Here is a 103,593-nt window from a genome sequence, read left to right on the forward strand (position 1 = left end):
CCAGGGGCAGCTTTGCCGGGACGGGGCTGCTGGAGCCGGGTGTGTCCCTGTGTCCCTCAGGGCAGGAGCCCCACGAGGGGCTGTGTTTGTCAGGACTGGCTTTGCGGGGCTGTGTTTGTCCGGACTGGCTTTGCGGGGCTGTGTTTGTCCGGACTGGTTTTGCGGGGCTGTGTTTGTCCGGATTGGCTTTGCGGGGCTGTGTTTGTCCGGACTGGCTTTGCGGGGCTGTATTTGTCTGGACTGGCTTTGCGGGGCTGTGTTTATCCGGACTGGATTTGCGGGGCTGTTCAGAGAGAAAATCGTGCCGTGCTCGATGCTTGTGGCCGGGACCCCGGGCCGGCCGGCTGCGGGGATGCAGGTGAGAGCTTTCCACGAATGCAGGGCGGGCGGGGAGCGGCCTTTTAGGCTGCCCTAAAGCTCCATCTGCTGGATTTGTTTCCCCGAGCCTCGGGCAGACACGGCCCCGCTCCGGCTCCCGGGCCGCGGGAAAACCCTGAGGGGAACGGGCCTGGGGCTCCCATCGAATACCGTGCCCCACAAAAACACCGGAGCTCAGGGGTTTTCCCCTGAGGGAATTAAAGACACCTGCTTTGAAAACGAGGAAGATCCAAACTTCCTTAGTGGTGAAGGAAATATGTGGATTTAAAGCGTATGTTTGAGACCTGTGGGTAGCAATGCTAAAGGCCAGTCCTGGATGCAAAGTCAAGCAGTCGAGTTTTAGGAAGTGTTGTTAGGATAATGTTTTGGTTAAGATTTTGCTGTGGCACAAATGAGTGGAAGAGCTGATGTTAGATCTTAGAACATGGCTCTGCCTCTGACATTGCCCTGGCAGCCACTCTTTTGTACACCAGACATCTCCTATCTCTGCCACTTCCAGGAACTGAAATTTTGTGACCTACTAATTCCATGCAGAACTGCTGAAGCTAATACCAAATTGTGCCTGGTTGTGCCTTGTCCTCAGCAGGCAGGAATCTTTGATGTAAAAAGAAAGGGAAATGAAAAGTCTGATTTTGAACCTAGTCATAGATTTGAAGAATAAATGTACTGAGATGTAACCARCAGGTAAACATACAGTCATCCTTCCTTTCTGTGATTGTTTAGTTTTCAAACTGCTCTTAATCAAAGTATTTTTCTTGCATCTCAGCAAAACATAACCATAATAAATGTCTAAACATGAAACTATGTAATTTAAAATATGATGTTCCTTTGACCAGATAAACCTTAAGTTTTTGTCAATGTACTGAAATGGTAGTGATACCAGAAGATTAAGCAGCATGGGAGATTCTTAGTGAGACATTACACTGTGTTGGGTAAATGGAACTCAGATGTAACCTCAACACAGAAAAATATCTCTTGTTTCTGAAGATCTGCCTGCTGCAATCTCTCGGTGTCCAAGTGTATGATTCCTTGTGGTCAATTATCCAAAATTATCATGGAACAATAAGTTGTACATCCTCATGCCTAATTCTTCAAAGAAGCTATTAGATTAATGGCAGGCTGTTGTTAAATATTAGTTTGGGCAAAGATCTGCCCGTACTGCAGAAGGAAGTCAAGGGCCCTGTACCATTTCCAGCTTCTGCATCTCATTAGTAGTTTTTGGGTTTTCTGAGGGAAGGAGTGTGGGTTTCTGTGCCTCTTTCTGAGGGGTTCTGGCTCCTGCTGGGCCCCACAGCAGGGTAGTTTTCCTGGAGCTCAGCTCCAGCCAGGAGTTCTGAATCCTTCCAGTGAGGGCTCTGAGCTGAGGCAGTCTGATGCAGGCGAGCTGAGTTAGGCTCCAAACTTTCAGAGGAAGTTGAGAAACATGGCTTCTCCTTTTTTCTTTTGTTGTTTTTCTCTATGAGAGAGTGRAAAAAAAAGAAAAAAGAAGATAGGGGTATGGCTTGGTTAGGCCTTGTGTGTGCTKGCAGCTAAGAGCTGGYTTGCTTYTTTAGSCTGGAAGAAGGACTASRTGASTGTGTTTSCTGGACTCTGATCTCCGGCTAGCAYRGGAGCYSTTTCAATAACAAGTAGGGARGAAATCATGGTGGAGTTTGAGGATGGGAGGACAAGCTGTTTGAGACTGGGAAGCTTCTTCCCACATCTTTTTTTCTTCATCATTGAAGAATATTGAATACGTACACAATATTGAAGGAATATTGTGTACATAGTTATGTCATACATGCTGATTTAGCAAGACTGGAAGAGGAAAAAAATCGAACCGACTGAAGTTGGTATGGTCAATAACATCAACAGGGAGAGGGATCCTGAAAGAAAAACTATCCATATTTTACAACATCTAGGTCAGTGGCTCATTTGTCTSCTTTTTTTTGGTACAGAATTGCTGCAGTTGTCTTCAACATCCCCCTTTCCTGTGGGCTTCATCCCCTGCAGCCCCTGATCTGGTGTCTGTAAGGAGGCACAAGCGGGGTTTATTGCAGTGACAGCACTTCAGTATTCTCTTTCTCAATCAATTAATAATTAACATTGACCACCGATGACTCCCATATTATTTATCTTATACTTTTCCCTATTTTCCCTTATCCTCATTCTTTCTTCCCTCTTCTGAGTTGATCTCAGCAAAACTTTGTTCCAGACCCTACAGGGAGAAGGAGAAAATGGGTCAGAGCWACAGAGGCAGCAGCAGGGCACAGTCTTCTTACTGGAACGAGTTCTGAGGCCAGGAACAGAGAAGTGCTGGAAGCTTCGTGCTGTGTTTCTGTGGTATAATAGCACAGCTCTGATGGCACACTAATTCAGTTTTTCACTTTTAGGAACCACTAAGGCAGTACTGATGCTTCCTTAACTGTGCTAGTTCATTATCATACAATGCAATTTTCTGATTCTGGTATACAGCTTGTAAGACCTATTTTCTGGGTTCTGTTTCTTGGCAGATCTACCTGATAAGGCAGCTTCCAAAAATATACATGAAAAGATCAGGTTTCTGTGCTGAATAAATCATTATTTGTATTTTGGTGGGGTTTGGCCTCTCTTGTTATGGACTTTGTAAAATTCCTAAAATAAAGGAAACCCTAAAGACCTCAAGTTTAAAAAGAAATCAGATAAGAATATGTAATAAGCTCGCATCAAAATCCCAACCTTTTGGAGGGAATTTGGATGTAAATTGGATCTGGGAAGCTCTGGAGGATTTATAATTAAAAATGCCAAATAAAACTTGGGTAGAAGCCTTGCCATGTCATTGCTAACATTAACACTAGGCTGCTTTACTGGGATTGATAGATGCTTTCTTCTTTCTTGTTTAATAATGTATTTCCTCTTGGAGGRAAACTGTGGTAGTAAAACTCAGCAAAGCCAACAATGTGTCTCATAAACAAATTCATTTCCTTCTTCAAACATTGTTTCATTCAAGAGCRATACATTCAAAATTCTTTTGGTCCTGGGTCTTTAATTGGTTCCTTTTGCAGGAATGAGGCAGCGATTCTTTGACTCTTCCTTGAAGTTTGCTGAATTTGTTAAAATCTGCTGTGTTGTGTTGGGAATGCAGACTGCTGAATTGCAGTAAGGGAATGATGCTGATAACATAATTAATGTATGATTTTATTTCGTTTATTAGGAAAAACCCATACATTTATTTGCAATGGTGAGCATTTGCCTGTAATAAGCATAAAAAAAAATCACCTTTAACTTTTCCCTAGATGAGTTTCAGGGTTGTTTAATGATATCTAAAACAAACAAATGAGGGATACCTTCTCTTGTAGTGAGATCTCATTTCATCTGCCTCTGAGAAGGCTGCTTGTGGTCAGACATTGAGTGAAATAATTATGCAACTAAAGTTACTTTGATTTTAGCATGAATATTGCTGGAAGAGTATTTATATTTCCTGGAAGGCTGTGGTTTTGGTTAGTGATTTGTATTTACTCCCTTTTTTTGGTGGGGGGATGGTGTGGGATCTTTTAAGATAATTTTATTCAGGCAAGGAGTAGGGGAAACAATATGTGATTGCAGCTTTGTGGCAAGACTGGTAAGAAAGGCTCGAGCTGTGGAAGACAGTCTGTGGTGTAAGCCAGGGCTGAATGAGTTCCATTAAAGWTATTCATTAGATGTTCTCTCATGAGGAGTGGAATCAGAGATCAGCAGCCCTGACTTTTGGACCATTTATCAATTAATGAGAACCCAAATTGGTAATGAGTATGATGATGAACATGGACTAGTTACAATAGAAGCCTGTAAGCAAGAGGAGCTCAGAGCAAAATGTGGCACGGTGGCAGTGCTGCCTCACCCAACCTTCAATAATGAAGGAATTGAATGCAAGTTGCTACTGTTGGAAAAGAGCCAACACACATAGAGCTGCTGTGTGAGCCAGCAGAGACCCTCAGCAGCAATAACAGCTCAGTGTGGGACTGTGCCACATAAACCAGATGAGCTTCCTCGTGCATGAGTGAGGCTCTCAGCATGGAAAATGCTTGGAGTTCGCTGCACTGGCTGGCAAACCCCTTCCATCCTCCCCACAGCAGTGCTGACTGGAAATCCCTTAGCTTTGTCCTAGGAGCAAACAAGTCTGTGCCTTGCTGCTCTGCTGTGCCTCTGGTTGCAGTTGCCTAATTACCAGGATGGAAGTTGTTCTTCCACCAGGATTGTGAAGGATGCCTGGCTTCTCATCAGTCTGTTTGCTCTAAGAAAGCAGTGGATGAATAGAGGTTTGTGTTTTCTTGCCAGTCCTGTGCTTAGGTGCTCCAGAGAGCTTATTTTCACAATTAAAATGGATTTAATGGGGATTTTCTTCTCTTCTATCACACCATCTTTGTGCCCTGTGCTTAGCYGGGCTGTGTTTTCTGAAGAAACAGACTGAAAATGTATTTTATTGATACTTGGTCCTCTGAGCTGGAGGTAGCTTTTGGAACGTGGTACATTAGGCACAGAGGCACCTTTGCCCTTTAAACAAAATAACCTTCTGTCTCTGAATACTTTCACACAGTATTTATCTAGAGATCAAGGTAAAGTTTCACCTATCTGAGACACTTCCTCTGAAGTAACTGCTTCTGAAAAAAAATAAAAAAAGAGCTTTTGATCTTTTTGATCATTCCCTATTGTCTGTAAGTGGATGGTACCAGCGGGTTACAGGCATGTGTGTAATGACAAACCTCTARCCCAAAGTAAATATCCTCTTTTGATGGTCCATTACACCAGTAAAGACTCCAGCTATGAAGTTCTTTTAAGTGAAGACTCCACATCTGGATGTGGTTTATTCCTTAGAGTTTGGGTGACCTGATTGCAAAGSTCCCTTTTTGAGGGAGAAGAGATGCTAACCTTATCATCCTGGCTTTTTTATAGTTAATGTTGCATCTGAAACAATTGCCAAGGTGGTTTCTTTACTGCTGTTCTTAATTAGGGAGTGTCACCAAAATAAATTGGGTTCAGTTTTTCTGTATCAGTATCATTTATTATGGAGGGCATAGTGAGCTGAAATATATGTAGATGGCTAAAAACATCATTAAGTAATTTTATGTTTTCTCCATTAGAAGATGGTGGGATCCACTAATGGATCCAGATTCAARTGAGGATTAAATTCAAATCCTGATTCAGATTTGGATTCAAACTAGGATTGACATACAGTTTTCATCTAAGAGTAGTGTGGAAATTTTCAATGTTTTAAAGAAAGGGGTGAAAAACAAGATATTTATTGCTCTTATTGAACAAATTACTTTCAGAGAARCATCCAGTCTTTAGGAATGATCCAGTGTTGATGAATTACCCTGCCATATACAGTGATATAGCTAAAGGACACTTCCAGCTGGCTTTGTTTTRTATGACCAGTGTGATATATTCCCAAGAGACTGAAGCCCTTTCTAAGGAGAGAATACATTGTCCTMGTTGCATCAACAGTCCTTTCTTGGGTACATTGTGACATCCTTTTCTGTGGGGTGTGTTTTATCACCGTGCTGTATGGGAGATGTGTGCGTAATAAATCCAGTGGAAATAAACAGTGCTTTCCCCCTTATGAATATGTGATCTATGATTTATTTATCCACCCAGACTTAGACTAATAGCATGTCAAATGCTGCCTGTTTGTCTTCCTGTTGACATATTTCTATCAGCAGTGTCTTCTGTATTATGGGTAAGAAAAATATTAGCAGATTTATAAAACAATGGCTTAACGAGACCAGTTCTTTGATGTAAGCTAGATGGACTCCACTAGGGAAAATAATAAGAGATTAGGTGGAGGGGAGGGGTTTTTTGTCTACTGTGAAATTGTTCACATGAGGCTGGAAGAAGAGTAAATGGAGACTGACTGACTCCACCAGAAGGTCAGACACTGACCTGTCTGCTGGGCCAGAGCTGGCTGATGTACCCCTGTAACTCTGGAGAACTGAGAYCTCTCTTTCAGCTTGGCATGCACTGAGTCATGGTGCAAAGAATCMGGCCTGTATCACAAAAATGCCTAGYGACAGCAAGCAAGTCAGAGATAACTGCAGGTAAGGGTACGARTATTTTGAAAGGGAAAAAATTCTGAAAGAGTCYAAATGCATCATATTGCCATAAACAATCAAATCTGTTTAATCTTTGCTTTTCATGGTCTGATGGTGAGCTCACCTTCTTGCATCTGAAAAAAAAAATAATTAGTGGGAGTGATAAAGAAAAGAATGTCAATTTTGACTCCAGGGTTTGGATCACCATGAGCACCCATTGGTAATTCAGGAGTCGGAAACCCGACTCAGAGTTTCTGTGTCTGCTATACTGGTGCCCACCTGTGCAACTTTTGGCAAGGCAGTTGCTTTCCTTTTGCCCTATTTATAAACTTTTATCCAGGAAAGGTAGAAACTTTTCTTATGTGCTTTATACAATTTGCTTCAATGGCTGCTTCTTCTGCTAAGGATGCAAAYCCATTTTAATGAAATGAATAATAATGGAGAGTTTTGTCAGAGGTGTCTCGTAGTATTTGTCATTGTGCAAAGGGCCRATTCTCTTTGGTCCACAAAGTATCTTTTCTACCAAAAGAGAGGCTTCTACTATATAAAGCATAGGCTTTTGCCTTAAATTTGATAATAGCAAAGGTAGAAAAAATGGCTCAGGCTCGTATTTACTTCAAAGGTTGTTTGAGGTTTAGTGCAGTTTTAAGTCAATAATAGTTCAAACCTGAACTCAAACCATTTAGGCGAAAATGGCACTGCTTTTACCCCCACTGTGTATATTGACAATATACTTTTCTGCTTACAAGGGATGGGCTGTTAAAGATTAAATATCATTATGCAGTTTGGCTTGCTTTTATTCAAAAGGCCAAYGGACAAAATGTAAACATTTAAAATGATTTCTGCTTTGAATGGCTGCTGTAGTTCATGGCTGGTTATCTCCTGTTTCAAAGACTTCCGGCATTGAGGAAAACAGCTTTTCTAAAAGCTGCTGGCAGTTCTGGTATGACTCCTTCTGGTCTCCTGCACTTTTTCCTGTTCATTTCTTTTTTACGTTTTAAGAAAACACTTTGGATTTTCCTGCAATCTTTGATATCAGGAGATATGAGCAGAAACACAGACTTGKGTATCTAATTGTGCACTTGGCCTTATCTTTGTCTGCAAGGCTGATGTTTACCTTTGAAAAGGAAATTATTATTTTTGAACAATTATAGCCTCCAAGCTTTCATCATGTCTCTCTAATCTGTAGTGCTGTGCTTCTATCGCACTGTCAGATGCTTAGTTAAGTTTTAGGAAGATAATGTCCTTTACAAAACAGAAAAAAAAGGTGGGTTTTTTTTTTTTTTTAATAAGGAAGTTCTTTTTAACAATAATTTGAGCTGATCAAAATGGTATTGACAAACTGCTCTTCCAAATTCAGTAAGGATAAAACTAAGATACTGCAGTAGGCAGGAATGAGCAGTTATAGGAAGAGTGAAAGGGGTCAAGTTCTTTAGGTTGAAGACTGCTCCATAGTGGACAATGATTGTTTTAAAAAAGCCAAGCTTTAYACTGGGTTTGTATGAACAGGAGAATCGACTGCAAACTACAGAAGGAAAGTCTTCCAGTCTACTGAGGAATGGTAGGTGTGGAGCAGGAGCTGACAGCATCTCTCTCCAAAGAACCTAAATGAAAATAATCAGTGATTTAGGAAGTGCAGCCTGTGAAGAACGAAAGAAAGAGGTTTTGCTTTTTGACTTAAGCAAGGCAGTCTGGGGAKGCAGGAGTGAAACAGGCATGATGATAAGCTCTGGATATAGGTATGTGCAGATATAAATAGTTACCCAGCAGAGAAATAAAAATTAATCAATTCTCCTTGAGCAAGGTGAACACAACTCTTCAGCTGCAAAATATTCAGGCTAGACCAGAAGAAAAACTTTTCTAACAGCAGAAATTATTGAGCAATGGATTAAATGGGCAAGACTGTGCAGTATTCCTTTGTGGAGGCCTTTTTTGGCAGATTTAATCTAGTGAGTTCTCACTCCTTCAAATGAATGCTCTTACCTATGCCCAGTGTRGAGCAAAGCAATGCACGTGCAGCTGTAGCTTTAGAGATGAGCCTTGAACCTCATTTTAAGATCCAAAAGAAGATTTTCAACAGACTGTTTTCTGAAACAAAACTTCTAATAAAGGTTAACTGWTGAAAAAAGGAAATATTGATTAATATCATCACTTTAAAGAATGTAATAGCATGAAAASCTAGAATAATGATGATGTGAGAATAGAGAACGGGCATATATTTACTTTCAATGTGTTGCTGCAGGAAGGGGCTTAAAAAGTAGTGCCTGAATAAGGTAATGAATTATTTTCTATTGTAACATTGTCATGTGCCTCTGAAGTCTTGCCAGTCAAGCTGTGGTTGTTATAGAATATCTTAAACTAAAAGGATGGCACAATAAATAAAATTTAATCAGTTGTGATATTGTGTTCCTTGATGATGGTGATGCAGCTCTTACCAGCCTTACAATAACTAGCCATGGAAAGTTCATGTTTTCTGATTATTAGTATTGTTTTCTGCTTTCACAAAGTACAAAGTATCTGGTTCAGATGAACAGGATTAACTGTACGCTGAAGTGCTTAGCACAAGTTGGGTCCTTAAATGACCCTTCTGTATTTCCTTTGTCATGGCACTAAACCTGCTGTGCTTCTTGAACTTTATCTGAGTAAGTGCTGCATACTGTATTTATATCAGACACATTTTATTGTTTGCATTTTGGCTTTATGAAATGTCAGAATCAATCTTATACTAATGAAATGTTCAAATTTCATCTCAGCTATGAACATAGCTGCTAATCCTATAAGATGTTTACTTTCTGCCTCTCTGGCTATGTATAGTAACAGAGAGTCTGCCAACTTAAGCACTGCTGACAAACGTCTCCCTACTGCTAGTCAGTCCAATAAATGTTATTTCATTGAGTAAAGATTTAAAATTAATTAATTMAATGTCATTAAAATCCCTTGCAACCTTTGACAAGTTTGCTCTTACTGCAGGCCAGTAAAAGTAGTTACCTCAATAGTGCTTGTGCCCCTGAATCCCACCCAATTTGGTAATTTTTATGTTTTAATCTTAGARTTGAACTTTAATCATTGTGGAACATAACTTTTAATAGTTATAGCTATGTTTTAGGTGGAAATGTTGAGGGAGAAAGTGCAGAGAAAGGTAAGTTGTTTCAAGAGATGCAAAACAGAGGGAAAAGGTAAGCCAAAGGGCACTGACCAGAGTCCTATTTTCCAGCAAATCATACAGGATGTAGCTACCMATCTCCCAAGCCTTTCTGTAAAACYTCTCCTATGTCACCCTCAAAGKGAGAGCTGTAWAGTTCTCAGCATAAAATCTCAGGCTGCATTCCTTGTTGAAGGCTGTGGYCACTTCACAGCACTGTCCAGAGTGTGGGTGTTGTTTGTATATGTAGGGACATTTTTTACATTTAGTTTCTGAGCTTCAGGCCCCAATTTTCCACATCCACGGGCTCTGAGTAGCTCTTGGCACCTAGGCAAACACTATCAGAAGCCTGCTCAGGCAGAATTTATTTGCACTGGCATAGTGCCTGAGGAATTACCCAGGAATAGGGCCCTGGCTGGGCTGACCACCATAGAARAAAGGTCTCGACAAATGTTTCTCAGACTTCTGATGCCCAGGGAATGCTTTGTTTGGATGGGAATTGCAAGGGAGATGGCAGATGTAGCCAAGCAGGCCTTACCCTGTGCAGCTCTCCTATGAATGGTCATTAGACCTGTGACACAACACAACCCTTTGCTGGCCTCCTGGGGCTCTGAGTCCTGCTGGGTTCTTTGAGGAGGGATGAACAGGCAGAGCACACAACTGTCGTGCAGAATTTCCCCTGCAAGCCATTTAGGAGCCACTGAACTTCAGCTGGCCTGCATCCCCCACACCACGGAGCAAACTGATGAGGAAGAGGATGCAACAATCACAGGAACATTGTGGGAATATAATCTGGCACCTCACTTGTTCTGCAGATGTGCACAAGAGTTCAGCAGCCTCTGCATGGTTTGGTGCCTTTGGCTGGTGCTGCACAGCTATTGACTGTGAGGAGAGTTACTGTCAGATGCTTTCCATCAAAGCGTTACTGCCCCTCACAGTCCTACTGATGGACAGCAATCAGCCAGGAATTAGGTGATTTTGGCAGTTTAGGACCAGATCTTACAGAAGTATAATTACATGAAACCTGGGTGTGTGATCTGTTTCCACTTGTTTAGGCAGTGACACTCATGCAGCCAAGGAAGTACATATAGGTTTMATTTTCTTGGATTTAAAGATCTTTGTCTCAGAAATAAACACCTGGTATGGYCAGTGGAGACCCTGTTGATCCACCTTCCTCAAAGTGAGCAGTATTCACAGTATTTGTGTCTTCCTTGTTCCAGGGTGAAGAAGGAAGCGTCACTTTTCTAAGTGACCTGCCTTGTGTGTTCAGAAATAGGAGCTAGATTAAAAAAATGTAAATGAGATTTATTCATAGTGCATATAATTATCAAACCCCATGAATAACAGCAACCCAATGGGCCTGTATTCTTGTGAATAAGCTGTGTTTTCTTCTTGTTTGTCCTCGTTGGATTCTCACCCTTGTTGAGATTGCCGGAGTTTCYGCATCCTTTAAAGTGTCTTATTTTGGTATCCATGAAGGATTTATCATCAAATCCATGTCAAAGCAAGTCAGAGAAGTGCTAATTAAATAAATGATGTTTCCTAGGGTGACATGGGATCAAATATACCTTTCTGCTGTGCAGGACTCACAATGATCCTTAAGCACCCCATAGACTTATGAACTCACACCTCAGGAAGTCTCAGGCAGAAAGGTGTCATCTCTCAATGCTTGACTGAGATCCATTTTCTGTTTAGTATTTTTAACCTTCTTCTGTTTAGTTCCTGCTCTGCCACTTAATGTAATGCCTGTTTATTGCAGACTGCTTTTAGTTTGGTCCTTTTAAAAGCTCCCTGAGGCACGATGATGCCTAGAAATTAATGTATTCCCTTCCCGCACATCCAGCAGATGTGTGTATATTGAGTTAGTGTCTCTAGTGTTTAGCTAATTTCTCTTCAGAGCATAGTTGAATCACTGCTACATACCAAACCCATTTGTGGCCTTTCCTCTAACTACTGGGAGAGGTAGATTTATGTAAATAATATTTTTAGCTTTAACTGCAAATCTGTGACTTGCAGGTTCTTATAAAATCCCTAAACATACCCCCATTGGGCAGCACAGCTCCTGGTGCTGCACATGTCTGGATTTACCAGGACTGTGAGTAAGGCAGCCTTTGCATCCCAAGATCTTGAAATGGTTTTCTTTGTCATCTTTGCCCACCCACCTTTTTCTTACTGGTTGGAATAGCAGTCATCTTTGAAGAGATTACTGCTGGTTGAAAAGCTGAGACTTTGGTTAACGTGCTAGGTAAAAGCATCCTTACAGATATCTTAAGCATGACTTCCTGGAACCCTCTCCCCCAGCCCCTCATGGCAGACCAAGTACCCTTCCCACTGCCCTAAAAAGACTCAGCTGTTCAAGTAAAATCTTTTWAAAAATATAGGTTTATTTTAAGCATGTTTTTTACCAGGAGAGGCACAATTATAAACAGAGAAAGATCAAACATAGCAATGAGCTTGTGGCCAGACAATGCAAGCAATAACTTAGAGGCAGAGGTTATCATTTCACATATGAAAACCTGCTGWAAGTTGGTTATTATTGGTACTAGACAGTCTAGGCTCTGCTCATCTCAGTTTGAATTTGAAAATATATTCTTATTTCATCCCTTCCAAGCTTTTAAGTATTTGCCTAAGTATCTACATATTTTAAATAATGCATAAAGTGCATAAAGAAGGATGGAAAAAGGTAAAGGCCCAATTTCCAGTGCACTAGACAGGACTGAGACAAAACATTCCAATCATTGACTAGAAAGAGCTTGGTTTTGAACCAAACCCCATGAACACACTGAGTAATGGCACAGTAATGCAAACATGGTTTCTAGGAGACAACTTTAGAGTAGATACTAAGTACTAGAACCATGGCTTGACAGCATATTTGCCTTAYGAGCTTTGCAGAGCAAGGTCACATTCCTCTATTGACAATTGCAAGAATAAAAAATACACTGAAGTTTGAAATGCTCCTCCTAATGTGATCCTGAACAGTTGTTACTGTAAGCAACAYTGTATTTATTTTGAAATAGTCCATTAATTCTTGGGTCTTACTGTCTGCACTTTCCCCTAGACTGTAAGCTGCTATCTTGGAATTCCAATTAGTTTTTTGTTGTTAGAAGTGCAGCCATTTCCATCTGTCACCAGCCTTTAGGCCTAAAGTGGTTTCTGTTAACATCAGTGAACAAGCATATTCAGAAACTCAGGCTTTCTGGTTTGTATGTAGTTAAGGSAAATCTAAGGACGGCCAAAAACCACCATCTTCAACTCTCAGCTTCCTGTAACTCATTTCTGTGTCTCAGAAACTTGAGAATAGCTAAGTGATATTGCAAAATATAAATGCCACACCAGCATAACTTTTCTCCCTCAAGYCATGTTGGGGATGTAGAGAAATTGAGCAGCACCAAAATTCCACTTGTTTTTAGACAAGTGGACTCCTCAGTCTCCATTCTGAGAGGTGAGTGCAGTGCTGGAGCCTCCTACCCCTCTTACTTACCCGTTACTTTAATGGAAGCAAGAACTTGGAAGACACAGAACAACACTCCCAGATACTGACATTAAGGATTGAACAATGGTTTTTCCTTTACAATCGAACAGGACTAACTCCTCTGATACAAAAAGAACAGAAAAAAGGGAACTCTTAAAAAAATTTGTAACTTCCATCTCTATTTTACATCAGTTGTGCTTATGAACAGATGAACAGCTAGGGAAAAAACCCTATGGAATTCAAGAGCTGAATTATTAAAATCTTCTCAGTCATCCTTTTTGTCAGAGGTACTTGAGTTATCCTCTTCACAGCCTTCAGGACAGACTTTATTTCTTGCAAGTGGTGTTGTTTCTGAGACCGAGGTTGTGCTCCTCACTGGGCTGTGCTTGCTTTTGGGTGGCTCAATGTCATGCCCYTCCAACATACCTGACTGGTTTCTCTGTAGATCTAGGTATGTAGTAAACAACGAGGCATATTCTGGATGCTTGAGTGCAAAGTTCTTGAACTCCTCTGAAAAACATTAAAAATCAGATACTGTAGTGCAGCAACAGAATCAAATAAAATTTCAGTGCCTGCTTCTTTTACTGAAGCTGATCTCCAGTTAGCTTCCTCTAAAATATCTGAGTATCACACAAAGTATCTAGGTTCATGCTTGAATGGTTCTTCCCAGAAACAAGGTATGAGAATCATCAGGTAATTTCAGGGAATTAAAAAAGCAAACTTCATGTMAATATAGCTATCAGAGCATTCTTTCTAATAAAAGGATGTAACTTACCATAGGAGAGCTTTCCAGTTTCATCTGCATCTATTTCTTGAAAGAGCAGAGAAACATCAAGCTCAGGAAGTCCCAGTGCTGACTGAACAATAGAAGCAAACTCATCTTCTGTTATGGTGCCATCGTCATCCATGTCAAAGAGCTGGAAAACACAGAATGGGTAGAAATACTTCAGCATCATTTTGCCAAACCCTCTGTGAATCCTCTGTGCACATCAGCCATTCACAGTGGTTTTCCAGCATGCAGGAGGTCTGTAAACAATGCCTGAGATTTGAAGAGCCTGGCTGCATCTCAGCTACTTTCTCTTGCAAAAGAATTTATGTATTTTCCCTGGAGTAAGACTGAACAGACACTTAGCAGAACAATGTCCACGCTACAGCTGGGAATACAACATTCTAATCTATTCTATTCTACAAAACAAACAAGCACCGGTTCAGTGATAAAAATATTACAAAACCGATAAAACATAAACAAAAGTTTATGTTTAATGTCATCATGAGTTATGCTAAGGTCTGCTGTATCCAGCCAGTCTATACTGGAACATCTTAAGTTTTAGTCTCCGTTTTCATTCAGTAATGGCACATCTGCTATCAGATCCAGCTTCCTATCATAGTTTATGCTCTGACATTGAACACCTAAATTTTAGTGTATGTGATTGGTCACCACTAAGGAATTATTGTAATTAATAAGGACTTTTGTTCCTGGAATGCAGGCAGTAGATGTACACTGATCATCCCATCCTTCCCAATGCAGTGACAGTAACCATCTGCTATGAATCACCCCTGGAGAAACACWAGGGATGGATAGCTGTAATTCTTAAATACTTGCTACAGGCAAACTTTGCCATTGTGAAAAGACATTTAGTGGCAAAGAAAACAAGTAGCAAAAGGAAACCCAYGGATCCATTTTAGACTGAAATAGGCTTTTACCAGTTGAACCAGTTACTTTGTGCTGAAATGGGAAATTAAAACAAATCACTGATTTTATAATCAGCACACCTGTTAAGACACTGAAGAGTATAGTCTAGGAAACAACAGAATGGAACAGCAAAAATAGCTASTAGGCTTGCTTCTTCATAGGAATCKGTACTGATAAAACATTCCTAAAAARRCACARATTACCCTGAACTTAGTAGTGCTTATCTGAAAAGAAGCCAGTRGATATAATGGATTGCCCCAAAATCTCTGGTACCTTCCAATAATGCATCAGTACCAAGAAGCACCCAGTTTACAAAGAACATGAGCTGTATCTCAATATATTGTTCAATAGAATTCATAGAATCAGATTATTGGGTAAAACAACTCGATCTGTGTCAAAGAGCTATTAAAAAAAGACTCCAGGATTCGTAACATGAGCATCCCTGGTCATGTACTGCCTTCTTACACCTGAGAGGTGAAAGGAGCTGCTTAGAACACCACAGTACAAGCCAGCAGTTCTTAGATGCAGCCCAATTTTGAATGTGCCAGTCCCAAATAGTCCTTGGTTTTTTCCCCCCTTCCCTTTGTTAAGAACAATGACTCTAGTGAGGCTTGACCCACAAGAGGATATTACTCCATCTATTGTGACACTGAAGAATCACAGCAGAAAAAAACCTCAGGCAAAAAAACCGCRAGTGCTGCTGAATCATTTTTGGAGTTATCCTGCCAAGTTACATATTCATTAGTGCCTTCAGATGGCTTTTGAAACCCTTCTCTACGATGCCTGCAATTCCTCCCCTCCCTTTCACACTCTAAATGTCAATTGGTTTAAGAGAATTACGCACATTTGCATAACAGATTGAAGCTATAAACTTATGATTTGAAAGCTAACAGACTTAGAGTCAGTCTTGATTTGTCAGGTTTGTAGATTTACGCTAAATTGAACTTACCTTAAATGCCATGCGAATAGTCTCCTCTGTGTTGGCTGGGTTACAAAGAACAGACAAACCAATTACATACTCTCGGAAGTCGATGGTGCCATCTCCATTCTGTAACCCAAACATGCATGGCAGGAGTTAAGAGTTAATACTGCAAATCACTTTAAGAGCTATTCTGCAAATCAAACACACAACATGCACTAAGACAGTTTMTAATACTAGAGGTTTTTGTTCTTCCTGGAAAAATCCTAACAGCTCACTAAATATGTAATACTAAGCTGGAGTAGCAATATACGTATTTTCAGTAGCTACAATCTAAGTATCAATTTCTATTTTATAAACAACCAAAACACAAACAAAAAAGATTTAAAACAACTTAAAAGTTTTTTCTTTAGAACATGGCCTTCAGGAAGGCTCTAAYAACTGAAATCCACGTGTTTGAGGTTACTGTAGGAGTGCACACAGCACTGGCCCTTGCTGAAGTTCAGAGACTAATGCAACAGCCCAGAATAAACAGGCCAAGAGTGAGGCTGTTGCTTTGAGTTTGAACCTTCAGCAGTAAAATACAATTCAGTGTAAGGATAACCAAATCTACTTGGTTTATYTTCAGCTTTCCTTTGAAGCCAATGCAATGCCCTACATGCCATTTGGAAGCCAATGCACTGTCCTACCTTTTAAGCCAGAAAGGCAAGGAATTCATTGAACAGCTTTTGTAATAATTCCAGTTTAGATTTGAACAAACATTTCAATGTGTTAACATCAACAAAACATCTGAAGCTTGCTTTGATGGGATTTGTGATTAATTCTGTGTAAGCTGCATTATATTTTCACATAGGGAGAAAGACAGATGCCTGATGATCTATGCTTATGTCAGTAGTGTTTCTGTCACCACACTGAAAGTTTCTTGAGTGTTTTGGGAAACCTCTGTCTGAGCAAAAGCCATCTGCAAGTCTTAGGTGGTGGGACACAGCAGTTAATGMCAGCATAATAGAGATGACAAGCAGTTCATTGTTTTGAATATTTATAATAATGGAATCAAAYATGTTTTAAAAGCAAACTGAAGTGTAAAGCAGAGTTCCCTTTGTGGATAATGTGTTGTGCATTTCAAGAAGAAAAACATTTTCATTAGAAGTGGAGTCCCTACATCTGAGAACAGCACAAAACTTTTTCAGCCAAGTGAGAGAGGGGTGGTCTCCTGGGTAAATCTTCAGCAAAGAGCCAGACCAGGATTCTATTTCTGTCTCTCCTACCAACTTCTAACGCTCACTTGAGCATACCATCCTTAACCTTTCTGCTCTTGGTTTTCCGCTGCTGAACAGTGCAATACACCCGGGAGAATACTACAGCTGCTCTGTAGAGTGCTTTGAAAATTGTGGGTGCTATGAAACAGGAATTTTAGTTATTGAATTTAGGTATAGAATATGTAGAATATGAAGAATATGTATCACAGGAAATGAACTGGGAAGTAAACTTTAAAATAATCTAATTAAAAACAACTTCTGGAAGAAGTTAACACAGCTATGRCTGCACATGGAAATATGGCAAGAAAAAAGACAAAATAAGGGTCATATTACTTTCATTAAAGTGCTAAATCTCAGTAATCAAAACTGAGTGCAGTCTATAGACAGAACTCCAGCCATTTTAGTAGGAAATAAAGTTACTGTGCTTACAAGAGCATGTTCTGACTAGTTCTACTAAACTCTAGGATGCTGGCTAACTTCCAAAAGCTCTGGCATTTTGGTTAAGGAGAAATGATGGAGTTGCTGCCTGGAAAAAGTTATAGGAGTTAAACTGAAAATGCAGGAAAACCTTCAATGCTTGTGTAACAGCACAGGAAAAAGCACTTAAAATTGTCTTTCTACGCATCTTTAACTGTGTTTGCAGCTGATGTACCCAAGAAAATTTTAAGGAAGTAATTTGTGAGCTGAGCTCCAGTTCTCTAAATGGCAAAGTAGAACATCAGAATTTAGGCATTTGCAGTTATGCTATAACAATCAAAACATAGTGAAACCTTAACAATTCTTGTTTTCTTTAAGGAAGTCAGCTTTCTGCTACTATTTTCACTGTGGCATGCTATGGTAACTGGGGTTTTGTTGCTGGTTTCTTTTATATAATACAGTAAATCCTAGACTTTGGAAAACAAGAAAGTTGCATTGTCATAAGCATTCTCCATGTAGTTCTGCAGAGGGACTGCAAGCCAGATACAGTATAAAGTACTACTGCATTGATACTTTTGAAGAGGTGTCACACTTTACCCCCTGCTCTCTCTTCTATTACTCAGAGCACAAATGGCACTGCATGGCACAATGGATAACTGCAAGCTTTTCCACTGAAGAACTGGGAGGAGGCTGAATGCCATTAGGAAGGAACTGCCCTCTTTCATCCGGGACAATACAAATGTTTTTCTATTACACAGCTTGCGACTAAAAGTGCAGGAGGAAAAAGTTTGGGCAAAAATTGTAAGTTTCAAGTAAAAGGTTTCTGCAAGTATAGCAGGGAGGATATCTCATCAATTTGGAAAATAATGTTTGTCAAGAGTAAGTGCAAGACTTAAAAATCAAAGCTGTGGAAATTTACAGACCAAACCAAACCAYAGCACCCCATTAACACACAGATGGCCTGCAGGTATTGTGTGGTATTTCTCAATGAGTCACTGCTGTGTCCCTGGGGAAGGGCAGGGGCATGTGCACTCTCACATCTGCCTCTAGTGCCGGGCTGCCTATTTAACTCATCTTTTCACATCCCAGCCAGCTAGCACAAACCTGGGATGATTTTCTTTTAAAGCAGCAGAGCCTTGCCAAGAAATCTGCCTTGTGCAAGAGCTGTTTTGATCAACAATGTAATCCTTAATTCAAAGAAATTTACCTTTGACAGTTCATGTTATTCCTTCTTTTTTTTTTTTTTTCTCAAAAGTTGACATCTTAGCCAGAACTGCATAACTTGCTTGAGTGGGATGCTGCACTCTGATGAAATTTAACTCAGCCAGAGGTTGATTTTGGCTGTCTGTCTGCTATGTGACGGCATAATTATTTCAAGTTTCTCTAAATATAAAGGTAGTATTTTAAGTTGCTTGCTTATAACTATACTTAGGCTTGAAGGAAAGAGAGTGAAGTCTAGTTCATAGAACTGTAAGAAGGACAAAATCATTGCAAAAGTAGCCTCACATAGGGCTTCCATTTTGTCCCAGTCAGCAGATAGAACTCACAGTACCACTTAGGTTTTGCTTCAGCAGCCAAGCATGAAAAGGAAGAAGTAGAAAGAAAATTAAATGATTAGGAAAATTCACTAATCGTTACAGTTATTGCAACCCTAATGTTTTTCCCCTTGTTAGAAATAACTGCACAACACTCTTGCCTTCAGGCAAACAGCCCTTTATTCTGGCTTAGTGACTGCTGACAATCAGAACAGCAAAACCAGCACGAAACTTAGGAGTTTTTGATATAGTAGTTATATATAAACCACTTTACATGAAAGAATAACTAACCTTTGATCTTTCCAATACATCCCCCAAACCCTAGAGTCAGTTTTCTGTGACAGAGTTATGCAACCTCCCCAACAACAACCTAGACAAACCCTTCAGAAAAGCAGACCAGTGCATGCACAAGAGGAATCACTACATTTGAAGCTGAGCCATCTACCACCAGCTACATCTGCCTTAGAACAAGGAAAAGACTACAGTCCCATAACGCAGGATTGCAGTCTTCCATGTTTGTCTTCCAGATGAAGCTTCTTCTTTGTCATGCCCTCACGAATACATGGTCAGCTGCAGCCAGTCTTCCATGGTCACTTTGATGCGCCCACTTCCATCTTGGTCCAGGGACTTGAAGGCCCGGAACATGCTGTCCAGCCGGACCAGGCAGCTGATGAAGCTGTTGAAATCCATGCTGCCGTCCTCGGCGGCGTATCTGCGCACGATCACCTGGCAGAGCTGCTCGTTCAGGTGGAACCCCGCAGCCTTCAAGGCGTTTGGCAGCTGAGCTCTCCCAACAGTGCCTGACTGATCAGTATCATGCTGCTTGTACACACACTGCCACTTCTTCACGTTGTTCCACAGATACTTGAACTCCTCAAAGCCCAGTTTGCCACTTGCATCGCTGTCCATCACAGCGACCATGCTACGGCAGGTGTCCAAGCTGAAGCCATCCGTCTTCAAGTCTTGGTGTCTGGAAAGGACTTTGTTCAGGATGTCCCTTAGCTCTGTGGCACACACTTCCATATCATCTCCAGCCAGYTGGGCAAACAGGCGACGGAATTGTCTGATCTCTTCACTCTCATGAGCTTCTGCATTTGTAAAATGATTGCGAGGAGGTGGAGGTGGCTCTGGATTATACTGAGCTGCTGCTTCACTTATAAAGTTGACAAGACCTCCAACGAGTCCTCCAATATTCCCTCCACCTCCACCTCCTGTTAGGAGACCTCCAAGGCCACGTGCAAGGCTCCCTCCACGACCACTACCACTTCCTCCGCTCAGCAAAGCTTTGGCGAGGAACATTGTGAAGATTTTTTGAAGGGAGTTACTCAGAGATCCAGTGCTTCTGTAGCTCTCTGAAGCTGTTTTGCGTCTGACTTGGGTGTGGGAAATACACAGTTTATCTGCATGCTTAGACTTCACCACGTCTGTGCACGTCTCTGGCTGCCAGAGCCAAGCCTCCCTAGTTTCTGTCAGGTGTTGATACACCTTCATTTCCTTTCTTCTTTGCATAGTTATGCTTATGTGATTTGACGAATCATTTTAGAGAAACAAATAGTGAGGTTCAAAGCCACAAAGCGTAAGTCTCAAAATGCCTGTGCCCATACCTGAAGCAATTTGAAAAGAGCCCTGTTACATGAGCGTGGCTGTTCCTCAGTTGCACTGATCTCCTTTAAGGTGAATGCAGTCTTGAACGTGTTTGTTTTACAATCTTCTATTCCCTCATATTTTTAGTGAATTGAGCATGATTTTGCTAGTTCTACTCACTGATATTGTGACAGATAAAGGAAGTGAAAGGAGTCTTGGCTGGCCCTTAATTAGTCTAGTTGCCACAGCACATTTCTGATGTATGTACTGTGCTTCAGGACTCAGACTGCCTGCCACAGGAGCCAATGGCCCACGGTGGGGAGGCAGGAATGACAAAAGGATGAGTACCTAGCTCTGCCAGAGCTTCAGAACAGTCAGCAGTTCAGGAAATACATTTGACCCTTTCCCTATTTTAGAGCTTGTAAAAACTTTTTATCTAGAAAAATCCTAAACCAGTTTTCATCAGCATATGCATGGCAATGACTCCCAAGGACAGGTGTACTGCTAGGGCTAATTAATTAGGAAGAGTGGTGCTGAGTTCGGAAAGCTCTTACGGTGAAAGAAAAACCTACAGTCCAAACAGGCTGCATGCACTGCAGCACATGCTGGAGGCCTAGAAGTAAAACAAATTCTATCTCTGCTCTAGCCACTGATGCTTCTGGTATAGTCAGAAAGGCAGCCACAGAACAATTTCATCCTCAGAAAGAAATAGACAATTGGAGAGATTAGCATTGACTAGTGGGGAAAGTCTAAATGATCATATTAATGCACAGTCCCCTTTATGGTTGGAGAGAAACAGGAGTCCCTGTAAAGTTGAACAACACCCTTCACATATACAACAGGAACACTCCAGGGCTGCAAGTTAACACTGGTTAGCTTCACTCTGCCTTAAATTACCTACTTAATTACAACAGTTAATTAAGTTATTAAAATGCAATAAGCTCAAAATGATAGACAAAAGGAAACATTCAGCTACTAGCAGCATGAAGATTATTGCCTGATATTGGCGCAGTAACTTGGTCTAAGGGATGGCCRTCATCTCACAAGACAGAAACTGATGAATGTTAGGAACAAAACTGTAAGTCACCTACCTTGCCCACAGAAACTATTAACCAAGAAGTGTTTACTAAGCTGGACATAATGAATTATAAGAAATATCCTTTTGGTATGTGATTTCTAGCAAAATATAGTCAACAAAACAGTTAACCAATACTCACCCTGTCAAAAAGTAGAAACAGCTCTTTGAGGACATCTGAAACAGGCAGCTTCAAGTATTCGGCAAACTCCTCAATTCCAATTCTTCCCCCTTTGGAAGCACTTGCAATAGCAGCAAAAGTATCCAACTGCTCTCTGACATGATTCCATTTTAGGCTATGGAAATATGAGGGACAGGAGATATTTCTATACAGCAGTTCTCAGACAGATGGAATTTCAGTAGGAGTTATAACAGTGTTCAAAAACTGCCAAACAGGGCAAGTATCCACATCATTTCTAATGCTGTATACAGAGCAGATATTTTACTTTAAATCAGTAATTAAGGACTGCTCCCCTCTGGTTACTAACAAGCAGTTCTGCACTCGGGTACATCAGACTTCCATAGAGTAACTTCCCAAACCTGGAACTGTCTGCCCAGTTACGAAGCCACTACAGCAGAGAACTTTTCATTACCACAAATTCAGGTGCAGCAACATTTTGCTGCATCATGCTCTAGGGTAAGTATTTCCTTGATAGAGGGAGCAGATCTCAGCTCTGTTAGCAAATTCTCTATCCAAAACCCAATACTGCAACAGTCTCAGAAATATCAGTTCTCTGCAGAAACACACTATGGCACTTTGGTAAGAATAATTAGGAGTGCCATGTAACTATTCCAGATGGAGTTCTATAAATGGATTTACAGCACATAAATAAGAAGTCAAGATTTACTGCACACATTCGGATCTCACCGCAGATAGGTTATTTGATGGAATTACTGTATGGTTACATGGTACATTCCTCAAACTCCAGACACAAAAAGCTGATACATGCAACACATGGCTGCACAAAAAAACTAAGAACAAGCCAGTGGTTGAAGTTTCAGGATGGAAAGAAGGCTTTTTACTTCCTGCCACAAGTTGCCGGTGCCTCACCACTAAATCAATTCAAATTTGCACCAAGATTACCATCAAGTGCTTAGAATAGGTACTGCTCTAGTTGTCTCACCATTTGGTGAGATAATTCATAAAAGATTAGGACAATCTTTCATCTTGCAATGTTGGCCACAAAAATTACTTGGGATTAGTTCTTACTGGGATTCTCCTTGTGTCCAATTTCCTTATAATTTATGTATGTAAATTGTATACATAAACACACTATATTACACATGGCCAAGTCTGTTGTCTGGTAATTTAATCTTTGGCAGGTGGCTGGCAATACGTGCAGCACTTCAGTAATTATGCTAATTACCAACAGATAAACTTCCCTTACTTGAGTTTCTTGCTAATTTTAGTGAACTCCACCAGTCCAGCTTCCATGGGTAAAGTCAACTGTCCTGCTGAAATCATCAGTCTACAGTCTTCATAAGTGTGATCAGTGACTGGCACATTCAAAGCACTGAAATAAAATGAGGGAAAAAGAAAAATCAACTTCTTATATGAAAATTACTTCTTGTTGATTGTTTCCATTCCCTGATACATGCAAAACAAATGGTAATTCATGCTTGCACTGCTGCAAGTAGGACAAAGCAATACACACCATTTTGTGGAACTGTGAAACCACATTGTGAAACTACATTTATGGCAGCATCATGAGCTTTTAAGGTTTACCCTCTTGTAAMTTCAGCCCTGTAACATTGCAGAACAAACCACCCACTTATTCTAGCCAAGCAAAAAGAGATTAGTTTATTCCAGTACTCTATGAATTGAACATACTACGTTCCAATGTAAGACAACCTTCTTCATGCTCCATGTAAAAACAATCAGGGTAATCTAGTAAAGGAATTTGACACCTCCTAGTGAAAAACTAGAGCAATTCCTATATGTAGTATCTGGACTTGACTAAATTGTACTTTATGGCTAGGCTATATGTGGAATTGTTGGATATAAAAGAACAGTTCTCAAAGACTTTACTGATGATTGATCACTTACTTTGCCATGGTCTGTCGGACTCTGTTGGCAAAAAGGACTGGATCATTCTTTTCTTCCTCAGTAGGAACATGAACAGGCAGAAACTGAAAGGGATGAGTTATCTAATCAATAATCAATGAGTTATTCTAATCAATAGTTACCACTTCATTAGGAACACGAGCAATTTCTTATTTTTGTTTGAGGGGGAGCAAACAGGGGAAAAACATCAGCCATGCAATGAATGGACTGGGCGCTAGAGGTCTCAGCTGCCTTAGAAACTTCTAAGGCTCTTCTGCCCTCCCTACACCAAGGAGATTGACTGCAAAACTACCTCAAGGATTGGTAGCAGCTTCTTTAATAAGAAAAATCAACCCCGCAGAGAAGGAAAGTATAATAAATGCATATTGAGTTAGAAGATTAAATGCTGTGCTGGTAAGAATGTGAGTTTGAAATACTCCACGTTTCTTTTCAAAGATCCTTTATAAGTGACATTATATATTGAACTAGTCTATGTGAGAGTTTTAATGTTTTTAAAAACACACTGCAGTCCCACCTTGTACCTGTTAATTGCATCTGTCAGCATGTGACTGCAAAGTTTCCTGAATGTTTCTCCTCCATGATAAAAACATTAAGGAATCATTGTTTTGAGTGGCAAGCAGCACACTAATGAATACATACAATAGTGTAAAATTTTGGAACTCCAAGCAGAGAGTAAAAAATCCCAACAATCCCCTCTCCTTCCACACTTAGAGACCCCAGGTATCTAAATAGCAACATGTTTACTACTGAGGATTTATTCAATTTTAATATGTAAGAAGTTTCACTATAATAGCCTATGGATGAACTATTATCTATTGTGGCATGAACAAAAATCTGTTTGCAAAGTAGCGTGTGTGGAGGAGTACTCTGCTCTTTCTACTTCAGTCCACAATGTCTGCTCACAGCCCTGTTTACTGTGCCTTTTCTCAGTTATGGTTATCATTTATYTGAGTTCTGCTGCTCTGCACCTTGTCCTTAATTCCTAGAACATAACAATTCCAAAATAAGYTGTTGCTCATGGTTCATTAGAAGACAGTTGTTAATTATGTGTCAGTGTGTTTCTTTAGTTATACTGCAGCTGCTGGAGATGCATTATAGTGGTAATTGTCCCATATAAACACAGTTCATCCTGAATAGCCTTTTAATGTTTGTTTTTAAGGAATGCTTTCTCTTTRTTATTGAAACCAAAGAGTTTATGGAATTGGGTTATCTGTCAAATACCCATAACAATTTTCTRTTTATAATTAAAAGATGCCTCCCTGCAAGGACAGGAAGGGTCCAGCTGTTCACATGAGTGTTTGAGATTTCATTCCTTCTGTAAAKAGTTGCCAGCTATGCCCAAGGTCTGAAATAGGTCCCTGGTTATTASAACTTGCCTTCAGAAATCACATAACTCTTATACTGAGAAAGCACAGGCGCACAGCACAGACACAGAAAACTCTTGCTGTCATTGGGTGAGATGAAGTCATAACTCCAGKTTTATCTACGCAAACATGGTCATGGTCTTGACAGTCATTCCATCACTTGAGGTTGAGGTCTTGCTCACAGAGCAACGTAAYCTCCTGGCAGGTTAAACATCACCTTCAACCCCTTCAAAAAACCCATCTATAATTATTTATAAAACCTGTTTGCCAGAAACAACAGCTGGGGAATTTGGTTTCTTGACCTCCTGCGGTGCCAGCATGATCTCACACCCTCAGCTGCTTATCTGCTGGAGAGTGGCAAGCACACCCTCCCAGTCCAWCTCAGTCCTGTAAGAAAAATTCTTCACACCTCTTCCAGCAACAAAATACTTCTCAGATCTGCTTGTGACCTAGTCTCTCTTCTAACACAATTTGCCAAATGCTGTATTTTTTGCAGCCCTAAAACTCACTGCCAGGTTCAGTTTCATGTTCAACGTCCCAGTGTGGCAGAGCTGGACTGCACATGCATCATGGCCCTGGAGCCTGCTCAGCAGGCAGAGGCAGGGCAAGACTGATGGGAGTGGAGAGGCTGCTTGCTCACAGGATGGGACAGCAACACAAATGTCCACTCTGAAAAGGAGTAGCTGGACTCACTGTGATGCTTGTTTCTGAGACATTTATCGTTCACTAAAAGTGACAATAATACATTTATATTAAAGCAGAAATTCCCTGGTTGCTGAGTCTTAGTACAAAAGTATTTCCAATTCTTACCTCAACTTCTACTCTTGTGAAGAGCTGACACAGTGTCATTACACAGAGCTCTTTACTGCAGGCAAAGAAGAAAAATAAATGTTACTTATTTAAAAGAGAAGTATTTGCATGTCAGTAGATGAAACTTTTTAAAGCACAAAACYCAAAGCTAATTATTAGGCAAGGTTATAAAGTACCTTGCAGTGAAGTTCCCCAAATCCTTGCTTTTCACAGTTTTTCTACAGGGCTTCTGYATACAACTGCTGCTTGCTCACAGGGCAGGCAACCTGTTGTCTGCTCTCTTGCACTTTAACAATTCTGTACAGTTCTTTGTCCACTAAAATGTCTCCCTCATTTTAAAGAGGTCCACAGATACTGGATTTTAGGCTTTAAGAGCTTTGATACTGAGAAGTAGCTTTACTTTATCTGTTATTCTCTCAGCTGCAAAATAGGACCAGTAAGTTCCTWATGCAGAATTTGCTTTATTAGTATTTACTATTCTTTTTGCAAATTATAGTAACATTTACACAGATCTGTTAATGAAGAGTCACTATGGTCAGGACCATCAGTGTTTTTTAAGAAAGTCACAAATWTTAGAGTCAACAGGTAGGCTAGGTGGAGGAAGAAACTGCTAAAGTGGATAAGCACAGTCACTTCTGACTTGTTCTTTTCACTGTGATTTTCAAGCAGAAATGCACTTTTGATCTTTACATCAGGTATGCTGTGACAGAAAACCTTCAAGCAGTCTGTGTTCTTGTTTTGAACAAAACAGAAAAGGGAAAAGGCAGGAGAACCTATGGGATCCTGTCTTCTGCATGAGTCCCCCCTTAGTGCTTGACTTTCTAACATGTAACATTAGGAATTCCTCCCAGCAAGGCCCAAAAGTAAGAGAGAAGTAGTAAGTGAAAGCAGAAACTGTGTCAGGAGGTTTCTGAGAAGAMGACTGGTACTGTCCCATCCTGGTCGCAATATCCAGGAAGTTTTACAAAGAGTGAGACAGTTCTGCATTTTGTGATCTGCGTGTTTGTGCAGAGGATAGTCTTTTCCTGGTTCCAGTTAGCTATGTTAAGAATCTCCAGATTCTTATCCATCCATCCACCCAGCCCTTCTCTCCTCATGATGTGGCTAAGCAGTTCCTTTTACCTGCTCACAGGTTTTGATTTGAGCGTTCACCATCCAGACACTGGCTTAGAGCATTTCTCCATTTTGAGTGAATGGGCAGCCTCCTCCTTYCCACAGGAATATCTCTGATTTCATTTCTTTCTTTCCCTATTCCTACTCTATCTATTGTAAGTGAAGATACAGTTCTATTCTAACGTCCCAGCACAAATCCTCCACAGAGGAAATCTGTAGCATGTACAGAATTTGCAATGTTCATTACTCTCAGCATGCTGATAAATGTAACAGCAGTGGTAGTAACAGCAAAAAGCCTTGGCAAACTGAAATGGACATTTGCATCATGTCCATTGTCTAAATGTGCAGATGTTAGGATTATATACATACATTTATAATGATAGCTTCAAAAGCGCATATCATCTGCTCMACTAGTACAGATGTGTTGCAAAATYAGTTGCCTTAAAAATGMTAGTTAGTAAATCAGGACTACTGTGCTTAGATACACTACATATTCCACATGAAATTGTGATTTATGAATCCTGAACATGCACATTTTAATCAAAGTTTATAAGGTGAATTGTATTTCCCCAACATATTTCAGTACAGTTGTGAAGGTTTTTTAATACTTTTCCTTCCTTTGCTCTAGCGAAATGTGTAAAACAGGAGAAAATGAAAAAGAAAAAAAAAAGAGTGCCAGACCTGGAAATAATACTTTCCTTTGCTAACCTTTTCTCTTGTCATTCAGATACAAAAGCTACTGCAYGACAGCATTATCCCCAGGTATTTTCCCCTCATAAAAACAGATCTAGAAGAACATGTGTCTTGGCTTAGTGGAATCTGTTTGGCAGACGGTTTAGCAACAGGGAAAAGTTTCTTAGGCCTACTGACAATCAGAAACTTACAATGAATAGCCCTGCCACGTCCAGGTCACAGTATCCTAAGGAAAAAATAAAACACAGAAATATATGAGAAAACCAGATGAAAGTTAGCAAGCAGKTAAGTTACAATTCAAAACAGGCAYAAGTTTARTARAAATGGATGATGTTTTTATAGTCCYATAGTGAAAATAAATACAGGTGTTAAGGCAAAWAGGATTTCTTGCCTTAAAAATTTAGAAATAAGCATGGCAGACTTCTATCAACAGTTGGAAATAACATTTATAGTTAGTCAGATATAGTAAATCACTCACTCTGATCCAAACAACTGAAGTAGGGAAAAAGAAAAATTAAGACTTTCAACAATCCCTTTAGGGAGGCTTTCTCATAATTATATCTCATTTAGTTTTTAAGGACATTTCTGCATAATCTATCATGCTTTTTTTTTTGCTATTTTGTTGTATATTTCTTCCTCCTCGCTCTGTGTTTATTACTTCTTATACATTATTTTTAGAGTGTGTACTGGGAGATCCTTAAATCCTATCAGTGAAATGAGATACCAATTCCCTTGAGTAGTTCACTTTTGAAATTCATTTGTAAAAGGATTATACAAAGGAGTCTTTGCAAATAACARTATCGACCATATTTTTAATCCTACAAAGACATTAGGAAGTGAAATTTTGGTCTTTTCTGGATTTGTTGATGACCAGATAATTTGAAAAAAAGTTGAAAAGGTGCCAGCCTACGTGGAGTAAGGTGAAGCCACACAAGGAATGTTACATGAAAAGAACATCTGCAAAGCTGCCCTCCAGAGGAGGGTGATGGATGTACTGCACAGCCCAGCTTTGCTTCTGTTCAGAAACTCTGCACRTCCCTTGCAGTAAGACTTTCTTGAGCTTAACCAAGAAATGATGACTAATAGGGAAGTTGTGTCCATTTTAGACTTCTCAGTGCAGACTGTAGCACCACAGGAAGTTTCTGACTTCCGCTGCAATACTTTCCTGTCTCCCCTCTTCAGCTAAGAAGCCCAGCAGTAWTTTTTTTCCAGTCAGAACAGCAATTACACAACTGTGACACTCGGGAAAGAGCTGCTTCCAGGAACTCTTCAATGCTAAAGCTCAGGACAATATATTCTTCAGGGACAATGCAAATTATTTATTGTAGTACCACTTAAGTCAGGCTGTTGCCTTCTGTGTTATTAGTTAGCAACAGAAGAATGTTCTGCTCACCAGCCTGTTGGGGTATCGGAGTAACACAGGTTGGACAGGGACTCGTGGAACAAAGGCACCTGCAGCCACAAATTAGAACTGAATGTTAGAACTAAGCTTAGCACAGCAATTAGGAGTTTTAAGTGATTTATTTCAGACATGGYACCTGGAAGGAGACATTTTTAAAAATGCACAGAGAATGAGAAGTGAATTCTTCTTCAATTTGTTGYTCAATTTCACTTATATTGTGGGTTGGGTTTTCGTTTCAGCAGCACAATTAGCAAGATGTCAGGACAGAAAAGGGTTTGGCCTCATTTCAAGGAGAAAGCTGCCTAAGATTCCTGGACTGTTCAAACTCATTTTCTGTGCATTATCTCTCCAGTGATAGGCATTAATTTCAAAGGATTAGATGCTCACAAGGCTGTCGAGTATTTCCTGACTCACTCTGTGTTCTGATCATCACAAGTGAAATGGATCTGACCACGTAATAATGTTCGGTAACTTTTCTATCCAAGACACTGTGAAACAGTTAAAGTCATGTTGCTCTCCTTTCTTAACTGAAGTGCAGCACAACAATCTGACAACCCTAAATGCCAAGAAGTACATTTCAGTGTCAAAAATGGTCTGTCTTCCTGGCTTGCTAAGCACGTTTTGTAACTTGGTTGCTAAGTCTTGTGTGGCAAAATGTACAGGAATCTAAGAYGGCCCAACTGTTAGCTGAGATAAGAGAACATCATGGAAGTAAAGTTCCCAGATCTCATAATAATCACAGTTAGGTTTCTGGGTAAATAAATTAAATGAAAGCTGTACCCAGAAAAAAATCCTAACTAACCAAATACATCATAGATATTCTGCATCCTACACAATAGCACAAACCAGAGAAGTAGCTGACTAGAGTAAAAGAGTGGGTTTAGTGCCACTGAAACCTTAATAATATAGGCATTACTGCAGTGCTATTGTGGATAATGTACCTTCACAAATACAGTCCTTACTACAACTAGCAAATTAGTATCACGTATTATTTTTCAACAGCAATGGGACCAAATCTCTTACCTTGTTTAAAAGTGATCAGGCAAGATCGGTTTGTGCAGGTGCCTTCTGGGAAAATCAGYACCTTGGATWTAAAGAGAGAGAAATATAYATACAYRCACATATATTTCRTGAAAGGATTCTACTTTAGCATCTGTTATGCACAGSCTGATGTTACACAAGCTCTGTGACYTGTTGTACTYTATTAAAAGAATATCATTACTCTTTCAAAACAAATTAATGAAGAATGCTCACAATACAAYTAACCTGGTCCATCCTGATTTGGAAACCAATGCTTCCTAAGAAAGGAGTTCTACAGAAAGGCCTGAAACTGAATTTCAGTTCAGAAATATGGTACAAAAGGCTTTAGGTGTTTCACTTGAAGTTTTAGTGGTGGTAATAATAGAATTGCTCCCCTGACAGCAGTTCTTTATTGAGCTACTGGGTATATAAATATAAGACTCTGGGCCGAAAGGAAATGCATGAGGTACTTGGGCATTTACAGGCAGAGATGCTATCAGTGAGAGGCCAGMTGTGATGAGATCACAGCTTGAGTAGCAGAGCAAAAGGCAGAGAAGGCATGTGCTGTGAGGCAGAGCTCKGAGGGCATTACACACCACAGCAGCCTCTGAACCCCAGTGACTCAGACACACCAACACCCAGAAAGTTTCTGAATTAGTGYTGGAGATRGTACATTAAGTGCAATGTGACACASTGAATCCAGCCTCCTGTGGAATTCAAGAAAGCTTTGTATTTCTCATATCACTAGGATTACAAGCAGCATTCTAAAAACACCCCAGGACAAAATCTGGTCTAGATCAAGTGTTCAGGGTGAGCTCCTACTTCAGTGTGCACAGGTCAAGGCTAGCTGTGAAGGAGGCCTCAGCAGGCCACACCCAAGGAACACTGACTGTTGGAGGGTATGAGAGAGACAGCGGCACACAGCTAATTACAGCCAGTCCTCCACTACACTTCCTGTAATCGGAAATTGTGGCCAGGGCAAAGGACTAGGAATCACCCAGTGACACCCTCAGTTGTACTGCTGACTCAGTCTTGGAGATTCCCAGATTACTTGACTCATAATCTATTTATGCCACAAAACATATCTAGGTTTCATCCCAACTGTAGCACTGGTGCAGAAGCCAATTCCCCTCTCCTCCCCATGCTGCTTTCAGCAAAATTTAGGTCTACTGGGGCATTCATCCGTAACAGTTTAGCAAATAATAAGCATCAGTGTAGTCTGTAGGCCCAGTATTAAAAAAAAAAAAAAAAAAAAAAAAAAAAAGAGAGCCAACTTCATCTTTGTACAGTTTAAGAATCCTATCCAGATGGGCACTGGTGATATTGTGATGCACAATGAACAGGGAACACGAATCCATGACAGAAGAGAAGTAAGCAGTGTATTTGTTACCTGGGGCCACTGGCCTTTTGATGAAGCCCGCTTGGTGATCTCGGCGACTGTGTTCTTCCGTGAATCAGGGTCTTGACGAGAAACTGCTACAGGCTGAAGRGAACTTAAAATTGCTGTGAAACAGATAAAAAAAAATTGTCTTATACTAGTGCTTAGAAAACACATGGGTTCAAGGCTTCCTTGTAGSAAAAACTTGTTATTCCTATACTAGGAGACAGACTCCACACAAACAACTTTCAGACTAAATTGATAAGAGTATTGTTATTCTCCTCTTTCTACAAAACAGGAATTAAGACATGGAAGACATACTCAGCCTACCAGCTGAGGAGTTTTACAGCAGATATAAACATGCAAAATTCACCCCAACACATTCTAATAATATTGCTGTTATTTTKCACTAAACATTTCCACACAATCCTAACAGAGTGACCTGACTGGGTCYCATCACAAACCACACACTCAGGAAGAAAACGCCTCATTTAATCAGAAGTCTACATCAGAATGTGTGGACCTTTGCAATAAGAAACCTGGCAAAGAWTTATCTTCTCTGTCCCAATTCTGTGCTTTTAAGCTAGAATCAATATATGATGTTAATTTCCTTTCTACAAAGACATTTTGCTATGCTGCCRGATGAGTTTAGTTCTGGGTTACTGTATAGGCAGCAGAATATCTACAGCTGATTCTAGCAATAATGCAAACAGAGATTCTTTTTGTGCCAGAAGGAGGGGAAAATAATAGAAGCATGACCCATCTGATCTTTTCCATTTTCTGCATTTCCTTTTTGAGTAACTCCTCTTTTATTCCTTCCTGGTCTTGCTCCCATTAAAAAAATCCATAACAGTGCCTGCAAGTTTAATCTTACAAATGTGGTATTTTCCAGACTGCTRTAGTTTGGGTCTGTTTTGAAATAACCTTCGCTCACATTTGTGGGCCACACTGCTAAAAGACAGCAGTYGAACAGATTTCTTGAGCTACTACTGGGAGAGTTAAAGAGAAAGCTTCCAGCCTGAGCAGCTGCAAAACATGCTTTCAGTATGAAACAAGTTCAAAATGACATTGTATTTCATACCTGAAAAGAAACAGCATAACTTCTAGACATTTTTACCAATTTAGAAAGATAACATCATAGGAATTTCACAGGATATTGTCAGTATCTTTGGAATGTAAGGACTTAAAAGTGTGCCCCTAAGTCACTTGAGGAGATAAAATTTTTGGCCCAATGTCAATATGCTGACTTGCAACATTTTTTTTTCTTTCATAAATACTTACTGCCAAATACTGGAGTTTTCAGGTTTTCTTCTCTAGACACTATGGATGGCATTCCAGTTAGAGCACAAACAATGGCATCAAAAAAGCTTGAATGAGGAGCTGCGACCAAGATTGGAGCTTCTGTTAGACTCGCTACTTTCCCTTTCACTTTAACTTGGAATCCCATCAGCATGTACCCGGTACGAGTCACGCAGGAGAGGGCTGTGTGGATTATCCTCCTTGTAAACAGAAACACAAAAATATCATCCAGCTCACAATCAGTATTTATTTTATACTTCAAAAGAAAAGCTCCTAACAGATTTCCTAGTTCTAACCATCACTGGGGCCYTGCACAGGGTAGCAATACTACTCACTAGCAGAATGGGGGGACTAAAGGGGAAATAGGGAAGGGGACATCACCTTTTCCTGATGAAAGGCAATGTACAGCACCTTGTGAAACTCTCCTCCCAGGTGCACTATTTCTCATGCCATATTTTATAGCATTGGAGTATAACACCATTGCGAGGGGAGTAATTTGCAGATTCATGTCCTTTCTGTAAGGATTTACCTAATACTGCCTGACTGATAATGTTCTTTTACCATCAGTTTTRAACAAGATTAAATGACAATGTTCCCTTTCTGGAAGACATTCCCACAGTAGGGGACGTGTTCTTTTCATGGGACTCTACGTAACCTTTTGGTCTTGTTAGAATTCACCTCCTGTGTCTCCTCCTCCTCCTGCAGCRGCAGTGCATCGTGGCTAGAAGGGAACTTCAGTACTTTGAGGTCAGAAGGGAGTGACTGAAACCCAGAACCCACAGAGGCAGCTGTGAAATACCACTTCAAGGGCAATGCAGCTGAGAGAGGAACTGTCAGAGCTAATTTTGTCATAGAATCACAGAATAGCAGAAATGACAAAGGCTASGCAGGAGCTCAGCCTACACAATGTTACCAAATACTTGCTAATGATCTTCTTTTCTCAGACWTTCCTATTAGTACTATTATTGAAGTAAGCCCTGGCTTACAAAAAGGCTATAAATATTTTTCTACAGTGTTTTTTTTTATTTTTAGCCTTAAGACAACTGAAAATCTACCTATTTAAAAAGCCCCACTATTGTTGTAAAATGCACTCATAAAAAAGTTGCTTCATCTCAATGGGTAAAACGAAGATGTCACTGAGGAATCTTCCTTAATCAAAAGGAGGAGTAAAAAGGAAAAAAAAAGCTTTAGATCCTGGCTTTGTGTTATTAGAGGAAAAAAAAAAAAGTTTAGTTTTCACAAATATTGGTCACTTTTTTACCTTCTCCATCCTTTTAGWGGCAGAAATCCTCTTCCAGGCTGACGAAAAGTTGCAATTGATGCAAACAGCCAAGCTAGCAGTAAAATCACTAAGAGGCATATGACACGGAGGGGGAGCAAAATAATGCCCTGCAGGACAGACTGGAAAAAGAGAKGTGAAAAACGTTAAGAATTAGTAGCAACAGAGATGACATGGCAATCGGTACAGTCACTTTACAAGGATTTTAAAATACTAACATTCGTGCTTTGTGATTTAGTAAGGAAAGTTTTAATGATTCCAGTGCTCTTATGGGACATCACTCATGGTATTGAATTTTCACTTTTGACTTCCCATTTCAGGTAGAACTGGAATATCTGAGTATTTTAAGTTTGTGGCTTGGATGTAGTTAGACATAGAGSGTAAACTCAGTTTGCTGGCTCCAGTTTATATTTGGTCCTGGTCTGCAGCACACAAGCAGCTCGATGAGTCTGCCYAGCTGACACATATTGCCACTACAGACCTTTCTATCACTAGCTGCCTATCTAGAAGTCAAGTGGAATCATTAAAAYGACTAATTGTACTCTTGCCCTTTCAAATGACAAATCTTGTGTTGAGTCACAATMACCCTGCAAGTGATCCTTACTACTGCTTCAGGAGTTGTGCACACACAACACAACGTCATTTCCCCTAGTTGGGACTTAAGTAAAATGGAGTTTTTCACTGCCTTGATTGCAAATAATCCTCAAACATCATCCCCAGCCCTCCCAAAGGAATCKTTAGCTTGCCTATTTCCATGCACAGCTCCAGGAAGCAGGTGTATTGGCACAATGCTGTATCACAGGGCAGGGCAGGAAGAAATTCCTAATTGCTTTGCCCCAGCATATGAGGRTTGACTTTTATAGTGCAAGGCTGATATTTATGGTGCAACAAGGACTGTGCAGGCTGAGCAAGGCCAGGGCTGGGAGGCAGGTGAGCTGTGTTAGCAGGTGTGAGCCAGAGCCCAGCATTCTTGGGAAACCATTAAAAGTTCAATTCCCTTTGGTGCCTAATCCAGCTCAGCTGCCACTCACTGATGAGGATCAGTTCGTGTGCAAACCAATGCACAAAACAAAACACACCCCAAAACAACTGTAATAGTGATTTTTAAAAATTTATCTGAGCTGTTTCTACAAGTCCCTCAAAACTTATCTGAGTGGTGTCACTGGTCACAGACTGACAGCTCCACTGGCTCAGGTGTACAGAAGTTACTGAAGGATAGTTAACTTATACTTGTTTAACTTATACTTGTTTAACTTATACTTGGGAGCTTGCTACATTCTATGCTTTACTATTTTTTATTGAAATCTACAACTGAACAACAGTGTTCCTCTCTTGAAATGAACCTTTCTAGTCAACTCTTTCACAATGGCCTCTTACTGTACAGAAAAAGCAAGACTTTGTAAGTCAGTTTTACAAAGTAGTTCGCAACTTCCTAGAGTTGTGATTATTAACAACGCAGTGGTTTTTAATTTGCCTCTTTTCTTTAAAAAGGAACAAGTGTGAGACATTTGAAATTAAGCATCTTAGTGTATAATTTATCCAAATTTTGATAAAATCAGTTGTTTCTAATTTTCACCAACACAGTCCTTTCCCTCTGCATCAAATCCCCTCCACCTTCATGTARTATCCCCTTACCATCCTCTTGTCACTATTCAGGAGAGGCTCTGCCATCTGGCTCTAAACCCTCTAACATTGATGAGAATTAAGATGAATTTGGGGCCTTCAGGACTTGATTCTGTGTTACCACAGGCACAGTGACAACAGACCAAACATAATAGTGGGTACACAGAGTAAATTAAGATAAGTGTGATAAGCAGGTACACTGTGTTGATGTTTATGTTCTGCAAGCACTGCCAKACAATATGTTTCCAGGAGAGATCTGAACACTTAGGTCTGATTATTTCTTGCTTTTACRTAACAATTTTGTATAACTAGCTACAAAATTTTAACCAAAACTTCATGGAYAACAGGATAAGGACTGCTCTGGATCACAGAAATGAGAATGACAGGTTTGGCCCTGGAAATCTATGTTCCCACTCACTCTGGTGCTAGTTGTGGTAAAAGTGAAAAAAATTAAGTAGAAAGACAAACCAACCAAGATACCATCCTTGTCTCCCAAAATTAGCAGTGGGGTTTTTTTTTTTCCCTCTAGATGCATCCTCTCTTACTATGATCTACAGTTCAGGTCAACATTTCAGCTGTGTTCAGTTATCCAAAATGGGTAGCATAAGCATAAATYGCTGTGGTTTGACTTAAAATAACATTTTTCTTTATGAAAAAAAAGAATATATATGTACTGACCTAAAATGAAAAAAAAAGGATGCAATAGTAAAAGCAAAACAATCCCTTCACCAAAACTTCAATAAATTCATCAATCTATTTTAGGCAGATGCACAGGTGGTACTGACTTGCTGATGCAAGCTGTTGGCTTTCTAGGTCACTGTGTAATGAGCAGAGTTGGTTTCTGCTCCATCAGCTGCAGAGCAGGGGAAAAAARGGACAGAAAAGAGAAAGGTCAAGGTGGACTAGAAAAGGGGAAGTATAGGAAAAAAACATACAGAAGACAAAATTTAGTAACTGGTGAGTACAATCAACATCAATGTACAGCAATGACCAAGATAGAATTATTCTGAGTCATCCTGTTTTGGTTTGATCCAAAGAACTTTTCCGCACATACTGAATCACCCATATACTTTCTGTTTACTGGGTCTGCAGTAACTGCATGTCCTGTCACTGCAGTAGTCCTGACAGTCCATGTTCCACCTCCCATAGCTGACTGACCCTTGATCACTACATGAAATTACAGTTCCATTGATGGCAGGAACCTGGGAASTGGAAAAGCAGGTCAGAAAGCCACAGAACTCCATTTGAAATTTTGTTCAACTTCAGCTGCTGTCAGGTTATTTAGGAAGTAGCAGCAGAGCRGGCTGGGGACCAGAAAGAAGCCCAAATCCCACTGAAATACTTTGACAAGTAACACTGTGACCAGAGGGACTGTCCCCCACAGCAGTACACACAGAGCAAGAAGGTGTCCCATGAGCATCCAGAGGATGTCACCACTCTGCCAGGCTGTCCAGCTGCTTGCTTCCAAGCATGAGGTTAAAAATATGTAGTTCACCATTGTAGCAGTCCACTGAGCATCTCTTCTGAGTAAACTGGAATCCAGTAATGACTTCACCTGAATTTGTGCTTTGCATTTGCAGTTCAGAAGTTGTAATGGCAAGTGAGCAATCAGGAACAAAAGAACCAGAAGTAAAACCCAGGAAAAATCTCAACAATGAACTGCAGCCAACTTTAGTCAGAAGATGGAAAACAGAAGTATTTGACAGCTGTTTTAAAATCTTGTTTGGCACATGAGGATGTTTAGCACAGCACAACTGATCCTTGCTTTGCACATTCTTAAGAAAAGACAAAAATCTCATTGGCTTGTAGGCTATTAGCAAGGACTGGCAAGAAATTGTAAAATCTTCTCACTCTACTTTTCAGTCTGGCTGTTTTTATRAGTGAAGCTGAATGAAATGTTAACAGCTTCCCTGTCTCATTTTCACGTTCCRTTCATCAGACACACAGCAGCCTTTACATTCAAGGTCACCTACACATGGAAATCCTGCTGTGGACTCCCAAAGAGGTTTTGAAATTGTATGTTTTCATTGGTGTATGTTAAAGGAATAGCACAGAATGGGGAGACATAACGAAACTATCCTTTAGCATGCAAGGATGGAGGAACACTACGCTTGACACAAATGGAAAGAGAAGGCAGACTTCCCTTTTCTGAAGTTTATAGTAAACACTGTCTGGTAAGGCCCTGATTCCCAGCAAGTCCGACTGGCAACGCTGAGCAAGAGAGGAGCTGGGGTTTACAGGACAAAGCAGTCAGCAGGAAGTATCCTAGTCCTTATCACCTTAGGGGGAAAGGAACACAAGGGACAACACAYGATATGAAAAGGTTCTTTCTCATGTTTTCCTGCTTTACAGCTCTGTGATTGTTTTGCTCCTCAGCTCACCAGCACCAGGCCCCAGCCCAGATGGGTGCTTTTCCTTCCAGGTGTCTTATGGAGTTTAGTATGAAAAGGATCTTGTTTTAAGACACATCATGTCTTCCAACCCTTCTTCCTGAAGCAAAAAGCAGGATATATTGATTATAGCTAAAATGRTAATAGTAACTTAAAAATGCAAGCTTTTATAGCCTGTGCATCCTCCAGAAAGGACAGCCAGCACAGAAAGCTGTCCATTTCCGGAAGCTCATTAAGAAAGTGGTTTCTTCAGGGTTCATGCCTAAAGCTACTGATTCATATGCACTTGAAATGTCTTCCAGGCTACTAATAAAACATGGGGGACAAAAGGATTTGAAATTGTTTACCACATTTCCTCTACCCAGCTACCTTCACAGCAAACATTGTTTATAACTTGGGGAAGATGTACATGAAATAYAAAATATTTAGTGTACATCAGCTTCAGACATTATAATAATCAGCAGAAAATGCTAATTTCAACTACACACTGATGTCCTCATGGTCCTCACTCATATGTCAGCTGATGTTTGGTTCATCAGCTAATTTTTAAAGAATGTTTTTAAAATTCAAAGCTGTTTTAGTTGCATGGTATCCTGTAAGTCTTGTGTGTGCTTGTATACAAGTCATACTGATAACAGCACTCAGCTCCGAGGTCTAAGTCTATTCATTCAGTGATACCAGTCAGTAACCCAGTGAACTACAGGGTACCATTTTTTGTTGTACACCCTGCAATAAACATGGAACCAAGAGATTCACACCCCACTCCCKAACACAGGCTTAAAATCAGCCTAAAGCGAGTTAAGCATCGGAAATAGCATGACTGAAAAAGTTATCTTCTGTTTTAGCTTTTCATATCAGAGAGAAGTAATTTTCATTCCAGAGCAAAGGCATCTGACACAATAGATGGATAGGTAGTATTTYGTTCTTGAAACAGGACTCCCGTTTTCTCTAGGAGTGATGTGTTATCAGCAACGATTGCRCAAATATTTCCAAACTCTTGTTTCAAATTTTGTGTTAAAAGTTTTAAGTTTGAAGTCACTAAGCCTCTGTTTTGTGCACTGAGCAAGCATGCAGCTTGTGGAAACTGAAGAATTTAATTSCTAAAAACAGTGACTTTTTAATGCTGACCACCCTTTGCATCTTTGACCGTTTACATAGCTTGTTAGTGTATCTGCTCTCTATCACTAGATTAGATCAGAACGCAAACCATGCCGTCCAGGGGAAGGAAATGTTCTCACTGGAAGGCTGTTCCCGGCAAAGCCAGATGTGGAACAGAGTGGGTGGTGATCCGCTCCGCGGCGGGCTCTGCGCGGGGGCACGGGCGGTGCTGGGCAGGCCGGACCCGCAGCCCCGGCTGCCGGCGGCACTTTCAAACCTCGACCGCTCACACGGCGCTCTGCCCCGGCAAGGGGGGCTCGAAAGCGAGCAGTGCCCGCAGCCCGCACTGCTGACAGCCCCGCGGGGGCTCGGACAGCGCCGGCAGAGCCGCGCCCGGGCCGTGCCGTGCTGTGCTGTGCCCGGGGGTGCCGCGCCCGCCCCGCCGCGCTCCCGCCCGCTCCCGCGCGCATCCCAGCCCCGGGCAGCCCAGCCCGGCCCGGCCCGGCCGCCTCTCCCGCCCGCTCTCCAGCCTTACCCGCAGCTTGTCGCCGGCGCTGAGGCGGCCCGGGTGCACGAAGGGGTTGAGCACGGTGGGCGGGCTGAAGGAGTGCTGCCTGGGCAGCGGCAGCACCCGCGGCGCCATCGCTATCCCCGGCGGCTGCGCATGAGCCGGCAGCGGGGCCCGGGGCCAGCGGCTCCGGCCGGCCCTGCCCACCGCGGCAGCCCCGCCTCGGGCAGGTGAAGGCGGGCGGGCCTGCGCCGGCCCCGCCGCGGGGTTGCTGAGGAGCAGCGGCTGAGGCGGGTAGTGTAGGTACCGAGTACCCCGTCCCCGCAGCGCTGTCCATGCCCTTCCCGTGTCCTGCCCCCGCTGTCAGGGCCGTGTGCGCGCTGCGGGCACCGCAGCTGAGCCTCGTTCGCTGGGGGGGAGCGCAGGACCATGGTTATGAGCACTGGCAGCGGCCGGAGCCGTTATCTGACAGAGGAGAGGGGCAAGCGCGGCCAGGGCTCACGGCAGAGGTCGTTTCTAGGAGAATGGTGCGTTTTACCACTGCTTTAAGGCTGGTACAGAGATTCTGGGCTTGAGCACGTGAGGTGTACAGATCCACCGCAGCCTTGCTTCGCGTGCTGGATGCCCAAGGATCCCTTCCCGCACCTCTGCCCTCAGGGATGCGCCACGGGCAGCTCTGCAGGGCTKGCGGTGCGGTGAAACACCATCCTCCGGCACCTTCTGCCGGCCAGCCTGGCGGTGTAAGTGCCRCTGCTGCTGGTTTCAACTCACAAGKMAGTTCCACCCTGACCAAATTTAGKWAATASACTTTTGCGTTCCCATGAAAATCCCCCCCTGGTGGGGCTGAGCCGCCAGTGTGTCCGTGCAGGGAGCGCTGGGCTCAAGCCGCTGACCTCTTGTGTGATACTGGTTCAAACACTTTGTTCTGTTATTGTGCTTTTCCATTTCTACTTCACACGAAAATACTGGTGCTTCCTTGCACAACATTATGTTGCCGGGTTGTTCATGTTGCTGTAATGAAAATGATGATAAACCTAGTTCAGTTCACACTTTGACGTCTCTGCGTCCACAAAGATACCATCAGCATTCATAAAAACTAATTATTATAAAATTATTACTTGTGTTTTGCAACTGTAGGTGCTTACGGAGTAGTTATAATGATCTATTTGGGCTAACTGAACCCTGCCTATAATGGAAGCTCGATGAGTGTAGGATTTCCCTTGGCTGGTTTCCAGGATTTCCCTGTGATTGCCAGTCCTTGAAACCAGCACTGGCCTCTGAAAATCTGRGAGCTGTGAATGAACCAGATCAGCACAATCATCGCAGAAAGTAAGGCTGGGGGAGCTCTAGAGGAGAAAGATCAATTCCACCTCCATCTCTCTTAGCAGATGACTTTACAAGCTCTTTTAAAAACCCTATGACTTCTCTAGCTGATCTTTCAGCACTGCTCTGTAATGTCTTGAAATGTTTTTTTTTTTTTCTGTGTCAGACAAATATCTCTCATTGCAGATGATATCCATCCTCAATGGATGCAAGTACTTTCAATTCCMTTTCCTCTCTGCAGCTAGTTTTTGCACACTCGTGCAGTGTTATGATTTTCTTAGGTTTTCACCAGACTAATGTTTCCAGATTTTCCCTCCCAGGTCCGTTTCTAGACATCAGAGCATTCTTAAAGCTTTCCTCTGACTTTTCCCCAGTGAGTCAAAATCTTTCTTGAGGTACCCAAACTGGAAATACTACTGCTAGGAGGACTGACCAGTGAACTGAGTGGGCAGGAAGGATTAATTTGTGTCTGACAAATTATATTATTGTATCACTGTATAAGTGATACAATGGGTGTGCTTTCTTTGTCACTAGCCTGATCCTATGACTCACGCTGTGGCTTTGCGGATATGATACTTTTCATATGTAAATGAATGTTTCTGGTGACTTGTACATTTGTTAAAAACAATAATATTGATTATAAACTTTTTACTCTTCTAAGGCTGATTAGCCATAGCACCATTTAAAAGTCTTAACATCATAAGYACCCAAGCACAATGCAAAAAAACCCTTTAATGTTCAGAACGTGTGAGAAGGTGCATATGTAATCCTTTGGCTAAATTGGAGTCAGCATCTCTTTTGAGTATTAATTCCTTTTTAGTCTATGAATCTATGGTAAATTGAATCTTAGTCAATGGACCACCAACATAAAACACCTCCAAGCTTTTGCAAAATTGACATCCAAAATCTTGCTTTCACCACAAGCTTTATATGGTGCTAAAGAGTGGACATCAAGGGAATGGTAGCATTAGCTTGCTACTCATTATTTTTCTAGGTTGAAGCTACAGCTTTAGTTCTGCAGGTCATTAGGAAATGCATGTTTTTTTCTGAAGAGCTTACCCTATACCTTGGTTCTTCCTAGACACTGTAGAAAAGTGGCTCTGGAACAGGTATAACTTCTATGTACAATCCCAATGAATCATATCAGTGATACATGAAAACCCAGTATACATGTACTTGTAAGACAGGAATTATTTTCTCTGATAGACAGCTTTTTTAAGTGTACGCAGCTTTATAGTTTTTGATATAAATTATATATGTACAGTGTAAAATGTACTAATACTAAGATATTTGCCTTGTCATAGCTACCTTTGGACAGTTTATTCTCTTCCTCATTTTTATAAAAATATACTCCAGCTTCTTACCATAAAGAATTTAATGAAGCTGTAGTAGCTTCAAAGTCGTTCCAATATATATCAATTCTATAAAATATGCGGTAGGCAAAAGCTTATACTGCAGAATATGAAATATTTGCAAACAATTYTTTAAACTCTTCTGTTAGTAATTCCTAATCTGAACCAGAGACTAAAATAAGTTGCCCTTTTTAGCATTTATCTGTTTAATTATTTTGATCAGGGCTATTGTTTTGCCTTTATAAAACGTGTACAAAGACATGTTTGGTACAGAAATTGAAAAGCTCAGGTTTGACCTGCTCACTGCTGGTGTCTGACAAAAATCTGCCATCTCCTGGCCCAGCCGTGTAACACTGCTGCACACAGCAGTTGGGGAGCATCTGTTCACTGCTTGTAAGGAAAACAACTCCTCTCAAGGACTACCCAAAAACCTTAATTCAAAGGGCCATTCTGATTTTCCAATTTCTTTCTGTGGTGCTAAATGTGAACTACTTGTGAAAAATGGGTATGAGGACAGCAGTAGATGGCCATCTGTTTCTGTTGTCAAAGTAACAACTTCTTTCTTTCTTTCCTTCTTTCCAGGTCCCCTAATGCTGGTTCAGTTTGTGCCTCTCATGTGCAATAATGCCTACTAACACCTTCTAAATGCCCATCTGGGCACAGCTGACAGCACATTCTCTCCAGAGATCAGGGCAGCCAAAAAGTGTAATAAAAGTCACATGAGGTTTGTCTTTCTCTGCTGGGGACAGTCTTCCAATGATGTCTGGGTAAGCTGTGTCATATCCCTTATATTGATGCACATAAGGTTTGATGCAGTGTTKGCTTGGTAAGTTTTCAAATGTTTCTCTTGAGAGTTGTTTCTAGCAGTTTTAATCAAAGTTGCTGTCYCCAATGTGTTAATCATGCCAGCCCCTAAGTGCAGGTAAAATAGTCCTAGTGTGCTGCACCAAAGTGGAAAACTTCATGCTGAAAGTTCCCTGAAGCTGCTTCTGCTGAATTCCTTACTCTTCGTATTGCTTAATGGCCATAAGGCAAATTAATCAGAGTCAAGAACCTAATCCTAATCAGAGGCAAGAACCTAATCCCTTTATTGAGCAAGTCATACCTGATAATGACCTCTGCAGAGGGAGGCACTGAGTAAATGCTTAGCTTGTGTGGTGTTAGTCAGTGGAGTAGGTAGGACTTTGTTAGATTTTTGGTCCTAGACAGGCTGATAGGTTGCTGAGCCAGCTCTGTTAACAACTTAAAAAAAAAAAAAAGAATTGGCTCTTGCTGATGCTGAGTGAAAATAGAGGTAGTGTTACCTCAGGGAGTCCATTGGGTATGCCCCCTTGGAGAATCCTCCTTCCTCACCTGAGCTGGCTGTACAACTAGACAACTTGACAAGAATTTCTCTTCTGTTCCTCTGGGTAAAGAAAGCTCTAGRCTGATGATGGGGCATCTCCAAATCCCAGAGCTCTCAAACTGGCACCTTCCCTGATTATTGAATTCACTTGAAAACAAAAGAAAAAAGTAGATTTACAAGAAAAAGAGAGACTCCAGTGATTTGTGTGAGAATGAGATATAAAATTAACAGTTGGGTTTTTTTTCCTTTGAACTGAACCCAGGAGCCTCAGTAAAGTTTACCCTATTTAAAACATTAATTAGGAAGCTGACTGTACATAAAGATAAAACAGATCTCTTAAAAAAGTCTCTAGGGACTCCAAAAAACCCAGGTTTGTCTACATGAGGCAAAAGAATTTTAATTAGCAGCAACTGAATTGAAGTGAACTGATATGAGCAACAAAAAGAGAATTTATCCCACAATGTATTCAGAGAACATAATTGAATGTTCATTAGCTAAGAGTTATATACTGACTGTTAATGAGCAGAAATGAATATGCATTATTTCTTATTAAGCTGGAAATGTATGGAACTAATTGCATTTAAATATAGTGGCTAYAAAGCTGTGTTTATTAACAGTCACTACTAAGAAGAGGAAAGACAGGTGAATTTATATTCTTTACTGCAGCATCATTTTAAATATTTATTATGCTAAGTGATAATAATACACAGCTTTTCAGGGAAATGGTTATTATGTTGTGCTAGTAGGACTCGGTGATACCTTCATTTGGATAGGATTTATGCTTTATTTATTTTAAATTAGGGAAAGCAGCACAAACAAACAGAAGCTCACAGATTCCTCTAAGACAGTGTTATTATTGCTTCTCAGGATGAGGGTCCTCTGTTACTCATGATCATATGACACTTGGCTTCATGAAAGAATTCCTTGATAATAATCTCAGGAGAGAGTTTTGGTAAKGTTTCTTTGTTGCAGATATACTGGAGAAAGCCATCTTTGTTATTAGGTGTGGTGACAGAAAACCAGAATCAATTTGTATTGACCCACTGGGTGTGCTGTGCACGCAGCCAGGAGGGGCCGTGCCTGCCTGGGAAAGCCGGGGCCAGGTCCTGGGCTGAGCCTGAGAGGAAACTGSTGGGGCATGGTGGGCACTCTCTCTGATGAGGAGCACAGGAAAGTGTGAGGGATGAGCAGTCAGAGTTTTTTAGGTTGGAAGGGTTCCCTTCAGAGCATTTGGTGAGTGAGGGGTGCATGAAGAAGGGCAAAGCAGAGGGAAGGGATGATATAGCTGCCCTGAATTAGGGCAAGGTGTGACATGGAAACCCTAGTGTCCAACAGCTCCTCAGCCTTGGAGTTTTGTCAGATAATGGGTGGTGGCTTTGCCTGAACAYTTTATGGCTTTTGCCTTGATTTCAGTGGTCTCTTCAGTGGGAAAGGAGAAGGACAGTAGACAGAGAGGAAAAAGGAAAGGAGCAGTGACACCCTGAGTGGGTGCAGAGCACCAGGGAAGAAAGGAATACCACAAAGAGGAAGTTGTGTAAAAACAACTCAGCAGAAGTCTGATGGCTTCCCAGTGTTGGGTTAGCCTGTTTCCTTTGGACCTACTGTGGGATGCTGGACCAAGACTCACTTGCTCCTCACTGCAAAATTCACTGGCATCTGCAAACAAATTTGGATTTACACCCATAATTATTCTTTGCAGTTAAAAGGCTGCATCTTCTGCATGGCAAAAATAGGTGTTTTTTCATCCTTGTGCTCTGTTTGTAATTGAAGGATGTTTTTGGGCTGCAATCAGGGAAGGTTTGAGCTAGTCTGTGCACTTCACATCGGTGCTTTGGGCAGTGATTTTGTGGAATTTGGATTACTGTCTTCCTGCTTAAATGGAAAAATACCTTGCTTGGTCTGATTTGAATTAGAATTATTTTTAATTTTGCAATTTATCATTTTCAGATAAAATTATTACAGATTATTACAGTAACCAGCAGTCCTACCTTTAATAATCTGAATTTCTGTTTATTAATTGTACAGATGTGCTTTTACTACAGGATTCTGTAGTAGCAGCAACAACTGCATGCTCRTTTTCAGAAAGATTGCAACTTTTTCTGTATTCACAAGAGGGCGATAAATCCCCAGTCATCTTTATGAAGCCTCTAGTAAGTGCTCGCTGCCAAATATCATAAAGACCAGCTTGCTGTCAGAAAACTGATATATATATATATGTATATGATCTGTATAAAATATTGTGATGCCTTTGTTTTGGTTTATGGGAAGTTTAAGCTATGCTTTGTTCATTTAATCCCACTGTAGATYGTACTGTCAGTAGAAACTAGAGGTGGAAAAATGATTTATAATATCCCCCCCAGACTGCAAGTGCAAGTGTTTTCTTCATGGTACATGCAGGTATTAAATTCAAGTGAATGTCAAGGACATAATAAAAAAGTGATTTTCAGCACACCATTCAGGAGAATTTCCCATAGCCTAACCGTTGTTGTGTATGTTTATTTCTTCTTCATAGTGAAACTTCCTTTGGTAATCAGAATATTTCGTTTCCTAACATTCATTTTTTTCTTGAATTAAAGTATCTTTTGTAATGAACCTCCTCTTTAAATACAATGTTATTTCATCTAAATACAAGCCTTTTTGTGGTGATAATATTATTGTGGAGAGCTGCCATAAGCACTGTGATTTCTCTCTGTGTAGACWGTTTTGTAGTTTATTAACACACTATTATATTTCCAATATTTATATTTATTCACTTTCACATCCACTATCTCTTTTAAATAGTTTCTGTTTCACATGTAGCAAGGATAATTTCAGGAATAAGTTTACATGGAATAAGGAATAAGGGGAAAAAAAAAGAACAAATGGTTCAGTGTACTAAATTTTATATCTCTGTTGGTGTTATCTGAGTTCATTCCAGCTCCTGTGTTTGAAGAAGYTGGATTTCTTCCAGCTCTAAAACTCCATGACCCAGCCCATGCAATTTTTAAGCTGTCACTATTAGAACAAATTCTTAATAATTTACAGTGTAGTATGGCCTCTGAAGAATGTATTCACTCTGTATCTTAATATGAAAAATAAATAAATCCTAAAAGTCTGTAGCAACACACTGAGGCATTTGCTCAATGTGTTAGGACAGCATCCAATTGAGTGTAAAGGCCTCAGCTGATGTGACTTCCTTAAATAATAGGACAAGTCCAGTATTCTTGAGGCTCCTTCTGTAATCTCTGGGGAYTTCTGGGGCTATCTCAGCTAGCTGAGACAAAAACACCTTTATATYGTGTTTTAACAGCTTCAGCTGTCTTTGGTTGCAAAGACTCAGTCTTGCCTGGCCCCTTGCCCAGTCTGTGATTACCTCAGATCTGCAGAACGAGGGAGCTGTTAGAAATCAGGGCTACCAATAGCTTATTTATTTTGATATTATCTTGCCTGTAACAACCTTCACAATTCACCTCCACCCCTCCTCCAGTGGTGCCTGCAGGGGCTGCACCAGCACAAGGGCAGAGCTGTCCTTGAGCGAAGCAGTGCTTGGTGTGCTCTGGCAACTGCAATGCAATCAGGAGCAGGACTGGGCAACAGGCAGAGCTGGGGAGAGATGCAGATTGGAGCTTCASGAAGAAAAATTCACCCTGTTTGAGTGAAATTGGAATCTGCCTTGTGCCTTTCCTAATCACCAGATGAGGTCTATGGCCACTTCATTGCATTTTTTTTTTTCATCTCTGAAGGCAGAGTGTTTTAATGGGTGTCTTACAGTCAGTAGTTCCCAGGCTGGGAGTGCCACTGTAAACACAGGCTCCTTCACAGAGATTYTCTCAGTACAGCCAGGCATTTTGGCTATTTTAGTAAAGAACAAAATTATATAACAAACTCATGTGACTGTGTCTGTTGGTTTACTATCAGCTTTCCTTCAGACAGCAGCAGAGYTCTGTGTGCTTCATTAACGTCTCCTAACTGCCTTGGCAGATGCAGCCCTGGCTCTGCTGTGTGTCTGGGGGTATGAAAATCTTAACRGGGCACATTCAATTGTAAATGTGATCTGCCTCACAGTAATGTATAACTCGTGTGTTTCCAGCTAAGGAAAACAAACTCTTCTTACCACAAAAATGTGCCAGAACTCTATTTGTATGTCAGAAAAATATAAAACATATTTTTCTCATATTAAAGTTTTAAGTACACCACAGTAGCAGGGGTACTGCAGATAGGTAAATTCTTTTTATATATTTTCAAGAAATACAGAGGAGTTGAGAGTGAACAAGTAAGAGTAAATGAGGCACTTGCAACCAACCCACTAACTGTGACTCAGCTGAGGTATCTGATGAGAATAAGAATTTGGTAACTAGAATTAAGGGGGGAGAGGATGGCATAAAATAAACGTTTTTATATTTAGCAACTGTGGGAATATGTTCTCCAACTTTAGATAATTTTTTGGAAGCTTATGGGCTTTTACAGTGGGTAGGACAGTAAAACCATCAAGACCTTGCTTTAGCAGCAGAAAGCTGAAGATTCAGTGGCATCACTGACTGAACGAAACCAGTAGGAAGCCCAGGACACCATGTGGGTCACACCAAACCATGAAGTGAGTTTTACTGGATGTGCTGATGTAAGTGTGGACATGACCAAAGATTGTCCCTTCTGTAGTGTTAACAGATACCTGCTTTGCTCAGAGTAATTTCTGCTTCTTTAAGTGCTAACACTGAAGCCATCCTAATGCTATTAATACAGCAGGTGTGGCTGCAAGATTGTGAGGAGAGCAGCAAAATTCAGGTATGTGAGCTCAATTAATGTAATATAATCTGCCCTGAGCCACTGCATTTTCATTTGCTGAAGCTGAGGACACTGGGCAATTTAAAGCAAGACCAAGTATTCYTGCTGTTTAGCAGTCAGGACCCTTGAAGACCACAGCAGTGTCTCTTCTGAAGWGATRYAGATAACGTTGATCTGACATAGGGMCMGCCCAAAGCAGAGATCTATTATGAGCTTTGGAGTACATGTTAAATATTTTTCTAGAGGAAAAGGGCAGAAAGGGTGGAAACAATGACTCTTGCAAAAAAAGGAGTGAAAGCTAGGAAACAGGCTTGCTAGAACTTGGCAGTTTTCAGAGATGTGCTGCTAGTTGTGCCTGAAGAATAAACATTCTGCTTTTTCTGCTGACTGGAGCCAAAGTTWGTGGCCAGCCAAAAGGCAGGGGAAGCTCTGAGGAAGTGTGTGCTTGCAACCGGGACATTTCAGATGCTGATTACAGGTGCTTTGTCCAAGCTTTTCATTCCATATTTCAAAGAGGGTTTGAGTCTGGAAATGTGCTGTGGGATTAGAAATACTGCCTAAGCTCTACCCAGCTGGCTTCAACAARCTTTTGGACACTGATATGTGAGGCAGGTTCAACAAACTGAGATTGGGTCTTGAACAGTAAAATAACCTCTTTTTCTTCTTTGGAATCAGATCCCAGATGTGGATGTTAACAAAGGATTATGGAGCTGTAGCTCAGTTTTAATAAAGAGAAATGGTGATTAGTTACAGAGACTTGTGAGTTTACTCCCCAGCAGCAGAGAGGCATGGACCCAAAGGACCTGGRTGTTGGAATTTCACCCATGCTTCACTGGGCAAAAGGCAGCAACTCTGTGCTGGTTTTCCAGTCTGTAGTATGAAGTGGTTATCTTACTGGAGGGATTGAAAGGCATAATCAGTTGTAAAATGTATTGAAACAGAAAGTGCTATCTCAGTGCAAAGTGGTTTTATCTASTGCTGCACACCCAAAGGATTTACTTTTAAGGTGGAGACACATTTCTTAATGCCTGTGATGTGTACCGAGACAATTGGAAATAATAAAGCCTTGGGGTAGTGGTGTTGGAACCTTGTTCTTATTGAGGTCACTGGCAATTCCATCACTGATTTCAGCAGGAAGAGGATCAGGCTGCTTTATCGAGAGGCATTARGTAAACAAAAGACTTCCCAAGACTAAGGATCTGGGATTTTTGGAAGGCTAAATTGTGYAGTAYTACTTGCCTTGGTAGTCCAGTGGTRTAGTGAAGACACTTTATGTCAACTAATTACTCAGGATTTATTAATTTGAAATTTTAGGGAAACTGCTARCTTCATTGCTGTCTRRAAAAAAAAAAAAACCAAAAAAAACCAAAACATGTAGCATGAAGTAGGTTTGTATACCCTAGGCATTTTGGCAGAAAGTGAACATAAAATGTGTTAATTGAACAGAGGACAGTAATTCAAAAGGATATGTGCCATTAAAATGGATCATATGATCCATGAAAGAACTTAGAAATAAATAAACTCAGTGCACCACTGTTGTGGAAACTGAAAAGTGACAATAGAGGGGGAGAAACCAACAGAAAAATAAATAGAAAAATCTCCACAAACACAAATGACCATGTGGAGATGTACCCCAATTTAAATCAAGTTGAAAATGTATTGATATTTGGGAGATGCCTCTGACAGCTATGAACTTAAACAAGAAGGATGGCTTTTTCTCTGAAGAATTTCAGAGTGTATAGATCTGCAAACAATTTATATATCAAAGCAGTCACCAAATGGGCTGGAGAGGCAGAGCAACAAATCATTTCCAGAAACTGCCATTATCAGAATTTAGAAGTCATGTTAATCTTGGTTTTGCTACAAAAGTAAATATTAATGTCTGTATTCTAAATAAAATCTGATTTGGATTTTATGATGGGGCCTTAGAAGTCTTTGGATTTGCTCTTGGAAAACTGTGCTGTARCCATGTCATTTGGAGTCTTTTGACATATGAATGACAGAAATCTGGAAAGGTTTCTAAACTTCATGTACTGTTTTGTTAAATCACAGTACAATGTTTCATCTGACCATTAAGACTTGTAAAGTAAACAGAGTTAACATCCAGATGCACAGGTGATTTTCTTATTAAAAACCAGAATATCCCTCATTTATTTCTGATGTTTTTCTAAAGGATTTGTGCTTTTAGATGGTTTTATACCTTTGCATTCATTTCTTGTTTCAGAAAGGAAAATTTTTAATAATGTTTAGCATCAACCTCTCCTGCCKGTGCAATTTGCTGCTCTGGTAAAAGTGCTGTTCCCCTGAAAAAGCTTWTAATGTGCTATATGAAATGTCAGGAATGATAAAGCAAAACCAAGAACCTYTGAAAGAAAATGTACTGTCATGAATATCTGAAATCTACTGAACCACTGCRTTATTATACTTAAATTTCAATAAACACTTTCCTTAAGAGCTTGTGCTTCAGTARGCAGAGAGATGTGTTTTCTATGTAAACAGCAGTGTTTGCCTTTTCTTTAAAAACTGTATTCCACTGCAGTGGTAAATCCTACAAACAAACTAAAACRCAGTTTAGGCCATGAGATATGGAATAAAATCTCTGAGACCTCTGTCTGTGCTTGTTGGGTTGCCAGTTGTGGCCATAGGGCAGGAATGCATTACAGAGAGAACTGATTTTCACAATGTTTTCATGTATGTTCYAGTTTTGAAAATAAGAGAGACGCAAAGAAGCCAAACCCCATGAAAGGGTGCTAATAAGCTCATTTTGCCTCTTTGTTGTTTTATGCCTTGCCCCAGATTTTATAGCTTCACTCTCAACAGAGATGTTATGGCACAGGATTTATTTCTCAGTGCTTATCACTCCTTAGTAGAAAGCATTTCCATTTTTCCGTATCTTCCTTGATAGCATTTTTATCCACTTACTTTACCCTGAGGTATCACTTAGAAGGCTGCTCAGAGGTTGGCAGGGGTTAGTATAACCATTAATGCATTAAAGTTGGCTGCTGGAGGTGTTAATRCTTTGCTGGCAGTTGTGTTTCAGAGCTGTTGTCTCTCGTGTCAAAGAACTTCCTTTCCTAAATGCCAGACCAGCACTGTCCTTGTCTGAAKTCTTCCTCAGTAATTCTACCAATTCTCCCAGTCACTGCTTTTAGTGTCCCAGGATATCAGCCTTAAAGTCTTGAAAGTTAGAAGATGTACCTCTAACGGTTTTTACAAATGTCTCTGCAGTTCTTCAGAGAAGGTGACGTTCTGGATCTAGTGTGTCTTCCTGTGCCAGCTCTGACTYCCCAGCTCCACAACAAACTCCTCAGCCTACAGAAGTGTCCCGTGGTTAATTAGTTCATGTTTATAATGTGTCTTGATGTAGAAAGTGTTGTTATTATTACTTAAAACTTTTGAACACCTCTTGGTACAGAGATTGAAGACTTTTAATCAGTTATCAGTGTATCCTGAGAATAACAATTCCATTGTCTGAATTCCAGTAACTTTTTCTTTGTGGTTTCGTGTTACTATCCAGTTGACTTTTAAGAATGTATAATTTTAAAATATTTTTTAAAATTTAGAATGGAAGCTGCCCGACATGAAAATATTTAGATTTATTCTGATTTTATTTTTAAATGCATACGGTGCTGCTTTGATTGAAAATATTTAGACTGAGGAAACCCATGCCAATAGGCTGTRTTTGTATTTGTGCTCAGCTCTTCAGGAAATTCCTTGTCTGTCTCTGTTGCTTGGCAATAATGCACTTAATGAACATGACTTTTGTTGTTTTTTAGAGTAAATGTGGTATAGAAACTTTGGAAAGAAAATGCTTCTGCCTTCCCGAATARTTCTAAGAGAAAGGAAATATAAATTAATTTGTGTGTAAGGTGTRTTATTTTGCATTCATTGTGTTGCTTTGTGTCAGAAGCCTTGGACAGATTMGAAGTAGTTTTTGCTGTGGGCAGATGATGTAACTGGTGAAATGAGCATGTTACTATGGAGTAATTGTCTGTTTTAAAGTTCTGCATTCCRCTGTCTGTTGATTACATGCAACACTGCAAGTTGACGAAAACAAGAGCTTTTTCCTTCTTCCTTTAATGAGGAGTCATTTCCTTGACTCTAACTGGAACTTAAAAAGTCCAGACCACATATGTGTCCTGAAAAGATGGACACAGTAATACCATGCWAACACTTAAAATGTTAATTAATAGTTGTGTTATTTAATTTATTCTAATTTAACTTCTGAAAATGTGAATTTAACCTTAAMTACTTTGCTTGTAGGAAGACGAAGTAGTTCTAGCTTCTGCTGGGGACACCAGGGTTAGCCTGAGTTAGTGACTATTATAAAAGTTTCCATCAATGAACTAACATGAAGCATGTTTTCAAAAACACATCTGCAGTCAATAATCTTGAAGAGTAAAGATTGTTATGGACAAATTTGTTGAAAGCATATTCTATACTGGATATGAAATTCTTGTGYACATGTATAAACAGTGCAATTCCTGGGCTCTGGAGGTCTGATACGGAGCTTTGGAGAGATACTCTGCTACCAGGCTTTGTGTGTTTGCACGTAGTTTGTAAACAGCATGATTTGGAACCCAGTCATGTCCTGTGGTTTCCTCATATCCTTCATGTTGGATGAAAAATAAGCTGTCATTCATGGCATTGTGGAAACTGAACTACTTAAGAAGACAGTCATTGAATGTGGTAAATTTTCTGTTGTTTATAGCTCTTAAATCAAGGGTAAAAGTGACTGTGATCGATGTAGTAATCAGTGGTTGAAATTTGAGGGGACATTTAAGGAGATCAGGCTAAATTAYCACAATGTTCCTTTAAAAGTAAAAATTACAAAAGCACTCCTGAGCATATGCACAATCATAATTTTATGTGCCACATTTATGTTGAAATAAGTGTCTGCTGTTCTAAAGCAGTCTGAGGGGAGAGGAGGGGCCTTCACTGAACTCTCTCTCCCCCAGACTCATTATGAATGCTGAGCTATTTTAAAGTGCCTTGCAAATAGGAAGGAAGAAAACAACATTCCTCCTTCATCCACAATGAAATACTGTTGTGTTTAACTCCAGGTCAGTGGGGTTTTTTTCCCAATAATGATAGCAGAAACAGAAAAAAACAACAACAATAATAACAATAAAATATTCTTGCATTTTGATAAACTGAAAGTGTGTTTATGAATAGCCACCAGTGCTGTGATACAGTTAAAACCTACTCATATTAATGGTACCCACCCATTCCATCAGGCAAATGGTGAGGTCTTGCCAATATAGATTAGACTGTGATGGATATTAGATGGTCAGTGAGAACAGATTAATCTCTATAAATGTGAAGTATTTAGTAGTATTCTTCACCTCCAGATAATGAAATACCGTYGAGGCACAGTTAAATTTCTGTTTATTGACAGACATCTGCTGCAGTAAAGAGCCTGCCAGGAGCATGGTCTATGTTTTGAACTGATTTTATATTCCGATAACTCTCCATAGTTGTGTGAAACATGCCCAGGTGCTGGAATGGAGTTCAGTAGTTCTGTCTCTAGTAATAATTTATCTGTTACCTTGCTTATGATTATTTCTCTTCTGGTGATCCCTCCTCTTTTCCCCCTGCAAATAATAGCAGAAGGAAGACCTCTGCTTYGCCCCTCTAATGAGAAGGTAGTTCATCTCAGAATTTTGAGCTGCTTGCATATTTATTTTATACTGTCAATGCTTTGTTAATATTTCCATGATGCTGGAAGTTTTGTTATCTGCCTAAGAGCAGTAGCAGCTGTAACAGCTGTCTGGTCAAGAATAAGAATTTTTGGACTCAAAGTGTAAGTTTGTGTTGCTGACCCTCCAACAGTGAGTGCTGAGTGATGTTCAGGTGKCATGGCACAGGGGAGGTGAGGCCAGTGCTGGCTTCCCAAGGGTGAAACATAATCTGTGCAGATGAACCACTGGCTACTTAGCTACTCCTTTACCACTTCCCTTGCTCTTCTGCTGTGTCCAATTTCACATTTTTGTTAATCCTGTGGTGTTAACTGTCTAGTAGCTCTGTATTTGCACTGTTAATGTGAGACTGCGAGGCACTGCCCTTCCTCCTTGGTTGCTCTCCCAAAGTTGTGTGATAGGGGTGTGAATGTGCAGCAGTCATCACTCCTAATTAGCAAGGTTTCTCACTCTAGCTCCTGTGTTCTCAAGTACACCAAGGTATTTCAGGGGCAATATTTTCACTGTGATATCATAGCTGTGCCATACTTTTTATCTGTAGAGGCAAGGCCTGTCTAATTGCCCATTCTCTGAGCAGGGAAGTTGATGTATTAGTCACACGACCAATTTTTTTAAAGAAAATCTTACAGTTAAATAAACAGTTTCAAGTGTTGAATTATATCAGAGAATTGCACTAAGGTGACCTGTKAAAGTTACATTTGGGTGGTATCAGTTTAAAGAACAAAGACTTTAACAAGTCTGGAAAAAAATACAGATAATAGGTTGRAATATCCATAGTGCATGGCTGAGATAGAGTGCTGAGACATGGCCAGAGGTCTACTGGCAGCACAATCTGCTGCTATAAAGACAATATTTGCTCTTYAGACTGGCAGGAATTGCTGTGGGGGATTTACCTCCTACAATGAGGAAATTCCTTGAACCTGGCTCAATCATTTCCCGCCTCGTCCTGGCTGAGGGCTGTGCGGCTTTGGATGACTTTCCTCCTTTGGCTTGAAAGGATGGTGACTAAAATGCAGAGCCTAAGGGACATGAGGAGGGAGAGACAGACAAACTCAGGGAAAAAGCTTCCCCTAAATGAGTATGGAGTGTATATATGGCRGAGTGTATATCAGAGTTGTGGAATATGATACAACAGTTCTCCTTGTCTTGACAGATGTACTTTAGTAAAAAAATTTTCACACTTATTCCCGACAAAGTATGCTTTCTTCTTGATGTTTAAACACCCTTTACCTTTTAAATAGCATGGTACTACCCCAAAATAAGTGGCGGAAAGAGAACAAAATCCTCCAAAGCTCGTGCTCACAGTGCAGCGGGCACTCGGAGGGATGGGATGCAGTTTTTGTGCGCTGCCTTTAGCGCACGGGGCTGTGCTGTGCCGGGCTGCGAGGGAGGAGCGAGCGCTTTGGGCTGTCCTCCCGCAGGGAGCGCTGTCAGCCCGGCCCGCCGAGCCCGGCAGCGAGCGGCTCCCAAATGACAGCTCATCACCAGTGTTTGTCTGTCACAGCCTGCCTGCTGACTCTGGGAGGAAAATCAAACTGCAAGCAATGCTGTGTCAACTGCAATAACTCTGCCTCGGTCTGCTTTAAAGCCGTCAATTACTGTAAAGCCACTTCTTGGCTCTGCAGAGGGTTTTATCCCTTTGAACTTTGGGAATGGTTCTAGTTTATATCCATATTTCATAAATGCCCTTCTGAATAAGCTGCCTACCTTGGGACTGTATGTAGGTCTAGTGAGGATGCAGCCTAATTGCGAATTTAGGAGAAAGTAAGGCTCACGAACTTTGGTTGCACTATTTCCATTGTAATTTTTGCAGAGCCTCCTTTTGCCTTTTYACAGTGTGCCATGTGGTGTCTGTAGCAGCTCAGCTGCCCACTGTGCTGTAATAGGCATAGGCAAGGCAGAATAAAGCTATGAAGCAGTCCAAAATTGAAGCAGTGGTAAAAGACGTGGAAAATAGACCCACTTGGATAGCTTAATATTGTGAATTCCTGTCTTTTAGAAAGTGGAGACCACCTCCACATAATTCCAGAGATGATAGACTGCCAAAGTCCAGGCTAATCTAAATTAAAACAATTATCCTCTTACAATTCTAGTTTATTTTGGCAATGCTAATAAATTCTTAACAGCAAAGCAAGTCAGACATTTGGGAGTGATTCTGAAAAGTCCCAGAGGAAGAGACTGGGCAGTAAAAGACAGCTGAAAGCTCAACAGATTCTATTTTGTCACCCTCTGGCTCATTGTGCAGAGCATCTGCAGCAGGGTTTGCTAGGGAAATGCAGACCTGTAGTGTCATGAGGCCTTTTATTCTCATGTCCCTCTTCTAGGCTGGCTCCTTAGTTGTCTGGGAGATTCTGTGYATGTGTATGGTGGATCTGGCTGAAGCTGAACTTTAGAAGTGWACTGGGAGTTTGGGGATTTGCAAAATGAGGTGAAAGAATGATCCAGTGATGACATAAGCCAGCAGTGTAGATACAGCSTTCCCAGTGCTGGTTAGGGTGACCAACCTGCAAGTGTTGGTGTGGCTTCTCTTGCAGCTATTGCAACTATGGAGAAAGTGTTTGAGCAATAAAACAAATGAACTACTGATTATCTTGAAATTCTTGGMTGTTATCTCCAGTAGTGCTACCAGAGTGCTAGGGAAGAGCACTCATGTACACCGAACACTTGTATTTTATCTCGCTGTGTTGTTCTTTGCTCAGACTGCGACRTTTTCTGGAGAAGGGAAAAGCTGATGTTCTGTGCTAAGCAGGTTAAGGTCAATTAACCTTCAGGCAGTTGGACTAGATGATTGTCATAGGTCACTTCAGACACAAATAYTCTATTCTGACATCTATATTAAATATAATACTTTAATACAGCCATCAGCTATTTATTTGTATGTGCATGTACACATGCAGGCATATATTTAATATGTAATTTTGAAAAAGCTATTTTATATACTTCTTAAATAATATAAATTAATATTGTAGCCTAAGACAATTCAAGAATAGGAGAGAATATTGGTTCACTTAATCCATTCCCTACTTGATCCAGGCCAGGAATTTTTTTTCCCCAAGTAGCACCAGAAATAACATACCTGATGAAGGATATTCTCTGAAAAGGCAAGGAGTCTTGATTTGATGACATAGTTGTTGGTTTTGTTGCTGTTTTGAGGGGTTGTTCTGATTTTGTTCTTGTTCCTACTACAGTTCCCTACCTGGAAATACCATAATACTTGTGAGTGTTTTACATAACCAGGCTGTAACAAGTGTTTCCCCTTGCACATACCAATCTCTGTGATTCCACAGAGCCCAATGCCTGCTTGTTTGCTAACCTCAGCTCTTCCAAAAAAAGCAGTATGTTCATTCACTTAGTCTTTGCTGCTAATAAAATACATGTCTGAGTTTGTAAATAGAAATAATTTGTCCAAAATGGWCCCAAAGGACCTACTTGCTCCTGATTTTAAGAACAGCACAGTTACAGTCAATTGCTYAAATGTATGGGTAACTGCTGCTTTGTAAAATCAAGACAGAGTAGCWGGAAGAAAATGCATTTTTAGCAAATACAAAGTGTTAGTGAGGCRCAAACTGTTAAGCATGATTCACAGTTCAGGCTGCTGTGTCTACTGAGTGTTTAAGCTGTAACATTTCATTATAGCCTTGGCTTCTTTTTATGTATTGTGATGGAGCAATTGCTAAACCAGTGCCCTTTGCCCTACTGGACTGGAGCTGCCCTGCTGGGAGCCTGCAGCCCGTCCTGCTCATAGCTGGTAGAAGATCTCCTTCAGCTCAAGAGAGTGTCTGACCTCTCTCCATGTTGCAACAAGCTCATGTGCACCTCTACCATGACACCAAAAAGTTCTAAGTGTACCTGACTTCAATTTAATAAAACTCTAGAAGTAGAACAAGTTCAACAAAGGTTTGACTTCTGCTGGGTTTTGTATGACTTYGAGATAAAGATGCTTTTTCCCCTTGTTTCTTCCTCTTTGAAGAAGGCAAGTAAAAACTTTTGGTTCCATTCTGAAAATGTCTCGGGAGAAATGTGTTGAGGACAGGCAAGGGCAGTGGCCTCCTTGACAAGACACAGTCTYGAAGTGCTCAAAAGAGGTGAAAAGAGAGGCCTGGGAAGGGTAATCTGATTCAGCCAAGGGTCTAGGGATCATCGGAAAAGTCCATAGTGTTGGGACAGATCTAGAGTTAAGCAGGGAAGGGAGTGGGACAGATTTGCATGGGACATGGCCAGGCACAGGCTTAGCTGCAGTGCTGCTCAGGTAAGGACTTTCCATCTCATGGTTAACTCATTACAAACAGGAAAGAAGAGGGAGGTTTTACAAGTGGCCGTCAGCAAATTGAATTAGACCCAAAGACATTTYCAGGACACATTTTGTGACTTAGTGTTTCCCGGGTCAGATGTGAAAGGCTAATGAGAAGGTCAGTGTACTCCTYCAGCTTGTCTGACATACGTAAGTGATAACCTGGCAAATGTTACAGTTGATGAACAGAAACAGATGTGTTTATAAATGACMTGTGTTAATCCTAAAGTCGCCAGTCTGAAACTGAACCCAAAGAAGTGTGCATYGGTTTAAGGATAGAAAATTTATTTCTGGTTTTCTGCCAGTGATTTAGTCATTGGAGAATGGGTTTACATAGGCAAGAACAAAAGGAGARGCTGAGCAGAACTCCTTAAACCCACCAGATGTGCAGARTTTTGTAGGATTATGGTGTTACTACTACAGAAYGTAAGACGGTAGATTTGCCTATGTTGCAAAACATGCCTAAGTTGTGGAGGAAAAGGAAACTATTTCAGTAATCAGTAGAAATGGGATTTAGCAAGTTGAGACCTAAAGGCCCATTGCAAATGTTCTACTATGTCTCAAACCTTCTCCATATTAAGTACAGATGCTAGAAGTAGGCACATTGATGCAGTACTGCACAAGAACATACAAATCTTCAGGGGATGGTTTTTGAGAATTCTTAAAACAGAGCTTAAATTWTTGCAGCACTCAAAAGTATTGCCTGGCAGTCATTAAAACTAGAGAATATTTTCAGCACTAGCACAAGGAGATGTTTATGATCAGGACAGATCATACATCCCTGAAATAGATCTTGCTATTGTGAGAAGGTTGCCAAGTGTTTGTAAAAACTGCAACACTAACATTTTGCAATTACAGCTACTTTGTTTTGTGCTTTATTTTGTTGGCTCCGGTGCAGGACTTAATGTGAAGGCAATTAATGATTTCTGAAGAGAATGAGGATTCTGAGGAGGTGATAAGCCATCTTTTCTTTTGGCGTAAGTCAACATAGTGCTGGCTCATCCAGGTGAGGATTGTCTATAGCAATCGACAGCTTCCTAAAGTGGRAGCTGTATCTGGATGGGTGCATTTGAAAGATGATTTGCAACATGCAGCCATTTTAGAAGAAGTATCTTTTCACTATATCATAATAAAAAAACTGCTTAGAACAGGAAAGCACTGAGTGCAAAAAAACACGAAGTTGTAGAGGACATGAGAAGAAACCAGTGAATCGAGAGCTCAGRTGTTAGTTACTGCTCAGCTCTGTGAGCTGTGGACTCAAAGCGAGAGGTGTTTTGACAAGCACCTGAGTTCACCACTTGTGTGATGCTGCCCAGAAAGGCTCAGGAAGTGTTTCACGTGCATGGAACTGGATAGGATCCTCGGCCAGATGGTGTCTGCTCTTATGGGCAGGATAAGGGTTTATGTCTCTGTTTCTCAAGTTTACATCCCTGTAGGATACAMACACCCTCTCTTCCTGCCTGGGCTGTGCTGAGGTAGCATGTGGATGTGTAGATGACAGACAGGAGTGTAAACTGTTCAGAGAGAATAGAAGGCTTTGCACAGATATGGGACCTTATCATCTTTTTAATTAGATTGCTGCAGTTGCATCTTGGAASCAACAGAGAAAATAAACTAGTTTTCTAAATAAACCCACTGTGCACTTAGATACTGGGGTAATGTTCTTTTCTTTGACAGGTATTACACTGAAATGTGCTACTGAATTTATAATTTCAAGTCATACAAGGAAGCCTGGCCATGAGTAGTGTTGACAGTGTAATTTGATTTTATTTGTTTTGTTGGCACTTCATGTGTGGGACATTCTTTTCTGGTTTATTTTTTAATGAGAAACATTCCATCAGATTGTGAAAAGAACATTTTCTGTTGCCCAATGCATAAGCAAGAAGCCTATTTGAACAAACACCCCAATATTCTAAATAACAGAAAAATAAAACATGTTAAACAATACTTGACTTTTATGTATAACGCATTGTCTTCAAAAATCTGAGTCGTTTCCATCCATATAAACAAGTTATATAGTAGTAACAAAGTGCATGAAGCAAATTGCTAAATTTAACTAAGGTATTAAAATAAAAAGTACTTTAAAACAATACTTTAACACAGTTTTTTGCCATGATTCTATCATGCATCAACACAAAGCAGATCCTGAGGCAACCTGTGCCTTTGACAGTCTTTCTGTATTATTATGTAAATAAATGGAATGATCAAACTTGCAAGAGGGTGAAAAACATCAAGACAAACCATCCATTTAGAACAGARTTGTATTTTAAAAAAATAAAAATCAAAGTGCACTGCTGGTACATCTCATTTGAGCCTGTCTGGTATGTGAATAACAGAGGGGCATGATCCAGTCTCCAAAGGTTCCAATACTTTGTTTAAGCACCAAGGGAATAAAGAATGATGGCTGTTCTGTTCATAGCACTACTATGACTAGCATGAAAATGGAAAAAYTGTACCAGAATATATACGTAAACATCTCTTGTATACTGAGGAGGCAAACACTCTTAAATTATCTGATGTGTACAGTACTGGTACTCTGTGTTTTGGTGCCAGTACCAGACTGGTCCAGTAATTAGCATTCAGATCTATTTCTAATTACAGATAAGGCATATAACAAAAAAAGTAAATATTTGGTTATGAATATTTCATATGGTTCAGCAACCCAACCAGTCAGAACTTATCTTGCCTATTTTAACAATCTTCAAACTCTTGTCTTCCATTTGTAGATAGTACTGATCTTTGAAAAAGTAGGTGTATCCTGTTAAAATAAGTAAAAAAAAAACATGCTCAGATTATGGAGCACATAATTCTTGATCAAAGCTCTTTTTCTTTGTATGTTAATGAAGCTTAATGAACTGGAATACTTATTTCCCAAAGTATTTATATGTATTTGTACTATAAAAAAGATATATTTTAAAATGACATTAAAATTCCCATCCTGTAGAAGAGAGCTYTTGTTAAATGGAACCTTAATCAGGTTACTGTTTTGTGAGCCAGACATTTCTGGGATGAAATGTTTGCTGGCAGAACAGATGTTGAAAATGTGACTGAGTCAAGACTCAGACTCATGTGACACCCGTGTTGCTTTCAGACTTTTGTGCATATCTGTGCAAAATTTGAAGCCCCTTAAAACTACGGGCCAGSATTTCAGCTGCAGTTGAGAGGAAACTTTAAAAAAATTACAACATAAAACCCATTCATGCCTGTGATCAGGGAGATTATCACAGTTGAGTTCAGGCTGTGCTAGAGCAGGATGGTGCTGAAATGGTGCTGGGAGTGTGTGCTGCTGTGGAGGAKCCTGGGGAGGATCCAGGAGCTGGGAAATGTCCAAGCCACAGGGACTGGCTCRGTCATGCATCCTGGTGTTAGGACATCCTGTGCATCAGGCATTGGGGGGCTCCATTTGGCTCCTACTCATGGATCACAAGAAATTAAAGCCTCCAAGAAGTTTTGCCTCCAAGCAAACAAATAAGAGAGCTTGTTAGTGACTGAAATCAGAATTACAGCTTACCACTGTCCCCAAGGCCCAGGACAGCRTCGAGGTTATCTGGAACACCATTCCAGGAGTCAGCAATGAATTTAGGGGATGCAAGCTCCATTTTCTTCTTTTCTTCATTGTACCTGAAGGAAAGTACATCTCTACATTAAAAATGTGCATTTAATATTAAATTGTAATATAATTTTTCAGGGAGTCCTCAGCAAATGTGACTATATAAAACAAACAGAAATATAATAACTGAGATTATAACATTGTTTCTATTTAATTATAATGATTCCTGTTTCCTTTAAAATCCTGTGAAATTTTACATCTTTCCTTTCAAAATGCAATTCTTGCTGACTAGAAAATATACTTTCTAAGGAGAATTATTTCCAGAATTGTAATTTGGATGGGAATCAGTGCTGAGCAGGAGGTGTGGAGTTGTCCTGATCACAGTGACATGGAATAYAGTTTGAACCATGCCTCAGTCACCCTTCAGGTGCTCAAGCACCTCTTCAGGAGCAGGACACTTTAGAGAGGTCGGTCATCTTTGACTAGTACTAGAGGGTGGGAAGCATTTATGTTCCCAGTTTCTATTTATTCATGTCCATAGGTATCTCAGGTTACCTTTCCCTCATTTCTCTATGGAGCTATTTGGATTATATCCAAAGTTACWTGAGTACTAACGAGCAGTAAGTTGGTCAAAAAAGATTAATTTAAATTCCTTACTTTTTTTTTTTTTATTCTGGGGTATTTAAAGAAAATCTAGTACCTTGCTGCGTAGGTTTAAAACTGCAGCTATAGAATCTGAGCCAGCTCCTTTTCCTCTCCCTCACAAAACTTTGCTACGCTCAACAGTCTTGTTATAATAACACTAAAATAGCTTGTGGCTGGAATGAAGGAGAGAGAAGGCTTCCAAAAAATCCATTTAAAGTAAGTGTGATAATGGCACAGGAAGGACTATGGTATGTAACTATTTTGATTCCATTGACAGAGTCCTTGTATAAAATGTAACAGCCACATACTTAAGGATTATACCATCTTTTCAAAGGAGATGCGCCTTTTTTCCTGAAATATTTGTCAACTACTTGTTTTCTTCTTTACATAAATAGAAATCACTTAATCTTATTTTGTTTCCTTAACAAAATTGACAATAAATGATGCATTCTGCAGTGACTACAATTGATAAGGTTCCTTGATAGAAATACTGTCTGTGATTAGAGTGATGAATAACTTGGAGGCCCTGCAGTATAGTTAATCAAAACAATAGTTGATACAGAGGATACCAGCAGCTTTGCTAACTCATAGTCTGTAGGTTTTAGTAGGAGTTTGAAGTGTTGCAGATGGCTGCATTAGAATTACTTTGAAGGTTTAAATGACCTCTACARTACCATATTAAAGAATGAATAACATTCTTTAGGCTTTCTTTTTTTTTTCTTTAGATGATGGAGATTACCTTCCTTAAAGTAATTGAAAGCTATGATCAAGTGGCAATTGTGGAAAGGTATTTTATTTACTTACAGGAATCCACAGCCATTAGGATATAATAAAGACAGTCATTCAGTTTAATCATAAYATGAAAATAATGTTCACATAAAGTGGATTCAATTATGCTGGGACCTCCCTTGATATTGTATATAGAACGCCTCTCAGAAGGAACACTTACAGGTTGGAGAATCTTTTAGATTTCTGGTGGTTGTTTCCTATGTTTGACTTTCCTCTAAATTGTCAGGTAATGAGTGGGTCCACTTTCAGCCTGTTGTGTAATGTCTGCATTCCTGAAGTGAAGTCCTGTTCCTGGAACAGGCCTCTGACAGTGACTGCAGGAATTAGTGCCTCTGTTTTGATGCCATTTTGATAGTCAGCATGGAGGTAACTCACAAAGTTCCTCCATTGCTTTTTAAGATGKTCTTTCATGCCAGATCTTCTTGCCATTTCTTGATAATGAAATTCTGTTAAATACCATTAAATAATTTAASAGCAGCCCCTGTTTTGTATTCCCAGAGGATGACCGCCCGTGTTTGATCCCTGCCTTCTCTAGGCATTCCTAGAGACACAGCTTGTCTAACAGCATCCCACCACCCCTCAATGCCTCTTACTTCCAGTATCTGTCTCCAGCAAAAATGTATGTCCTCTTGTTTCTGTCCCAGTTAAAAGCTGCATCAACACGTTGCACATCAGGGGGCAGTCCCAGGCTGGTGAGTTTCTTTGGATAACCCCTGTCCAAGTTGCTGGCTGAATAAACCCAGTACTCATTTCCTAAGCAGGGGAGAAAACAAAGCAAACAAACACTGTTTATCAATCACTAACAAAAGGGTATTTCTTGTTTTTTGCTTTGCTGTGTGACTKTTTATGGCACTAACTGTACCACTAGTCTTTCTAGTATTTTACCATCTGTGAAACACTAGATTACAATGCCMGTGGACTGTGATTACAACTGCTTTTGCTGTTGAGGTGCTCCTTGACAGAAAAAGACATCACCTCTCCTCTCTTGCTTCCTTCCTTCTTAGCTGACTCACCTTTGAGGCAGATGCTGTCTTGGTACATTGGGGTTATGCTAAAACAAATCGTTTATACAAGTAATCTTTTGTGTGATGAAGATGGTCTGAAACCAGCTGGGCCCCCAGGCATTTAAATGCAGCAGCTCATGTTCGCCCTTTCTTTGTTTTTGTTGACCAGTTTTATTTAGTGATTAACAGGAAGTTTTAGCTCAGAGTTCCTGTTGTCCTTTGTCATATGACATTTTCTAATGTTTCCCCAGATTTGTGCTAGTGGAATATGYAGCAGTGTTCTGTGTTCTTTATATGGAATTGTAATTTGTTTAGTAAATACCATCACTGAATTCACTGAAAGCCATGCAAWGATTTATTCATGAAAGGACATTTCWTTGATTCTGTGCTAGTGGGAAAGAAAGTTAAGTATTAATGTGAGGAAATTTTAAAGTGTAGCATTTGAGATCCTTGGAAGTTATTGATTCACCATTCAGGCACAAAGGGTGGGTGTAACTAGTATTTTAAGATAGTATGTTATTTTCAAACCAATCTTTGTTTTTTGATAGTTATTTGTTCTTTTGAAAGGCAGTTGAGTTATGTTTTCCTGGAATTTATAAAGAAAAGGAGAGGTTTAGGTGTGATAGGATTATATATAATATATGCAATGTTTGAAGTGTTTTGGTTTGCCTGACATAAAACTTCCTTAAGATTTTTTTCCCCCCTCCTTGTAAATGAAAGCAAATGGCCTCTGAAACATGTGGAATAGATTACCAGTACTTTTTTTCTCTCCTGTACAGAAAACGTACAGCAACTTTGGCCATATGGTTTTTACATGACTGGAGATGTTTAGTCATGTTTTTAGTAGATACTGGAGCCTCATTTTTTTGCTGGCTCAGTTCTTCACGTTGAAAATAGTCTCACAGCTCTGCTCATTTGGCCACTACAGCTGAACCATGTGAMAGACAGAGCAGAGCTTCCTGTTCTCCTGCTCTCCCATGGAGGCAGCTTGCATGGCCTCCTCTATCCTCTGCCTGATGAGCCACCAAGGAAGATGCTTGGAAGACAAAGTGGAAAGCAGTCTTTGGCAAAGGAGAAGGACAAAAGGAAAGGCATGAGGAGAAAAAAAAATGTAGTCTTCTCAAGCTGAGATAATAGGTTAAAATGGAAGGAAACAAGAAAAACAGAGCAGTGACTGAGGAAAGAGAGCTCCCACTGTTGTTGCTTTGCATTTTAAATGATTSTTGTTTGGCTTTGCTCATTGTTGAATGTCTCTTTCTAGGTCCCCTTTTATTGTACTGGAGGCTGAATGCTGTTTAGAGTCTTTCAGATCCAGCCTTTGTCCTAAAATCCTCAGCATGGGAATAGGGAGATCTGTCACCCTACCTGTTGGCTCTACTGACTCTTAGGCTGYTCCCTGTCCCAGGTACAACTCTGAGRAAAGTCAGTTTGAATGCAACATTAYGCAAATGGATACTTACATTTTGAAACTTAAAATCCATATCTGTAAATAAACCATAGCCTTTAAAACCAATACCTGAAAAAAATACAGACTTCTCRTCGTGAGGGGCCTCATAGACAGCATCAATTTTCTCTGGCAGATCAGGCCAGAATGTAGCGACAAGAAGAGGACCTGTGGGTTTTCCTCGGGGGTTTACAGTCCTCCACATGAATCTGAGCAGAACAGAAAATTGTACAAGATTTACAATGAACTAATTCAGCAGCACATCTGTTTCTCATCACTTCTGGCAAAGGCCACAAGAGCACGCACACACACACACATGCGCACACACGCGTTAGCAGCAACAMACGCTTGTAACTCTTCTCCTGTACTGACTGAAAAATAAACTTTATTTGGAGGAGCTGACCATAAGCTGTATGCTGGACTGCAGGYGAAATTGCTGCACTGATTGCTTTGAGTTTCTTGCTGCTTTCTRCATCAGGGCAAAATTTATCTTGTGCTCTGGGTATACAAAGAAACTTATTTGCACAGCATTTAAACTGTTAGAGCCCTCCTGCTGCTGTGTATGGAGCAGATGGATGAGCATTTGACAAAAGCAGAGTTTTGTATTCYATGAACTGCACTTGCAATTACGATTGTAGTGACTAAAAGTTCAAATTTAATAACAGTATATCATACTGCTTGGAAGTGAGTTTGGCTGTAAAAGAAACTGCTAGCACTAAAAACGTTCATTAGAGAAATGCAAAGGGTAATTTATTGGCTATTTTATGTATAAGTAGGATGTTCATTTGATTTAAGCTTTAAAAAGCTCTAATTATCTTTAAATGGCAGAGCTTTGTGCTGAGGGCTTTTGSTATTAAAAATGGCACTGCTATTTCCTCCTCCTTAGAACGAAGAACGTTTTTCCCCAACAGAACAAAAGTTTTGACATGGTCATAAAATGAAAAATCAGCAGTCTGGTGGAAGTACTKTTGCACCAAGCTATAGTCGTTAAATTCTGAGGTCAAATGCTTTTACCATTAATGTATTTCTGAAGCTCAAGGTGCTACTGGCATTTTATTTTTTGCGGAGTGAAAATTGTCATTCCCCATTCCTACCTAGAATAATTATACCTTTGARAAGCCCAGGATCTTAAACTGCATTTTTGTTTTGCCTAGAATTTGGAGGAGCAGTCCTAAATTAACAAATTGCTGTATTTAATCAAGAATTAAGATAGTAGTATGTTATTGCATTTTCATTTTGCATACATGGATGTATTTTTCACAGGTACAAAAATATCTGAGCATGACTCATAATTTTCATTTACAGAAAGGAGGCAAAGAATAAGCCATTTGGGTAGTTACTCCTCTTGTAAGTGTTTAAATACATATGAAATGCTATAAAAAGTAATACCATTTGTTTCATGCATCTTTTTCTTTTAGACAGAAAAGCASATCCAATATGCTGTGGAATGGAAATTCATATAGAAAATATTTATAACACTGCATTCATAAAAGTAGCTCCTTTAAAAATCCAAGTTACAATATTCTCTGTCAAATTTGGACCTGATTTATGGCTGAATCAGCTCCAGTAATTGCTATCTGTATGAATTTCAAAATTTCCAGAGCCAACGGAGACTTAACACCAGGTTTTTAATAAACCACACATTTCAAGGGACTTGTTAAATTGATGTGGTTTTCTTTTGGAAAGGGAAACTTTGTCAAAGCTGTATTTTATTTTGTTTTTGAATTGGGTAGAAGGTCTTTTTATTTCTACAGATCTTACTGAGGAAATGGTGAAATTAATTATTTGGCTTTCTCATTTCAGTTTGAACACATAAAACATTTTAAAATATCTATATTAAATCTTAATATTAAATTTATAGACATATGTAATAATTTAGTTACAGTAGGTATTTTACATAATAAATTGTTATTATTATTAATAATWATAATAGTAGTAATAATGTTACATGCAGTTATTGAAAGGACCCAAATCAGTGGGTCTTTTTTAGTGCCCTGATAAATTTCAAAGTGTGAACTTTTGTTCACTGTCAGAACAAAATAATCTGTGGAAATGCTGTTCTTTGACATTCTGTGTCCAGTGGAAAAGCTCAGCTGTTCTCTGKGGCTAATAGCACTTTCAGTAATTCCCTTTTAGCAGTACTTTCCTTTTCTTGATTTGAGGAGGAAATTTTTGGAAAGAATTAATCATATCTGACCTCCTTTTTGCTATTTGCCTGTGCCATGTGACAGTTGGACTCTATGGTCATTTTCATGAATCATAAAAGTCACACGATACATGATAGACAGTTGTTTCTTGAATTCCAAAAGTGAGTCATAATGCTGTTTGCCTGATACTTGGAAAGCTGCAAGACTGACAGGCAAAGCCATTCTAGAGCAAAACAATTCAACAGTTGTCTGCTTTTGCTGCCTGTTAGATAAAGGCTGAGCCAGTTTGAACAGATTGTTTTGGTATTTGCATAGTTCTTAGACCAACTGTRTCTAAATGCAAAATACTTCTATTTTGTTAGGATTATATAGAATACTGGATCACTCTGCTGGTTTAGGAGGAGATTTTGCATTGTTCCTTTGCGTGATTCCTCTGCTGGTTTACAAGAGCTGAAGCAAGGTGGAGGTCTGGCTGGAAACCAAGCCCCACGAGCAAGCAGAATGGCAGCAGTAGCTGGGAGCAGGGTGCAACTTGGTAGGGGTTTTCCTGCTGTGAGAATGTTTTTGCTTTGAAGGCGCTAAGCTCAGGTGGATACTTTAGCTCTCTGATGACTAAATTAGCAAAAGTGGGCATTGGTTGTTGTGGGGTTGTGGTGCCAGCCCTGTGTGGCTTTGTGTGGGGCTGATCTGTCGGTACTGTGGGGCCATTTGGTGGCTGAGGAATGACTGTTCCTTGCCAGTAGGGATCACTGAATCTTAGGCTGCTGCTGACAGGGCCAAGAGAAAGAGTACAAAAGGTATCAGGGTGATCCCCACAAACAAGATTGAATGAACCCCTTTTGCTCCAAGAAGCTGTAATATAAATAGGGAATATTACSTTCTTACAATCAGAAGGTTTAAATTCCATTTCTACATTTCTAAAACACAGAACCTGTGATAAAGAGTAAGTCAAACCTCAAACTCAAAGCACCATTTTTCTGGATATCACATAGCTTGGATCTAGAAGGAAAGGCACTGAAGGAATTAGTGTATTTACTCTTTAAAATCATGTAATTGACCATGTTTTTTTGTTACAAAAGGCTAGTGAGTAGATTTAAACCATGCAGCATAGTATATCATATATCCTGTATAGAGCTGAACATTTGAATCTGGAGTAGATGGATGGACTCAGGTAGATCACCAGGAGAGACAATTTTTAAATTGCTGTTTTGTGAGGGGAACTGGTTTGTTGGTTCATGTTCCTTTTAGATTTGCACTGGCAAGGAGCCATGAACAGGTGAGTTGCAATACTTCCCTTAGCATCAGATGCTTGTGTGTGTTTTTATATGATAGGAGACAGTATTCGATTTAGGCACACTCACTGTGTGTGGACCCAGATCTTCAGTGGTGTTGGGAGAATGCTCAGGGTAACTGAGGATAAATTATTCCAAATTTGGCATTGATTTATGACAGGGAAAGAAGGAGCTTTAGTGTCTCTCACAATGGTGCTGCCAAGTCCCATACTCCTTAGGAGAAGCTTTCCATTGCTGAGCACAGGGTAATACAGGTCCTGGCAAAGGCAGTGGGAGCTGCAGCTGTGCAACCACCTCATTTGATCAGGAATGTCTCTGCTTTTGTATCAAAAATGCTTTTGATGCCTCCTGTCTTGGAGGCTTTGCACACATGAAGCCTGTGCCAGTCACAAGTATCCTTGATGTGTTATTACAGCAGCCATGAGTCACACAATGCTGTTATTTAATCATTGTGGACTCCACCTGAATGAAACCATTTCTATTTCCCTTAGGAGTTGATTATGACACTTTGCCATTGCTGAACACACAAAACAAAAGATGGATATTGTGCGTGATAATAAATTTCTAGATTCTGGTGAATAGGTCTCACAGATTCCTTCATTTGAGGCCCTCTTGGTAAGCAAGACCATCATCTCATCTCACTTACCTATCTTTGAAGAAGAATGTTTCTCCTCTAATTTGTGCAACTCCATCAAATACAATGTCGTGCTTGCAGAGCTCTGGAGTGACAGGTCCAAGGGTTGGTTGTGGGCCTGGYCCTGGTCCTGGTCCTACATCGGGTGACACTTCTGTGACAGTGAGCAAAGATATTCCGTTACACTGAAATGAAGTGCTGCATGGAGAACATGAGMTTCCATGATTTCTAAAACGGTAATCATTTGGAGTGAGTTCGGTTAATWTTACTGAAAAATAAAATCTCTTCAGAAGGAGGATGGTCAAGTAGAGCTGAGGAAGCCTTGACTTCCAGTCCTGCCTTAATCCTCTTTGTGGCCWCATTTGAGACATGGTGCCTGTGCGTGTCTGGGCTGAGCTGCCTGTTTAACCTGAGAGATAATTAGAAGTGACTATATTGGGTTCTGAAGTTAACATTACAATTTATTTTTTGCTGGCTTCTAAAAAGAAGAGAAAGACATTTTAAGTTCTATTACTCTGAATTATCTGCAGCTCTGCTGAGAAAGAKGTCAAAGTGGATTTCCCTTTTTTAAAGTCCAATATTTGGCAAATTACAATKATGCATTTTGAGCCATTTGTATGATCTTTCCATCCTCACAAGAATCAAAATGTGCTTTTCAGAACATACACTTTGCCATCTGTTTTATTTTATTTGATTTTGTTATTTGGCTGCTGCTGTCTTGCCRTATGAGGCATTTGCCTTTTTTTCTTAGACATTGGGTTAATTTACTGTATGAGAAAAAAAAAAAAGGAGTGTAGCTGATTTGTGATAATAATAATATTGGAAGAAAAAAACAAAGTTTTTTTTACAAATACTTGTTTATCATAGAAAGCAGTTTGTAAAGGGTTATATCAGTTAAAAAGAGGRAGAAAGATAATTTTGTCTTGTATCTTGAAGTGTGCTTTAAGGCAACTGGGTTAAGTTCTGARCTCTTATCAAACATACACGGTGTGAGCTCAGAAAACTCGCTTAACCCTGCCCATGTCTCAATTCCCATTCTTAATTAAAGCAGCAAAGAACAAGAAATAATGAAGATTCAAATCAGATTTTTGTCTCATGTGATAATAATTTTGGAATATTCTTATTAAAATTTCTAAGGCCTTAAATACTGTAGAATATAGTCACAGTTAAAAAAGATCTCTCAGTAGAAATGTGAAAAGCACAGAAAGAGAAATRGAATATGGGAATGACTGCTTAATTGACTGCAGTATGCTCGTGCCTCTGCAAGGTAGAAAATATTTACATGAAAGGAATTTTAATCATGATACTACTTAAGCATTTTACTAAGACTGTCTGTGGAGAAAATAACAAATGTTATAGCTACATAAAAATATTTAAATCCACTTTTTCTCTAGGAGGCTGCCAAATACATTTATGTTAAAGTTTCAGCTCCCACGCTGTCTGCAAATGTTATTTTGATGGTACAGCTTGAATTGTGGGAAGGCAGTGTGAACTGTTTCCAGGCTGGGACAGAGGAAATGAGGTCCTTCGCCTCTTGCAGGGGGTCACAATCTGGGACACTCAGAGTGTTGTGGAAAGTAACATGTAAACCCACCCACATCAGGTATTTCAAGCTAGAAACAAACATGACATTTCATTGTCCCAGTAAAGGCACTAGGCATTTTCGTCTAAAGGTTTGTTTATGGAGAGTTTTGATGCTCCTTTTCATTCAGTAAATTTAGTGACCCCTCATCCTTAAATTCTGACGTTTGATTGAAGTAGGAGGGGTGGCAATATGAAGAAAACAGGGAGAAAGGAGCAGAGGATGTTTCTGGCATTGGTGGGATTGTGCAGCTTGTAATTTGCTGCAAATTCTGAGTCCCAGTTTTCAACCTGTGCTGCCTGCTTTTCTAATGAGTTCTGCTGAYGAGGGAGGACTTTACCATAAAGCTCCTGGATCCCTTTAATGTCRTCCTGAGAAAGTCGGAAGTTCTTGGTGTAGGTGTAGATGGGGGCCATGAGAGCGCCTGGGTCCTCAGAGTGCTCTAATCCCATAGCATGGCCAAATTCATGGGCAGCAACCAAGAAGAGACTGTACCCTGAATAACACAGTAAAACAATATCAGCTGCTTGCATTTAAACAGAATTATTCACAATGAATAATAACGATAAGTATTTACAGCCTCCAATTGTGAGCATTACATATATTGCATTAATGGCATTTTATTGAAGATTCTGAAACCTCTTTAGTAGGTGATGTTTGCTGCTGTCTCCCATGCAAGTGACTCAGACCAAGTCTTAATACTTCTTTGAAAAAAGAGAACGTAGCAAATAACATTGGACATCCCTTTTAGGTACAGAAGAATTAAACTGCAATCTAGATATCAAGTCTTCCTTTTCACTGTGAAATGGCTTGTAAGTGATAAATAGGTCTGTAAATCTGTGTCTCTGAGAAYAGATTGAATCAGTRCTAGTGTACCAAATATTGTTAGGTTAAAAATACCCTTTTRTCATAGGATGACATTTTATCAATTATGCTCAAATGGTCTGAAATTTGGCAGGATTTTTTGTTCCTAAAATAAACACCCAAGTCTAGAATTTATTTGTAAATATATATAAAAAACCTTTTCCCCATGTTAAAATATGGACAAATATTAATCTAAATAATTTTAAATAGCAATATTTACCACATAAACTTTATGCTGTCTCACTCACTTAAAAAAGACATTTTTCATCCTTCTCAATATTAGTCACAGATGTATTATTTTTTTTACATTTTGTATTTGTTCCTAATTTGTATCACTGTATAATTTATTGCATACTGGTATAAATACTACAGTGCTTGAAAAGAAAAACTGGTGGGGAGAAAAATATTTATTTATTTTTTTCATGGTTTTGTATTTTGGAAGGATCCTGCATCATTACAACTTTGGAAAATCTGAATATTTCAGACAGATGAGTTCTGGGAGTAACTCTCTAGCTGTTGTCTCACATTTCAATGTAGGGATTTTGCTCAGATTTCAGTGCTGTAACCAGCAGGAGTGATAAATGTGGGAATGAAATCATTGCACAYGTGATGCCATCGGTCACCCTGATATTGCCCTGACAAAAGGTGTTACCTTGGTCTGGACAAAAGCCCCACTTGCGGTCGTCGTCGTAGCTGCTGGTGGAAGCGCACCAGAGCTTGCCATCATTGCGCCCTGCACTCGTGCACGACTCRTATTTATTGCCGAGGAAGATGAAGGGGAATACACAAGGAGCTCCCTCGGAATTTCCACCAACTGTTGACATGGCTGTGGAAAATGATGGGAAAACCCAGTGAGAAGTGGATCCCTTTCACCTCTTGTGAACTACACATTAAAAGCAGAAAGGAAGCAGAAATACTGCAATGCTTCTAGGAATATGAAGAGTAAGATTAAAAGTGATATTTGAAAATTGTCTGACAGAATTAAAAAGGAAAAAGTCTAGACATTGCCATTGCAATGAGCTTGCCAGTAGTTTCAATGGGGTAAGAAGGAGCCCTGGACTCATGTCCACAGCTCTGGGAAAGCAGCAGTTCCACTAAAAGGTGATTGCCCAGCACATATGTTTTAATGCTCGTTCCTGGTATTATTTTTAAGTATTTTAAAGTGTTTAGGTGGAAGGTAGGGTTAGTGTCAGAAAGGTTAAAGAGCTATTGAATATCTACCTGGCTAGTCGGTGTCCCACTGAAGAATAAGCTTTATATACCCCGACAGCAGGGTACAGATTAAAATCMTATGATTTTAAACATTTTCTAAATAAAAGGATCTACTAAATGGGGGTAATTTTTTTTTTAACCAGTGTTTTTGCAAAAACTTGAAAAATTTTCCCTTGCCTTCTCMTCTGTGTAGTATATGGCAGTAATATATAAGAAATAATATTTATATGTGCAGGTACAAGTATTTCTRGAGGGAAGAGAATGTAATTGCATTTAAAATAACAGGTTAAAGTACGTATCATGAACAGAATATGAAAAGAATATAAAACTCATTTACATTCATTTACRCTGCTACCTGACAATTACAGTTCCCTTCAAATKKTGGWGTATMTYCTGGGAAGGTACCTGAGAGCAATAYGGAGGAAAAGCTGGTTGTGTCCCTAATTACTTAGTAGTATTTATTTCTCATTCTTTATTATTTATTAATAGCCTTTTRTGCTGAAAAATAAGTTTAAACTAAGTGCATATCTTGGTTCCAGTGGTAGAGACTGTTACCTAGGACTTTGGATACGTTTATTCTGGATATATTGGTTCTTTTGTTTGTTGAATGATCCTTTAGAATTTTCTCTTCCTAAACATGTTGCAAGTTACAATGAATTTAATCCTTTCTTTTATATTTTTTTGGAGTAATTTAAAATAGAAGGGCTACACCTGGTTATCAAAAGTAACAGAAAGACAAATATCAGTACATCAAAGCTGTATTGCAAATGGTTAGGCCATTTTCAAAAGATACCAAAAAATCAAAAAGCAGGATGCATGTAGGTATGAATGTAGCTTCCCCCTGGCTCTGTTAAAAGCCAGAGATTTTAGAGCTGTCATGGTTAGCTTGGTTGCTACGCTTATGGCTTTAGTGTGTATCCTAAAAATGAACACTTTCCAAGCTATTCAAAGCTATAAATTAATTTTTGTTCCTTTATGTAGTAAAACTCAAGTTAAAAAGTATAAAAAAAAGTGTGAAGAAAGCTGAAATCTATTTTCATGGCTAAACCATTTCACTTAGTTCTTTTGAATTGATGAAAAGATCTATTAACACAAGCTTAACATATTAAACAGGATTTCTTTTTACAAGTGTAAATGSTTAAGTATTAAGCTAAAATATTATTCATACTTTCTTCTGTCACTTCTCTTCCAGGACCATTAACAAATTGTAATCTGCTTATAATTATTCTGCAGCTGTAGCCATGTAGTCAGGTTCAATGGCATTTCTGTATTCCTAACAAACCTGGTGGGCTGTGACACACCACATTGTTTATACAGATTGCTCCTGTTCCAGTTACATCCTTGGCCACTTGTGCTGGAATTGTCTAACTCATCAACTTTTGTGAGCTCTGGTGAAAGTGTGCAGAAGGAGGCTTGTTAAAACAATGACAAATTAGACTGTGTTATGCAAGCAACATTCCTCGTACCAGTCTCTGGACAGAATCCGTATTTCTTATCTCTGTCATAGTCTTCAGTGGTTCCACACCATCGATATCCATCTGTCCTGCCTTCTGTTGTGCACTGGTCATAGGACTGGCCTTGGAATTTGAAGGGAAATTTGCATGGCTGCCCATCCCCATTGCCACCCATTGTAAAAAGTGCTGTAGGGAGAAGGAGAGAGGRAAATGTCAGTACACAGAGCTCAGTATCAACAAGGAATCACAGTGTGCCAGTGGGTCTGGACAGGCATTGGACACCCATTGGGTGTGGTGCACTTCACACTTGGAATCTCTGGTTTACACCAGCATTAAATGGTTTGGCAAGTGAGACTGGGACTGCTACAGTCTCTTAAGTGTACAGAAGGGAATGGCTGTTCTTGACATAAACTCATAACACAAACTCAATATTCCTTCTTAAAACAACATTTAAAACAGGGTTCTGAGAGGGTCACTTACGTTCCTTAGCTCTGTACTGATTCACTTACTTAGTGTCAGAAATGTTAGTTAGAATGRCAGACTTTGGGCAGTTTCTCTAAAGTGTGGTGCACAGTACAGTCGGATAATAACCTGTAGGTTCTTCCTTTGTRTTTGCTTCTCATTTCAGATAAGCCCTGCTCAGCCACTCAACAGAAGCAGGAGAGAGCAAGTGACTGCTCAAACAAAGCTGAACATTGGAGGCTTCTCCTGCCTTCTGCTTGGTCACTGTTCCTGAAGGTTGTGTGTTGGTCTCCTTGGGGAGGGGACGTTGTGAAGAGTGTCTATTCTCTGTCTGTATGCACAAACAAGGCCCCATGGCTCACCTCTGAGAGCCAGAAATCTTTCTCAGGGATGAAGGATTAAAATGATACAATTAAAATAACTTGAATTCTGGGATTGGTTTTAGGATTTTACTAAACTTTCTGGAATATATACAGGAAGACACATATACTCTCACATGCTAGYATTTAAAAAATGTATGTCCAAATTGAATTCCATGAAAATGCAAGTGGCTTGGAGTATCAGACATCTTGTGAATTTGACTGTGCCTTCTCCTGGCTGCTCTATCAGTGGGAGTCCTCTGTGCCATATAAAAGTGAGAGGAAACTGTGAAGGCAACAAACTGCTTTAGGCCTTGCACTGAACAGAGATAAAAAATCCTTCATGCACTGATGTGCTAATTCCCCTGGAGATTTAAGAACAGCACTACAGAATGACTTACTTATCTGTTAGAATTCCCAGTGTAAAGCATGCATGATTTGGCCTTTTTAAGGTGCCCAAGGGGACTTTTTTCCCTCTCTCTCACCCAGTTTGAAGCTGCAGCTAAAACCCAAATGTGTACGTGGGAAGACTTGGCAGGTTAGTTCTGACTTTGCTGTTGTTTTTGATGACTAAACAGCCTTTACAGCCTCAGTCTTTGTGCAGGATTTGAGTGGCTCAGCCTTTGCTTAGTGTGATACATCAGTGGGAGGAGGCATTGTTTACGAGTGTGCTTCTATTTAGAGTCATACTAAATAAAGTAAATATCACCCCCAGACCTCTTCTGGCTTGAGGGTGACTGGGAAAGGGTTCTGACAATGGGCTATTGTGACACAAATGGTCCATTTTGCCTTTTACACTTAAACCAGTAACTTGCCACAGCATCAGGGACATGAACCAGTATGTTATACAAATTCCAGTGCTGCTATTGAGAGGATTTGGAGCTTTGCAGGCCTGGCTCACACACACAAGTTTGCTGAACTTCTGATCTGCCTGAAAGAGTGATTTTATCCTTCTGCATCCTGGACATGGAAGCAGCCACACAGGGATCCTGTCTGTGACACTAACTCTGCCTCCCCCCAAAAAAAAGCTCTGAATGTTTGGTTTCATCTCATATGCTGTGCTAAGTTAGGAAAGGTGCATTTACTAGGACTATGGTTACTGTGATTGGAGAAGGACTTTGGTTTTTAAATAAATGGTAGAATTGGAGGGCAGTGTTAGACTGAGTTGTTTAGATGACTCATTTACCATGAGCTGCTTCCAGCTCTAGGTCTGGCAAACTCTGCATTTTAATAGCCTTTTTTTATATTGGTTTACATGTGGCTAAGTTGCAAAAACCATATGGAAAGTCAATCTCTTAGTGCTTTGCATGCAGCCCTTCTGAGTCACAGTCAGAATGCAGTTTTTCATTTTGCTTGAGGCTACATCATGTGATGGTAAGAACAATGGTTTAATAAGTTTTCAATCCCCTCCCCCCACACCTTAACTATAAAATTGCTTTAATGTAAATGAAAGTTAAAGACAGAGACTGGGTCAGTTTCCTCAAAACAAATGTCTAATTTACTTGTAAGGGGATTTTAAAGGGCCTTGTTCTGCATCATAAGAACTAGTAAAGATACTCTGAAGTGAGAGCAGATTCAGACTGAACTTCATTTTTAGCTCTTCCTAGAAAAATCAACCAGTTGTGATGTCAGGAAACCTCAGGCTGGGAGGCTGCTAAACCCCCTGTGGCACAGATCCAAGGTGGAGGTAGCTGCAGCTTCAGGAGGGTTCTGCCTGGGAGAGCAGGCAGCAGCCTGTAAGAACTGTGACCAGTGTGAGGGAGGCACAGGCAGGGARCAGATTGTTTGTTTTATATTGGAGGACCAAAGCTGGGAGCTTAAACTGCCTGGAKTGTCAGTGGAGTTTGGAAAAGAGCTCTTGAGATCCCTTGATCCCAAATGGCAAAGGAGAAGTTCAGTACAACTGTGTAARATTTGTGATTTCTGCTTTACCTTCTGTTTTGTAAAACTATAGTCCAATCAGTTTACACAACTAGGGTGCAGATCTGGAATTAACTTTAGAAAAGCCTGGTGCAGCACCATAGCTTTAAAGATGTTCCTATATATGCACTGTGGCTCTATAATGAGAAGAATTGAAACTAACTTCAGTGAGTTAAACGTGACAGAAACAAAGGCCAACAAYCAGGAATGCTGCCCCCAACACAGACACTCTGATGTAAATCCTCCYCTATCTGAATTTATTAGCTGGGGTTTAGCAAATGGTGCCTTGAAATAATGAGTGAACAATGCCACTCTGCCTTTAATAAGGAACATCTGTGCATAACTGTTCATGGATCTTGCAAAACAAATKCATCAGAAACAAAAGGCTGAAACCCTTCTGTTCCATTTCAGAAACCTTGACACAAGCATTTCCAGGAACTTGACCTTCAGAACCAACTCTCCCTGACAGTGCTTCACTGCTTATATGTAGCCATAATTTATAAATAAGTTTAGTACTTATTRGTGCTGCTTATTTACTTTTAATGAAAAATCCTTGTTTCAAGCAGGATTAGCATGAATCTGTCCATTGCTTTCTGGTTTGTTCTTTTTTCAAAACTCTCTTATTATTTGTTATGACCCAGGAGTAGTAGGCAGTTTTAGTGACCCAGTGCTTGATATGAAAGGTAAAAGGATGATGAAACACTCCATGCTGCCCAAAACTAATAGTTGGTTATGTACAAAGCAAAATAAATGTCTGTTAATGTATTGTGCCATGAACTGGCAAACAGGAGGGGAACAAGGCTAAAAGCACCTTATCTTCTCTACTCTTCTCACTGCWGATAAATTACCTCAGTAGGCTACAGCCAATTATAATTAATTGCTTCTTTAAAGGTTTCCTGCTGTGTGATGTGCAGGAGATGAAATTAACACTCATACCAATAAATTGTCTGAAATGTTATATSCTCAAGATGTAAAGACTCATCAAGATTTTCAGGCACAAAAATATGTGTTCCTGTTGTTTTAACAGGAAATATACTGTCATAAATTCATTTGAAAGATAAWAATCTTGTGTATAATTGTAAAAAGTTTTGGCTAAGTAAAGGCATTATACACTTTGTCTAATCTGTAAATGAWTTTTTCCAAATATGAAATAATATTTTTGTGGAATAGAGAGTTCTGTTCATATTCCAAAAAGGTAGAAATAAAGTACAGTCTTAGCTTTCCTAGACTGTCTAATAGTTTTAATACAGATACTAACATGTTGTCACAATTTCTGAAAGACATTCATTCCTTTATCTAAGTGGATGAGCAAAGAAGAAGGGAACAGTCTACCACGAAAAAAACATTAGAAACCTTGGTCTACTTACACTCATGGGGACAAAAGCCRTATTTCCCATCTGCATCGAAGTCTTTGGTTGTGGAGCACCAGAGGAATCCATCGTTCCGTCCTGCATCTGTGCAGCTGTTGTATTCCTTGCCATTGAACCAGAAGGGAAATTTGCAGTATTCACCATCTGCATTTCCATACTTCACTCTGACCACTGTAAAGAGAACAAATGTAGTGGTGAAATTAGCCACCAACTGATACAAAAAATACCATTTCTGGACATCTTCTTTTCCTGGAAGATACTGATATAGAAATACAGTCTGAATTTCCACTTTGAAATTCAATATGCTGCTGGTCTYTCTATTGGCAAGATGATCATAGCTGGTAATTTTAAAAGAATTACATGATATTACTTGTGGTGAAGTGTTAGAATCAGCCCAGAAAAATATATATGTTGTTACTATGGCAAGGCAGTTATAAACATGCTGTTAAAACATTTAGTAATTTAGTTTCTTCACTAATATGGTCTAAAATGTTCAGTATAGATTCAAAGGTTCCAGGCAGCAGCTGAACATGAGCTGAACATGCCTTGTGCCTCATAAACCACTTTGGTATTTCCAGTGGGACTCGTATGACATCTGCTGTGGCAGGGGGGACAGGGTGGGAACACAGACACACCCRGATCCTGGGGTTTATTTCAGTTTGTCACAGGCTTATGAACACAGTATTGGTGCTGGAGTATATGTTAATGCATAGTTAAGTCACTGATCCATAGCCTTCCTTTTAATGGCAGAAACGAACTGGTTTTTTGTGCTGTATTTTCACTACCAGGGAAAACAGTTTCCTCCTGTCTCTGAGGCAGGGATCCAGTCCAGTTACCACAATTGCCTGTCAGTGCTTCTTCTAAAGGTGAAAGAAAGCCCAACAGAAGGAAGATGACTATTTTGGTAATAAAGTTCAATTCTTTTTTTGGATGGGAAGACAGATAAGAAAGCTAGAATTTGAAATGAAACTCAAACATGAGTTTTCATTCTTATTCTAAATTTTCCAAATTATTTTACAGGACACCATACACAAAGGTTTTGCTGCATCAGGCCTATTGTTCAGTTTTTTGTGGGGTAACAGTGGAGGAAGAAAACGGAAATCCTATGCAACTTTTATTTAGGAATTACATAAGCATTTTGTAGAGAACATTCTRAATTACAGGCCATATGTTCTGAAACATCAAAGACTCTGTTACCTTGTCCCTCTCCAAGAGTCCACAGTTCATCATCATCAAAATGGGAGTCTCCTCCAATTCCTGGCCCCGGTGCAAAGGCGTGAGCCAGGAGCCCATCCTTGCCATCAAAGGGATAGCCATCACCATGTTCTGCAGGAGCAAGCAGACAAAGAAGAGCAGTYTTTAATGACCTCAGGCAAAGTCTATACATGAAGGATGAGTATCAGGTGTACTTTCCCATCCCAGACAGCAGCAGAATACTCTAGTGAGTGAATTTATTGGTTTGGGTTGTGCTGGCAAGACTGAACCAGAAGAGGAGCAGCCAGTTCTTGCAAAGAACATTAAGTGTCAGTACTGCAGTTGTCACAATATGTTATTTTATATCTGGTAAGTATTGTGGAAAGGAATCAAAAATTATGAAGAACAGAGGAGTATTGTACATGAGATATATGACTGCATACACAGTGCTRTTTCTCATTGGAGGCTGATAGGGAGTTGTAAACTAAATATTGTAGATGAAGGATATTTTCAGGTCATTCGTATCACTCTCCAACACAGAGATTGGAAAATAAAGGCAGATTTCACTTTGCAGGCTGCTCTTTTCTGTTACACCTCAGACTGCTGTGCTCTTTCTTTTCTTTTCTTTTGTGCAGGAYACTCACTAGCCCAGCAGGAAAGCAAAGCTGGGTGTCTCAGCAGTGCTCTTCTTGCTTCTCTGAGTCCTGAAGGAGCCTATTCCTCCTTCACTTCCAGCACCCYGAGCCTCAGGCAGCTCACAGGGCAGCAGCAGGTTAAGCAGCTCTCCTGTTAYTACACTGTAGGCTTTTCTTGGAAGTACACCACTTGTGGGTAAGGCAGSCTGGCACGGGCATAGCCCTGGTATTCATAGCTTTCCCACCACACTGACCTGTGCATCAGAGCTGCCTGCCAGCACCTCCAGTTGCATCATTTCTGGTCGTTTGGTCTGATGTCTTGGCATTTAACAGAAGCCCTAAATACACAGGCCTGATTCTCTCCTCTGTTACACTGATTTCAGGCTGGTGTCACTCTTAATGTTAGTTCAGTTCATTCCTTCAGGAGACTAGTGTGTCAGTTGTCAAGGAGAAGATTTTGACACATATTAGGTGCTTTACTCCCTTTTATTTCAAAGTGGATCCTATGCTTAAGAGAAAGGTTAAAAATGACCTCAGGGRTATCTCAGCTCCTGTGAATCTGGCATGCAGTAAAGTGATAGGAATGACTGAATGGGGAAGGAGCTCTTTGCCCACAGTTTCTAAGCTGGCAATAGCCAGCAAGTACTAAAACCAGCAGAAACACTTCTGCTTTTATGACTTTTATTTTTTTTTTTTTTTTTTTTTTTGCAAACCGAGCCAGTCTGGATGAGGATCTGAAGTCCTGAGTGTACAAAAATCTCTGCAGCTTTTGAGGTCAACTCATCAGTAGCTAAAGCAAAGAAAACCAGCTTGAAATGAAGGCTTTTACAAAGAGTTCAGTTATTCTTTGAGCTGTTCAYTTAACTTTCAAAATCTACCTCCCAAGTGATTGGCTGCACAAGTATCTTCCTTAGTATTAAAAATTCTGTGACTGTCCAGAAGAAATTAAAATGTCCCATGATTATACTGAAAAGCGATAAACATTCTTTCAGGGGAAGCCAAAATTAATTGAGAAGGCATGCACAACAAAAATRAATCAAATCACCCATCCTCAGCTGCACTCAAACCATAGTTCAGTTTATGATCCATATTTTTAAATTCTTCAAGACCAAAGAATGCATTGAAAGCTTGCATTCTGCCATGCTAAAGCATGAAAGCCAGCTATGGAGTCAAAATTGAAAGCCACAAATCCATTTTTAAGCTTTGGTATGTTAGAACCCTCACCACTATCATTGGAAAACAGCATACAAAGCTATAAATAAATAGTAAGATGGCATTCCTTTCTCTTCTATGGCAGACAGCCAGCTCACATCATCTGAAGATCTTTACCAATATGTCTCAGTTCTATTTCTGATTTGTAAATTTAAAAATAAAATGTTGCCCCTAGCAATTCTCTTTTGGAAAGATAAATATAGTGTAAGGATATTGTATAAATACTTGTCTCTCTCCCTCATGTATAAGAAAGAAAAAAAAGTCTTAGTGAAATTAGATCTTAGCTTGTATGAGCCAAGTGTGAACTAGGACAAGGTTTGCCAGAAAGGCTCACTGGTGCTATTTATTGAGGGTGGATCATTCWAATRCTGAGGATTAATRAAAGGAACAAAACCAAAAAMATAAATAAAAATAGAAAAATATACCCCATCGGCCAAAATTAATCATAATGTCTGCTTCTCCATCATTTATTCGGTTAAATCTCAGYGGTGTGACATCACTCCAGACTTGAAAGGCTCGAGCAAAGGCGTCATCTACTGTCTCAGGATCCAAATCCGGGGTGTAGCCTATAATCCTTAGAGGTAAAAGCAATAGTTTAGTAACACACAAACCTCCTCCCTGTATTAGTTGTTTACTACTCAACATGCGGAGTTGTTTCCTCAGCAGTGAAACCAGCTAAGAGGTAACACTGCACATGACATCTGAACACCTTCCTTTGGGTCAGAGATGTGTTTAGATGTGGCACTTATTGTTTATTTTCTTTTGGAATTGATGCAGCAGTGAGGAGAAAATGATAGATCCAGAGSCTGTAAAGCCTGCATGGCAGTGAGCCTTGTACAAAAAATTTGGGTTTTGCATCAGCACTGAGACCAGAAAAGGAACTCAATAACATTCTGAGAGTTTCAAGTGTGGGTTATTTTGCACTTTATTAAGAACAGAAAAGCAGCCCTTCTCCCTCACCTGTGTCTAGCTGTGTGTTATTTCATCCCTGTGGAATGCTAATCCTTTCCCTGTGTGTGGGATACATTGGGAAATAGGAGGAAAAAGCATGTGAGATAAAGCWTTAGGCCTGACCTGAGACAGGGACAAACTCTTTAAGTGTGTTGCTTTCTCCTCCTTCATCTATTTTAATTGGACTTCTTAGTGCCTTATATTATAGCCTGCTGTCTTCCATGTAAAGACAAGTTTCCAGTTCTTTGCTGCTGGGGCTGTGCATGGTGAGGGAAACTGCTTTGTGCCTGAGGAGAATGAGGAAGATCAGAGGAAGCACATCAGCAAGTGGGGGCTGTGGGAGCTGCCACTGGTGTTTTCAGTGTTTATTATGTCAGTCGCAGCCCAAGGGATGCTTTGAGTCCAAATTCGAGAGGGAACAGCAGACAAAGTCAAGCAGCTAAGACAAATCTGCTGCTTTTTCTCATTGGTGGTAAAAGYTTGTGCATGGATCACCTAAGGTAATGAATTTTTACTACAATGAGAGTTGATCTGGTCTGTAACTCTTCAGAAGAAGATGAAATTAGAGCATGCCAAACTTACTGAAATAGTCTTGTTGTAACTCATGCCTATATATATTTGAAATACAACTGTTTGATTTTAATTTTAATTTGATCATCTCCTTTTTTAGGACTGCTGAATGAAGAGGAGTTTGACCTCTGCAGTCAGTAACTACTGTGGTCTTCCTGGAGCAGATGGGCAGGTGAGATGCTCCAGTTCCAACTCCCTTAGGATGCTTGYTGCAGAGCAAAGATTAAACCCAAAATCTCTTTAGTTTCAACTGGAGCCAAAAAGTTGGTCTTGAGATGATTCTTCCTGATATGTTACAACTTRAAATGACAGAAGTGTTTGTTAAAGCATCTGGCAGCTAACCAAACACAAGGGATTCTAACTCATGGCCTCTTGTCCACCTTCTCGACAGCTGCTGCATTTCTAAGTGCCTTGTTTGGTTCTTGGAAGTGCTATGGTTACATGTGAACAAAACCCACCAYTACCACTCAGTACCTGTAAGTTATATGATTCTTTTCCCATTTYGGCTTTCTTGCAAAGAAGTTGTAATTGGCTACATCAGGGTTACCACAGCGGGGTTTCTTCATTGTCTCAATAGTATTTTGATCCAAATCTCCTGTTTCAGGCAGCCCAAAAAATTTYTGCATTTTCTTCAGGGTATCTTTCAGGACAAATAAATTGCAACTGTCTTTTGGGCACCCATAGTATTTATTCAGGTATTGCTTGGGGAAAAAAAGCACAGAACAAAGACTTTMAAATTCATAAAATAATCATTACAAATAAATACTATAATCCATGTTAGCTTTCTACATTTAATTTGCAAGTTCTCTTTTCAAAATTGCTATTAMTAGTAAGTAAGGGACTAGCAGAATCTCCTTAATTGACACAAAGCATCCTTGATCACATGAGTTGCTAGTTAAACAATRATTTCCACTATTAGCTTTCACCTTTACCTGATGAATTGCTTTTAGTTATTAGAGCATAGARCTTTAATGTAGAACTGCAAAGTAAAAATGGGTTTGTCTTCTTTTTTGTTTCTTTATAATGTATGAATAATTTTATATTTAGATTTTTTGTAATGTTTTCTTGGAAGAATCTGTATTATTGAGAAACTAGTTAAGATATCAAAGCAACCCCACAAATGAGACCACATTGATTGTGAAGAAAACCCCCATTCTTTATTCAAACCACACAGAGTTGTTTGAATGTTGTGTTTGCTTTTGAGTCAAACTTTGCAAAGACCTGAGGAAGAAAGTATTTGGTAACATCTCAGCTTCTTGGACACTGCAGCCAATCCATATTTGTATACTTAAAACTGCACTGAATRCTCCAGCACATTATGGCCAGACTGATGTTTCTGACACAGCCATGGTGGCTGGTCACAAAGTTCTTTCTCATTAAAAAAGAGTGGTCGTAAGGGACCAAAAAGATGGCACAAATCCCATTATTTTCATCTCCTACCTAAAATAATACCCACCAAAGTTTCCTCCCCTGCTCTTAAGGATGGGTTTACGGTATTTTATGCCCATCTGTGAAAGAAAAGCTACAGCCATGTGAAATGGTAGGCATTCCCAAACTGCACCCAAACCGGTTCTTGGTAGTGCACAGAGCTGAAAGATGCCCATGCCAATGGTGTTGTGAGACAGGAAGGTTGCAAGGTACTGACCTTTCTGGTCAARACAGTCTGTAGCTGAGGAATAAAAACTCTTCAGTTATTCTACCCCAAATATTACCTACAAGTCCAAGGTAGGAAAACACCTAAATAAGATAAAGGCATATATTGCAAAAAAATACGTAAGGAATATAGGGAGTATTACTGCAAACTGAGGATTAGAAGAAGCCTGACAAAATGACTGGACATTTAAGTTCTTGTGCCAGAAAGTATCCCAAGGGAAACCTTGTTTAATGTGTCTAAATTGCTGAAGTTCACCCAGGAGACTGGGGATAAGACCACAACATCAGCAAAATAAAGCAGAGGATATTTGACAACCGCAGTTGGTCAAGCCTAGATTTCACCACTCTCCTCACAAAGTCCTGACTAACCTCATCTGCCCAGCATAGGAAATGGTTCAGGGCTTACTCAGAAAAGGATTTAATCAAGATGTTACACCATTTCCTTCAGAAAGACCTTCATCCATCATGATTAGGTACAGAYTGTGGTTACTTCTTGTGATTTTTGTAACTTCTGACGTGGTGTTTCTCCAGTGGAGACTCTTGTCCTGGCCAATAAAGGTCACAGAGTGGTTTCATCTTTGCTTCCACTGAGCTGCTGTCTACACAGAKTTAATGGGGCCTGGTGGAAATTATGTGAAATGCATTAAGAGTACAATCAAACAAGCCAGTTTGGTTTTTATCCTAATTTTAATTTTCATGGAGTTTGCTGGGTTTTCTTATGCTTTTGCTTGCATCCCCCAATGATGTACCATGGTATAGTATAGACTSTACATCAGGACTGAAGTTTACTGAAGAGCCAGGGTGCTGCTCTTGCTATTTTAGGTTTTGGAGCAAGCTGTACAACCAAAAATATAAACTGAGGCATGGTAAAGATTTTTACTTGCTAGGATTCTAAATAAAAAGATAACCMMTTTCAGTTTTTCCTAAAATGGAAAWTTTATTGATGATGASAAATGAMCATGATCAGCTGTTCTGTGAGGAGAGAATCTTGAAGAAAATGTAATGTCTATGCAAACCACATCTTGGCCTAGGCTGCGAAATGCAGTTTCCCTAGAGTCAGCAGGGAGCTGTGGTGATCTGGAATTTTGATCCAGCCCWGTTAATGAAACAGGGTCCAGCTGCAACATAGCAATTTGTGTTCTGATGCTGAGCGTTGGGGCTGTTCTGATGGAGGGTGGGAGGAAAGGCAGACAGTTAGCATTGCCCAAGAAACACAAAGAAGAACTGCAGTGTTAAACCAGCTTGTATTTTTCCTCTGAGAGGTAGATTGCTTATTGAATATGGCTGTGTTTAAGAAAATAGATTATCTAAGAGTGGTTAAATTGCTCTTATACATGTGGGACCCCACTCTCCTCTCTCAAATGCACTGCCCCCACCCCCAGCCCTTGGCTGCTGTGCTCCTAAGGCAAAACCTTGGGTGAATTTGTTTTGTTAAAGACTGAGGAATGCCCTTTTTGGATCAGTTTGTCTGCTTTTCCTAAACTTTCCAACACAGCTCCCAGCTGGAAATTCTCTCTCTGCTCTCCCCCAGACCTTTTTTAACCTGGCAAACTTTGCCAASATGCACACAAACTCCTAAAGAAATATGCTCAACTTACAAATCTCTGTCCTAAAATAAGAATAATTTATCTCAATCCTCTTTAAAATGGATTTACTGCTGAAGAAGAGAAATGTCTATAATTTACATGCTAAAATAAGGATAATCCATCTCAATCTCGCTTTAAATGGACTTGCCCATAATGTCATTTTTATGAAGGTTCACAGGGCTAAAAAAAAGTTGGAATAAAATGCTGTAGAGTTAYAACTATAATTTGCTAATATCACAGAAATCCAAAATGCAGACTGGATTTGGGAAAAAAAGTATTTCTTCAAACCTCTGATGAGATTGTTTTCCAAAGTCAAAACTAGACACAATGGCTTCTGAAATTCGAGCCAGCTTTCAACTGTAGTGTCCCTTAAAGTTGTGTTTATGCAACGCATGGTAAACAATCTGGAAAACACACTTCTGAAAGCTGTGATACATGCATTAAGGGGGTCTTGACTGCCCTCACTTCTACTTGATTTAAGTAAAAAAAATAAATGTGTTTTGTTTGACCTTCTTTCCTCTTACCACTGCAATCTTTTGATTATAGTCATGATAATTTAATTAAATTATTTTGTATCTTGAGACTTAACAAAAAAAAAACCAACCCAAAACCAGACTTTCTTTGCTGGCTTTAAAAATTTTAAGAGAGGAAACATTACTTGGCTCCAGTTTTAACTTTTGAAAGCTGATACCTTTGCTAGCTAGCTAGCACTTCCAGAGACTCTGGGGAAAGAATGCTACAGTCATTCCTCAGCCTCAGCTGAAACAAGAAAGAAACATCTGCTTATGAAACAACAATATAAATCCAAAGCAAAGATGAAACCAACACTTACCACTGCTAGTTCTTTGTCYGTTTTGGGAGTGCTGTCTCCAGGAAACTTAATGATTGGTGACGGTGCGGCTGAAGTTTTGTCAAAAAGATATACGTGGATGAATAGTACTTTAAAAACGAAGCCACAGCCAATGTGAGTCTTCATTCTGCCTAAACTTGYGCTCTCCTCTTTAGAAAAAGCTTTTCCCCACTGCCTCTCCGTTACTTTAGCTGCAAAGTGCACCAGTTGCTTATCTGCACATCTTAACTCTCAGCACCGTTTTCCCTTTTGCTTGCTCTAGCAATTCCTTTGTATGTTTAAAACATCCAGATGCGCAGTCTCAAGCTACCACAAGAGGAAGTCTGAAAACTAGTGGAAACATGAGAAAAGGGCAGTTACCAGATGTGATTGCTGTGATTTTAAGGTAGCAACAGGCAGATAGTTRTTATTGCTGAAAGAGGCCACATTTTCTCCTCATTTGTATATATGAAAGCATTTATTTATGCCAGAGAGGAGGAAAATACAAAACCTGACTTAATCTTGAAGACAAAGTGTTCCACGCACATTTTAAATTAAAAAAAAAAAGAAATTAAAAAGAGAGAAAGAAATTACTAAACATTATTTTCCTGGCTAACAATTTTAATTATTTTCTAGCCTATTTTTATATCACAGACATAATGATATGCTTTAGTCGWGGGTGGTTATGCTCCCACACAGTGCCTTCCAGCAAACATTTTGATTATGGATTTTGGGACAGACCCTGCGCAGGGCAGTGCAGCTGCGTGAGGCTTCTTGTCCCCCTCCTGCTGAGGTTACACCGAGTGTGGGTCTGCTCAGGGCTCAGTGCGAGCCTCACTCTTCCCTGCTCTCTGCCCAATGTGCCTCTGGAGCTCTCAGTGAGGTTCTTGTGGCTTGTTGAGTTCAGAACCAGCCTGAAGCTTTGTCCCCAACAGACACACTGTAGCACCTTATCCCTACAAGATCATTATTCAGATCCATCAATAGAAATGAACTTCAGTAACTGATGTCAGGGAAATTGTTCAACATTCAGTGTTTGCTTGGAATGGGGGGTTTGATCACCTGGTGCAGCTCGCTTAATCTGAAATTTTGGTGTAAATATGGCTCTTGTCTTGGACAGTCCATATATTGTGTTATTCATAGCATTGCCRGCTTTGAGGTGCTGTTACAAGGGGAATATTATTTTAGCAGAATATCCCTGATCTAGGGGCTTGGCTCATAACTTTTCAAGATGTGAGGTCGGCAATTCTGCGTGATTGCAAACTGTGTTTTGGCCAGCCAAGTATCTACAGCATCTATGAAACACGAGTCCAGCTATGAAAGTTCCTCTGTCCTGTATGTCACTGTAAAATTGCCATGAATTGAATGAATGGAAAATGAAAGTTTTGCAGATATGACCCCTGTTAACAAATCAGGGCTGTTAATGAAAAGAAGACTTTGCAGGGGTTTGGTGTTTACTGATGATATTTGATATTTGATGGCAATTAGTTGACAGTCGTTTGATTTATGTTAATATCAAGCTRTTTTGCTGACTGCACCCCAACATCCATGAAGTGAAATAGTCTTACATAAAGGGAAGGATTTCAAAGTAGGGGCTGAGTGGCTCAGGGATAAAAGCATTTTCAGGGGCTCTTGCTGCCCATACACWTCCCTGACAGCCCAACACAGCAGCTGTACTCAGGGCTGCAGGKTGAATCAGCCATGGGAAACAGCACTTCATGCTCAGGAGAGAAAGARGAGTTACGGGAACTTCGTGCATGAATGGAGCTGTCTTTGTAAGCAAGTGGCTTTGTATTTATCCMTGCTCATCCTTTCAGGARCCAATCTGAYGTGACTTGGGTTACAGTGAACAACTTTCTTGCAATAGTTCAGCTTTGAAATGACACATGCTTTCATAGCTTTTCCCCATCAGCAAAAATCCATGGTCTTTTAAAATGTTGCCTTAATAAACAGCAGTTCTGAAAATATGATCCAGTTTTTCCAGAGCCTGATGCTTGGTTGTGGGGAATGACTCTTCAGCTTTGTTTGTGGTGATAGCTCATGTTTGTATCTGGCCATGTGGCACTGTAAGAGAACAAAGGCCAAGGAAGCCTTCACTGCATGTGCCAAATTACTCTTAGGCCTCCTTAATTAGGCAAGTAAAAATATTTTGTATCATGTTGCAAATTGTGCAGTTATCTCTGTGCTCTGTGTTAGGTCAAGGGCTGACGTAAATCTGAAAGCATAAGAGCCACATCACTTTCATAAGAATTTTAATGTAATTTATGACAGCTTAGCAGCTTTCATTTAGAAGGTTTCTGTGGTGAAGCCATTTAAAGCCAAATGTGTCCTGGCACATTCCAGTTGCACTCGTAAGCCTCATTGAAAACTAATGAATACTCTGTTCTCTGTCTGTCCTAATGAACTTTGGATAAGAAATGGATGAGGAAACTTTTGAATGGTCTGTGAGGTCTGTGCAGTTTGAAAATCTCACTGTATTTTGTTTCTTATTTTGCTGGCACTGAGAGTAGGTTGAGGTCACCTTCTAAATACTGGCCCCCTAAAAAAACCTGGCAAAGCAACAGAAACCATGCAGACCTGCAGTGAAGCATTGTTTCTCACCTTTGTTTGGATTTTTTCTGGTCCATTGCTTTGCTGGTACCACTTCAGTGAGTGAGCATTTAAGCAAGTTATGTTCAATTAAGAAACATAATACATAATGGAATATTGAATTTAGGGGTACTGGGTGGACCAATAGATTGAGTTTCTGAGCAATCATTCTCTTCCATTAGCACATGACATCAGTTCCAGTTTGTGAGACTGGCTGAGCTGCCTTCTTTAAGATTGACAAAGCAAAATAAATGATAGTRACACTTTGTGAGAGTAAAAGTCCTATAGTATTGAGACTAAATTTGGGGTAAAATGTTTCTTATCTCCTTATATTTGTCTTCAAGCTCTATGTCATCATCCTGTTCTTAGTAGCTGCTTTTACAGGCTGGGAATGCAATGGTGCTAAATCCTGTAAGTCGGGACATTGTGCTACTGGCTGGCCTCTGCTTTGAGTCAGAGGTTGGGCTAAATGACTCTTGAGGTCAGTCACAGCCCAAACCACCCCATCACCCTACACTCTTGCTGAATTTGAAGACATGGTATGATGTGTTTTCTTATCTCAGACTAGATAAGCTTAAAATCAGGGAGAGAGACCTTGAAGCATTTRAAGTGATGTATTCTGACACTGACAGATTGACAGCTTAACTGCTCTTAGTGTTTAGTGTATAAACATTCCTCAGCCCTCTGTACTCTGAAGAGATTGCCTCTGACACTAATTAGTGACTTCTGGTAGACTCCCTAGAAGTTAAAAATTAAGGAAAGAGTCAACACAAAACCAAGGGAAAGAASAAAAAGCCTGCTGAGAAGAGAACCTAAAGCCATCTACAGCTTTATGGAAGAGCTGAAGCAATAAGCTAGATCTCCTTTCTCTTACCTTAATCCTCTACAAGATATTTTGTCTATGTAAACAGATACTACCTCTGGATTAGCTGCAAAAAATGAACAGTTRTATCTCCTACTATGGCTTTTATGTATTTGTGCGTGTTGCATTGTAATATATATATTAGGTATTTATTCGATATTCACTCTCCTGACTCATAAAAAGCTTCTCTATAGCTACTGAGTTYGTTTCAGGTTAGAACCACTCCATACTGAAAATTTTGAAACAATCTAATTTGTGAGTAAGATGCCAGCTTTACTTCTTAAATGTCTACTTTCATGCATTAGTAGTTACTGTATGACAGACATCACACAGTCTGAGAAGGCAAATACCTCTTTTGAGGACATACTTCAATAATAACAGTAAAAAGGGAATCATAATGTCTTTTGAGCTGTAAGCTACACATCTCAGTAGATCTGACTGTGGTAAGAGAAACATGAGTGTGYATTAACATGCTGTTTTTATCAAAGGATTTTTCTCTTTCAGAAAATGATTTTTGAAATGATTCAGGAGCACTCAGCAGTTTCAAGATTAGACTTCAGATGATGTCCTGGGTAATTTGCTCACAGAGTAGTCATCCCTCCAGAAATGCACTGTAGCAATTCTTCCTGTCACTAATTCCAAAATTTTATCAAAAGCTGATGATTTCCTCGTGGTTCCAGAGGAGTATGTTAGGTGGAGTGTCAGTGAGCACAGGCCATGGGAGGATGATGGATTTATTCCTGGTAGGGTTTCATGTTTTAAATTGAAACCTGTTGCTAGGCTGAAGAAATAAATAATCATCAGGACAATTAAGRTCCTAAGAAAACAGCTGATCCTCTGATTACCTACTCAGCTGGTTCTAACTGGGTGCAGTGGGATGTGTGTCTGCAAGTAAACTATTTCAGTATGTGTGTATGACCTCTTCTCATGTGTTTTCTAGGTCATGTGCTGTCAGTTTATGGCTTCTAGTTTAGGAAGCAAAACAAGTCTGAGTAATGTAGATGGACTTGCATTGATTTTAGCAGGATTTGGGAAAAGAAATAACCAATTAAAATTGTCAGAGCTAATGTGGTGTTGTCAGAGTGTCTCAATCCAAAATTCTAAGGAAAATCCAAAGTTCAGGTGATGGAAAAGTTTGTCTGAACTTCAGGAAAAGTGCCAATGTAACTATCCCAAGGTCCTGTTTWGCCAGACCTTTGGCTACTCTTTGGTTTTCCAGGGTTGCCTTGTGACTCATTCTCTTTTCAGAGATCCCATTTTTTAATTTCTCCTGGATCATTCCAGAGCCTTCTTGTCTGGCAAAGAAAAGTTCATTAAGTACCATGAAACCAAAGAGCTTAGGGAAGAAAGCATGGGACTGGACTGTGCTAAAGGAGGGATTTTGATGTCTTTTGCCATGTCTGACTTGTAGGGCACTGTGCTAGAAAGTAGCAAGGCCATGAGTGTGGTGCTAGGCCGAGACCCCGTTGAGCCTGAGGTGTGCAGGAATAATTTTCCTGCTCACTGCTCTCAGTGGTACCTGTGCTGAAGATGGACCATCTGTACATGTAACAACAGTATTGACAGATTAAGGGACTGCATTCTTTCTGAGGTGTGACACTGGCAAGTCACTGAGCTCCAAGCACCTGCCTTTCAGTGCCTGGAACAGAAATAGWGGTGTCTGCTGCAGCTGTCTGAAGGAGATGTGTGCCCCTGGAGGCATAGAGGAAAGTGTGATATTAGCAGTTTATCTGTTTTAGTAAGATTGTCTCCAGGAAGCAATGGTTAGTCACAGCAGTCCCCRCTGAGTTTAAAAGGATTAATAACTTCAGCAAGAACTCATTTATATTGCAGGCAAGTGAGCTGATCTAAGCCCTGGATGTTGAAGGGTTGATCCTAACGGATTGTAAGCTTTAAACATCCACATCATTTATTATCTGGATGTGCTCTCTGCCTGCTCAGCAGCTGGCTCAGGGTTCAGTGATCTAATTCACCATTTCTGATCACCACATGAGGGAGTCTGTAAACTGTTGGAAATCAGTGTGTGTTTGTGTGCTCAAAGGGGTGAGAGTAGGACAATGACAAAGGGTCAACAGTTGGCACCAGCTGTGATTTTCAGCATTTAAGATAGCAATTATATTTTTCCTTCTGTTTCTCTCATCTTTTCCCTTTTAGGAAGTTAGATCCTAAGGGTGTGAAGTTCCATTGCCACGTGGATATAATTTGTTAGCATGCTACTAAATTAGAAATGACATTTTCTTTATTTGATAATGAAGTGGACCTTGCGGATACAATGTGCCGAACTGATTTGTCTCCAATTTGTCTACAAGTATTGTGGTTCTTTTCTGGTGCTTCCACATAGTGGTGGCTCAGAAGAASAAGCAGTCCCAATGCTGCTGTATTTGGTAAGCTCAGCATGATCCTCAGTAGCACTGGGAGCAGATCCTGCCATCCACATGGGTGTTGCCTTGTGCTACGTGTTGTGAATGTGCCTGGTGGGCTCCATGAGGCACCTTGCAGTGCAGTGTGAGTAAAGATGATGGGAGCAGCCCTTTGCTAGGGACCCACCCCTATCTCCACAGTGAGAGCAAGAGCTAAACTGATGTGATTGCATGATTGTCTCCTCAGCCCATAGTACAGAGCTGTGGCACTTCTGCTGCTCAGATTTCACAGACCCTAAGGAGTACTGCACTGAGTGACCCATTTCTCAAATTCTGTGAAGAGGCACATTYCTTACAAACAGTGCCACACCAAAGCCTGACTATTCCCCGTTGCTGTTCTGTTTGTATTCATGGGAGATCTCTGCTGTAACAATGGGCAAGTGCAATCCTGAGCATGTCAGAATAATAGTTCTGCTTGCTTTGCTGCTGCTGCTGGGCAGCCGCTTGTTGCTAGTCACTGTACACCTCACTTGTCATTATAGCATTGGTATTCAGACACTGAGGGGCCTTAATTAATGACTTTGAAGATATGGTCTTTTATAATTCATGACAGAGCTTTAATTAAAATCAAATATATAGCAGTTGAACTAGCAAAGGATTTAAAGTGCACAATCTTTGATGGAGACAGTGATTCCCTCTGACCACTGGTGATGGATGCTGAATGCAAACTCCATTTCATCACAGCAGATTCAGAACAGAATGGGCCTTTTTTTTTTTTTTTTTTTTTGAAAGAGAAAAGTCACTGTTGTTATAGACTGGAAAAATGGCAAGGTCAAGAGGCCTGCAGTCATTTGATTCCCTCTCCTACCCTCATTTCCTCCTCTAGAATCCTCATGTATTTTAAATGTCTGTATTCGTAAGGAAACAAAAAGGACACACTTCTGTTATATACTCATTTATTATTTGTAGAGATGGTGTAAAAATGCTGTGCATGGTTCAGGTACTCACTCCAGARCTCTTGTCAAAGCAGTAGGAGAATTCTTATTTCACATAAAGAGAAACTGAGACAGTGCTTTCACTTGGACAATGCAGAAGTTCACGGAATTTTCAACAGTTCAGCTTGGTTCTCTGTTTGAGTACATGTCTTTCTGGCCTATGTTGGGATAAATGGATTAAGCAAATATGTAGCAGAATTATTGCTTTAGATTAAATCTGTTGTGCCAGGSAGMATGGTTTTCTTATGACAGTTGAATTTATTTCAGTTTGTTTGGCCTTGCTGTCTAACTGGATTCACCTAAATTTCTTACAAAATATGTTTTTTATCTAGGAGGTTTATACTGCTCTTCCCCTACAGCAGTGACTTCCATGGAGTTSTCTGAATGGATTTCATGGTCTTGCTGGTTACTTTGCCTGCTGTGGGTAAATATTTAGAAGATATTTGTGGCTTTGATTTTACARTTGTGAGTTGTGATTTAAATTTTATCTTCTCACCTGGTCTGCTAAGGGATGGGTCTTTTCTGTGGGATTAGTTGATTGTTTGAGGTTTCCYCTTCCTGTCTGTATGGAGGTCAGTSTAGGATCTTACCATCAGAAACCAACAAACAAASAAAACCAAACAAGAATAACTATTTACTACATATACAAAAGCTAATAAATTGAACAACATTTACAATTTAATAGACTTAAGGGAAACTGGTAAATAAATCATGTGAAGATATTTAAAAAAAATGCCATGAGAGGGAGATAAATAATAGAAAAAACTGCATTTGAATAAATTAGTCACTGCAAGCTGGTAAAAAATCAGAAGTGTCTTCTTTAGTAACTATAGCAATGGTTTAACAGTAGGAAAATATGACTCAAAAATGTCTTTGCTAAATATTGAACATMATTCAGCCATCTATAGTTACCATCTTTACCTTTACAGTAGCAATAATTTCTTAGTTATAACCATAAAAAAATTAAAGTATCTTATAAATAGAAAATAACTTCCCTGGAGAGGAGGAAAGGATTTCTYCAGTGGTTGCTCTTGATAATGTTGTAAAAAGTTCATTTGTTTTATATTAGTAACTTGTCATGTAGTACTTTAACCAACTGTTAAAACTACAATTTGTGAACTGTTAAAATGGAATTCCTGGGCCCAATCATGTGGGATTTTTATTTGAAGTTTTTTTCTTTTGTTTTTATTGTCAATTTGCTACAGCAAWTTGTTACTCATACTGGATTATTTAAGGCAATTTGGCTGGCAGATATATTTGTGTGTGAGTGTGAATAGCACTGGGCTGTTTTTGCAGAGCTAACCATCATTAGGCTCGGCTTTCWGAATGCTGAACCAAAGCAAATGTCACAGAACTGCAGGCTCTGCTTTGTGGCATCACACTSGAAAAGCTCTGGCTGATTTTCCATCTCCAGTATGCAGAAGGATGCTCAGGGTTTACACCAAGCCTGATCAGATTGTTCCTGGCACTGCTCGTGGGGCAGGAGCTGTTGGARCAAGGCTGCTCAGGGAATCAGTCTTGTGCTTTCCCTGCTGGTATMATTATCTACAGGGTCAGCTTCTTCTCCTTTAACAAGTCATACCAGGTCATCRCTTCATCATGAGATCTCAGGAACACAATCACAACCTCAAAGATGCCAAAAGGGAGAAAAATCCAAGGGCTCTTTGGGAAAAATCCCAAAGGGGGGACGTGAGGAAAGCCTAGTGGCCCACAGAGCTTTTGCAGTGGTGTCGAGTTCAAAGGGAAAATCCATTAGCTGGAAACCCAAAGGACTGGCACCACCTGCCTGTCCTCCAGCAGGCTGAGTTACTTGTTAATRGGAATGACTGAATAAAGGCAGCATTTTAATGGTCAGGGAGAATGTTTCTGTAAAGGGATTAAATTCCAACTTTTTGTCTTTCAACGTTTTTATTACTCTTCCTATGCTTTTTTATGAGCTGTTAATTTCTTTCATACTTGACCATTATTAATACAGGGCAAATAAATGGCTAAACTGCTTCCAGAGGCAGCCTGATGGACCATACAGCATATCTACATTTTCCTGTCAGGAAGGCTGATTCTAGGGCCATTTGCACAAGTTAATACTGGGTTTTATTCCTGATTTCAAGATGCTGTTAAAAAATGTGAGTGCTGCTGCACACCAAATCTGGATCATGCATTTTTTTTTCTCTATTTCAAAGAATAAAGTGCTTAAGGTTTTACTCTGAAATTTAAATGAAGATCTATTTTGGTTTTATCTCTGTACTTCTAGCCTCTCTCCTTCCCCAATCTGCTGTGATGTAATAGACGAAGATTTGAATTGGGAATTATGATCATAAGCAGATCAATACATGTTTTTCTGATGATAGTAAGATAAGCAGGGGGAACTTCTGTGTAAAATGATGGATTAACAGGCATTACTGAAAACATGCCATTTTCTGTGGAGCTGCAGCACCTGTACAGTATTAAGTTTACCTTATTTTATCTTTTTTTTAGCATTACCATCTGTGATGGAGTCATCTTCCCATTCCAGGAAGAGATATACTTTAAAATGCATTGAGTTGTCTTGCTTTTAGCTCTTCACATTGAGAGTTTTTGGAACCTCACAACCTTAAYAGTTGTAGCTAATTATGTTTTCCTTCTTGATCTCCTTAGTAGCTTTGGGAATAGCAGTCCACGTGTTACCTGAGATGTTTTACCCAGAACAGTTTCATGCTGGATGCCGCTTTTACTGAGCATTTGTCTACTCCTCTGGTGCTTCTACCTCTCAGGTAATTCACAGAGCAGAAATCTGTAACCTTAAACCCCTCTGAGTTCCCAAGGGAGGCAAGAGATTCAGCTTTCTTTAGGGGATTAAATAAGTGATTTACCATTATTTTAATTCCGAGATCTCGTAAATTCAGACAAGACACATTTGCCCTCTAGGTCCAAGATCCAGTCCTACCTCTCCAGCACCCCTTTCTGAGCATGGTAAAACTCAGCATTTGCTGCTGCCAATTGCAAGTTAATCTTTACTAGATTTCTACAAGAACTGATCCAATATCTTTCCTCTAGGCAGAATTCAATTTTTGTTTACCTTGATAATACCTAAGTTTGAGGAAAGGAGGGCTCTTCAAGTGTCTCAGCTTTATTAGGTTTCGCATTGCATGTCCACTGGAGATTTTTATACATTAGCTCTTCCAGTTTTCTGCTCCAGACAGAGAAGCCCTAGATTTGCCTCTCAGAATTTCAAGAAACATTTGCAAGTATGTTGCTCATTAATTCTATCTTACTATGTGCCAGGCTGTTTCATAGRTTCGTTAGCTCCATTTGTTTCATTGAAGTTCATCAGGTCTGTCTTTGCAATAAAGCTGGCCAGATCATTCCAGGAATCTTCCCAATACCATATGCAGAAGGGAAGATAATCCTCTGCCTCTGAAGTCAGATGAAATCCTAATAATTTGTAACATTGCAGATTCAAATCTGCAGTCCTCTCCCCGTGAGTCTCTGACCTAATGCACCATCTCAGGAAAACCAGTCTAAGTGAGCTCTGTTTATGTTACATTCTGATTTATTGCAATAGCATGAGAACTGATTTATAGCAGTTGTTTGTTATTAAGCTGAATACTGAGATCAGAATTGATGAAATAGGCATGGATACACTGCATGTATTGCAGAGGAATTTGTGAGTTGTAGCTCATAGGCTCCACAAACCTCCTTAAGTCCTGCATCAATTTCCTGATTATATAAGAAATATAACTACTGCTGATGTATAAAACAGGAAGACAGCAGAAATGGTCAGAGACATTGTTGCTGTATTAGATTCTCCTAGAAGTAAGAAATGCACCACAACTGATAAAACTGCAGAAGAAAACCTGGTTCCTGTGATGAAGGTGAAGAATATTCCTCTTGCCTGAAACTTCTTAGACTTGCAGTTAGTGCTGCTTTCCCTTCCAAAGTCAGAACAAGATGTAACAAGGAATATTGAAGTTCTAGGGGAACAAYTGAGTTTATAATGGGAAATCAATATATTTTTTTTTCTTATTCGAGTTCTTTTAACATATGTGTGTAGATACCACATTGATTTTGGTAGGATAGCAACCAAACTATTGGTAGTTCCTCCAGATTTGGAAGAGAACTTTTTTCCAAATCACAGAGTTCAACTGCCAATTGCTGCTTATTCTTGCAAGAAGTCTTATGGCCTCAATTTGACAGAGCACTTGAGCACTTGTTTTTACTCAATAGTCATGTGAAACAAAAGAGATTAGTTTTATGCTTAAATGCTGGRTTGGAATGTATTTAGTTGAAGAAAATTAAATGCATTTATCATTGCAAAGAATGTAAATTCTATACTGTCASATTCTAATGGGCTGAAGTTCAGTCAAAAGAATAGCACTACTCATAAACAGTATGAAGAGGAAAGCAGGCATAATAGCAAGAGGAATATTTAATACTTCCAAAGYACCTTTCACCCAATGAGTTCACATTTCTGTGTGCATAAAAATGATCAACATTTCAACACCTCTGTGAACTAAGCTGAATATCTCCTTTCTCAGATGGGAAAGTCAAAGCACAAAGACTTTGAATGATTTATCTGCATGAATTGGTAGCAGAGCTAAGAATCAAATCTTGGCTTGCCTCAGTCTGCCATGGCATTATTGCTCATATGAAGTATTCAGTCATTTATACTGCATAGAAGTGACAAGCTCTGTCATTCAACTGGATAAAAATAATTTAAAAATATGATTTCAGTACAGCTCTTGCTTGCCATTCTCAGATCCTTTTATTAGAAGTTTGCCTTTTTGTCTCCCATGACACCAAGCCTTGGATTTAAAATTTACTGCATTCATTCTGCTTTTCACTTCCACCAAACAAAAAGTTTGGGCTGGCCAAGTCACCTTGTCCAGTGTTAGGACACTGCTGTAATAAAAGTGAGAATAGGCAGGGCTCTGTGGAAAAGTTGTTTTCCACCTACAGGCGTATCATACTAGATATGAAGTCTGTTATTTGCTTCTCATTGGGAGAACTGTGCAGCAATGTATATTTAGAAGATGTTTAATTTACTCTCTGAAGGTAAAACTTCGAGAAACTTTTTATCACACAATTCAGGATACTTCTCTCTCTCCCAGCACCTTTGGGTCTCCTCTGACAGTTGTGAGTCATGAGAATGAATCATTTACACTCCTTTCGCATAGAATGTAACACTAAAAATAATTTTCTTCTCCTTATGTTGCAAACTGGAGTTTTTAGATCCAAAGGAAAATTGCCTAAGAAATTAAGAGTCCTTTACAACCTATGTGTTTTGACCAAGAACTCTTCAAGTTCAGTAAAACGATTAGCAGGTCTCAAAACCTGAAAGTTTTGATGGTGGATTCTTTCTCTTGTAGACCATGGAATGTTGGTCATTCACCTCGCTGGGGAACAAGACAGGGTTCCTTACTTTAAAGATCTTTGATTGCTTTAAGATTTAATATTTCTATTGTATAGAAACCAGATGCTTTTCTTACTCCATCTCTCACACAATGCCCACATGCACATCTTCTGTTTTACATGCTGCAAAAAACTTCTTCTTAAATGCCATTACAGTGAGGGAAATGACTATAAAACAATGGCACTTACMCCCTAGACCTGCTCCCCATATGTCTGATGTAGCTGCTTACTTAACAGAATTGAGCTTTTATTATTGCTAGCAATTAAGAGACAGTAYAGTTGTGGGGAAGTGAGCTGATTTTCTGCTTTGTCTGGCACATTAACAGCATCACTCTAAGGTAAATCTAAGTTACTGATTTTTATTATTGGTGTTGATATTTGAGACCTTAGCATCAGACTTCTGATTCCAGGTTGCATTTGCACAGATGGCAGCATGGAAAAAGAAAGAAAAAAATAAGGAGAAAAGAAAATCCCTTGCTTCATACATTGAGTAGACTTTGCCTGGAAGATACTCAGAGACACTTATGATTCATTAAAGCAAATTATCCTTATTTTTAACTTCAAACAAAGTTGGTGAGGAGCAAACAGAGTTGTTAATGGTATTTGTAGAAAAAACATGTGTCAAGATATGGAGATATTATGATGCCTTGTGGGTCTTTTTATAAGTTGTTACATGATCCTACTCTGTTGCCTGTTTTATGACGTGTCTCTTTCCCCCATTATCTGGCTCTGGGGTCTGTAGCAGCTTTGGGTATAAAGCAGCTGAAGAAAGGTCAGTTAATAYAATAACAGATGGTTTCCTGTGGACTTCCAGCTCTTTGCTAAGTATCAAAATTCTTCCTTTGATGAGACATGAGATTACTGACTGTAGACTCAGTTTGTTATCAGAATAAGAATACTGTCATGCTTCATTTATGAGTATTTGCATAAACCAACACATCTCCTTCTTTAACAGGATGTACAATGCTAAGATCTTAACTTAGGCTAGAGTTGCTTCTTTCCTCATATTTTATGGAGCACTTGGACTTGATTTTTAAATTTTTAATTCTAACACGTCTTATTAAACGTGCAGGCATAGAGAAGCACCACCAGTCAAAGACATCATTATTATATGCATGGAGGGTTATCTTCTGCCTTTCTACCCTCATCATTCATTAATGATGCACAGAGGCTTGTCATTTGTCTTTTCAATTCTTTGACTTTATTTTATTGCTCATACTTTATGACACATGGAGAGCTCTGCWGCAAGCATTCATCATCAGCCTTACATGTCTATGGAAAAATCATCTCTGTTAGGCCAGGAAAAGGTACCTTTTGTTCTCTTTGTATTTTACCTATGAACTTTAACATCATTCTCTTATTGCTGTTTCTTGCTGTCTTTAAGTTTCTAAGAAAATGACCAACACAGCTCCTCTGTATGCTGAAAAAGCAGCTAACCCAYACAGTGGAATGCATGGGCTTTACCCACCTTTATCTCATTTGATAACTGCTCCTACAAAACCCCAGTCACATCAGGGATGGTCACTGGAACCTCAGATGTTACTCCAGTTTGCCATTCAGACAGTGAACCGAGATATGATTAAGATGCTGCTTAGTCTTTGCAAAACTGCCAGATAGAAATCTCTCCTGCCAAATATGTTGGGTGTGTCTTTGCAAGGCAAGCTGTGGTCCACTGGGAACGGTGAGGAGACTATTAAAGCACTTCTGCCTTCTACATGTCACTTTGTAAAGCCCCCCAAGATACTCTGATCAGAGTCTTTGGAGTGTTTTAAGTTTTTCAAATTCAGTTTAAAGAGCTTAATCAAACTTTCTGACACAACTGGCACACATTAACATTTTTCAGCTGTAAACAGACAAACCTAGGAATTTCTAATTGCCAGTAATTAAAGTGTGTGGTTGGTTTTGAAATGCTTTTCTATTGAAGGAGTCTGAAGTGGTACAGCTCCCCAGTGATGTTCCCAAGGAGACAGAGGCCTGCCTGAGGCTGCCTTGATGCCTCTCAAAAGGTAGTMGAGAAAAAATTGGGCTGTGTACTCMTCTTGCATAAACATTTGARTTGGGGCTACTGTTGGTGTWCATAGAAAAAARTCAGTTGGATAACTCCTTTTTATTGAAAAATTAATTAGTTTACAATGCMAAATATCACTTACTGCCTGATATGACATTTAAAAGGACTCTGGTGTGCAAAATTTTTTCTGAAATGGTTCAAGAACTCAGAAACACAAACCCGTACTTGTCCCAGCAGGATGTGGGTGGCTTCCACTGCTTTATTAAAAACATTTACGAATGAAATGTTCTTTGGACTAGAGCTAACYCTGAATTACTCTGAAAAGATCCAGAGACCTACCAGTTAGGGGCCAAGTTACATGCATTTCCTCAGAGCTCTKTAGAGCACACAGAGAGGCAGTCGTTCCCTGATGCTTCAGTGCTTTCTCCAAACMCTGACTATGAGAAACAGGGCTGGAAGCTCTCCTGGGGAATATGATATACTAGAACTGTCTCAGCTTCCTCTGGAGCATCTGGGGCTAATGASTGCTAAGAGGAATTTGATAGGAGGCATAGCCTAATCTAATATGGTAATTCCTAGATTGTCATGATAGCTTGATGCTTGACAAAATCCACTGCYGCTTTTCCTTTCCATGTGCTCACAGAAGATTCTTGCATAATCTGTCTTAAAAAAAACAGCAGAGCTGCTGAGCCAGGGCTTGGCAGTGCATCCTCTAGGGAAACACTTGCAAGTATTTTTGTTTCTCGGAGTGGTATTTCTGGTGGCCACATCACAATTCAGTTTTCAAGTGCTTGCCTTTTATTATCTCTCACAGGATTTCTTGATCTTCCTGTCTCTTCTAGTCAGTTCAAAAATACAGTAAGAGCAGCCTTTATTGTGGTATTCTGGCCCTTCTGTTTTCAGTTTCAACTATAGTGAGGAAGCCCAGAAGGAAAAGTGTTTTTTTGTTTTTTTTTTTTTTTATTTTTCTGTTGGAGTTTAACCATTTGGACCCTGAATTTGTTCAGCAAGTGCAGAACGGTGTGATGTTTCCTACTCTGAAGATTCAAACTGAGAAAAAAAATAGAGATAATCTAAACTTTCTGCATTCACAGTAACATGAAATGAATTCAAAATATTTAATGTATAGATCATTAAAATGTGTCACTGCAGTGCTAGCAATCCTGTAACAGGAGCAATAACWCTTTTGAAAGCTGGCCAGTCAGTAAATGCACCCTCCTTTGGGTTACTGCCATGCATGTGTGGAGAATGGGTAAGAACATGAAAAAATGTTAGGCAAGGGGCACTRTGGAGCCATGTGAACTGGATTTCTGGTGCCATCTTTATCTCCAGTTCTGCTCCAGGCCAAAGATTTATGGGACAGCAGAAGCACTACATTAAACACGTGTACTAGGACTGTGATTCCTTCTGCTGTATGTGCCTTCTTTCCCTGGGTACAGAAATGTGTCAATGAGACGAGTAAAAATGTTAAACACTGCTCTGACATCCTGAAAGTGGAAGGGAGAGTAGTCTACCAAGATCAGGTTTATAACTACTTAGCAGGGAAGTATGTTGGAAGATTAAAGCTGTAAATTGCTGTAAATTATCCTGAGACATTCCTTAAGTGAGGGTGCTCCAGAGTGTCCATCTACTGCACAGTCACTTTATCAAGAGGAACGACATCTCCATGCAACATGGACTGGAAAAAAACAAGAATCAGAAGCTCAACAAGGTATTTATT

At 39.9% G+C, this 103,593-nt stretch overlaps 3 protein-coding genes across 3 annotated transcripts; all 3 read right to left on the minus strand.

Annotated features, from left to right (window-relative positions):
- Positions 1–11,910: 11,910 nt before the first annotated feature.
- LPCAT2 (lysophosphatidylcholine acyltransferase 2) lies at positions 11,911–39,738 on the minus strand. The gene is made up of 14 exons (XM_057364624.1): positions 39,570–39,738; positions 33,906–34,045; positions 32,627–32,844; positions 31,358–31,470; positions 29,971–30,031; positions 28,939–28,997; positions 27,737–27,771; positions 25,740–25,794; positions 23,548–23,630; positions 22,889–23,014; positions 21,643–21,796; positions 15,661–15,759; positions 13,794–13,935; positions 11,911–13,528 (listed from the first exon to the last, which is right to left on the minus strand). Exons 1-14 carry the CDS (start codon positions 39,675–39,677, stop codon positions 13,284–13,286), a joined length of 1,638 nt encoding a protein of 545 aa, XP_057220607.1. The 5' UTR covers positions 39,678–39,738; the 3' UTR covers positions 11,911–13,283.
- CAPNS2 (calpain small subunit 2) lies at positions 18,567–20,558 on the minus strand. Its single transcript, XM_057364625.1, has one exon. The coding sequence runs from the start codon at positions 20,348–20,350 to the stop codon at positions 19,394–19,396; it is 957 nt and encodes a 318-aa protein (XP_057220608.1). The 5' UTR covers positions 20,351–20,558; the 3' UTR covers positions 18,567–19,393.
- A 20,368-nt stretch (positions 39,739–60,106) lies between the features above and the next one.
- MMP2 (matrix metallopeptidase 2) lies at positions 60,107–88,011 on the minus strand. The gene is made up of 13 exons (XM_057364626.1): positions 87,675–88,011; positions 84,078–84,304; positions 82,508–82,656; positions 80,239–80,367; positions 79,039–79,212; positions 74,943–75,116; positions 72,917–73,090; positions 71,741–71,896; positions 69,831–69,972; positions 65,818–65,954; positions 63,891–64,050; positions 61,825–61,934; positions 60,107–61,071 (listed from the first exon to the last, which is right to left on the minus strand). The coding sequence occupies exons 1-13, from the start codon at positions 87,816–87,818 to the stop codon at positions 60,968–60,970; spliced, it is 1,980 nt and encodes a 659-aa protein (XP_057220609.1). The 5' UTR covers positions 87,819–88,011; the 3' UTR covers positions 60,107–60,967.
- Positions 88,012–103,593: the final 15,582 nt, after the last annotated feature.

This window comes from Malurus melanocephalus, unplaced genomic scaffold, assembly GCF_030028575.1.
Source record: "Malurus melanocephalus ecotype Western Australia unplaced genomic scaffold, MMel_1.1 scaffold_40, whole genome shotgun sequence".
Taxonomy (NCBI): domain Eukaryota; kingdom Metazoa; phylum Chordata; class Aves; order Passeriformes; family Maluridae; genus Malurus; species Malurus melanocephalus.